The sequence below is a fragment of the Ixodes scapularis genome, unplaced genomic scaffold (genome assembly GCF_016920785.2).
Source record: "Ixodes scapularis isolate PalLabHiFi unplaced genomic scaffold, ASM1692078v2 PGA_scaffold2__306_contigs__length_199485367, whole genome shotgun sequence".
NCBI lineage: Eukaryota > Metazoa > Arthropoda > Arachnida > Ixodida > Ixodidae > Ixodes > Ixodes scapularis.
This window is the reverse complement of record NW_024609857.1, coordinates 136,582,175-136,726,353: the sequence shown is the minus strand read 5'-3', so window position 1 is coordinate 136,726,353 and position 144,179 is coordinate 136,582,175. Positions and strand designations below refer to the sequence as shown.

General features: G+C 45.8%; 1 protein-coding gene and 1 pseudogene across 1 annotated transcript; one reads left to right on the top strand and one right to left on the bottom strand.

Moving 5' to 3' along the window:
- Positions 1 to 31,218: 31,218 nt before the first annotated feature.
- On the top strand, positions 31,219 to 120,770 carry LOC120849994 (piggyBac transposable element-derived protein 3-like). Its single transcript, XM_040222329.1, has 2 exons — positions 31,219 to 32,171; positions 120,734 to 120,770. The coding sequence occupies exons 1-2, from the start codon at positions 31,219 to 31,221 to the stop codon at positions 120,768 to 120,770; spliced, it is 990 nt and encodes a 329-aa protein (XP_040078263.1).
- A 25-nt stretch (positions 120,771 to 120,795) lies between these two features.
- Positions 120,796 to 127,147, bottom strand: LOC115326343 (annotated as a pseudogene).
- Positions 127,148 to 144,179: the final 17,032 nt, after the last annotated feature.

The following is a 144,179-nucleotide window of genomic DNA, read 5'->3' as shown; positions in this document are numbered from 1 at the left end:
TAAAGGCGCAGTGCAAGCTGCCTCTTTTATTCATTCTGTTTTTCTTGCTTTTTTATTTATACTTTTCTTGACATTCTTTATTTTCTCCACCCGAACAAGGTGCCCAATCTCACAACACTTTCCACGAGAAAGTAGTAGCATCCGTAAATAAATAAATAAAAACATTTTCAGCCGAGCATTATACCCCCTGTTTCTGGGCGTTTCTGAAGCCTGTATTACCAATACGTTCTATGGGTTGAGAAAAAGCTTCTGCCAGGTCGAGACGATGAAGAGTATTCGCTGGGTGAACAAAACAAAATAAAAAAAGTCGACGGCCCGCCTTCGACCCCAGATGGAAATAGACTGCCGGAATCGGCGTGGCCCTTTGTGCGGAGATACCGGGCTCGCGGTATTCAAGGCGGTGTTGTGCCGGTGAATTATAGCCACCGAATCGCACACGAGCCACGGTCAACACAGCGTCTCAGAAAAGAAGTACAACGCGGTCCTTTCCCAGTGCGTCTCAGAAAAGAAGTACAACGCAGTCCTTTCCCAGTGCGTCTTAGAAGTTGGCAGCGCTTCCAGCCTCGGAGGAGATTTATTCGAACAAAACTCCTCTTCTGCTTTAATATTTTTCGCATTTTGTAACGTCTATATATGGTGGATTTTAGGAAAATTCAGATAAAAAAGAAGAAGTAGGCATTACGATTTCTTTTTATTCCTGTGGCAATGATCGTAAAGTGAAAAGTGTCGATATTGGTCAATTTATTAGGAAATTACTAGAACCCTCTTTTAATTTTCTACTTTCCGGCTTAATGTGCCTGGGTGATTCACGCTCGATCTCCCGCCCAGCTGTGAAGTTTTTATTAAAAAGTTTTAGCGGGCGCAACGGGACGCGAAATATCATCCTTTTACGCGCCTTCAAGTCGGAGCTAACGCAGCGCCTGTGACGTCGCCCTTTCCGCTCTGCGCGGACTCCGCAGCCCATTGACCCCACTGGCCGCGTCGACGGGTTGATCTTTGGTGACACGGTGAGCTAACGACACAGCCTATCCTGTGGCGTCACAGTTTCACTCGAGGTAGTGACTTCGGGTGACGTTAAATAAGACCTCTAATACTATGCCTTCAAAGTGCATTTTGGGATGGCGTCACAGCGTGACTCTCTGACGCCATCGAGGTTACAACCGCGGACAAGAAATCCCGAAGTCTGGCCATAAGAATGCTGCGCCTTTTAACAAATCGTTTATTTTTCTGTAAAAACAAACAAACAAACTGCTTTTTTTTTGTCGCGATCTTTTTGAGCTTTTTTGACCTTGACCTCTCTTAATCCGCCCGTCTCCCGCTCTCGATTGGCTCCACCTTGGCGCCTCTCTTTCCGATGGCTCAGATGTCACGCTGATCCTTTGACGGGCGTTTCCAGTGAACTGTCTCGATCCAAACGGTTTGGCCCAGACACCTCCGATACTCCTAGGAGAGGGCTTGGGGACCGATCCGCATTAACGTCCCGTCTTTCGGGGAGTTTCTCTAGTTCCCCAAGAGCTTACGAATAAAAGACGCCAGAGTTTGAGCTCCTCTTAAAAACCTTACGATATACACGACTCTCCGTCGTCTATGTCCGCTGCGTTCGAGTGCTCTGTCGGAACGTCGTTCGTAGCTTCTGGCGCCGACTCTACGTTCTCTTTTAGCGAATCTATTTTATTTCGCCGTTCCTAATCTTGGGCGTCGTTGTCTGGGCGAGACTGCTGTTCATTGTGTATGCATGCAGACGACGCCTTTTTGGATTTTCCGGCTGTTGAGGCGCCCTCAATCGAGTGTGACGGCGATTTCTTCGACGGAACTCAGTTTTCTTTTTTTTTTGTTATGCAGTTTGTGCGGGTTGTTCCATTCTGCATTCGCAATAAGACTTCGTCGGGCATATCTTTGCGAAACATCTGCTGCAATTCGGAGAATGCCCGCGATATTGACTTCCTTATGATATAGTTATGATTAACATTATTACTATTAACCTATAATACGAATATCTTCACGAACAAATGGGAGCGGGTGATTGCGGAACTAAAATAAATCTTTAATAAGGCAAACTTCTGCCTGTAAATAAAACGTTAACGACTGACTCTTCTTAGATTGCGCACGTAGTCTAGAACATTCCAGACAAGTGTACGGGATAAATCCTGAAATTCAAGTGGAGTCCTCTTGAGGAGCAACGAAACTTGAAATAAAATTAAATGTTCAGTCTGTCTTGGTTGTATCGACAAAATTCGCCTAAGTAAAATTCGTTATAGGAGGGTTTCACAAGACGCTTTTTCACTGGGCTAAGCCACTTTCCTCATTAGTCTGCATGCAGGAGATTAGTTACTGGCGTTCGTTTTTGGTGGTGAAAACTACAAGCATGGCGTGTGGCACCGGCGACAACGGAACTGTGTATGTGCGATCAGAGCATAAATGAGCCGCATCACTCCGGCGGCATTTACTGGGGTCTTTTTGGCCGCCGACGGGTCGACTTCTCGATAGCCGGCTTTTAAATCCGAATCAAAAGCTGTTTGTATCAAAGTCGAGTATCAGACGACGCTATTGTATGTTCCAAACTGATCTGGGTGGCTCACTTATAGTCACAACGCAGAAGAGCTCGACCGAACTGGGAAATCCATCCGCGCATAGAGATCACAAGGTTGATGAACATGGCGTCCGGCGGTCGTTAACGTCGGTGCGATCGAGTTTATACCGAAACACGTAGGCTCGTGCTGCATCACGTGACGTGGTTACATGACGCGTCTCGTGAAGCAACACGCTGTGTAAAGTGACCGCGTCACGCTGACGATATCACGACAATGGAATCACGTTAAGGGCACTTTTTCGTACTGCTTTTTTTTTTTTTTGCGTGGATTCATTATAGTTATTTTATAAGATGTTTTCCGTGTTTTCGATATTAACAAATAAACTCCCAAAAAGAAACTCTTAATCTATTTTTATCAACATAGAGGAAAAACCGCAGAACTCCCACTTGGAGATGCACGCGAATGAAAGACCCAGGCTACGTGGCAATAAATATTCAACTACGATACTCTTTTCTTTGTGGAGATCAGCAACACTTTCCACATTTAACTGTCCTCTGGCTGTTTCGGAATCACCTAGAAGTTAGAATTGTGCCACTTTTTCCTCGTTTGTATCTCTGATTGGTTTTGGAATGATTTGCAAGTATTTGGGCGAGGCACTTGTACCCTAGAGGTCAAATGACATAATAGCCATGTCCTGTTTACTTTCCTTTTCAATATGAGTCACGATTTGCACCGATTTCTTGCCCGACACTCAAAATTGAAAAAAAAAAAATCCATCAAATCTTAAAAAAAACAAAAAAACACACACACACACAAAAATAAAAGAGAAATAGACATTCTCGAGTTTGCAGGAGCATAAACCCCTCCGACACGGGAAATTATACCTCTAACTATAGGCAGAAGCCGTTCCCGAAAACATCATTAAATATCAGTCGTTGCCAAATATAAGAAAATCAGTTAAAACCGAAAAAAACAACAATAAACGTCTGCTAGTACGAAAAATACAAAATCAGATAATACCGAACTACATCAATTACTGGGCATCTTTAGTCCAACCACAACTGTTTCTGTTGAAACCCTTCCGTTCTTAGACATTAGACCTCCCCTTATTCATTATACCGTTTGACCGCTAATCACTCTTTTTAACGTTCGTCCGAATTAGATTACCGAAATGCACAAAATCAGAAGAGAAACGAAAGAACAACAACATTTATTTTTTTTTAGGCCGGCGGAAATTGAGGGAAAGGATAAGACGAGTGCGCGCGGGTACGTCAGAATGCTGAGCTCTGATTGGAGGGATTAGTGGGTAGGCCTAAAGCTAAGTGCCTCTGTCTCCATTGCACTGATCGAACGCGTTAGAAAGCGGTACGCAGGCCTCCTGTGTTTGGTTTTATCGTTCGAACTCGTTCGACGAGTGCAGAGAAGCAGCCTTTGTCTTCACTGAACTCTTTGAACGTGTTAGAACGCGGAATGCAGGCGTCCGGTGTTTGGCTTTCGCATTTGAGCTCGTTCGATGAGTGCAGTGGAGACAAAGGCTAACTTTACGCCTGTTCACTAATCATGCGGCCCAGAGCTCGTCGTTCTTACATCGCCGCGCTCTCTCGTCTCCTTCTCTCGTACTATTTCTGCCCGTATAGACAACCGCCGGAAAATATACGCCCTGCCTACAACATGGTCTTGGTTAAACAAAAACAGACTGGGGGTTTGGAACCCGGTGTCCGTGATCCACATGCGCAGCCAACTCGGCTATATACGAGGCGATATACGAGTAACGCAACATTTCAAGAGGTCTGATGACCTTCTCGGCTCTTATTGTTCCTTGCTGCGTTGTTTACTGTAAACACAAACATGTCTCGCAGAAAAGGGAAGAATGCGCTGTAAAAATAAAAAAAAAAAGTAAAAGTAGGACAGACCAAGGACAAGCCATGAAGGTTTCTATAAGACAATTTTAAATGTTAAGAGGCGACAGAGGAAGTCGAAGTAACTCTTTTTCATTGCTATAAAGAACCTGTAAGCGTATAATCGAGAAAATGACATTCCGTTTCACGAGGCGAACAATGTTCTCTAAGGTGAAAAAATTATATCAAATCGTGCACTGGTTGCTGACGCAACAAAATCAGCTCTCGTTTATTGTGAGCCGAGCATCTTCCGTAGTAGTGACTGTTTAGTTTTTTTTTTTACAATTTAGGGAGCACGTTTAAAGCTAAAAAAGATTCGTAACAGGCGCATGTAATCCTTTTTTGCGAATAGTGACCGTTCACTAAAAAAAAAGAAAGACGTTTACGACACTGTAACTCCGAATGAGAGCGTAGCTCTCGAAGAAGAGGAGAGAAGGGTACTGAAAGGAAGATATACCCTCCTCCCTCCTCCTCATCCTCCCTGCTACTCCTCCTCCCCTCCTGCCTCCTCTTCCTCCTCCTCCATCACCTCCTCCTCCTCTTTTCATCCTTGAAGCTTCTCCTCGTCCTCCCTTCTCCTCTTCCCGCTCCTCCTCCTCCCTCCTCCTCCTCCTCCTGCTTCCCTCCCCTCGTCCTCCTCCCTCTCGTCCTCCTCCCCGCGCGGTGCATTGAGGGATATTTTCCATAATGCACCGCGCGGTTACGCTGACGGCGACGGCGACGCCGACGCCGCTCAAGCCGAAAACGAGCGTCTAAGAGCTGCACTCTAAAAAATAAAATAGCTCGTCTACTCAATACCATCAAGCACGCAATGCTTGAACGTCCGCCCACCCCCCCCCCCCCTTTTCCACACACACACACACACAGAGATACGCACACAGATAGACGACCAAAAGTAATGAAGGCAGAAAGCCTCACGAGGCGACATGATGCCAACAAAGTGGAAGCCAGAAGTGTGGAGAGACATGCCACCTACGATGACCAAAACCACAGTTGTTTTGGTCATCTTTGGGGGCGTGTGTCTCCGCACTTCTGGCTTCGCCTCTGCTGGCGTCATGTCGCCTTCAGAAGGTACCTATCTCCATGCCAATAGTGGATTTACGCAGCTCCGCCCACCTTCTGTCACCGTCACCTCCGGCGCGCCCTGCTGCATCTCACAACGAGCGAAACTCCACCTTGCGGCGACGCTCTCATCGAGCGTCAGCGTGTTTGCCGCCTTGAGAAGTTCGGGGATCGACCAAAAACGACTTCATTAGCAGGCGTTGTCTTTTACGTGGTAATGTACCACTTTCCCACCAAGCACTTGGGAGACCCAGCTCGCTGCACAGACAATCTCTGTGAAAAACAATAATAAAAAAAGATTATTCTTAGAAGAAAAAAGAAAATCGTTCAGCCCTGCCACTCTCGGGAAGAAGGAAAACCAGCGGAGCTGTACTCGATACACTGTGTTCTTCTTCTTCGTCGTCGTCTGTTTTTCGCGCTGTTTCCTACGATGAATTCCCACCAACGCGCCGCCCAACCATCCATTCTTCTATGATAGCTGGAAAGCTTGGCGCCGTCTACGAGCGACGGCGGCAACCATACTGGTTGTGTGCTTGCCGCCGTCGCTAATAGATGGCGGTAGCTGTCCAGGTAGGTTTGTGTCGACATACCGGACGCGATCCTGGGGAACCTAGGCCTTAACAGCTCCGCTGTAAAAAAAGATGATCCGCATTGTGACTTCGGGCATAACGTTTCACTTGCTTACGTCATTCCGAGTGTCATGCAGCAGAGACAGTTTCTTTTTTTTATTTTAGGCTTAGACCACGGCGGAAGAAAAGAGGGGTATCGGAACAAGGCCAGACAGTGGGAGGGTGAAATGGAATGGGTGAAAAAGATGGGCGACTATAGATGTAATGAATGAAATCGGCCTCTCGCACGTAAGAGAGCAGAGAGTCCACAGTTTGCTTGCGCCGGACGGCAGGTTTAGTCCAGTTGGGTCTGCTTACTCGGTGTAACTCGCTGCCTTGCGGCGGCATCTCACGGCGTTTGTCAGAAATGCGAGCGAACCTTCGAAACATTTTCTCCGTGACAGGCGGTGCCGTTCAGACACCTCTCTCTTCTTCCATCGCGGTTTAAAGGGATACTGAACCGAAATTTGTATTTCGCAAAATAAAGCCGCAGAAGCGTTCAATGGCACGCTATGCATTCCAAAACATCACTCATACATTGATATCCCAAACGCAAGGCCGTACTTTTGGAAAAGAAGGGTTGCGATCAAGCGAGGGCTACGACGTCAATATTCTCCTGGAACAGTTGAGAATGAGAGGAAGCAGCTTCGCTTCTCTCCTCCTCGCTTCGGTTCACCAGCTCGACGGGACGAAGCGAGGAGGAAAGGGAGTGAAAATCGTGACGTGTCTTGTCTCGTCGACCTTGTCGGCCGTGTTTAATCCTGCACTTTTCCGAAAATACGGCGATCTTTTAGATATATCGCTGTATGAGTAGCCGCGTTTACATGAATCCGACTTCAGTGCATTGACTCCAATCGTCCTTCGAATGAAACCGACGCGGCAACGTTTGCATGAATGCGCACCAAGCCCTACTTGAAGGTAACGCCACACCGTGCCTAAGCTCAAATTTCAAGCCGCGTCTCCGGCACCGGCCGCACCACGTGACCACATTTTCTGGTGCATCGCACGTGAAGAAATTTCGAAGCTTTCGGCGAGCGTAAAGATCGTGCCCGCTGTCTTCGATGCTGTGCAAGAAGTTACGAGACGGGAGAAACATAAAAACCCAAGAGTTTTGGGCTCCGGGTCGGATCGCTGGGCCACTCTGGATCAGAGGCGACGTCCGTGCGCACGGCCTAACCAGCGAGATCGTTTCCAACCGCTCTGAGGAAGGCACCGCACTTCGCCTCGCCAAACCTTTCCAACCGCGACCGGACCCCGAGGCCGAAAGGTTTCGGCGCAGCCGGGAACGGCACCAAGGTAGGAGCTTCTCGTTCTGCTCTACTATGCAGTGCTCGGAGCTCTCGGCGTCGTTCGTGCTTCCCTTGAAGCCTCTAGGGACTCTCTTGGACGCGCAGGTCGTATTTCGCAAGGCTTGGACGGGGGCCGCCCTCTCCGAGCAGCTCAGTGATGTTCCGCTCATTTAGTTCAGCAATAAAATGTTTCGTTTCTTCCCGGTAGAAAACTGGGGGCGACATAAGGGAACGCTATCCGCCACCGCCGACAAGGTTGGCCGCCGCCAAGTGCTCAGCCGTTCGCTCCCGCAGCGAGCGTCTTCCCATAATCCTTCCCGTTCTCAAATGCTATCCGACCTCCGTTTACGTGGGCTGAATGAATGCGTATTCGCCGTCCCGTTCCACCTCTGTCTAGCGATGTGCTTCCCTAGCACATTATGCCGTTCACATGATCGCATTGAATGCGACAACCGGATTCGATGCGACTAAGTTGCATTCATGTAAACGCGACTAATGATGTTTTTTGGGGTTTTGCAGCGTCCCATCTATAAGTGCAGCCTTGTTTTGTGAGCCCGAAATTTCGGTTCAGTATCCCTTTAACATATGTTAAGCCTTCTAATTCGCCGAGCTCCTTCCGTAGGATCGCGGCGACTGGCTCAATGGAGTACCCTGCGGGGAAGTTTCCGTTTGGAGAGTACACGAACGAGTTGGCAACCCTATTAGCCCCGAGCGGGACCGATTGGAGAGCTGCAATCGCTCGATGACAACGTAGTGACCAGTATCAAGTGACGGGGCGAGGTATTTTCTCCGCTTGGCTTTACTTTGGCTGCGTGCCTTAGCGCGTAGCAGCAGAAACTGTTCGCTAAGTGTATTTTGCTTTTGCTATCACGCAAATCGTGTGTAGGACGACACCTAAAAACGAATCCGAATACGCCAAGCGAAACGATGAGAAGTTGTTTTCAAGTTATGATGGGATCCTACGATAGCTTCATGAGCGCCAACACCGCTTGGATACTTCGCCAAGGGAACCAGCGAGCATACTTTTACGTGCTCTTGGTGCGCTTGGCGACTTCAGACACAAAAAAAGAAAGGAAATACTTACCAGTGTTGCGGGATGGGCACCCCCATTCCATTCCAATTCCATTCCGGGGAATTAGAGTTTTCGATAATTCAATTCCTTTCAATTCCTCGGAATGGAGGCACTGGGCCCATTCCCACTCCTGGAATGGCTGAATCGTTCCATTCCATTCCTCTAATTCCTAAACGTAAAAATTGGTACTTTACAGCTACATTGGGTTGCCGGCATAAGCAGCATAAAGCTGACATAATCAAATGCAAAGACAACTGCAAAAAAAAAAAAAAAAAAAAAGGCTAAATTTTTTAAAAAAAGCACTGATTTTGCTATGCGGGCCGCTGGTGGCACAAAGTGTTTATTTACAATGTACTGCAAGCATCGAGAAAGCCCCTTGATATGTCGATGCTTCCTGAAGACATCGGTCTCGCGACCACGCGGCTCGCAACAGCAAAACTTAAAACCACTCATTTTTGTTTTCCTTTTTTAACTTTTTTGCATTTGACTTTTAGGACATACGCGGCCAGCGTGTTTGTTTGATAAGACCATAAAAATATACGGTTCGTGCGTGGCGCAGGAATAAGGTATATTACTGTATTCTTCAAATACTGCAACACGGCTAGTACACTGCTGAAAGCGACTCCATGCACAGCTGCAAGAACACATCCACTGACAAGATGCAACCTCTGCGGCTCAGCACGAGTGTCCGTATAGTAGTGGTGTAAAACTATCGATAGTACTATCGATAGTATCGATAGTCGCCAGAAATCTGACTATCGATAGTAAAACAACTATCGGTAGTTCTATCGATAGTCGACTATCGAAAAACTATCGATAGTCGGCTATCGAAAAACTATCGATAGTACTATCGATAGTCGACTATCAAAAAACTCTCGATAGCACTATCGATAGTCGCCTACCGATAAGCTATCGATAGTCCGCTATTAAAAAACTGTCAATAGTACTATCGATAATCGGCTATCGAAAAACTATTGATAGTTGACTATCGATAGTTCTGCGGCGCTATTGATAGTTTCGGAAAAACTGTCGATAGTTTTGCATCACTACCGTATAGGTCACGAAACCTGTTTTAAAACGAATAAGTTCACGCTTGCTTTACGAATCTCGATATTTTTAATCACATTCAATTCAATTTTTGGCTGGTTCGCCTGCCCTTTTCCACCCTTTGCATACTCATTCTCGTATTTCCTCTTCAGATGGCGAATAAAGTTCGATGATATACGCCGACTACACCGTCTATAGTTTCGTTGCACAACTTTCAGCGTGCAGCTTGTTTATATTCTTCGCGACTAATGTCGAAAAATGTCTTCCACGATGCCCAGACTCGATCTGTCCTCTTCGCGCTGATCGAGAGGCGAGTTCAAGCAGCAGGCGGTACCAACCAAATCATTCTTCTACCTCGGTGTCGGTTGTTCGCGTTGAGGCGACTGGTCGCGCAGTCAGCGTCGACAAAGCTAGCTTAACATCAAGATTAACGTGGTAATACCGCACCGTTCGAATTCACATTCCCCGTGTTTCTTCAACACCACCGTCCAACTGACTTCTCACCGCCTCAAACAGGGTCCAGGACAAGGAGGAGGAATGAAACCGGACCGCCGAGACGCGCGAAAGCCTCAGTGGCAGCTAGCACCCAGCTCTCCTTCTCAGTTGCCCTCACAGCAACGGTCCCGCCTTATCTGGCGCGGGACGGTCTTTCGGCATGCAGGTCTAGTCAGTTCGGTCACGCCGAGAGCGGTGACGATAGTCTACTTCACCTTACGATGGACCTCAACAGACATCACGAGAGCCATCGAAACCAATCCAGTACCTTCTGAGTGTCGCGTGACCCTGCAGTCCCGCTCACGGTGCTGGATTGCCTGGGGTGACTCCTAGCTTCCGCAGCGGTCCACCGCAAGGTGAAACGAAGTATGCAGAGACTAAAGTCAAAGGAGAAGAGCGAGAATCCGCTAGCTTGCTTGTAACCCCAACCCACTAAAACATATAACACAGAAAACAAGCATCGCAACAAAGACCAAGTAAAAGGCGGACTTACGCTACAAATGCAGTATAAAAAAACAAGCCCCGGAGCAAAGCGCAAGAGGAGAAGAGGGAAGTGAATCTCGCTTTGGGTTTTAATGCCAAAGCAAACCGACATTTCGCGCTTCAAAGGAGTGCGTACGAATTAACGTGGAAGGCAGCAGGGTTGGCTGCCTTCTAATCAACGCTCCTCGAACTACAAGAAAACAATACCTGATCATCTTTCGGCGGCGCCCGAGTCAACGAGTTATCAGAGCTCTGCGAGTTATGAGTCGCTTCCGCTCCCAGAGCTCAGTCTGTGCGCGCGCTTGCATTCCATACTCTGTTTCAGACTTAGCGTACAACGCTGTCAAAGCCACTGGCGCGAGCGCAGGGCTTGATCTCGTTGATCATTTGCACGCGTTCTCGCGCAAACAAATCCGTAGAAGAAGCCACGCGCTCGCGCCAGTAGCTTCGACAGAGTTGCACGCTAAGTATGAAACAGGCTATAGAAACCGTCGCAACAACAACAACAACAAAAAAAGAATGACAAGAAGGACGATGAGGAGCTGTGCATGGCGGTTTCTTTGTTTGCCGCTCCCTTTTCTTTTGCTTGGTGCTTGGTTTCTTGTTTCGCTCTTGTGCATCGCCATCGAAGCCCGACGCCTGCGCATCCGTGAAAGGCGCCACCGTTATCCCCTCTCCCCCTTTGGCCTTTGCTTCGACGCTTGTTTTTTGTATTGCATTCCTTTTTTGCCTATAAGTCTGTTATGGCTCCACGCGGGCTAGCAGTTTCCCGCTCATTTTATTTTTGAACAACCGACTCGCTGATTGGCTCAATTTAGCTAACCGTAAACCCTAAAAAAGAAAACAATTGTGCCCATTCCATTCCCATTCCATTCCGGGCAAAAGGCACCTAAATCCATTCCCATTCCATTCTTCTCAACGTTGCCGCCATTCCATTCCCATTCCATTCCGGGGTCGTGAAAATGCGGAATGATTCCGGGAATAATTCCAATTCCGGAGTGGCAACTCCGCAACAGTGATACCTACTCGAACCCGCTCAATTTACGGATTCCGGAATGAACGACGATAATCCCCAACCCCTTCAGCGGCTGCTCAAGAAAGTAGGAAGGGGTCGGAAGGCCTAGCGAGGCGCTCGCTACTCGCTGCCTACGTCTAGCGGCCTCGTTGCATGGATATCAAAAATGTCAGGAATGCCATTACTCTAACGGAATTACAGTAATTAAATTACTTTTTGGAGTAATGAGTAATGTAATGAATTACTTCTCTAGGCTAGTAATATAGTAATGTAATTTATTACTTTCAGGCAGCGATTTCGAGAAAAGTACCCATTACTTTTGTGCTAAATTAAAAAATTCGTTTTCAAGCTTTAAGAGAGAAGAGAAAAAATATTTTGCATGGTGAAATGTTGTGGAAGACCATCAAAGGAAATAATCGACGGCCACCTGAGCGCAGAGCCCTGTACGAAGAAATGGACAGACGCACAAAGGAGGGCTGGAAAGGCGAAGGAGAAAAGCTTGCGTGTAGACATCACTGGAAGGCACGACTTACGAATTCCAGGCACGACAAATTCACTGCGTCGCGTCATCACGGCGATACTATACTTCGTTCATCCCTAAGCTGACAGTGCTGTGGAAGCTGCAAGCTAGCCAGAACCAATCAAACACCTTGTTTTAATCACGAGTCCCGTCCCTTTTTCTGCACGCGGGTATGAACAAAAGCGTGATTATGTGCAGAACGACTATAGACGTGTGACTGCTCTAACATGTAGCTTCCACAGTTCATCCCTAAGCTGACAGTGCGTTAGCTTAGGGATGAACGGCTCATAGGCTACAAGGCGACGGGCACTTCACCAGTGAGGTAAACATAATTTAAAACCTCAGAGGACAGGACAAACAGATCCCCAGCCTTGTACTTTCGGCAAGCAAGGTCAAACCGTAAGTTTCGACCATGGTGAAGAACGAACAACCGGAAATACTTAATTCCAAATGCCTTCTCAAAGCCCCAGAACGTTTCGTGCGTCCTCGAGCAAAGCAGGTGCCGCTCGCGGTATGCCTCGCTGCCTTCCCTTGGGAAGTTTATTCGGGAATAAGTATACAAGCAGATATCGTCCCCCGTTTGTTGAAAAGTACACAATTTAAGAAGCTCGCGCCATTCCACAACTGGCGACGCTTCTGCTGAGCAATTAATTATCCGGGCCCCTTGTGTGACAATGCGCAAAAGTTTGGACTATTCGAGTGTTTCGAAAAAATGCTCTCTGAAAGGAATGACCGAGAATAGGTCAACTATACTCGGCGACTACATTTCTTGGCAATGCAGTGGAGGGTACAGTCACGCGTTCCCTCTCCCATGTTGAGCGCTGAATAAAGCTGTGCGCGGGCTCTCCTCCTCTTCACTGCATTGCAAAGAAACGTTATCGCCGAGTATAGTGCTTTCGGGGGAATAGAATTAGATCGCGTCCGAGGCGGAAGGGAAACGTTTCACATGACGACTCCTTGTAAGAACGAGCTGCCATTGGCCGACTTAACAAATTGATACGGACTACAACTTCTAGATCAGAAAGACGGAAACATAGCACCCTTTTAGTAAGAACTTTCACTGTTGTATGAAAAGCGAAACCGGTGAGTCTACTGTCTTTCTAAGTCACATCTAAAGAAGCTATACATCCTGTTTAACACTTATGTCGTGTGCGCCAGCAAAACCTCTGCTCAGTATGGTTCACTTTGAGACACATAAAGTTGTCGCGATGTAAACAGGAAGACTTGTGTTTTGGTACAGTGGTAATCACACTTGTCTATAACGCGCAAGCGTGCGGCTTTCTCCGGGGAGCGCTAGACTGGTGGAATTCGCGGAAACTAAGCTAGTCACGTGGCGCAACATGGAACGGCCCGCTCGAGGGGTGTCCTGCCCACTCTATCAGCTTGATAAGCGATAAAAGTAAAGTGTTTTATGATATATTTTTGTTTTTTGATGACGACATCGTTGATACGCCTTCATGCTTTAGTATGTTTATTGTTCGAGCAATGATGTTTGTAAAAAGCGCGCGAGCGGTCTTCCGCGTCAGCCGCCAGCTGATAGAGTGGGCAAGACACCCCTCGAGCAGGCCGTTTCATGTTGCGCCACGTGGCTAGCTTAGTTTCCACGAATGCCACCAGTCTAGCGCTCCCCGGAGAAAGCCGCATGCTCGCGCGTTATAGACAAGTGTGATTACCACTGTACATATAGACCAACTCAGCTCTTTGACGTGACATCACTGCGGTGGTACTGCTGTCGGCACTGCGCATGCGCAGCGCCTCGCTCCTCCCTGATCTGTTTTCTGCACACGCGCTGTGTGGGCAAACGAGGGCTTGTTTTGTAAACACTATGTTGATGCATGCGGTAAATAAAAAGGGCGCGAATTACTGCCTCATGATATTCAAAAGTAACATCAAAGTAATTTCATAACTTTTAGTCTGCGGTAATACGTACTGTAATTTAATTACATTTTTGAAGTTTTCAGAAAAGTAATTAGTAATTTAATTACTTTTTGAAAGTAATTTTGCCATCTCTGGTGGATATGTTCGTGGGACCCTTTTTTTAAGTGGACCTACACCGAATGAATTGTTTGAAACTTGACCTAGAAGCTCTGGTCAGAAGGCGAGTCTTATTTCTTCGTCGTCCCCTTGTAATTTTCGGGGGTGTTGTGCGGTGGTGGCGCATACTGTCGTCGCAGTTACATACTCGTTAATTCTACTTGCAGCTTTCTTTGACGTAAAGCTCCGATGAACATTTTATAGATTACCCTTGCATTATGTGGCAAACGTACACTTTAGTTTTCGTGTGTATCTCTAAAACCAAGCAAGTAAACAGAAAAAAAAATAAAAAAAGGCGATTGAAATGCCAAGTTTCATGCATACTTAGCCATCCTCGCGATTGCTTTGCATTCGCGCTGTCTGTTTCCGACAGGCTGGAAGAAAGAAATAAAATACTTGTTTCGGGAATTACGTTGCCCCAGAATCTACCTGCCTGGTCACTTGACAAGCCTCCGACGCCGCGACGACGATCGATTTGGTCGTGGTCAGTACGATAAGACGAGACTGGGTCAGCTCGGTCACTGGGTCCTGTTCCGCAGGCCGCGACGCCACTGTTGTTGAGCTGCGTGAGTTCAGTTTTGACAAGGAGTACAACGAAAAAATTAGATCAAAAGTAAACCTAAACTTTCGCTGAAATTAATGAACCGAACACGAATTGTGAACGATACATGTCAACCTATACATGCTCCCAACGATGCGCAGAAGCTGTCACGTGATCCTTGCTACTCATTCGTGTCTGCCACCTCAAGGGAGATAGAGTAGTCAGGGCAATTTCAAGCAAATCCCGCCCACAAAATGTGTATATATATATATATATATATATATATATATATATATATATAAAACACATTTATGTAAGGGTTGTATTATTTTTTCTTTTGTTTTCTTTTTGCCATGTTTGCATGCAAAAACAAATGTCTACTGGAGGGGGCGCTAAGTGTTAGTATTGTTAATGCCCCTGAATAAGAGAGATAACGACATCTTCTCCTTCCTCCTTTGACGCAAACACCTTTGATCTTTCTGTTTATATTTTTTACACCCGCGCGTCGACTGTAGCGCCACGTGGATCGGTCCAAAATAGCAGACGGGCTTCTTATACTTGAGTCAGAGCGCAGACAAAGGCTGAAAGATACATACCCACGGGCTAAAAGCACACTGTCACAGTCTATCAGTCTCGAAGGACGTGCTCAAAGAAAGACGATGAAAGCCGTGACGTTGCACAGTTGGCGTTACTTGATTGGCGACATGAGCTGATAGCATGCAATGCACTCCGACCAGCATAGGCATTCCTTCTCCATTCTCCTCTGACGAGCACACCTTTTATCCTAATTTTTTTTTTTTACTTTCGTACACCCGCGCGTCGACGGAAGCGCTGTCTGGATCGGCCCAAGATAGCAGGTGGCATTCTTCAAAGGATGTCGCTACTTTTTCGTCTTGAGGGGCTTTAAGCATTGTCGGTGGTGGCGTGTTTTGAAACTGCTAAAAGGGATTTTTGGACTTGGCAACGGGGAGGGCGAGTACACAGGCAACACCAGGCCTACATTTCATACATTTTCATCTTTAAAACTTTTCTTTACATTGTGGCCAGTTGCTGCTGCATCACTGGACATTTGTATTGTTTCCACGCTTTGTGTTAAGAATAAGCATGTATTACGCATTCAGTATATTTAATGTTCCTAACATGACTCTAAGTGAAATACATTTTTCCAAGTGTTCTCCCCTTTATAACTCTATTTTAATTTCTTCCTCCTGACACACAGAAGCAAATAGAAAAAAATAAAAAAAATATATCTCGACGACTCACTTGAAACTAACTGCCTAAAAAAATTATACGACCTCAACTGGTCACTTCTAAGTGCCTTTTTGGCAGCGTGTTTACACGCTGCCAAAAACTGTTTCTCGTTGTTGCACAACAAAACCCTTGAGGTAGTGCCACAAAATTGGGGCTTGTAATACAATCAATTGTTATTAAATACTATACTGATTGACGAAGACAGCTAGCTCGAGCGCTGTTCTCATAATAAAAAAAACTATGTATTGATTGTTGTGTTTATTGCTTTCTTGCTCATCGATAAGGTGTGGAGGGGTGTGGTATTTTAATGATATAATAGTAATAAAGGCAGCTTAGTCTAAAGTATTTCTACTCGGCTTGCCAACTCAAAAACATCGTAAATTGCACATTTCTTTAAAAATACATTCCTTATGTACCGGAGTATAAATCACAGTTGTGAAAAGTAAGAGAAGATTCGTTAATTAGCCTTTCTTAGAAGGAACGTATTTCGAAAAAAAAGTCCTAAATGAAAAAAAAGTAAGATTATATTAACTATTTACCTATTCCCATAATATCTGCTCAATTTGTGAACGTATATTTGTCGACAAGGTCGTTGTAACTTTTTGAAAATGTGAAAGTAAACATGTAGAAACGGGGTGTTCAAAACATTTCGTATACAATTCTAATATGGGGAAATATAATAAACTTGCTTCACCGCTTCTAACTTAAATTGAAACTGAAACATTTTTAAAAAATAAAATAGGGGTTGATTCTAGGGTAGTTTTATCCCGTGAATTTGCATATCACCTTCGTTTTCCCCGAAGATATAACCAAACGTGAGAAAACACGGAAAGACCTCCGACCAGTCGTTACGTCATAAAAGGACCTCTCGGCCGCCGAGCGCGTGTCGCTCGTGTAGATAGTGCATGCAATGACAAGCTTGCCAGGTGTATTCCCCCGCACTGGTACCAGCCGTGGGGTAATTTTTGTGCCCTTCTTAAAAATAGCAACATTGTGCGTGCATAGCTTTGATAGGCACTGAAGATGCGCGTAAGCGGATATTCCGAAGACTTCCTTTGTGACGTCACGTTCCGAGAAGGAGGGCCTTTAGCGGTATTTTGAAAATAATGTCTTGCAAACTCCATGCACCAAACTAAAGAAAAAGAAAAGATATTTGAGGTTTTGGTGGTCAAATAAAGATGAGTTTCCTAAAGTACAAAACCGCTTTAACTTCCCTTAGAAGATGCGTCTCTCAAAAATCGCCTCGCAAAAAAAAAAAAAAAAAAAAGAAAATGAGTGGCGGAGAATTTTGTTTTAATTTTGCTAAAGTTCACTATTCCATTAGCGTATTCTTTATTATTATTTATGATATGGAAAGAAAAAGAGAAGTGCCGGGAGGAAGGGGAGGGGGGGCGCAAGCGAGAACTCAAGGTCAGCCCAACTTTGAACGTAAACTTCGTTGATTATATATATATATATATATTGATCTGGCGTCAATCCCACTTTGACCCGCCAGCGGCACAGATCCCGTAACGTTTAATCCCTCCATTTCGGGGGATTAAGTTCAAATCTTCCGTCCAACCCCCCTCGCTGATTCCCGAACTGAAATATCCACAATTTATACGGTCTCGAAAAGTTTGCGCTCCGATAAACTGCATGTGGGCGAAAGTTGCTCTATCCTGACACGCTGCGCGCACAGGCGGATGGAAAATGAAAATCATTTTCCAATGCAACCTTGGTTATCATAGCGCCCAGCCGTAAGCGATTTTTTGAAGTGTAATTTCTTTGCCTGGCACGCCGGCTGGTTTTTCGACTGGGAGGCTGCGTTCGCAAGGTTACGGCACCATCTTGATGAAGAGAATCAAGCCGTGGAAAGGGAACAGTATTGCAATTCAGGCTTCACACGTTCGACACTTCAAGGTCAGGCACAAAATATCTGCATTGATAAAAATGAATTGGGTGTATTAGGCGGTAAATCGCACTATGCGACCAAAATCTCAAGCAGAGCCGTGAAGTAACTAATTAGAAGTATTAAAGCGTGACGTGCTTTTTAACGCTACCCCCATTAGCTTTTGTCCGCCCGTCCGTCCGTCCTTGTGTGCACTTCGCTCTACATTTAGCAGGGAAATTTATGTCTCGTGACCTATACAGGTATGTGGGGTGCAGCGGAGTCGTGGTATACAAGATTCATTTATCACGTGGCAGAATATACATAGGCCAGTCAAGTCGTTGTATAAACGATAGGCTCAGGGAACATGCACTGCCAGTAAGATTGTCACCCTGGAGAAATCTGGCTGTGCACTGTAACAGATGTGGGTGTGTCCCGAAGTTTGACAACACCATTATCTTAGCACGAAACCGAAACAAAATGATAAGGGAGATATCCGAAGCGTTCTTCATAACGGAGTGCGTTGAAAGCCTGTGTGTCAGCGCTCCATCGATAGCCCTGTTTGACTCTGAGGTGGCGTTTCTAAAATATTTCGTAAAGTAGATGGCAGATAGAGAAGCTTTGATTTGATGCTATCGCATTTCTGTCATCACATATCCTGATTTCATGGTGTATATATATGTATGTTTTTCCGTGAGTAAAACTTCAGTTAGAAGTAGCGCTCTTTGTTGTTCGTCTCTTTCTCTTGTCCGTTGTTCTTTCAGCGTTTTTATCCTAAGATATATGAATCTTTAACAAGCCCAAGGCCATATCCCTCTCGAGTCCTATAGCATGGCACCAGCCGGACAGTCACGAAAAGCTGGAACTCTCAAAGCATCCTGCAGCCACTTTTGTGCACGTTGCTCGAAAAAAAAAAAATGACTGATTACATTTACAATTACTGCCAGGTAAAACATATTCAATTAAATTACTTGATTACTTGAGAAGAATAGTAATTGACCGTTACTTGAAAAGTAACCGTTAGCTTTTCGATAACTTTAGTTTTAGAACGACATATTTTTTCTGCCGGTTTAAGAACGGGCCTTTCGTACTCTCCATTATTGGATTAGGTTAATCGAATTTAAACTATTTATTAAAATCAAAAAATTAAAAATAAATTAAAAAGTTTAAAATAAATTTTTAAAATTTATTTTAAACTATTATATAACAGTCCTTCTGTCGGAGACTTGGTTTGAGGATTCCTTTTTTTACAAACGAGGAACACAATCAAAATGGGGAGAAAAAAAATGAACGCCGTTTACAATTCCCTGTAATGCCGGATTAGAGCGCAGCTCTTGAGGAGGAGGATGGAAGCGTACTGAGGGACAGGTGACTCCTTGAGGTCACGTGACCTCGGGGGGGGGGGGGGGGGGGGGTGTCGTGCGGCGTCAGGGGTGTCACGTGACCTCGGGGGGGGGGGGGGGGGGGGTTACGTTGACCTCGCGTTTACGCCGACGGCGACGCCACTCAAGCCGGAAACGGGCCCCTAAGAGCTGCGTTCTAAAAATAGTAAAGGTTTCAAGTAATTTTAGTACTTCAAAAAGTAATCCGATTATTGTTGTCATTGTGCCCTAATAAATGTAATAAAATAATTACAAATTACTTAAAAAGTAATAATTACGAGTGATTTGTTTACTCGTGATGAGTGCCGTACTATACTGCGCTTGCAGTACAGTCTTATGGCCTGCCTTACGGACGTTCTTTCTGCTTCCGGTGTAACTGGATTTCAGCAATTTAGAAGTTAACGGCAGCTCCACTCAAAAAGTGGACCCTGCAGAAATAAATGGCTGATATCGGTTCAAAGGGTCAAAGTAGAGTCATACCCAAAATATCACGTCAAACCGACGCCGCACTCCCGATGAAAACAAATTTTAAGATTGTTCTACCGGCTGGGTTAGTGGCCAGACAGCGGGTGAGCAACGCTGGCACCGGGTGAGTTAGTGAACCAACACTGGGCAATGAAGTAGGTTTCGTCCTATGCTCTCGTACGGACGCCGCGGACGCTTCGTTTCCCGGGGAATTCTGCGATTCTACTGACGGCAAGAGATGCAAACCGCGTTATCCTGTGTTCTCCTATTTTTATTTGTGTCCTGGCAGGTCATTTAACTCCAGCATAGCTTCCGCGACCGCGCGGAAAAGAGCGAAGCAGTGCTTTTCGCTCACGCGCGTGTCGTGGAGCCAGAGAGACTCGCCGGACTCGCGTTGGGCAATGCCGAGCACGACTTGTAGTGCTGTGGGTTGCACCAACAATACGGTGCGTAACCCGGAGCTGCGGCTCCCCCAGTCCCCAAGAGACCAGAGGAGGCACAAAGTTTGGGTCGGTGCCGCTCGCCGGATAGACTTCGGAAGCCCGTGGACTTCGAGCTCCAACGCGAAGCTTGAAGAACGATGCGGTGCCGTCGCTGTTCGCGTTCCATCCACCGGCTGCTCCAGCACGAGGGGCCGATCGCAGCAGGATGCAGCTGATCTAACGAGCGTGCACATAAAGACACCTTAGCTTTACCAACTTACACCGCTTGTGGATACCATCTGTACATTTGTCTCCTATTATTTATTTTTCTCTTGGTGCGTGAGCAAGAAACAAATACAGTCACGCTGCGGCGGCACTGATCGCGTCATATTTACGGCAATCAGATTCGCTTTCGGCCGGCAAATCTTTATATACGTACTAAAAGTTAAAACAATTCGTGCATGTTTACAAAATGCAGCGGTAAAAAAAAAAAAAAGTGTAACTTATCTTCTGTTTTCAAACTCCACGTGCGACTGAGCCGGCAGTGTCGGTGCGTCAGCTCAGGAGCGCGGTGAGCGCGGGACGAGATCTATGTCATGCTGTCGACGCGCCGCCGATTACCAGTGTTGCCAAGCTGCTTGAGCCGGTAGTTTCGGTTTCGCCGTGCCGTCAGAACGAAACTTGAATACGCGATATCTACAAAACTATGCAGACTACAGAAAAAAAAAAAAAAAGTATATCTCGTGATTCAGGGTCGCCGACTTCGACTAATCAGATCATAACCCAAAAATTGTAAAAATGAAGTGGAGTTACGCTTTAAGATGTAAACTTTACGGAAGGCAAGAAGGTACTTTGAGCACTCTCTTATACCTATGAAAGCACTTGACGCTGAGATTGATAAGTTACTGAGTTCCTCTCGTGGTAATTGATTCCCGTAAATTTCGATGACATCAATCGAAACTGGGTTGAATAAAAAATGCGGGCAAATGATATTGCTCAGCTTTGCAGGCCGTGCACTTTCACCTTTGAAAGAAAGTTGGCGCGTCACTGATCGTAGCACTAATAACCTGACATTATGCCGCATTCTTGAATTAACAAGAGCGTGACTTAGCAAAAGCTTTTAGACTAAATAGAACTGCGGCGATCGACGATTTGGAAGGTGTAAATACACTTCTATTACGTCTCCACTCGTGTAACTGAAACAGCAACTTAATTACCTTCGGGAGTAAATTTACAGTATTGGCCACACGTCATCTGGACAATGCGAGACGGGAAAAGGTTTCACATGTGATGTCGATGAGACCAAAAGAGTGGTAACAATCTTGAGGACGACGCCACCTTCATCGGGGTAGCCCGGATAAGGTTCAAGATAAAAAAAAAATGCTGTGTAAATGTTTGTGGCTTCCCTCTCCTGACCGCACAAATCAACAAAGAACACTTGTCCCCGCAGACATGACAACTATCCTCATTGTGGTTGACAAAAGCACATGCCTGGAAAGAAGGGGGACTGCAAGAAGATTGATCGTCTCACCTGAGAGCTGCCTTTATTATGACGGCCGGCAGTATTGACTGTCTGCTTTCTTCACGTGTCTGGGCCATATGGCAGAGAAAAGTCAATCTATATCTGCCGTGTTCTGAATCCCCCGGAGACAGATAATTCAGTCAGAGCCTTGAATCGCTAATCTGGCATCTTCAAAGCGCTCCGTGATTTTGTTATGTGTATGCTTAGACAGCCGGATAGGTAGTCCTATAGGACGTCTGGTATCTCAGCTGCAGATAAAAAATGTAGCCAGAGTGGTACAACTGCTAGCCTGGAGTCTTTAATGTACACCATGCAGTCGTGCCAACGAAACTGTTACCACGCTCCGTCCTGGATCGCTCCCCACGAGAGTTTGGCGCCAGCCTCGTTGGCATCATGTTGCCAAGACAGTGTCTATTTTTGAGTGATATTTTTCCTACCGGCTCCGACACTGAATCGGGTTCACCGCTGCAGCATCACCAAAACCTCTGCGCTTATTCATGTGCAGGCAAGCATCGAATAGTTATTATGTTTCTCTACTTACGGGAATTAGTTACAATCTAATTTGCCTGTTAGGCTTTTCTGGTTACCGCCTTGTTACATCAGCTAGAGGTATGCCTGTTTTGTTCTATCGTGACACCATTATTTGTACGTGAAGTGCGCTTTCGGCTGACCCATGGTTGTTCTGGTTCTCACCAGGGTTCACTTGGAACACGGAAGATTATCGGGTCCGTTGGGCAGGTCGACAAAAATCGATCTTGTTTCTGATCGACGCTTTCGTGCGGTAGTAAATGAATCTAAGACGGCGAAAAAAACTCGAGTCAGTACATGCACCGCAATTTTAACTATCAGATGTGTATGAACTTTTTGCTTTCTAAACTTAAACGATCCATCAGCCTGATTGAGTGAAAATGTAGATAGAAGTGTTTTATTTAGCGTATACCACTCTTGTAAAATCGAAATTAGAATACGCCTCATCTATATGGTCCCCATGGCAGTCCTACCTTGCAAATAATCTAGAATCCGTCCAAAACAGAGCCCTTCATTTTATTTATAACAACTACTCACCATATACCAGCGTATCAGGATTACGCCAATCAGCTAACCTTCATTCACTTTCCCTTCGCCGCCGAGTATCACGCCTTTCTCTCCTCCATCGAATTTTTTATCACAATAGCCACCTCAAAGAATCACTGCTATCACCTCCCCATCGTATTTTCCCGCGTCTAGATCACCTATGTAAATTACGTCCAATTCGATCATCAACTGTTTCTCACCAGACTTCCACACCACCATTGGCCGTCGAGGATTGGAATTCACTACCTCATAACATCGTTTCTATTAATGATACTACTAAATTTGTTGAAGCCATTACCCTCTCTTTATCTAACCTACCTAGCTAGCTTACAGTGTTATAATTGTGTTTACTGTTCTATTTGTTTTTGTTCTATTGCCACCCCCTTGTATAATGCCCCACGGGCCCTCAAGGAAAATAAATGATGATGATGATGATTTAAGATATCGGCATTTTGGCTTCAATAATACAACAATATTTTGCGATTTTTTTATCTTTCACATTTTCAGTTATTGTTTTGTATTTGTATATATTTCTGTCCTAACAAACGTCCTAACTAAATCTCAAACTCCTAACGTGTGCTATGATTGTGAGCATTATAACGCCAGATATATTTGTCCCATTAAGCTTACTGAGCCATGAAAATGTCAGCAACCATACTGCTGTTCTCTCAACAAGGGTTTGTTTTCTAGCAATGTTTCAATGATGTCCTTATGACGTTTTACTTTGCATTAACAGACAAACAGAAAATGTTTATTGAGGGTTATGAACTAATCCTGCACTAAAAGCGGTACTGGGACGTCCTCTTAATGGATGCCATTAAAGTTTTTAAAGTTACAGCACTTGCGACTTCGAAGTTTCAAGCAGAGAGCCCGGAAGTGGCAGAGGAAAGTACTTTGCCTTTTCCTTGCCGTGTGTTTTTTCTGAATATTATGTGCCTTTAAAGGAAAAATGAAGACGATTTAATTTAATTTTTTTAAATTATGTTTTTAGGCTTTTTGGGAACCTAGCACGCTGCCTAATTTTTTGTAGGCATTTGTGACGCGTATTTCTGTGCCTTCGAAAGACCTGAAGGAACCGAAACTGAACTATCTCCGTTCTCGTTTCTGGGCCTCCAAAAACGGAGGTGACGTAGGGAGTGACGTAAAGTGTGAGTAGTCGGTATCGGCAGCATTTAGGAGATCGAGACTCTGGTTACCGTGGTGGGTTATAGCAGCGCGGTGACGCGGTCGTTTCATCGAATTTGTCAACATGGACGACAATGCCGCTCTCACGAGCGAGTTCGAGCTTCCGTTCAGTGCCCTAACACCAACGGAACGGGAGTACGTCCGTGGCGGCCTCCCCCATCACCCGACGGAGACCGCCCAGCTGGCAATGAGGGGCCCGCAGGCTCCGAAGCAGTGAGCAATATTCGCGCGGGCGAGACGAGAGCGGCGCGTTTCCGAAGGACAGGGACGCGGGGGAGATGCCGAGGGGAAAGCGGCAGCGACCAAGCCGTTCCGGAAACCGGTTCCTCCGCGGGGGACGCTCCCCAAGAAGGAGAAAGTAAACAGCACCATTTTTGGTTCTCATCAAAGTCGGATGTCTTCTCTTTTCGTCGTCAAAGAACACGAACAGCAACCCACACGTGAAAACTAGCGTCGCCCGAACAAGTACTGGTGTTCAGTCGACCGTTAGAACAGCCATCTACAGCGCACAAATTCGGCATGACTACCATTTTGCAGAATCCTTCGAGTACCGTGTTCCCAAAGTAAACACGACACCGTCATCTGAAACCGAAACCGAACGCCCCCCGTGTGTTCTTTTTTTATTTTATTTTGTTTGTCCATAGTTGCTCGTTGCCCGTTTCGCGTCCAGCGTAGCAAAGAGAAAAAACAGTTATACTTTTTTATTTACGGTTTAGTAATCATTTCCGATCCGATTTATACTTTTCATGGCGATTCAAGCGGAAATTAGAACAGTATTCCTACAAATCGCGAACCAAAACGCGACCGAGGGCACGTCTCTCGTTTCGACCAATCGCTGACGCGTCTCTTGTGACGTCGCGCTTCTTGGCCCCGCAACGGTCACGTGAGCTCCGCCTTCTCGTGGCTTCTCCCGCAACTCTCGGGGCGTCGCCCCAGTCGATCCCTGTACGATTATTACCGCGACTGTTTAATTGATTTTCGCGGCACATGAGCGCCGGTTTCGGCTGAAATTTGGGCAACATGGCCTGAGGCGTGCCTGGAACCCAGTTCAAACGCCAAAAACATATCCCAAATTGCCTTCATTGTCCCTTGAAGTGCCACTAAATAAGCTATATACGCTTCAGAGTAACGACACTTGGCCATATTGTGGCTTAAAATCATGGTTGCCAGTTACCTGAAGCTTTATCTGAAATCACAGGAAACGTTTTTCCGTCCTCTACAAATATTTAAGCAGTCCCCGACAGAGAAAAGCAATATTACATGAGCTTCCTAACACCGAATGGAATGCTGAAGAAGTCGCACTTTTGAATCATGACGATCTGCAGTTGCGTCTGCTCTGCACAAGCCCCAATATGGCGGCGCCCACAACAATGTCGAGGAACGGAGTGCCGGTACTCTAAGCGCAGCTCATTTAGTGGCTCTAGTCCCTTTAAGTAGCCGAGTCGGCAGCGCGCCGGGCTCACACTCAGGTGGCTCAGGTTCAATCCCCGGCATTGCATGCTCTTTTACCTTGCTTTATATAAGTCGAAGATTCGAGAAGTTTGAAGAGCCGTCTAGCTTGTTCATGTTCAGAATGTGTGTAGTTCGAGAAGAATTGAGGATTCCAGTCTGCCAGGGAAGGCTCAAAAGAAGCCACGCCGCGCCGTACAAGGTCACTCCTCCGCCTGCGTTCGGTCCTTCTGTTACGCCGCCATCAACGCCTGTTATCGACCGCTCAGTCTTATTTTGTTTGGGCGCAGGTTCGTTCTATTAAACGTTTTGTATACTTGAGTGTTTCGTCGCCTCATAGGTTGTTATTTGTGACAATATGGAGACCTTCCACAGCTGAACCAGCTGTACCGTGAGCGACCGGGAAATCAGCGGTGGCTTCTTCGATCAGACGTTATCCGTGCCAAGTGACCTTCGCACCCTGAGAAAGGTATTTTGTGCTGTCGGCCAATTTTGGTTGCTGCCATACGATGATGCTTGAACGAAACTCGAATGATTATTCCTGGCGATGACGAAGATGGAAGCGTAGACTGCACAAAAACGACAGGTTACCACGTTATTGTGTTACGACACTACCCTTTTGTGGCAGCAAGAAATACAGGTCTGCACCGGTTACCATTTATGTCATCGACTTGATAACTTTAAATTTGCTTTCTTGAAGTCATGTTTACTTGAGGCGTTCGGTAAATATTCGGGCTTTGTCCCGATAACCAGACAACAAACGTTACTTAGCTTAGTATCAAAAGAGAACACTATGTACCGGACACCTTGTGGTGAAAGTTACAGGTATGAACTACTTTCTCGCGCTGTGTTATTTAATATGTCGTTGGTATAGTTGACTCCAGTGCAGAAGCAGAGTGGTCATGCAGTTTTTGGTAAATGAATGTCTTAAACCCGCCGAATTTCCTCATCAATTTTCATATGTGTTTGGAGACAAGCTTTTAGCACGCTTCCTGTGTTCACTAGATTTTTAAAAAAAATAAAAAAAACGTTTGGGATAGTTGTGAATTCGTTGATAGTTACCCCATGAAAGTTGGCTGAAAAGAGTCATTTTAAACTAAGTCATACACAGTGTCGAACAGATGATTTTGAATGGTAGACAAGTTACTGTTCGCGAAGTCTCGGAGGCTACTGTGTAATAAGCAAAACATTTCTGGACATTCTCATTAGGGATCACCTCAGTTCTGGGGATGGGTTATTCGCCAATTTCTTTGGGAAGTACTGCCACACCAACCCCTTTGACCTGACTTGGTTCCGAGGAATTTTCACCTTCTTTGGCTTTTTCGAAAGATCATATTGAAAGACAAACTACCCCATGGTTGACTAAATGACTCCGGCTGTTCTACAGTTCAGGGACCAGCCAACCCAACATAACTCTACGATGGCAGGGTACAAAAGCTCTTAGTCAAAAAGAATCTAATATGTATTTTTAAGTGATCTCTCATAATTGTCTAGGAATTAAACTGGTCCGTATATTTACTAGACGCAGCTCGTATGTTACGCTACGAGACCACCAGGACTTCACCTAGGCTCAGCTGACGGAACACAGAAAAAAAACACACAAAAAACAGCAAAAATAAAACATACGAGTGAACGCATTTTGACTCAGACAGCAGCCCTCCATACCACCTTGACGAGGTCTTGCAACAGTGTCACTTCTCGTGCGTTTGCAGAGGGCGGACCTCCAAGACAGTGTTTAATGCACCCGTCTGCTTCCACGTCTTACCGTTAGGCAAAGAGCAGGATCACACCCATAAAAGTATTTATTTTTACTCACTATTTGCAATTTCCTAGTTTCTAATCTTTAAAATTTGGGGGAGGGTGTGATGTCAAGGAATTGTTTCTAGTCGTCTGTGGCAATAAAAACGGAGGAAACAAAACCCTGTATTTCGGGTTGTCAGACACACTGAAAAGGCTCGTGTCTATCATGCATCTTCTGAACATTCGTGCAACGTGTCTCATGCGTCTTTTACATAGTAAATAAGTATCCTGCAGCACAAAACTTCCCGAACGTGGCTGCACCACCGGTGCCTCAATCGGCTACATTTGATATTCGCCTATAACACATGACCCTGGAAGGGCTTTATGGCGGAATTCAGATTATGCAGCTGAAACACTTCGGCATAATAAATTGGCGCTTCTCTGCGAACGCGACGAAATCTAAGACCACGAAGAGGCCGCTGGAAAGCCGCTCATTAAGATGCGCCATCACCGGGATGACATAACGGATGGATATGAGACGAAAGCCCGCAATTGCCGCCGAGGGGGCCCCGGCGTGAGACATTTCACCGATCCCCGGAGAGTAATTGTTCGTCGACTGGCGGACTGGCGCTAAATGTTCGCCGACCTGTACATAATGTGCCGGACGACGGAGTGGCCTCCGGGGCTCTGTTATAATTAATGACCAGCGGTCAGGCTCCCCTCAACGTGGTGGCTCGCGGAAATGCATTTGCAGAGCGGACGCCTGTTGAACCACTCCTATAACTCGGCCATCAGAGGCGGTGGCATATAGCTGAGGGTAAATTAAGAAGTTAGGACGTGTGCGCGGTGGAACTAGCATTTAACAGTCTGCACTTAGCTGCAGCAGATCTGAGCTCTGGCTCGGCCTGCCGCTTTTGGGATAATGAGTTCGTTTGCCTCTCGCCAGTTCAGCTAATAAACGCGAGAATGAACGTGACAATGTTACATCGGTACACGACTGCCATGCCTAGAAACGATTACGCTAATTGGTTCGGTAATTTGTTTAGTGCGGCTTGATAAAATAAAGGTATTTGTGCGGCCCATTTGTTACCCCAGCCAAGCTACTTCATGCCCTAGTTTTTGCAACTTCTTTATTTATTAATTTTCAATTGCGACACCCGCATCAGGCGTTATCGCGGGTGGCGAAAAAACATAAACAAAATATTTTCTGTATTTGCTTCACAAACATCCCTAACAGGGCATTTAATTCTTGAGTGGTTTTAAGAAAAAAGAAATCTTCCCCTATTCATACCTGGTACAGAGCTCAAATCTGTTGTGGACGCGATCTTTACGCCGTGACCTATAATTAGGAGGTAAAAGGCATCACGAACTATTGATGATATTGATGTTATAATGGATAGTATATAAACCATTTAGTCGTTATTTTCTTTACCCGAGGCTCAATAAATTGTATCTTCTGGCGAATTTCACTGGTAGTTTTGGATCACGAACCTAAATCCGCTACGGAGCATGCGATCCGCGCAGAGTCACCGCGCCTCCGACATCACCGGCGGAAGATGACAAGCCTCCGAAAGTGTCCGACTGTCTTCCCGGCGTTCCCCATCGCCCTGGGCTTTCCTTATTTCCGGAAAGCCCCTGCATGCGCTGAGCCGCCGTTGGTCGCCTGCCGATCCCGTCATGCTCGGCAAGGCAGGAGACACGTGCCCCCAGACATGGGTTTCTGCTTGGCACTGAGAAAATCGGCAGATCGAGATCCGGGCGCGCACTTTGAACCAAAATCCGGAGTGGGCGCTGCTCCAAAACGACGAGCGAAAGACGTCCGGGTTGATACCAAACGACCAGCGGCGGACGCGCTCTCCATAGATGTCGACGCCGGAGGCGTGTGTTGTCTTCGTCACGTAGTAAAACCATGGAGCGAATCCGAGGCCCCTAATCGGCGTTTTTTGAGGCACGTCACAAATGCGCGCGCCAATGTTTTGCGCGTACACAGATGCCCCCACCGACATCGAAATGCCGCCTCGAATATAGAGATGCGGCCTTCAGAAATTTCCGATAGGGCGTATAGCCCTATCGGGAACGACGCGACGCCGTCAGCTTAGCGTTTTGCATCTACACGCGGATTAGGGCCGCCGAAACGCTTTTAGCACTCCACCACGCGGTTTTAGGTTTGCATTCGCCTCCTAAAACTATAGTCTTAGGAGGCGAATACGAACCCAAAACCGCGTGGTGGAGTACTAAACAAAACGCTATAGCCTTTTGTTTATCGCCAAATATCCATTTTCAGCCGCGCCCATTGTGTCGCCTTGTAATGTATCGCCGCAAACTGTCGCCACGAAGCGGCGTGAACAAGGGGGTTGGGTGGTTTAACACGCGGACCAGTGAACCTTTTTTTTACCGCCAAAAATCTATCGTCAGCCCGTACCGTTTGTGTCGCCTTGTATAGGGAGTATTCACTGGACGCCATATTTGTGGGTACTTTTAGAGCGCATGCTCAGAACGAGCTCACATCAATAGGCTGCTAAGACCGGCACTCTTGATGGTGCGGACTGCACGTTGTAAAAGAACTGTGGAAGCTCACCGTCAGCACGCGCTCAGCATTCGTGCACACAGCTATGGCCGCCAGTGAATACTGCCTATGCTCTGTTCACCCTTAAGCTCGGACTGCAGCCAATGTCACAAGCGCGAGAACATGAGGTTGCTGAAAGAAAGGAGCGCGTTAAAGCTCGCGCATATAGCTTTGGCTGCAGTTTCAGTCTCAGGGTGAACGGAGTATAATGTGTCACTGCAGACTGTCGCCGTGAAGCGGCGTAAACGAGGGTCGTCAGGTGGGTTAACACGCGCCCCAGTGATGCGCCTCGCCGTCAACCACTGCACCTTTGAAAAGGGCGACCCCGCCGCCGTCCTCGGTGAGAGTCGTTTTCTTATCTCTGGGAGCAGTCAACGAGCTGGAAATGGTCATTGTCGTTCTCCTGCTTCCGAAAGAGCGGCACTTTCAAATAGGCCAATCAGGGTCCTTGATTGGCTTCGTGGTGTTACTCCGTGAGCAAAAGGTAATACATATCCCGGTGCACGCCAAAATGACAAGTGGAAATCGGCATTAGTTCTTTTATTATCCCTCTTTCGTTTATTGTATCTCCGGGGATACAGACTTAAAACGCACAAATAAAAATCACTGTAAATATATACTCCCTCAAATGGGCAATGTATCTCATTAAACACATCCTCCGCGGCGGCCGAGACACCTAGCGCCACCTCCCGGAGCCTACAGCAAGTGTTTCTTCGTGAGTGACAGAACATGGCGTCGACCAGTGCTGGCGTCCACGTGTCCACGGCAAGTGCTACTTTGTACTCTAAACGTTGAAACGGTAATCAAAATCTAACATTGCGATTTTAAACAAAAGTGTGCAAACACTTTGGTGATGTATTTTTAATCGAATACCCCGATCCAATTATGCAAAGCAGGGTGATAATCCGTGTGTATCTCACAGGATACACTGCACGTTTGGGGTATTCGTTCCACTGTTTTGTATACGTTTTTCCAATGTTTTTTTTTATTTTTGTTTTGTGCAGGAGCTAACTGCAAGGACATTTTATGGCTCACAATTGAGAAAGAGAGCCACAGTGATCCCTCCTGAAGGTGGAATATCCGACGTCGACTCATCAAGCGATGATGAAACGGACACGGACAATGATGACACCAGCTTCAAGGCAAGGAGTAGAAGCTTGGAAGTAGAAGAATCCCTCTCGGAAGACGAAGCCGAATTGCCAAAGAACGCCGCCTCGTCGAAACAAGGTGACAAGTACAAATGGAGAAAGACAAGTTTCGACCACGACTTCCGAGCTCCAGAACCGCAGTTTGAGCTTGCACCGGAAGATCTCACTCCACTGCAGTATTTTCAGATGTATTTTGGCGATGAGTTCATTGAGAAGGTGGTTTACGAGACAAATCTGTATTCCACTCAACAGACCGGATGCTCAATCAACACGAACGTTGCAGAGTTAAGGTCCTTCATCGGAATTCTTCTTATGATGGGCGTCGTCGGGATGCCTTCGTTTGAAGACTACTGGGCCAATCAAACAAGATGTGACAAGATCGCCAATGTGATGCCTGTAAAACGGTTCAAGAAGCTCCGAAGGTTCATCCATTTTATTGATAACCTCCAGCCAGTTGAAACTGACTGAGCCTACAAGATAAAACCTGTGCTTGAGCACATTCTGAGCAAATGCAAGGCCACAGAGAGCGAAAATCTCTTCTCCATTGATGAGATGATGATCCCGTACAAGGGTAAAAAGGCGGGGAACCTGAGGCAGTACCTCCCCAAAAAACCTAAAAAGTGGGGCTTCAAACTGTTTGTACGTGCGGGTGTTTCTGGGATGGTTCATGACTTCGTTCTGTACACCGGCGCAACAACATTCGAAGGTATCAGACTTGCAGAAGAGGAAGAGGCGCTTGGTCTCGGCGCAAAGGTTGTGTTGCACTTGTGCGAGAGCATTTCTCGTCCAAATGAGAGCATCGTCTACTTTGATAATTTCTTCACCTCGCTGGAACTGATCTCACGACTGAAAGAAAGGTATTCTTTGCACAGTCTCGGCACCATTCGAAGCAACAGGCTTCGAGGCTGCTCCCTAAAGGATGACAAGTCACTGCTGAAGGAGGGAAGAGGCAGCTTTGACTACAAAGTGGACAATGTGGCAGGACTTGCAGTCGTGAAATGGGCTGGCTACAAGACTGTAATAGTTGCAAGCTCTTGTGTCTCACAAGACCCAGTGGAAACAGCGAACAGGTTTGACAAGAAGGAGCGTCAAAAGATTCCAGTTTCTTGCCCACAAATTGTGAAACAGTACAACATTCACATGGGCGGTGTTGACCTTGCAGACATGTACGCAGCGCTTTATCGCACCCCATTCCGCACAAAGCGATGGTACTTAGGCATCTTCAGCCAGCTTCTCGATATATCCGTGAACAACGCTTGGCTACTACACCGACGACAGTCAAACCTCACTGGCGTGAAGGCAATGCGACTGAAACAATTTCGACTAGCTGTTTCAGAAGCTTTGATGCATGCAAGCCCCCCGAAAAGAGGGAGACCTTCTTCCACCCTCGATGAAGAACCTGCGGCGCAGCGCCCAAGAATGCAGACCACGGCAGCACCTGTCACCGATGTCCGCTACGACGGTGTGGGTCACCTACCAACACTGGAAGGCAAAGGTCGCTGCAGGTACTGCGGTGATGTGATTGGCATAAGCCGTTTTGGAGCACCTTCTGGAGCAGCCAAAACAAAGTTTTGGAGCAGCAAAACTGGCTTTTGGAGCAGCTAAAACAGTGTTTCGGAGCAGCGAAAGTGGCTTTTAAAGCAAAAATTCTTAGAAAAAAAAAAAAGATTAATTTTAAGTGGTGGACAAACGAAGGACACATTGCTCGCCGCAATCAACCAATTACTGTCAAGATAGACCACCTGGGAGTCTTTCAACATTTAACTGAAATGCCAATGACATAACACATTTTGCAATGCTTTAGTTAAATGATACGAATAAATCGGACCAAACTGCGCAAATTAAAATCTATTTGAAAATGACCAGCTTAGTAGTAAATAGAGAGTTTTAGTAGATCGTTTTCAAAGGACCGCTACCGCTACAGGCTCGCGCTTCGGAGCATGCATCGAAGGGGTAGCGCGAGCTCCCGCTACAAGTAGCGTGGCCCAAAAACACGATCTACTAAAACTCTCTATTATCACATCATTAGGTTGACTAGTAATATAATAAATGGAAGCAGTCTCCAACAGATGAAACACCTAACTACTGCCGTGCAATGCGAAATTGTCGCGCGAGCGAAGATGGCTGTTCGATCGAAACCATGCCACTCCGCTCTGTCTCCAACTAATTCCCAAAATTGTATGCAAAAGGTAACTGTCCGACATACGACAAAAAAAAAAAAAAAACAGTCCAGCGGCACATGCTTGCCAGGCCGGCAGGCGAGGTACAAGCTAAACACAGAAAAAAAAAGAACCTGAGCGCATCGATGCAAGACGTCGCGAGCCAGGGTCAAAAAGTTCTTGGAGCGCTTTCTGCAACGACTGAACTCAAGACAAACAAGCACGCTGTGCGGGTTCAGCATGCGGACATTGCCTTGTTTGCTTTATCTCACTTTTCTTCACCAACATCTTTCGCGGCTGATTTTTCAGGTACCGGGGTACGTCTCGAAAGAAAGCCTACCGAAAGAAACCTAGGCAATCAATACTTCGACACAGCAGTCTTTGAGCTAAAGGGATATTTGTAGTAGTATATTAAACAAGAACAGGATTGTTGATGAACATGCGGCAGTCCTTACGTTTCAGTTTAGAAAGTGCCATAATTGCAGTGACGTAGGGTCGGCAACACCCGACGCCGCGCGACCAAGGTGGCTGGCAGGCAGAGACCAAATAAAGTTTGGCCACGGCCGTTGCTTTCAGGAGCGAGTGCTTCAGCCCATAAAGTAATCCCCGCCGCGCAAAAACATGGTTTCGTTTCACCGCATGACGGCATGGCTGGTACCCAGCACGCTAGCGTCGGAGCGTCCGCACACGCCCACGTCTATCATTGAATTTTTTTTTTTTTTTTTTTTTAAAGACGCGAGACGAGAGACGGCGGGAAAAATCATGCAAGACCGGATGAACGATTGATGCAGGGTACTTTGCGTCGGATGGCCGCTTGCACCACCTAGCTCATGTGTGCTCAATTACGGTACTCAGTTTAGTTTCGGTTTTCAAAGGCGACCAAAATTAGTCCTTTGGCGCAGGCTTGGCGCAGGTTACCCATATTTTGGCAAAATGTAGCAGGATGTAGCAGGGTTAGCCCCTTGGCGCAGTTTGGCGCAATTGGCGCAGCAATCACATCACTGGTACTGCCCAAGCGGCCAAACATCAATTGCCTGTGCAAAGTGCAAAGTTAGGCTTTGCATAGTGACGGGAAAGTCCCCAAGAAACTGCTTCAGGTTGTACCACAAGAAGTAATTATTGTTTCAAATATTCAACATTTTGTTATCCCCTGACGGGCAGTGTGCACTGGGAGATACATGTCCTATCTCTTAAATGTGAAATAAAATGCCACAAAAAATAATGTTTTGGTGCTTGAATTGGTTCCTTAAGGAAATACTGATTGTGATATAATTTTAGTTCCATTTTTGAATGACTGCCCGAATAAGGGTTATAGCAGTGATACTTTTTTAGGTCGTACCGTCCCAGAAAAGACGAGCAGCACAGGTTTGTGACTTCTAGTTTTTCAACGTGGTTTCTTTGGGAAGGCTGCTAGAGGCAGTGTAGGCATACTTCAACACCGGACGCATAGAGGCAACATATGCGAGCTCTTTTAGAGATTGAGTCTATTGTTTCAAAGTTCGACGCAGAAATCAACGTGCTCACCCTGCCCTCATAACTGCATTGTCCATATGTGCTTTCCATGTGTAATCAGCTAGAATCAACCGTGACACCTGGATATTTAAATATTTGTTCTCTTGGTACAACTTCATTGTTCAATGGACCTTTTTTTGGAATAACAAGCGCCGTCTGGGGAGTTGTCTGCGAACTACCAATAAAGGGCAGTTCAACATACCTCCGCTTGTCAGAACACATTGACAACAAACCACTGTATCGGTTTTCGGTGTTTTTCATTCCCTATGCTATCGATACTAAAAAACAAAGCGTCAAAATATACTCAATACGCGTGAAGGTAGAAGCTGACGTTGTTGGTCGTGCTGGACCGTGCCCTGCAAAATGGCGACAGCGGGAAGTTAGGCTTAGGGGGAGAGCGTACGCATGCGTAGAAGCTTACTGGGAAAAGGTCCATTGATACTGAGATTTTTTTCTTATTTTTCTGAGTAAAACTAAGATGGGCGCATTTCTTTACGTTGAGCATCCCTATTTTCGCACTATTGCATAACTACCGTAATATCCCGGGTTATCAACCACCCCCCTGTCGCGTGAAAAAAAAAAAAAAAAAAAATGAAATCGTGGGTTATGTCTTGGACGGCAAGAACAAAAAGTGTGGATAAAGCTAAAAAAAACATGCCTTTTTTTGTACATATCTAGCGCAACTGCACAAAAGATAAATTAAACTCAAAACTCTAATTAGTTTCGTTGGTTTCTGCAAGAAATACTCGTGAAATAAAGTTTTACTGTCGCAAAAGGCCATTGCTTGCAAACGCCCGATGAGCACCACGGATCGACATACCGCGTGAATGTTTGTTCTGTGAAAACACGTTTTGCTATGTTCTTTACGTTAATAAAAAAAAAAGAGCAAACAAGAAGATAAAAAACCAAACCAGGCGCAACGAGCGAGCGAGAGAGCGGGCGAAAGAAGCGACGAAGAGCGATGCTGCTAGAAGCGGGAAAGCAGGTGATGGAGTTGGAAAATACTTCGGCGTATGGCCAAGTTGGGCGCCTTGTCGATCACGGGGACTCTTGCTCACCTTTCTTATTTGGTACATACATGCGTGCGTGCGAGCGCGGTGTGCTACCAACGCGGGTGGGCTCGGTGTTGCTGCGTGGCGCGGACAGCATCACGAACAAAAAAGCTCGATATGGGACGCTTGACAAACGTCTGTGTGCGGCGATTGAGCAAATCTTTATTTACCCGTTGGCTTTGTCTAAAGCGTTGGACAACGTACCAACCGAGATCACGACGTTCCGGGAGAAGGAGTGGGTTCGCGGTGACCATATTTCGGCGGAGACGGGCTTTGACCTTACGCTCTACGGTTACATTTCGGGATATGGCACGTTCGCTGATCTTGCGATTCCTGAATAGGTTACTGATTGTGTTAACTTTCCGACTTCTTTTTTTTTTAGTCCGAACGAAGTTTTTTTTTTTTTTTTACAAAACAAAGTTTATTATTTTGTTACCTCCGTCGTTTTCCTTTCGCACGCATGTAGTCCCACGTGAGGTAGCGGAAATCGGGGAGGAAATACATTTTCAGCGTAGAGTGGCTTTCCCCCCTTCGTTTTACTCGTTCTTCAACTATAACGCCTGCAGCCGCGTCATTAGAATAGGATGGATGTTCGCGGGTAGCAGAGTCTGAGCTGAGGCATTTTTATGGGTGGGCGATCACTCGGTGCTTTTTTTGCAAATCAATATTCTCCCAAAGAGTGGGGTGGGCGATGACTCGGGGATGGGCGATGACTCAGGATATTACGGTATGCTTTAACCACCAAGGGATAAATTGTTAATTGGTGCTGTCATCAGTAAATTACTGTCGTTCATTATAATTAAGAGCTTCTTTAGACTGGCCAGTATTAGCTGGTTAGAATAAGAAAAAATTAAAATAAGAGAGCGCTTACTTTTGGCATTTAAATACATTGCCGATATAGGCACGACTATAGGACAACTTTTTGGACATTTGAAAAGTGAAGATTGTGTGTGCACAGCCTTGATTGGCGCTCAAGGTGCGCGATCGTAGAGAGTCCATAGCATGTACGTCATTACGACAGAACACGTTAGTGTTAAAACCGTTTCATTGTCGACGAGATGTTTCTGTGGTGCCCACTTATGGTTCATACCCGTGACGTCACTTCCAGGATTATCAGTTGCGAACGACAAGTCCGATGGTGTGTTAAAAATCACGGTGAAAGCTTGGAGTGATGCGTTCTAACCAATCGCGTCAGAGTTTACTGTCTGACTTTACTCTTATTTCTTTCCATGAAAGCAAGATTAATCCCGCCTAAGACATTTTAGTGAGCGTATGGTCAATCGTCGAAAGCCGACTGCAGCGACGCATTCATCAGCTATGTTTTGGTCGGCTGTTTGCTTTGACCGGTGTCTCCTATATAAGTTACACCACGTTTGTCGACCTCTTTCCACGAGATACACAGGTCCGATTAGACCTGGACGTCTTGTGGATGTAGAGGTCACAAACGGTAGGTACCGCGGCCAAGCGGCCGTTTGTTTTCGTTTCTTTTTTTCCAGCACGTGTTATTTACATTATTACTGAAGATACGTCTTGTATATGTTTCTTTAACAACACGTGAAACGCTCCATCGGAAGCAACCACCTTTATTCAAAAGAGTTTAGGGGAGACAAAATACCGAAACTATAGAAACGAAAGCAAGAACGGCCAGGCGGCGCTTGTGCAGAGCGAATGCAGAGAACACGGCAAACGCTATAGGTCGTCTGCTTCGATCGGAAGTGTGTTGCTTTCGCGGTTCAGTGCACCCCGCCACAGCTCGGATTCCCGTTTCGCTGCTTTCCCCTTTTTTTGCCTCACAGCTACACATGCGTCGCCATTGCCATAGGGAAAAAGACTCTATACGTTGGCGTGGGTCTTTCAGAACTTTACAAAGAAGCAGAATCGCTACACCGGCGTGCGCTCGCTCGAACTTCCGCGTACAGACTTGCTGCCAGGCCGAGTTCTTTTTCAAGCGCTCGTTCAGATCTGGACGCTGCGTTTATAAAGAAAGGGTTATTCATTATTAGCGCTGACCAGAGCCGACGCACAGAGCTCCGTGACTCTGAACCCACGGCCGCTACCGCGAAATCGTGGCATTGAGCAGTCATGTTGGTTGCTCCTCCCCCTAGAAGTTCGGCGTGCCGGGCGTAAAAAAACGCGAGGCGCACCTCACGTTACGTTCGAGGCGCCGCTGTACGCCTCGCAAGTGGGCTCATTTTCGTCTTCTGCGCATGAGAAAGGAAGTAGCGGTGACGTCAGAACGCCGAGCCCTGATTGGCTGATCGCGACCCCCTATCTCAGCATCGTCTGCTCCTTTGCAACGTCGTCTGCTCGCAACGTCGTCTGCGTCTGTCTTACCTTTCCTGCGACTTTCGGAAGTGCAGGTCTTAACGAGCGAGCTCGATTTTGCCTTTCAGAGAGGGCAGACGAAATAACTCGAGCGGTACGTTGTTTTTGTCTAACAACTAGCAGACGCGCATCAAGGAGGAAAGTCAAAGGACTCACTGGCGAGGTGTCCCAAGGCGCCGAGGTTTGTTTGCTAAGAACCGAGAGGTGAGCGTGTTAGATTCCGCAAGTTCCCTCCCAAATACGGGTCCATATCACAAGAGCGAATGACATTTTAGCGAACGGCGACATTTGAGCGAATGGTCGTTTTAGCGAATAACGGGGGCGCGCGTTAACCCATCCGTCGCGCTGCGCTTTACGCCGCTTCGCGGCGACAGTCTGCGGCAACTAATTACAAAAATATGAACTCACTTGGCCCACCCGAAAACGCCGCTTCGCGGCGTCCGACTATTCGCTAAAGTGTCGTTCGATGAAACGTGGGCGTTCGCTAAAACGTCATTCGATCAAGTGAGTGCCTCCCCCCAAATACTTTTTCCCTCCTTTCGTGCGCGGCGAGACCCGCTGTGAACGTCGTCTGCTTTACGTGTGCTAGTCAAAGCGATGGCTGCTTTACCTTTCCTGCGTCTGTCGAAGATTCACCGCTTTTTCACCGACGAGACTCACCGTTGCCTCGGGAAACAAGGAGATAACAAGAGGAAGAAATTGACCTCTTAATCTAAAATTGAGGTCAGCGATCAAAGCATAATACGGGAAGGGTTCACAAGGGTTGCACGGGCATATTCCATTCAGCACGCCAGCCGGTCGTGGGCAGACGGTCGCCGAGTCGGGGAGTGCCTGCTAGGCCTAACGGCCGTGCTCGCTTGGTCGCGTTCGGCGGAATCGTGGCCGTTGGAGCTTTTCCCGGGTGTTTGTGGATCCAGCGTTCTTGTTCGTCGTGGCCTGTTTCAAGTACGTTTTACTTTTTTCTTGTTGCTTGAAGTCGGGACCCGTGAGAAGCGCACGTAGAAAAATAAACGTCCGTGGGTCGTCGCGCCCGCGACGCTGTGGGCCATGCTGATTTGATCGTGAGAAGTGCGTAAGACAGCTTCGGAGCTGTCGTAGGATTTCGTCGTAACCTGCGCAAAACTTACGAAAATTTCGTTTCGTGAATATGAATTTGTTCTTAAGTTTTGTCTTACGCACATTTTTGGCGTAAGACCGTTTCGTGAATCTGGCCTCTGCACTTCCGAAAGTCGCAAGAAAGGTAAGACAGACGCAGACGGCGTTGCGAGCAGACGACGTTGCAAAGGAGCAGACGACGCTCAGATAGGGGGTCGCGATCAGCCAATCAGGACTCGGCGTTCTGACGTCACCGCTACCCCCTGCGCAAGAAGCAGGCGAACTTGCCCTCCGTATAGGTTCAGACGCCGGGCAACTAAGCAGTGTCGTCATGTGTCACGTGACACATGCCACGAAGCAAAAACAACTAAACCAAGCAGTGATGTCATGTGTCAAGTGCCACATGTCACGTGACTTTGTGACGTCATGGCTCCGCCCTCCGTGCCCCGATCCAGCTACGAAAAGGGCGATCCAGCGCTACGCGACCGGTACATCCGGGCGTCTCCGGCCAGATAACAACGCGCAGCTACGGCTTGCTCGTGAACCGAAAGTGGAGGTACGACGTTTTCGTCGGATGCTACGTTCTACAGAGGGCATAGAGGAAAACAGGAAACCAATAACTGGACAACGGCGCAAGCGCGGCGTGTCACCGCAATATATATATATTCTTTTTTTTTGTTGTTGTTGTTGCTCCCTAAGTTGCAGATGCCGCTTCACGGCCGCGCCAGCCGCCCCTCTATGTGGCTCCTGCAAAAACGAAGGTCGCTTCCCGCAGTGCACCTTGATCGAACATAGCCGCCCTGGGAGCACCATTGCGATACCCCGCGCCGCCAGCGGATTATCTATGCAGTTAGACTTTTGTCAGAGACCTTTATCTTCTAAGTATAAATGCATGAGATAAAGTATTTTAAGGGGCGTTACAACGATATTCATTTGGACTTTTTTTCACTTTACACGAGCTTACTGGCACTCGTGGGACTCAAAGATACTCGCACGCAACGCCACTGGCTAAGAAAGTCCTTTGTCGCGGTGTAATTTTAAGGACAAAATCGAGCATTTTCATTAAACCTCTGCTTCGCGAACTGCGGGATCGTAGTATCCTCCAGTGACGATATTTGATATGCGGATCATAGATTGGACCCGAGCATTGCGTGGGCACTCGATTTGGGCTCGTGGTAATCAGTAGCTCGAAAAGCCTTCGGCTAGCGGCCCGTGTCCAATCGCTGCAATGACGACAATAACCCAACCCTAACAAAGTCTGAAACTGAGCGCGTGTCCTGTGCCTTGCCAACCCCCAGCGCGTTGCTATGATCGACATTAACGGGATATAATCGGTTCCAGATCACGTGGTCGCTAATTCTGGCTGCGAGTAGAGGGGGTGAACGCTGCTCGTTTTTCTTTAATTTTCTCTGCGACTTCGATTGCTTCTGGTGAAAAACGAACGGCTGTTTCACAGGTCATTAACGTCGGCGATCTGTTCTATCCGGTATTTGCGCAAAGTACAAAAATCGTTTCATCGCTTCCTTAAAGGGACACTGACAGGGCATTTACGCTCGCCAAAGTTTTTAATTGTACATAATACATTAGAGCCCAACTACCCAGAACCCCATTTGCGACTCGAAATTCGTTTTCTTCCCGCCCGAAAACCGCCAATCAGAACTGGCTGGTTTGAATGGCGCTCACTCCCTTCTCCGCGGGCACCTGCCGTTTTCCATGGCTTAGACACCACCAGCGAATATGATAAAAGTCATCACACTCAATAATCAAATAGGAAAATAAATATGACTCCCGTTTTTTGTGGCTTTAAAAAAAAAAGCTGGATATACGTTGATTGAAAAAAAAAAAAAAAAACTTGTTCAGCAACTTGATTTTTTGGCAACGCTTTTTTTTTTAATATTTCTTCTTCTTGCCCAGTCCAGTTTCAGTTTCGGTTTGCAGCGGTTGTGTTTTTTTACTTCATTAAAATATACGTGACGCTGTAGCAAAATATTAATTGGGTGGTTTTCTGACGGCATTATTAATAGCTTGAAACAAAAAAAAAATTATTTTTCAAGGTTGCAGTGTCCTTTTAAGAAGCAATCATTTAAATTGAATCAGAAGACATTTAACGGACTTTTCGGGGAGAGAAAAACCTCTGTTTTTTTTTATCAATTTCTTAAGCTGAATTTAGCGTGAAATCTAAATTTGTATATAGTCGAGGTGACGCAAGCGTTCACGCGAAGTTTAGAGGGAGCAATTGAATTGGGGGGTGCATAGGTCACTTAACCTGATGTCACGTGACCTAGACGCCAATGTTCAGTTTGATGCTAGATGACATCAAACCATGTGACGTTAAATTTCCCGCCAAATTTAGCGATGAGACGGAATTGGTGTATAGGTCCCGTGAGGTCAGGTCAGGTGACGTAAGCTTTCCCACTAAACTAAGAAAATGCATTGGATTGGTTATAGGTCACGTGACCCATACACCGATTCAATGTAACTCCACGTGACGTCAGTTCAAGTGATATTAATTTGCTCGCCAAATGTAGCGAGCAGACAGAGCTGTTGTATAGGTCACGCGACAAATACATAAATTGCAGTTGATGTCAGGTCGCGTGACATTACTTTTCCTGTCAAATTTAGCGGGGAAACTGAACCTGTGTATCGGCGACGTTTTAGAGGGGGATATTTAATCGCTGTATAGATCCCATGACCTGACGTCACGTGACTTATACACAAATTCAATTTAGTGTCACCTTACGCCCGGTCAGTTGGGAACTGCATTGGTTCATAGATGTCGTGACGTCAAGTCGCGTGACGTAAGCTTCACCGCTCTATTTAAAGGGGGACGTTGAATTGGTGTATAGATCACGTGACTTGACGTCACGTAACCTATACACCAATCACGTAATATTAATTTCCTTGATAAATTTAGCTGGGGAAAATTGAATTTGTGTATGGATGCCGTGACGTCGGGTCACATGACGTCAATCTTCCTGTTAAATTTAGCTGGAAAACTGTCGATTCTACTGCTAAATTAAGAGTGGAGACTGAATTCATATATAGGTCACGTGACATCGGGTCACGTGAGGCCAATTTCCCCGCTAAATTTAGCGGGAAATGCACGAATGAATTCGGACGGACAAAGTTTTGCGATTGAGGAATTGGAGGGGGGGGGGGGGGGGGGGGAGCGTTAAGGAAATATTGAGGACATTCGGCGCGTTAACTCGGATGCCAACAGGTATGTCTGAAACGGTAGGATGTTTATCTTGTCTAAAGGGATCTTGAAAGGATTTTTGCACTTCTTCCTTCTTAGCTTTAATCCTCAACTCAATAGCGAAATGAGCAATCGCGTGGTCGTGACGTACTTGGGTACCGGATGCGATGACTCCAAGCCACGGTGCTCCAAGCTTGCTATCGTGCTTCTGAAACACGACATAGAACTTGTCATTCGAAAGCGATGTTTATAGACCTTTGTCCGGAAGTGCTCTTTTTAGCCTCGACCGCAAGGAGCAAAAGCGAACAATAATCTCGAACCCAGACGCTCACGGGGAGGGGGGGCTGCGTCGGCCTTCACCGCCGCTTCCCGTTGAAGGCTTCTTCGCTGGTGTGCCGACTGCCGTTTCGCCGGCATCGGTCCTGTTTACCGCGGTATGTGAGTATAGTGCCCGTAATGTGAGAGCCGTGTGTCCATACGCCACTTTGCCGCTGTTGGTTTCCATCTAGCCGAGCCAGAAAACATCTCGCGACGAGTTGATCGCGCCGCCAGTGACGAAGAAGAAGCAAACATGGCGACGGTTTGTGCGATTGCTTTGGTGGCTCCGGTGTTGAGTGTCTTCAACGTCCTCGTGAGAAGATTCCCCTGCCCTTCGAAGTTATCGCAGGCACCACGAGTGGCACGAAAGATGTGGAATCATCGTCTCAACTACAAATAAGCAGGCCTGCATGAGCAACAACGACGCCGAGCAGGCGCTGGGTCGTGCCTGTGTCGTGTTGTGTCGTCAGATGTTCTACAACGCCGAGATATTTTCATTTATCATTTGGAATGGCTTCAAGAGTGGGAAATTAATCTATTTCGCAGATTGTTAACGCCGAGGTGAGTGCCCTCCGTTGCAGTGCCGTTGTCGCGCGAAGTGCAGAGAAAACCGGGTGGCGATGGCGGCGGTGCTCTTTGATCGCTTTGATCTTGCGCCGTCGGGTTCATGGAGTCCGGAGTAAACGCACGTACGTGCGTCTGCTGGATCGGTGTTTTGGACTGCCACAAAACTCTTTCTCGCGGGCATTTACCTTGTGAAGCTTAGTAGCTCATTACATTTCGTCGTCGACTGCGCTCATTTGACTACGACGGACGAGCCTGCGTGATGTGAATTTCACTGCCTAAGATCCTTGGTGTGCTATAACGAGGGCTAATAAAATATCACCGCGAACTTCTGAACAAACGAGTCGAAGTTTCGTCTGTTACCATAACTAATCGTCTGTCACAATATTAATCAGTAGCGTTCCTAGACTCCGTCCCCACAGGCACCCTGCTTCGTTGCCCGATAGTAAGTGTCTCCTGGTACCTCGTAGAATTCCAGCTCCCACTTCAAGTAAGTACCATCCTTTAGAACTGGCAATTAATAGTTTCGAACCCAGACGCTCGCAGTGTGTGTGTGTGTGTGTGTGGGGGGGGGGGGGGGGGGGGGGCGTGCTAACACACTCGGAGCCCTCGTTTTCGCCGCTTCACGGCGGCAGACAAGGCGGCACATTACAAAAGAAACCTAATCCGAGCTGTCTTGGAACTAGACCCATTCGCTAGTCATTTGATGAAACGTCGTGGTCTCGTTTTCATTCGCTAAAACGGCGTTCGATCAAGTAAACGCCTCCCACTTATTTCGGCTCGGCGGAGCCGCAGAAAGGCAAGCAGATCGCGAAAATTGGTCTCAACCGTGCCACGAATGTAATGTCGTATACAAGAAGCCGACAATCAAGCATTTGAAAGCTACAAGAAAGCGGCAGCGAAATATTTACTACGCAATGAACCCGGACTGAAACGCGGATGTCAAGGGTCAGCAGACACCGAGAACATTTAAGACAAGAAAGGTTTTCTCTTGTTTTCTCGATCGAGATGGGTTCTCGAATGTTCACGACATCTTATCTGTTGAAGAACGGGCCGCGGAGGCTTCTGGTGAAGACATCTTTCACGATGTGCCGGTGCATTCGGACAGCCTGCCGCATCCAGCTCCCCAAAGCAACGCCGCCAACGCAGCCCCCCCCTCCTGCCTGCCAGTTCTCTCCGCGTGGTGGCGCGAGCGTAGATAAACATGGCGGCGCCCTGGAATTGGCGCGGACACTGGTCTATACTCCCTTCACACCGAAACATGCAACCAAAGCTACAAGCGCGAGCTTGCCCACACTTCTGGTTTTGAGACATGCATTCCTAGCGAGCGCGCCCGTTCTGTGGAAGAACGCTTCAAAGCAGCGGCCTCGAGCTCTCGTGCTTGTGCCATTGGCGACAGTCTCAGCTTAAGGGTGAACGGAGTATAGTGTGGTCACGGCACTTATTCTGCTTATTCGTAAGAAACGGGAATTCAAATATTCGTCGACGTGTGACGAAATACTTTCGTCTAATGCGTGAACTGGGTTCGGCTAAAGTCCTTGGGCACCTGGGATGCATCACAGAAAAGGCTGAAAGCTTTCAAAGAAAATACTGTAAGAAATAGTCTGCTCTGCTTTCAGATTTTCGTACCGAAAAGCGGACTTTTCCCATTCTAGCGAGTACTTTGCTAGGGGAATACAGGACACTCTCCTTATTTCCATTCGACAGAACGACAGCGACGCCTCTCTCTCTCACCCCCGTCCCCTCGCCGCCAGAGCACGTGACCAGGCGACGCCTCGGAATGCGGTGCGGTTGACGGGGTGGTCGCGCATGCGAAGGCCGTACCGCTACCCCTGTCAAGCGTGTTTCCACAGATCTTGGTTTTCTTCTTTTTTAGTGCGTTTTCGGCGCAAAGCAAATTGTTGTGTGTATCCGGAAGTTAGCCTGCCTCAGTGGGCGTCTGGTGTCTCAGCTGTAGACGAGCGATTTAGCCAGTGCGGTACAACCGCTAACCTGGAGCTTTAACGTGCACCACGCAGTAGTGATACACGACCGCACGCCGGTACGATGCTCATCCAGATGGAAACGGGCAGGGGCGAGGATTGAACCCAGGGGGGCTATGTTGCACGTTTTGGACTCCAAGGAGACTAGGGAGAAGGAAGTGACGTAGGTGTGAATGAAGGTATCTTAGCAGCACCACGCAACGCGTGATCAGCGACTCCACCAATCAAAATCCAAAGAGCGTTGTTGACGTCACTTCCTTCTCCCTAGCCTCCTGGGAGTCCAAATCGTGCAACATAGCCCCCCAGAATCCTGGGTTCTGCAGCGCGAGCTTTCGCTCCACGTGCTCCGAGCTGGTGTGCGCTAGACTACTCGGCCACCGGCCCCCTGTTTTCGGCGAGTGTCCTTAAAGGTACGTTTATACTCCAACGTAACGTCGACGGGCGCGGCGTAGCGCAGCGCGCACAGATTCTGATTGGACGCAGATATCGAGTTCCTGGTTGCCGGCCAATGAAAGGCGCGCGTTCTGCGCTACGCTGCGTTCACTGCGCTCAACGTCGGAGTATAAACGGCCCTTTATTCTTCTGGTAAAGTGTATGATCCTACCTTCGTGTGCTAGATTTCTTTTGGCTCACTAAGCGATATCTGATTAGTGAAATCCCGATTTATCCGAGCGCAAAATATATCTCATGTCCCCATGAAGGAGCAGGGGAATGACGGTGTATTGTTTGTAAGAGAGTGCGGCTTCTTGTTTACGTCATTTCTGTCGTTCAACTATAATATTTCGTTCTTTTGGTCTGTTGCGTTATTATATAATGCTGTGTTATAGTGGCCCAAAAGGGGAAGTGAAAGGATCTCGCGGGTTAAAGTGTTTTTTTTTGTTTTTTTATTGAAGTCTATACTAAAGCACACCATATTTCGCGTGCAGCAAGTAGCGCCACCTTAAACTAGAGGAGAAGAAGAAGCTATGCTTCGTTTCAGCTTACGTACAGACTGTAGTACAGACGCAGTCGGTTCTACAAGCACGAACTCCGGGCTTTCAGCATTCCTGCCAAGCCCGGGCGCTCGTGCAGCGCAAGCACTGTTCAGGGCCACATTCTCGCGGTCGTAGTATCAACTGCGTCTGAACTTAAGCTGAAACGACGTAACAAGCACGAACAACGTCTCCTGTACTCAGATGCCTGTTAGGTGGCTCGCTCTTTCATTGCCGCTAAAGCTCCTCGATGTGTTTGCGTTTGTCTTGCACGAGGCACGTGTCTCGAGCGGCATTTAGAAGCAAATGGCGGTGCACTACTGAAGTGAGGGGCCCTTGGAAGCGAATGGCGGCGGAGCAACCGCTCGTGGCACGTGCCTCGAGCGTTTCCACAACAGTGGTTGGCGGGTACTTGTAAATAACGGCTTTATCAAGGGGCTTTAATTGCGGCCGGTCCGCCATCGTGCCACCTGCCACGCGGTGGCGCTCGCCTCGGACACTAGCTTTCGTTCAATATTTTTTTACAGCGGAGCTGTTAAGGGCTACACTCCGTTTCACCTTATGTTGTACCGCAGCGAAGTCTAGAAGCGCAAGCTCATAGCATTGCAGCTGCCCTTAATGCGCGAGAGCTTGTGCCGCCGAGATGTGCCCTGAGCAAGGAGCTCGCCCTTGTAGCCTTTGCTGCGGTACATCATAAGGTGAAACAGAGTATAGTTTCCACAGGATCGTGTCCCCCGCGAAGAAATGAAGACACCGAACTCTGGACACCAACCGCCATCTATGAGTGACGGCGGCAAGCCACTTATCTGGTTGCCGCCGTCGCTCATAGATGGCGGCAGCCTTTCTACTCTGGCTTGCCGACTTGCGACCGGCCCTTACTTTCCATTGCACAGCTCCGCTAATCTTCCTTCTTCGCAAGAATGGAAAGGCTGAAAGTTTTTTTTGGCTAGGTACGAGCATGGTTCATACCCAACCAAAAAGTTCCATTCGTAGTTATACGAATGGAATATTTTAGCATAAAGCATTGTATTTCTCCGTATTCATCAAATCGTCATATACAAAATTGCAGTGCATAATAAATTGTGGGTGTTCGTGGCGCTATGATATTGACACTATGATTGGTCACGTGTCACGTGGTCACGTGACGTTGTGGTGTCAAGACATGTTGTCAAATAATCCCACGTCACGTGATCCGGTGACGTCACGTGACTCAGTGCGTTAAGTCGATTTAAATTGAGAACGTCACTATATACTTATATTAACCTTGTCGACACCATGATGTAACATGCCATTACGACTTCACACTGAGAGTCACGTGACACCATGACGTACGCGATTTTTATGACCCCCAGTCGAATGCTCGGATTCATGACAACTGCTATCGCCAAACATTCGGGTAACGGCTCGTGTTCAGTTAAAGATGATAACTCCCGAGTCCCACTAGAGCAACAAACAGAAACAAACGACAGCGAAAAACCTCAAAAACATGTTTCATGCTCGCGATAATACCTTTCGCAGGCGTTGAGTCATTCGGTGCACGTGAAGTAAACACGAGTGATCGCAAGCCTGCAAAATATTCTCATGTGCATGATGCTCGCGTTTGAGCATAGCCTCTTCTTTGAAATCGCGAAGGACTCTGGTTTGAGACTTGTCGCAGTCATTTGTTTATTTTTGTCGTTCTAGTGAGACTCGAGCATGATAGTCCAACTAAAACAATATCTGAAGATCAGCCCATGATCTATGTTTTGCGCACCCTGCGTGTGACTATGATGAACGCTGACGGTGTATATATTAGCGTCAAATCACTTGGCTAATTGTTCTAATTGCGAGTTGAGGAAGGAAAAACGAATGTATATTTTCGCCATTTTTCTGAGGGGAAATCTAACGGATGTTTTTGCAAGTTATCAACGACAGGGATTACATCTTAGCGATATTTACTGAACTTAGGGTAAAACAAAATGCTGCACGACCCAGTTTGCATGTATACACATCATTGAGGCACCCAAATTTGTTATCCTTGCTGCTGAACTGCCTCAGAAAGTTGTCCCCGAGAATAGAAGTATTGAAAGAACTAAATAGGACTTATAAATCTGACGTTACATAGAGCTAGAAGTGTGTACGGGAGTCATCTTTGAAACGAAAAATCCAAGTGGCCTCAGGGGGGACAGCCGAAATTCGGCAGCCACTGTAACTCTAACAGTGGTGTCACCCTTAAGTTTTCGAAGTTTCGACCACACCCCTGTATTTTGTTTTAACTTCACAGTTTGGTGCAAAGGAAAAGCAATAAACGATTATTGTTAACAAGTGACAAAAATATAATTGTCGAATGAATACCCCCAAGAACGGAAGAGGCAGTCCCTCAGGAATAAAAATTATTATCTTGAGGACCAACAAAAGAAGAAAAAAGAAAATGGAGTGGGGAGTGTGTGTGTGTGTGTGTGGGGGGGGGGGGGGGGGGGGGGGGGGCGGGGGGTAGTTTGAAAAGCATCCTGTGTTTTGAAGGTTCTTCGGCCCAGCATTTTCGGCGCAGACCAGAAAGCGTGGCTCTGGAAGCTGTAGTGACAAATCGGGTAGCTGGTACTACTTTTTTTTTTTTTTAAACACTCTTGCCAGCAAGCACGTTTTCATCGTGCCAGGCACTTGCACAGTGCCTTATGACAATGCACGAAGAAAAAATTGTACCTCTCAAATACATGGCTTGCATTGAGCGCGAAGTTTTTTCAGCGCGCATTTCGCCCCACTGAATTTGATTTTCTCAGCAAGAGCAACTCGCAATGTCCACCAGCAGATAGTGGGATTACATCAAGTGAAAACCATGTTGAACAGTTCAGCTTTCTGGTGAAATGCGATGTTCGCAACACTTGCAATAGACGTCGAAAGTGTAATGTTGCGTATTATTTATAGCAGTGTCACAATGATATACACCAGCCTTATGAAATGTTATAGCACATGATTGATAAATAACAGAGTTGTAAAGTGAGGTCCTTAAACAAGTGCACGTAAAACCTGATATAACATCAGCCTCCCGAGGCAGCATCTCGCGAACTTTCGAGCTCAGGCAAGCTGATGCCCAAATGTTATATTGTCACGAATGACAGTTGATGAGGCGATGATAACTGAAGAAAGTAAACGCTTCTTCAGTTATCATCAATTAAGTGGGCAGCGCCGCCGTGGCCTAACGGTTATCGTGCTTGCGTCCCACGCGAAGAGCTGGGGTTCGATTCCTGGGCACGACGCGTGGGAGGCTAGCACGATAACCGTTAAGCGCGATCCAAAGCAACGCTTCTTTTTGCGCCTGTAGGTCGTGCGGCTGCGGATGTGACGTATTTTCGTGACGTCGCGCCACTTCTTCGCTCCTTCCGGGCGCGCACAAGAAAGTTGGATAATTTCAACTTCTTCTCAACGCGCACAAAAACGCGCGGTGACGTACTAGGGCGCTCCTGTGTCCCGGCCAATCGGTGGAGGGCAAGCTAGTTCCGGCTCCGCGTTTCTCGCCGTCTGGCTGCCCTCTCCTCCCCCCCTTTTATTCTCTTCCAACATGACAACGCGATCTCTCTCTCTCTCTCTTTCTCTCGCCGTCTGGCCGGCCAGTCTGTCGCAGTTGCACTTTGCTTGTGCGCTCGTGCCGAAGTTTCGCCCGTCCAAACCAAAGCGCACGGTTCTGACTCAGAAAGCGCACCCGGAAACAGCAGAAACGCCACGAAATGCGTCACATCCGCAGCCGCACGACCTACAGGCGCAAAAAGAAGCGTTGGTTTGAATCGCGCTTTAGGCCATGGCGTCGCTGCCCACTTGACCATGAACGCGCGCGGCAATATCAGGATTCTAAGAATCTTCGTTTGTTCTTCGCGCAATTTATGTCTAATTATAAATGTCACTGTATGCATTTCTATGCATCTCTTTTTGCAGTAAGGCGTTGTGTGAGGAATTATTTAGAAAAACCGCCTCTTATCTCCTTCTTTCTGCACATTTCGTGTATTTTGCTTACGATCTATTATGTGAACACAAAGCACTTTTTGGCATACCCTGCAACCCAGTTTTTTACACTGCAAAACAGCGAACAAAAGCACGTTTACGAAAACTCCACAGCTGGCGTACTTTCGAGTGTCGTCTTCCTGTGTCCGTCTCAAGCGGTTATGTGAGCTTCATAAAGTCAAATTTATCGATGATATTAGAATATATTTAATTCTTGACTGAAGATTTGGCAACATATATAGAAGCTCCATCCCCTCGAACATTTATATTACAAGTAAATGCACCCCCAAATTATCTGACAGATGCTCCGATATCTTTATCGGCACTTTTACCCTCGATTGACACGTTATAAGTTATTGGGGAAAGGCGTAAGTAAATTTCTTATTTTAAAGCTAATTTGAATAACTATGTGTTCCTGATGCATATATAACTTCTCAAACATATAGAAATTTGTTATTGCTTCTCTTATGTGGTGAACGGAACTTTTATGAGTTTGTGAGTTGGACAAAAACAGAATACGGATGAACGCGTGGTGGAACTATGACGATCACGCACGGAAATCGTCAGAAAGTGTCCCAATAAGTAGCTGCCATATCGAGTGGAGCAGGATATACCACTTTGTTCTATTTAACAAAAGATCACTAATTGGCGAGGGTGATGCTTATTTGCAAATTAGATTGACCGGGATCTTGTCAAGAGCAAACCTCAACATCCAGGCTATGACTGAGTATCCTGTATAAGAAAATGTTCACTTGGGTAAGCACTGTTTTAGACCAGATTTGATATGAGTACGAAGGTTCTCATAGAGCTGAATGAACAATTTCAGTCACTCCTTTCTGCATGATTTGTCGCCTGCATCATGGTGTTGAGTGTAAACAATGTTGATTAGAAAATAAAAAAGAAGCATTGTGATTGCCTCTGAGTGTTTCTTTAAAAGATGGACTGGAAGGAATTGCCCTATAAATTCGTGACATTTTGAAAATTGTATTGCTTTTAGCTCAGTTGTGTCGTGATCGTATATATATATTGTGAAACGCATTTCATAAACCATTGTCCATAATATATACGGCGATGAGGTGCCCATTTCATGATTTTATGTGCTGTAATTATTTCCTTAATTAAAGGGCACAGCTACGATTCAACATGTAATACTGCGATACAAAGTTGTACCAATCACGGATATTTCAGGCGACCTACCTCACTTTGAACATCTTAATTCAGGTACAATGTATGTGACTCTGGTAAACAAAACGATGTTGACTAGTATAAGCACGACGTGTTGTATGTGAATGTAAAGTTTATTTTTCTGTTGTATAGAGCTTAAATAGCGGAATTTTAAGTTTTTGGTACCTAAAAATAAAAGTGGATTGCACAAGCGATAAAAAAATATATAGTTCATCGTTTTACGGCATAAGTAGTGCCTATTGACAAAACAACGCGGAAAATATATTCTCAATTTAGCGGTTCAAACCGGTTCGAACCGGTTTCAACTGTTATTTTTGCGCCCCGAAACTGAACCGGAACTCAACCGAAAGCCGTGAAACCAAACCTGAACCGAACCGATAAAAATATCGGTTCTATACTCTGGTTCGGAACCTCCCGATACAAAGAGAACAGTTTTTCCTTCCTATGCATACTCATTTCTTCTGTAGGTAGAGGTGAACATCCCAAGCAGTGCAGGTCGACTTGAGGTAGATCTTGAAAAAGTTCCAAAATTTACTTTAGGATAAGCCCGACGCACTCCGAAAGGCGATAGCACCATAGGTGTCTATCAGACTTGTACCGTACGCATTACAAGTAATGAGATCGGTTGTAATCGATTACTTTTTGAAGTAATTTTGTAATCAGTTGAATACCTTTATTAGGCAGTAATCACGAGAGTAATTTGATTACTTTTTGAAGTAATAAAAAAATTATTCTAACCGTTACTATTTTTCTACGGGACACCCACCTCCCCCCCCCCCCCCCCCCCCGCACACACCTTTTTTTTTTTTTCTGAAATGATAAAAATAAAATTTGCTTCTTTTTTTTTTAACGGAAAAAAAAGAAGATTTTTGCGGAATCGTAGGAAACGAGGTCAATTCCTTTGTATGTATAGTTTCTGTGGAATGTCCGCTTTTTTTTCCTTTTTTTTTTTCGAGCTGGGACTGGGATTGGGAAGTCCCAGTGCGTGACAAAGGCCATTCAGGGCGAAGTTTGAGAGAGCAGAATGTAACATTGTAAGTCCTTTGTTCAAACTAGCCCCCTCACGCACACGCACACAGAAATAATAAAATAAAAAACAAAAAAAAACAATCCTTCTTACGGTACCTACTCGCAGCCCATAGGAGAACCAGAACCGAAGAATTTCTAAAGCGGATGCAAAATATAACAAAGCCAGTTTAAATACATGTCAAGATCCCGTATTTCCCCTTCGTGGTCTTTGTGACAAGCAAGTTTTCTAGGTTGGAAGTAGTTCATTGTTATGAGCGCAAAACATGTAAGTCTTCACACAGTCAAGTAATCGGAAAACGAACGGTTACTTCTTAAAGTAATGTCCAATTACTTTTGCTACCCAATAATCAAGTAATATAATGGAATACTTTTTAGCCAAGAGTAATAGTAATTGTAATCGATTACTTTTTTTTAGTAACGTGTACAAGACTGGTGTCTATGCACTTTAAACGTAAGGCTAGACAACCTAGCCTTACATCAATTTTAATTTTAGTTTAAGCTTTACGGTTTAGCATCGTATTGAAGAAAAAGAACAAATTATTCTCCATGGCCCTAGTCCATAATACCAAAAGAAGACGAAGATCGAAGTGTAAATGTATCAAAGAGTTGTTAGTCTGCGCTGCGTATGTGTGTCTTTCTTTTCTGTGCGCGGAGTTGAGTAACTGTTATGCAGGTGCGCTATTCACCCCATGCAGCATAACGCCATTCATGGCCTTTGTGGTACAAAGGAAAGCCGATGCAACCGGTTCTCTTTGCGCTGTTGATGCTAGGGATGGCGCTATTCGATTCGAACCACTATTCACACACCTATACTGGTATCACAATAGCAGACGTCAAATCTCCCGCGCTGTCGCGGGCACGATAGAGTTAAAGCCCCTCTATTCTGGGAAAAGTGGCGCCATACATTGTTGTAGAAATGCTCGAGGCACGTGCCGCGCGCGAATTCTGGGAAATTCATGGTGTCTGAAATCCAGCTCAGTGCTGCGCTGTGCCGTCATGATCTTCCCAAGGGCTGCACGACGCACGTGCCTCGTGCATCGACGCACCTTGCGCAACTTTTGAAACATGAAGGGGCTTTAGATGGAGTTAGAGTTCCTGTATAGGCTCCCTAGGGGAGCCAGAGTTGCGCGTCTGTTTTCCACGTGCCGCCGCGCCGCTGTTCGCCGAGATCCGATCACGTGAGGAGCCAGATCAGGTGCTGCGCAGGTAAGTAGACGTTGCACGCGTCCCGGCATACGTTCCCCTGCTTTTGAGCGCGCCGCGCGCCTCGAACATGCGACGCCGCTATTCGCTGAATTCAGTTACGTGACGAGCGGGATAAACATGCCGTGCAGGAAAGACGACTCTACGGAGATGAACGCCCAATTCTGGCTCCTGTAGGGAGCCAGAGGACTCTAGATAGAGTCAGTTTGCAGCGCCCTTCGCTTTCGTTTCGGTGAAGGGGAGGAGGAAAGAGAAAGAGGGCACGGGAGGACGCCCGTCCCTCTTATGACAGGCATCTTAGTTCAGGAGGCGCTGGCATGACAGAATTGCGCACATTATTATAATCCGTAAAAAAATAAATAGTAATAAGTCAAAAATGAGATCCCGTTGTTTAAATTTTTGTATTTCTTCCCACCTTCGTTTTACTTAGAAACAAAGTTTCAGATAATTCTTTATTCTCATTGTTTCGGCGTTGCATTGTTCTTATTGTTATATAGAATGATGCATGTAGCGTAAGACAGCTCTTGTCCGCTGGGAGAAGCGAGCGATTGCCATACCTCTTCTTCTAGCTCACCATAGCTGTGTGATTTGCGGTTAAAGGGGTACTCCAGCAATTTCTTCATGGCCCCCGATTTGCTCGAAATTTTGCTAAATTCACCAATAAACATCGCTAAAATAGTATCACAAATATTAGGTCAAAATATTTTGTTTTACTAAGTTATTCAATTTACAATTTTGGTCCTCACCGTGTTTTTCAAACTGAAAGTTTCTACTGGCAACAACGAAAAAATGACGTCAGTGGAGGGCAGGGGTTCATTGTTTGTACTGTAGAATTTGTTCCCAACTGATTCGAAGCAGTTTCATGGTTTCAAATTAATGATTTGGAAGCTCGCTTCAGTACCCGTGCTCCAGCACGGAACAAACTATTGGAATATTCTATTTTATAGACTGCTTGCTCGACTGGCAGGTCTGCCCGCCACTGACGCCACGGCACTGGAAAGTGCTGGGATGTTTGAATGTTGGTTCTTGCATAATTTTTATTTTGCCGATTTAAAAATAATTATTATGAATTTCGCGATACTAATTAGCATACCTCAAAGGAAAAGGCCGGGGAGTCAGAAAAATGTAGTTAGTTCAGGTAGCTCGAAAAATCGCCGGAGTACCTGGCAGCGACCACTCGCCTGATTCCTATCGCACCATCTAAAATTGTGTTCATCGTAAACTAAAAGTAGCATTGCCCACAGCTCTTCGTCATCAGCAAGTTGTTGTAGTGTTGGAGAATAAATACAGAACGTTCAAACAACAACAGTGTGCTGGGGACGCCATCTGATTTGCAGTGCCATGGCCGGACTGGAACAATACGCGCTGATTGTCTTACGTTCTCACCAGTGAGGGGTGACAGCACCTACGGTGGCAATGTGGGACTCCCACATTGATGGATGGAAGCGCCACTAGCTGGTCGGCTAGCTGCGCCACAGTGCGTTTGTGATACATTTATGGCTATGCGGTCCAATATACGGGAGCACCTGCTTGAGAGCTGATAAAAACTACGCACTCGTGCTCTACTCCAATCTTTGGAAATGCCACAGAGAGTTGTCCACGAGAATAGACCCTAGTCACAGCCCACTGGAGAAGCCGTCAAAGAAAAGTGAATACGTAAATCCGTTGGGAAATTGTCACGGAGTCTGCCATGACCTATATTCTGCACGCTGTGTTGGAAATACGACATTGTGTAACGTGCTGCTAAGCTGTCCGCGAATTTGGCGGCACGCTCATTCTGAGCCTGATATCTTACAATTGCCATGTTAAGCGTAATTGCAGAGCTGATTGACATACTTGTACAGATAGATTTACCGTTCAGAATAGGGTTCTCCCTCTGCATCTTTTTCTTCGACGTGGCGCCTAGCTATACATCCCTGGGCTGCTGGTGCAGAAATGCGCAAGAGGTCTTCCCTTTGTCGACTTGCAGTTCGGGACATAACAGTACACCATTGGGTAACGCGAAACATAACCCATGCACTGAGCAGCAGGGTGGAACAGCGAGAAGGGTCGGGTCGCCGCGCCTATGTGCCGAATGATGCGCACGCTCCCCGCGGCGACGGAAAAAGCCGTCTGGAAAACAAGCGCACGAGTCCAGTCCGCCCGTGGCAGTGCATCTCTGACGCGGACTTGCGGCTCTAAGTCCCAGAATAAACCTCTTGCAAAACCGAAGCGATCCTAGCGGCGTAGTTTCGCGCAAAGCATTTTGGGATTTGCCCATCTCAATTCACGACATCACGTCGCGACCAAATAGAGTGAATGCATTTTCCTCTATGTGACCTCCCTTAAATTCGTAATACTGTAGGAGTTGCCTACCGATACAAATAGAATGCTGAAGCACTTTTTTTAGGGGCTCCCGACATATCAGAATTTGTGCGAGGTAAACACAGGAAGGAGTGCACCGTTCGAATCCCCCTTTTCTATCATCTCACTGCACTATGCTTCTTGAATTATCCACGTGCCAGAGTTTGCGTGCATGTAAACAGGGTTACGAAGACAGACGAGGGATATATACTGTGTCTAAAGTGCCTTCATACGTACACGCGCTTTCGCTTGAGTGGTGACATCTCAGCCGGTTTGTTACCCAATCGTTTATTTTTTAGAGCGCAGCTCTTAGGCTCCCTTTCCGGGTTGAGCGGCGTCGGCGTCGGCGTAATCCCGCGCGTTGCATTATGGGACGTTAGCGGAGAAATGTTTCCGCTGAATTTGGCGAAAAATTTTCCCGCAAAATTTAGCCGAAACATTTTCCGCTAAGTTTACCGGGTTAAGTTTCCCCGCTAAATTTAGCGGAGAAATCAACCTCACGTGGCCTCACCACCCTTCAGTTTCCCCACTAAATTTAGCGCGGAAAATGACGTCACGACTTTGTGTCACGCCACCTATGAACAAATTCAGCGGCAAGAGGAGAGGAGAATTAAAGGAGGTGCAGGAGGGAACAAGGAGGAGGACGAGGGGAGGAGGAGGAGGAGAGAAGGAGGGGACGGAGGAGGAGGGGCATACCCTCCCCTCCGTACTCTTCCCTCCTCCTCCTCAAGAGCTGCGCTCAATTTTCACATTACAAAGATTTGTAAACATCTTTCATCTTTTTTTCTTTTTTTTTTTAATGTCTTGTGAAGTGCCTGCCATCCGGTGGGACTCAGCTTGAGCTCGAAGATTCGGCAAATGCTTAGATTCTATTTTACCTCATAACTCACGCACTCAGTGCACCAGCGCGTCACGCGCTGGCTCCCTTAGCGCACCAAAGTATGTCTTTTTTGTGAGACAAACAGGATGTCTTTCTCAGGCACCCTAATTGGGCCGGTCATCTTGTTCCATCTTGTCCTTAATGGGCATCTTAAATTATTCGTATGCCGGGAGGGTCATGCCGCACTCTCGAGTGGTAGCCAGACCGCCAGAAATGTGTGGGGAGCGGCCGGCCGTTAACCTACTATGCGATAAGCCTAAGCAGGTCTGTACGGCCACTGGGGGTCCGTGTTTCAACGGGGGCTTTTACGAAGATGAATGGGTGCAATCCAAACGAGCGGCGACTTTTATTTTCATGCAGTCCTGAGGTGCACTACATCGTCAACTTCGTCAATTGAAACCAAAACCATGCCACTCCTCTTCATGGCCAAAGACGTCTTATAATGCAACGCGCGCAGTGTTGCATGAGAGTAATTTTTAAAATAATGTCAAGTGCTAAAAAAAACATTTCGTCCAACAGACAGTTGCATTTAGTAGTTTTCTCATGGAGTAGAACCATGGGGAGAATCCGGGGCTTCTGAGTGGACATGTTTTAGACATGCCACAAGCGCGTTCCCTTCGCTATGTTACGTCGTTTCAGTCAGTGTTGGACGAAATACTCGATAAAAGTATTGAAGTTAGGTTACTAAATACCTACTTCATAAAGTATTTAAAATACTAATCAAGCTACATTTACTGTAGAGTATCTTGAGTAGATTAGAAACACTTAGAAATTGGACTTAATTACTTTGAAGATACTTCCATATTGCGTAATTTGTATCGACGTCAGTGGCAAACACAATTATACAGTTGCGCAAATCTTGTTTATGAGAACGATTTATTAGCACGCAACAACACAAGACAGAAAAAAAACAAAAACATCGTAGGGCTAGTTTATGCAGTCCAACCATAAGGAACAGAACATAACTGAGACATGTTACAAAACATTTTTGGGACAAAAAATAGAAGAGGTCGCTTTAGCTATTTGCAATTTTAACGACCTATAGACCGTTCCATTAGGGTCATAGTAGAGAGGGTAAAGAAAAAAAAATGCACTCCCCCTCTCAACCCGCATCTCGTCCGCTCCGCCGAGTGGGCTGTAGCTAGCGTCCGGCTGGCGCGCAAACTGTTTAAAATCGCGTCATTTTGGAACTTTCAAGCTCAGATGCGCAGATTTTGGTATGCCAGTTGTCGTGTAATATTATGCTAGATAAAACGACCCACAGGGTCCAATTGCGTTGTTACCTGCGTGCAAATAAAAAAAAAAAAACAGTGAAAATTGTGTCCGATTGGCCGGTCTCTTTGGCGAAGAGTAAATCCGGTTGCTGTACCTTTTTTACTATACAAAAGTTTGTACTGGTGTCACAGTGGTGTGGGCCTTTAGCGACCATGAGTGGAAGTCTGAAATAATAAATTAAACGTGCTCTCCTGCCGCAATACAAGCAGTAGTTGAGGGTAGTACTGCCGGCTGACTCAACTGCTATTTAAGTAACGGAAAAAATATATGCCAGTTGATCATTTAGCAAAATAGAACAACAGAGAGCTATAGGATAATTTTGGAGTAACCACAACTATTCTAAGAACGCGAACCACTTCACAACGGCAGCTACGAGCGAGAGTTCGATGTTCGGTAGAGCCCGCCGATACAGCCCAAAGATGGAGAACGGCAACCTCCCGGTTTGTCGTCTGCTAGCGGAATCGGGCGCGTGCCCTCTCTCTCGTTTTACCCCGCCGAACCCGCTGAACTTCCCGGATGTGTGGAGGGGGCGCTGCGGTCGAGCGAAATGGTGCCGCCCAGAGAGCGCTAAATGGAATGGTCTATAAGGGGCGCGCTGGTGCCTATCAAAATGGCTGACATCTGAATGATCAATGTAGAACAGCAGTAAGAGGCGCGCGGGGTCTTCGACGCGTAATTAATTCTAGTTCTACTTTATACGAGCAGCCTTAGTTTATTTTTCCCGCCAGGAAGGTGTAGGCAAACACCTTTCTTATAAAGCCGATCATTCAGGAGCTAGGGACCGCGATTCTCGCACCGCGGTTCCACCATCGCTGAAAGTTGCGAATAGTGACACCGCTGAATATCACGTCCTGCGGCGGACCTTGGGCGCATGGTTTAACTATACAATCCATATTCCCTATATGGGGAGATCACTATAAACGAACTTGAAATACGGAAATGAATAAACGGATAACAGAGAGAGCCCCCATAATAGCCATGGCATTCGTCGCACCTTATTCTAGTAGGTTGCTTTGAGAAAGGCACTCAACTTTGGGAGACGCTTTGTTTGCATTTTGAGAGGTCATCCTACTTGTAGTTAGTTTCCTGTCGTGTTCTCTGCTTATCAATGTTCGCTTACACGCAGTGTTCGCGAGAGGTATAAGTGCCGGACTGACAACAAAAAGAAAAAAAAAACAAAACAACCTGGATGTTTTGCCGTAATAGAGTCAAATATACAACAAGCAAAAAAAAAAAAACAACCCAAAACTCTTCTTTTTTGTGTGATTACTTCTCGTTTTCTGCTATTCGTTATTTTCTTGAGGCTGCTGAATTGTTGTCGTGGGTCGTTTAGCATTCTACGTTGCGCCTAAATGTGGCAACCTTTATATCCGTTAAACCGCCCCTTTTGTTTGAAATTTTTTTAGGAGGAAACTTTACGAGAAAAAAAGGCGCCTTTGGAAAGGCAAGGGGGAAAACCTTCATTGTACGAAGGTTGGTGAAATATCAGTCACAATCGGCACCAAAGCGGTGTTTTCACTAGCTCAGTCTCTGTCATAGTAGCTTATAGGAGCTAGCAACAGGATTTGATCTCTGAAAAGAACGTTCAAGTTTGCTCGTGCCACGCCCACGCCACTTCATAGCAAAAAATTAAAAAAAAAAATCCGGAATGTCAAAAATGTATTTGTATATATATACTGTATGTATATATATACAATGTATACTCAGAAATGTAATTAAAATTGAGTATCAAATACTCTCGATCAGAAGTATTTGCAAGAGACCAAGATACACCAAAAAGTATTTGAAATACAGTATCTTGTGTAGAGTATTTGAGATAGGCACAAGTCTGGTTTCAGTTTATATCCTGACGGAGATGACGTTACAAACTAATGGGACCAACCGAACAAAGTCAAAAGCTGAAGTCAGTGGGCCTTTTTCTGTTTCTGATTAGTTCAGAGATGATACAACATGTACAGTCCAATCAACTGTTGATTATAATTTATAACCCGGGAGCGGTAGCCGGAAAGACAGCATGTGCCATCTACCGGCTCACTCCGGCAGCTTACGCCGCTGTTGCTTTCTGGAGTTACACTCCCAGCTCCAAAACAATCACCGGTGCGTGACTCGACGATAAAAAAAAAAAAATCGCGTTTTGATTTTGTTTGTTGTTGTTTAAAGAAGGTGACCTTTATCAGAGAAAATGCAAGATCACTGGTAGCCCCGCATGGTAAATGCGTAGGTGTGACTAAACTGAGTGGCAAAAATAACAAACAAACGAGTAAAAATTTAAAGCGCGGGTGATAGATAAAGGAACGAGGATGTCACGCGATAATTGTATCGGGGAGGGGCGACAATCGCAAAAAAAGAGCCGCTCTGTTCTCTGCGGCATTATTCATTTAATCACTTGACAGCTTTGATGTCAGTTTCGGCCACCGCTGCCGCGTTATATTTAACAGTTGAGCACACTGTACAGGAATATGACGAACAGCACGGAGGTGTGATCCTCCTGACGCCGTCTGATTGGTACTATCAGCTCGTAGCGTTGCCTACGTCTGAACCCAAGGTGAAACGAAGTGGAGACACCCGGTGGCAGTTTCCTTTCTGACTCGACACGTTCCCCTGCTTTACGCGTTAGAGCGAAAAGGGGGGGGGGGGGGGGGGGGCGCCCCCCCCCCCCAGCTCCTTTCTTCACATGTGCTACGTCTTCCCAAGTACTCCTACACGCGATTATTGTCACAGGCTGACGCCTTTAGCGCTCTACCACGAAGTGTTGGGGGTCGTTTTCGCCGCCAAAACACTGGTTTGCCTCCAATATCGCCAGCCTCATCGTGTCAGCCGCCGTCCTCGGTTGCCGTCCCACGTACAGTGCGCCTCAAACGTAACGCCGCCACGGCATTCGCCGTTTCTGACAGACCCTGCGGCCGCCGATTGAACTATCTGAAGAATGTTTTGGTTCCCGATTTCTATCCCATCCTGAGAATGCATCCCGAACGTTTTGGTGACAAATTGAACAGCAAGTAGCCGACACGAGATCAAAGTTTGGGAACCCACTGGTGGCGTTAGGTTTGGGGTGCACTGTACGTACGTAGTACATAGCGTCCACGCTGCTTAGTTTACTCTCACGAGCCATCTTACCTCAAACAGGGAGCGCGAAAGGGTCACGGTCGTGTCTTTTGCTTGCGAAAGGACGTAACGTTCAAATAGGCCAATGAGGGCCCTGAACTTATTCCAGGCCATTACTCAGCGAGGAAACCCGAATACGCTTCCTGGCGCGTCCGCGGATCTGCCGCGGGCCACCGCGGACTAGGAAAGAGCGTCGATATAACGCGATCAAAATATCGATAGCTGTGATCCGTGAGGTGCGCGGACCTAATTTACGAAATTAGGTCCGCGCTCCCGCTCGCGAGTGTTGCGTACAGCTTTCGCCCAGGAGATGAAGGATTTCGTACCCCAGAAAGGGCGATGTCCCGGATTTTGTGGAACTTGTCCGCGAACAAGTCTCACGTGTGGTATCACATTTATATACCAAGGCTCAAGAGACACAAAGCCAATAGGGACACGGGTGCAACTTCAATTTCAGGAAAATATGAAATAATTCGGCGCTCGTCTAAACTCCCCGCGTGCAAATTGATGATGACAGACTTCATTTCCGGAATGTTGGAATGGCGTTCTACCTGCGAGAGATTCCCATATGTCCTGGTTGATGGCCTCACCGTCGTCCGACGATACAGCCAAAGAAATCGCTTTCGTTTACATAGAAAGGGAGCACGGATGGAACAGAGATAATAAAGATCTATGCGACTTTTTTTGTTTTTCTCCAGGTTAAGAAAAAAAGTTTCTTGATGTGCAGCAAATGCAATTCGTTTTTTTTTTTTTTTGTTTCTACATCTTTTGTGCATATAGTTAACGCTGCCGCTACACAAGTAACAACTTGCAGGCCGCGTGCGAGATGATTCGATATATATCAACGACTCTTTTTTTTATTTTGAATGCTTGGTTTCCTGATTTTCCTGTACATTATTTCTTAGTTGCATTGAGAATCCTCGCGTGAAATCTGGAACGGTCTCCGTCCCCGGAGATTGCCATAGCACGGAACACATTTTCTTGGGATGAGTTTTCTAAAGCAGACAAATTGGAATTTATTTTCTTGGTTGCAGCCGCGTATGGCAGGCGCATGGTAAGTAAAAATTTGATGTTCCACGTTTGTGTTAGGTTATACATGCATGAGAGCGACTCGTAGACAAAATTACGCGCGTCATCGAGGCGTAGCGGCGATTTTCGAAATATGTGGTGCGCAAGATTAGTTCCTATACGTTTCCGTCCTAGGAAAGAGAAAGGCAATGAAGATCTTAGTTTGTTGCTGATTGTACGGTGATTTCTTTTGTAATTCGTAGAGCTGAAACAGTTCAAAGTTGAGCAATGTATACAAGCTTTCTGTTTTATTTTTACGCGGTTGCAATTTGCTAAAGTGCAGTTTATGGTGCGTTTTAGTGCGTAGCATCTGAAGGCGCGTCATTTATGTCGAGAAGCCTTTTCTTTGGGTTTCGCGTTTACGGCTTTGTAAGTTGCAGTTTATCGTTGATTTTTCATACGCGGCTGGCAACCATAAAAACACAAATGCGATGTAAACGCTGTTATGAAGCCTGTATAAGTGAGCACAAGTTGTCAACGCCTCTTTTTAGTGAGGTGATGCAAGCACGCACTAACCACACGGATCCTGTTCACCGTAAAAAGTGCGAGAACACTGTAACTCGCGTGCTGGCAAAGTCCGTTGCGGTGCTAAAGTTATGCTTTTTAGGGGCCCACATTTCGGTCATTAGGCAGGCACGCCAAGCTGGTTGCTCTGCTTGTGCGCAGGCCTGAGCACGTACTAAATGAACATTATCGCGTTCGTAAAACGTGCACGAAATAAAGATTTTTCTTTTTCTGCCAGTCGTGTTATACAATTTTATCTAGAAATGAAAGCCTGCCGCCGCATCCCGGAACTACCATGGGCTTTAAATCAGCAACGGCTGTCCTCTACCCAGTTAAGCGAATGCGAAACTAACAGGACAACCAGAGAGCTGGTCAAAGAATGAGTTCGCCAAAACCAGTAACCAAAATAGCCTCACCCCCCCCCCCCCCCCAAAAAAAAAAAAAAAAAAAAAAAAAAAAAAAAACGATACGGTGTAATCAGTTTAGGCGTCACCCCCCGAGAGGTGAAGGTTGCGGGTTCGATCCCCGCTCCTGGCCCAATTTTTCGCCAGCTGTCTTTCCCTTTCCCTAACTTTAATGCAATAAGTTCAATAATCACTTTCTTTCCTTTTTGTTCCCAGACACACGCACACACACTGGAATGCATCTTAGTTCCATCAAAATACATTTAAATTCAACAGGGAAGCGACATCACTCGTTTATTATTCATCGATGAAGAGCTATCCGGTCTGAATTGTTTTTTACATCTGGACATACGGCAGACGAGACCGCCGCGCACTATAGATTCCCATACTCTCGAAACAGAGGATGAAGACTTGCACTAGTCGGCAGTTACCAACGCAGTAGAATAAAATTAAGGCGCCAGTATCATTGCGCAAAGTAAAGTGGATACGGATGCATAAAATGTCAGGATAACGTCCACTTTAACTGAACAAATATGTTTTCAGGAAAAAGTTGAAGACCCAGCGGCGGCATCTTACACCGTTGAGGCCTCGTTGGCGAACGCAGGCGCCTGTCGCCTACGGGGAGGGTGTGTGTGTGTGTGGGGAGGGGGGGGGGGGGGCTTAGAAGGCGTGGTCGGAGAGGCTCAACCTTAAAAAAAATAATTTATCAGCAAAAAAAAAAAAAAGAAACAAAAAAAAACGTGCTTTTTTAATTTTTTGTATGTTGAAGAAATGAGGTTGATTGGACTTTTGGCTATCTTGAAAAATGCGGGCCCCAATGCCCATATTGCTTCTCAATAAGGCCGTTTCTGCATAAACTGAAGAAGTTGTCATTTAATTAAAACGCAATAATGATGCTTTAAAAATTAACCACGTCAATTTAAATTCTTAGTTTTATGAATAGAAACAAAAACAGTATTGCACCTAACACCCAACTCTAAATTCACTAAAAAAAGTAAAGAAATATCATAAAGTATCTTCTTTTTAGAGCTCCTGTTGGACTCAAAATGGCGTCTTTCTATTTTTGTATTTTGCCGTAATATAGGCAGGTTGTTAGGTAATTAGACGCCCACATAAGTTGGTGTGGTTCCCAATCGCGTTTTCACAGTGTTTTTCTTAACTACGCGGGTTTTATACAAATTCCAGTAATTCAAAGCATGATATCAGCAAAAATAAAATTCATTTTTTCACAAAATAATTTTTTTTTTTTTTTGGTTTTCAGAGGTTTTTTTATTCCAATTAATTTTTTCGTAGATATCCCAGACATAAAAAAAATAGTCACGTCTCCTTTGGTATGAATGACCGTTCTAGGAACCTCAGCGGAGTTGGTTGTTTTGTTGGCAGTCACAAATAATTACAGCGTGAATGTTTACTTTTTACTAAGAGATTCATTCCTTGTTCCATTCAAAAGAGCTTCGGAGCAATAATATTACTGAGAGAAAATCGACGTACTGGTTGCATTATTTATTGATTATGGGACCATCGAGAATATCCGTTCCCTCAAAGCGACAAGTATAAAAATCGGGAGCGCAGACTACGGCGTCAATCAGGGGGCAGTGCGCGTCCTCGTTGACGTTACGCACTGTATATCTGTGCGTTCTAGCTGTACATGAAGTGTAGTCAATGCCGTCGCATGTAGTGGCACGCGGACTGTATGTGTGTCGGTGTGTTTAAGATAAAGATGTATCAAATGCAATAGATAATCAACACAAGTTTTGCGGCCGATGAATTGAACGGTACCTATAGTGCACCTAACCTAGAAATTTGAAATTACTCTTCCTGTAGCTGCCATCTGGTGGCCAGCGATTTAACCTTCCTTTACGCTTCGCGATATTATCTGGACCGCGCAATAGACTACTTCCATAGATCCGTCACAACGCGCGTTGCATTCTGGGAACCTGTGGGACAGGAGCGGAGCGCGCACGGGTTTTGCTTTCCGCTGATTCCTGCAATGCGTAACGCGGCATTAGGCCGGGATAAGCGCTTCCAGCTTTGGAATAAGTCTACGAGCAGGTTGCTTTGAATTAGCTCCTTGAGAACGACTTTTGGTTTCGAGAGTAGTGTACCACTCCTCTGTGACATGCGGTGCTGGCAGGGAAGTATGACACAAGGAATTGAAAGATAAGACGTCATATGCGCGCAGTGGCCGGGTTTTGATTGTCTACGTTTTACGTCGCAGTGTTGAAGACGAGACTGAGAGACTGCGTTCGAAACGCATTCCCCATACCTGCGTGTGAAGGCGGTTTCGGCAAGAAATACAGTTCGCGAAAAGCACGTGTTCTGTTTTCATTTGCTACAGTTCTCGCTTCGAATGCGGATACTTGTTTAAAAGTGGGGGAGCGGTTGACGGCGTTTCTCGCGATGGCTGCTCAGCAGGCACTGGGTGGGAGGGGCGGGGGGGGGGGGGGGGGGGGGTCGCCATTTTTGCGAGGTATTTGCCAGTCCGAAAACTATACTAGCCCTTTCCGGTCTGATCGCGGGAGCGTTCCGTGTAAAGAACGACACTATGCGTAGCCTTCTGGCGTCCTCATTAAGCCTTACTCAACTCAATTCACTCCATTCGGACCCGCTATGTTGATACGCAGACGAGGGAGGAACTTTGCAGCCCCGTTTGCAGGGATGAACGTTCTTCCAATTCTAAAGCAACATAGGGGACAATAGCAGTCTTCCCTTTATGAATGAATACATAGACCCCTCTTTCTAAGAGTGTACGTTCTAAAATCACAAAATGTTAAAACAACGGCAACTTTGGTCTTTGATTCCTTGATGATCTCACGTACCCAAAACCAGGATATCGCGATGCGTCAAAAAAAAAAAAAAAAAAAAAAAAAACAAAAAAAAAAAAAAAAAAAAAAAACAAGGGGGGAGCTTCAAATTTCGGGAAAGGTATATCGGGGGAAGTTCGCTTCCAGCGTAAGGGAACGGCAGCTACGGCACCCAGAGAATGTGTATTATCCTCGACTCCAGCGACCTATACCAGTCGCCGGTCGCGACAAATATGGCGGCCTGAAGCAGGTTGTGCCGTCCCATGTGCCAGCTCAACGGGTACTGTTCGGTTTTAAGCAGGCAAGCATTGACTTCAAAATTGTGCGCCTCGATTTTTAGACACGCTGACACTACAGTAACGAAATAGTGACCAGGACAACTGCTCGCTCTACACAACATGAAAACAATGCAAGGTACACCTCATTTGTTTGGTTGTTATGGGTGACGCTTTTGCCTGCGGCTTTGTCTTTGCCGTCGGTTTAATTGCTACGAAGGCCACCAACGCAACTTCCTTCGCTTTACCTCAGTTACCATCGCGCCTACCTCTCACATCATGCAATCAGGAAAGCTACAAAAGGCGAGCAGAAATCACGAAAAACACTGATCCAGTCAGAGTTTTTTGTTTTTTTTTCTCACTAGGTTTTGAGAAATTGATGAGCGCGCAAAACTATGGGTACAAGAACAATCATATTTCCCGGAACGATGCTTGCATTGCACCAGCGCGCGCTCTTTGTAGGGGCGCTAAGAGCCCGGAACTCGATCCTGTTTGTAGCTTCTGAATATGCGGGGAGCAAGTCGTCTGCTTTTTGCGCAGGAGTTGCAATGACGTCAAAACAACGCCGAGCTCTGATTGGCTTCGATTGAAAGGATAGTGGGTAGAGCTTAACGTTAGGTGCCTTGATGTCTACCCACTATTTTTTTTTTCAATCAGCCAATAAGAGCTCGGCGTTCTGACATCATCGCCACCCCTGTGCAAGAAGCAGACAAGCTTGCGCTCCGCATAGATTTCTAACAATGAGTGTGAAGATTCGTTGGCACAGGAGAGTAAGTTTACACTTTCTTGCATTGAGGCTGGTTCACACGTTTGTGTCGGGTGCGTCCACAGCGACCTGGACACTGGTATAACCGTGAGGTACGACTGCTTCGCAAAGCTACTCTTGGCATCTATTACCCTATTTTGTACGGCGAACAACTCTCCCGGCGAATTTGTCACTGTCGTTCCGGTCGCTGTGAATGCAACAGACGCAACTGTCGGAACCAGACAGCGAGTCAGTGAGGAGACGCGTGCCTTGTATGTAGCATGCAAAAGCATCCCCCTGAACTGTTTGCCACGCTTCGTACAAAGCGGGGCTGTCCCTCTGACTCCCGACGTCAGCAGACGAAAGCTCCCGCCACATAACGCAACGTAAGCAGACTGTACATGGTGCGAACGGAACTTAACACTCCGCGAGAACAATGCGCCAATCGAAGTCGCCCCCGCGGCGGCCCCGCGAATGCTCGCATTCGGCCGCCGTGGTCTCTCGCATATGGAGTGGCCGGTTCGGATGTTCGTGCGCCGGTCCCTTGTGTGCGCAGTCCCCGGCCGCCGCCGCCGCCGTGGGTCCGGCCTCGGGCTCCTGCCCGTTTCTCGCGGCGGCATTGATTGGCGGCTGCATTGATCTACGCTGCGCTCTTAATGGATCAGGCCAAACAACGCGTACGTATTTTTAGACTCTCTGACACGCACGCCGACCGCCGCGAGGACGCAGAAGCTAAAACCACGGGCTTCAAAAGGTGGGCTTAAAAATAAAAAAAGAGGACCACTGTTAACGAGAAAAGAGTCAAAGTACAGGCTAGCTGGTGGTTGACCACTGTTAGATTGTTATGGCTTGTCCACAGACTTGCGTTTCTTTACGACCGAGGTATTGTAATCCCTTAAAGAGAGAGAACGCACTGGTAAGCTGGCGGCATCTATGAGGTGACGCTGGAACTGCAGTTTACTGGAGCGAATAGACTTACTGCTATATTACCCAAGCATCAAGGAGAATGCAGGGATTCGAGTTCCACGCGCCGCACGTGCTGGCCTCCCCAGTAGTAACTTTTCTGAAGTAAATACCTAGAACAAATTGTGTCTTGCGCGCGCGTTCGTCAACGCTTTAGTTTGGTTATTTACTTCGAATCTTATACAGGGAGAAGGCGTGCGCGTGTGGGGCGCGTGGAACACCAACCCCGGCATTCTCCTTGATGCTTGGGTAATACAGAAAATAGTCTATTGCGTTCGCAGTATTGGCGAGATCAAATATGCCTACTATCCAGTCGCGTAGACGTTACTCGGTACAAATAATCGATTACAATTACAATTAATATTGAATAAAAGTATTCGATTAGCCAATCTGATTACTTGAGAAGGGAATTTATTGGTCGTTACTTAAGAAAGGAGCCTTTATCTTTTTGGTTCCTTCATATCTACAAAACGACAAATTTTTCTAGCGGTTTAAAAACGGCTTCGTCCGTATTCTCGAGTGTTGGATAAAATTCACCGAACTATGAACTACTCATTTTCGTAATCCACCGATTTCGGTGAACCAAACAAACCCCTGCCGGAGATCTGGTACGATCATTCTCCCCTAGGAAGGTTCTATACAAACTAAAGGCGCCATTCCTCGTTAATTTCCCTGAGGCCAACTCAAGTTGTCGGACATTGCTAGGAAAACGTGCAATCAACAATTCCAACTCGAAAAAGACCTCGCGGACTCACACCGACGCCGACAACATCGCAGTCAAATGGTTTTGTTTACGAGGGACGGCGCGCTTCTTGCCCGAACCCCATCGCGCATGCGCGGTGCTTGTGACGTGCTGCTAGGGACGCTCTGTTTTCTTTGTAAAAAAAAAAAAACATCAGTCGATGTATAACATTGTCAAATGTTTTTCGAAGCAAAAAAAAAAAAAGAAAAAGTCTAAAAGGATAGTATGGAGTGGACGAACGCTTATTGAAATTACCCTATTGTTATGATTTGCTAGGATCAGAAAAAACGGGGATGTATATGGAAATGCCAAACGTTCCACGGCTGCCAGATAGATGGCGATAGCGTGTTCTTCCTTCGGAAGAAGTCCCTAGAGGTTGTAGGGCACTCGGTCGTAAGCAGTCGCAAGTGTGTGCACCAGTCTTGAACCGCCTTCCGCTTTAAAAAGAGTACAAGAAAACAAATTAAAACAAACAAAACAAACCGGGGGATGGCATAGACTACACGATTAATCCAAGTTTTGCGCGCCACCGTCATCTTACTTCTGGAGTGTGCTCTGAGCATGCGCAGTCGCTCTCTTCTGCGAAATATTGGACGCCGGGCATGCGTTTCACAGCCTAGTGACTCTGCCTTTTTCACCCTGGTGATAAACGCTGGAAAAGTGTATATACTGTTACGGGCGTCCACCGATAACTAGGCGACGCCACCCCTTCTCGCACAGCATCTTTTCCCGTCACGCTTTGGCAGTCTAGGGGTGGTTAGAAATTCATCACCTTAAGGTCACACTCGTTGTTCGGTGCCTACCAGCTATATGGCCATCTTTCTATATTTGCTTGCCCTATTGGGCAACAGCTCCTAGACAGCTTTCAAGCCTGCGCGTCATGGGACATGACGTAACGTCTCAGAGGCCTACAGTGGCTCTGATTGAATTCGAGTGCCGCGTCAGCCTTCGCGTGGGACTATGATTGGAAACGAGTACCACACGAACGCTGACGCGGCACTCGCATCCAATCAGCGCTCGTCCGGGCCTCCGGGACGTGACGTCATGTCACGTACGCGCAGGCTTTGAAATCTGTCTAGGAGGCGGTTGCTGATTTGCCGCGACGCGGCGCAGCTCGTACAGCGAAAATGTTAGTGTTTGAGGCCCACTACCAACGCATAGCTTGCGGTCGCACAGACCTGCTTGTTGCTTTCTTCTTCTTTTTTCTTTTTTTTACATGTGGCGATTTTCTTTTTAATAAAGTACCGAGCTTGCATTGTAATTTTCATGTATTTCTTGAGTACCAAGTACCATGAAAGGTTCGAACTGTGGCGCTAGTGTTTGATACTTTGATTTTTTCTCTCGGCATTTTAGTTATTTAAACTCGAAGGAGTCAGTTCTGATCCATCGGTAGAACGGTTCCATTTTCGAAATACTAAAGGCGGCATTGACTACCGGAGTGCAGCATTACTGCACTAAACTTTAGTGATTATTAGGGCTTGGCAAAAACAAATGCGCTTAAATTTAGAACTTTGCTTTTTTGTTAAACCGAGCGCCAAGGCACATGCGTGAAGGTGGAGTGCACGCCGCCAGTGTTAGTCACCGAACATATATTGCCCTAGTGCAATTTGAATGGCGAATCCACGGCCGAGGATAAAAATTTTCGGCTGTAAAAGCACGGTGTGGCAAAGGCGAAGTGGCTGCTAACATTTAGCGCTGATCACAACATTATTTAAAAAACAAAATCACGCCGGTTTGAAAAAAAAAAAACTAAAACATTCTGGTTAAAGCAGGGAACAGGCAAGTTTGAAATTACGGGAAAATAAAAAGGACAAAGGAAGGAAGCTACACAGCATGGAATACGCTTGCATCTGAATGCAGTCAGTTGCTTGAAAAGTTCCCATCTTACAACAGTGACTCTTCCTTTTTCCACAAAGCCAGTTTTTCCCAATGCTAGCAGTAGAAGTATGTTCAATATCAGTTTGTAAGCGGGAAAAGTATTATTTGTGACGCGTTAACTTCAGTGCTATATTGATATAATAAAAAAAGGACTTGTATTGCACAGATATATCACGTCCTCAGTGGAGTGGAGACATATAATGTCAAATCACCTATCGAAGATCATGTTAGTTTCGCATAACAAAGTTGTTTTGGAACGTAGGATAAAACATATCTAAGGATGGGATTTTACTAATCGCATATCGTGTAGTGAGGCAAAAGAAAGGGGGCAGGAGGTCAAACTCCTGCTTTTTGGCACGAAAGTTTGAAAATATAACGGACTATTTTTTACCTCCTTTCCTCCGAAAGCTGTCCGCTTCTTCACTGTGACGCATCTGTGGTACCCCAGCACGTCAGCCGAACCCAGCTTGCGCATTGCGCACGAGCACTGCGTAAATGGGACATATGCGCTTGTTAGAAATCAATCCTTCGACCAATATTTGTACTCGGGTTCGTGGTCAATGAAGCCTCGACAGCACTTGTAATCACTTGCGAATGACAAATCCATGGTGTGCTTAAAAAGCACGGAGGTAGGTTGGAGTCATCGTCTACGGTGCCTAAGCACGTGACGTCCACGTGGTTTCTCGTTTCTCTTTTGAGTTGAGGATTAAATTAAGGAGGAAGTTTAAAAAATCATTGTATGGTTCCTTTAAAGGGATGGTGAACCAAAATTTAGATTTCAAAGGAACTATGCTGGAGATGTAGGCGGGACGCTACAATCCTTTCAACACTACTAGTAAGGCGATATCTCAAATGGACGTCCGTATTTTTGGAAAAAGAAGTCGAGATTGAGCCAGGTCGACGAGTCGCGTGACCGTCAAGATACCTATGGCATCCTCGATCATCCGCACCGGTGCGCACCGGGGCACTGAGGTGCGCCCCTTCATCTTCGATCAAGTGCACCGGTGCGCACCGTACGTCCTCGATCAACGAAGCGCACCCTCCCGGTGCGGCTTTTCGTTGCCCCAACGTGCACCAAGAAAATCGACGGTGCGCCGGGGTGCAGTCCCATCAGGCATTGCGGCCGGGAGCGGGAATCGAGAAGATGGCGGGAGTAGCAGACGCGCAGACTATCGAGATGGCGATCTTGCAAAAACGAACACGCCTCGCAGCTGCACTAGATGATTTCCTCGGGTCTTCTGACGGCGAGACGACGAGCTTCTCACCATCGCCGCGATTACTGGCGATTGCTGCGGTGGCAAGGAGCGCCCGAAAAACACGAACTTCGTGGAAAGCGGCGCGAGGCGTTTCGATGACAGCGAGGCACGGTATTATCTAGCGTTTCGTTTTCTTGAACTAATAATGATGGCCAACATATACATGTGGAATTGTCGCCCGCCTCGTGAACCCATCGACAATCACGTCCACGATGTTTATTTCTGTGGGACCGTCAAATCCGCGAGTAAAAAAATAAAAGAAATTGACAGCAGACGGGAATTGTGCGCTGACCTACGCAAAATAAACGAACAAAACGCGAAGTGACGCAAGGTGGAGCTCGCCGCGGTGCACCGGCGCGGCGCAGTTTGTCCTCGATGTTGCACCGACATCGCGCTGCACGCCCGAGGAGCGCTGTGCACTGTGCTGGTTTCAGGGCGATTCCGGTGCGAGTTGATCGAAGATGCTACTAGTTTCCTCCTCTTTCGCTTCGCTCCCTCAAGGACGCGAGGCGGAGAAGACGCGAGGCCGTTCCCTCTCCTTCTCGGAGAAACATGACGTCAACATTCCTGCCAAATACGCCTCTTTTTCTGAAAAATACGGTCATCCGTTCGAGATATCGCTGTATGAGAGATGTTTTGGTGTTTGTAGCATCCCGTTGCACGCTTTTGCCGCGTGTTTTGGGGAATCCAGATTTCGGTTCAGCATCCCTTTAACGTCAACTGCAACAACAAACGGATAGTGTGAAGACGTCATTGTGATGTTAATATAAGGAGGCCGGCTTTAAAAATAAGAATAACCTCCTCTTTAAAATAAAAGTGTTTTTAAATAATATGTTTACAGATCGATTCATGTTTGAATTTTATAAAGCCCCTATATCCTGAAAGTAGCGTCATTAATTGACCTTCCGTCACACTCTCACTTTTTAGAAGAATTCTCCTCCTCCTTTTCGAAGGTCTCCTTTCCAATACCACTGATTGGCCGAGCGTCCGTGCGGTTTCGGTTCGCCACTTCCGTCCGCCATTTGTGCCCTCCCGTGTCGCGGCCTCGCATTCTCTGGCGGCGTGCATACGTATAAATACTACGTTGCCGGCCGCCCGTCGAAAGTTTTTTTAATAAAGCTTATGTCGTGTGTTTTGCTTTTAGAAACGCCATCGAACTGCCGCTATGGCGTGGTGTGACTAATTCACTTGCGCGTGTTTACAAAACGTTCATTGGCGTTTTTTCATCTCGACGTCACTTCCGCGTGTAAAGGCAGAAACAAAAAGGCACAAGAAGTGAAGATTTTGCCTGTAGACTGTTTTTGAAACGTGCGTGAGATCACAGCTTCGCATTCCACAACAGAAACGTATGCGCGCTTATCGCCTTGTCTGCCCTGTCCGCTGAAGGTGAAATAATATTAGGACGATCCCGTCTCACAGCTCAACTTTACTGTATGAATGTTTATAAAACAGGAGATTTCATCCGATCTCAAACCGAATAATCGGAGCAGACACACAGCCGAAGCCTAGGTAAAACTCGCGTGGCTGCTCCAGTTAGGAATCAATGAAGAGACTTACCCAGTAGCCAAGACGTCAGGGACATCGGCAACTCATATCCTATCGAAAACACGAAAGCAGCACGTAGAAATCTCGCAAAAAACACCGATTTAACGAGGGGTTTCCAGCTGTTATCTGTCTATGCGCTTGGCGGAAGGGCAGCCTAGGAAGCGCTAGCCTTCAAATGAAAGAGGGACGAACTCGCGGAGAGGACGCAAGAGCGAGAGATTCTCGAGGGAAAGAGGGCCTGGCGCTATTTTCACTATAGAGGGACTTTAGGATCTTATATTTTGCGCAACACTGCTTAAAAGGGGGGGGGGGGGGGGGGCGGGGGGTTATAGCACTGTTGGCCAAAATGTAAGGTTCAAACAAGAAGAGCGATCTGGTGTCTTTTGTATGTGCAATTTCAATTAAAAAAAAGTTTTGCAAAGAAAAGTGATTTTCTCGTGAACAAAAGCTAAGGACGCAAACGAGCTGGTGGTGGTTAAACATGAGACTTTGTGTTTGTCCGTCCCTTTTTGTCCCAGTCTCGGGGTTTTTGTCGAAATGATTTTCTGGAACGTTATTGGAAGCGACAGACATCTGAGCACGACTACTGTGGCGTAGCAGTTGCCAAAATTGTTGCATAAAGACAACAAATGACTTATGAATAACTTATCGTAGATGACTTAATTGAATTGGAGACTTTTAGACCGTCACCAAGGTAAGCCTCCGTAGTTGTTAAGTTAAGGCCCGCTCACATACGCGATCGAGTACGACCGAGAGAGACAAGGCCGGTTTTTAAGCCTCTTTCGACGTCTTAGGACCAGCTCCGCTCCAGCGCATCCGGTCCTAAGATGTCGAAAGAGGCTTAAAAACCGGTCTGGTCTCTCTCGGTCGTACTCGATCGCGTATGTGTGAACGGCGCTTTACACAGAACCATGTTTCTTACTTTTACGTAGTGACGAAATTAGGCTGTCAAGAGTCACGATACCGAAACTGAAAGAAACTTAAGTGAGGGGAGTTACACTCAACCTTCCGCCCCTTACTAGAAAAATGTAATGATTACAATGACAGGTTACTCAGTAATAAATGTAGCGAGTTACCTTTACTGCTCCCTTCCTTAAAAAAGGTAATTTTGAAAAAAGGTACTCGCAACGCTACACAATAATTTCAGAATACTTTGCTCGGACGCTTTTAGACGATGAAATAAACGCAAATTCTATGTTTCCAAAGATTGCAGAGAAATACTTTCTCCACTTTCCACCTTCCGATTTCTCCACTTTGTTGTGGTTGTTCTCAAAACGTATACAATGCGGAGCACCAATTCGTCTGCTTTTTTACAGGCGTTGCAATAATGTCAGACCGCTGAGTTCTTATTGGCTGATTAAAAACAAAATAGTGGGTAGACCTTAAGACATCTAGCGTTGAAGTCTACCCACTGTCCTCTCAATCATAGCCAATCAGAGCTCGGCGTGGTTCTGACGTCACCGCAACCCCTGCGCAAGAAGCAGGCGACTTGCTCGCCGCATTGTCAACGCACGCGGCCGCAACGCGGAGGTGCGGGGGTGAACCCGGCGCCTCCGCGTCGGGAAGAATATTCACCTGTGCCCGCGAGTATTCTTGATTTCTCCGCGGTGCGTAGAATTCAAGAATATTTCGCGGGCACGAAATTTGGCGAAATGAAATGTTATGCTATGCATTCATTCTATACATACTCGAAATAAAATATTTTCGCAATATTTTTCGAGTCTTATATTCTTAAAAATTAGGAACTCGCGAAATTGAAGTCGTTCACAGTATATTAGCGGTGTCCGTATGAAACTCAATGATATCTCATAAACTAAACGTGAAAAACCGTACATCGTGAAAAGCATGCAGATTAAAAAAATAAAATAAATGCTTTAACCATACTCGAAATTGCATTGGTGCGAAAAGTGTTGCTTTGAAATGCATCAACGATTCTTGAAGAAGTTTTAAATTATTTAGACCATCTAATATTCATGAATCTTTGTGATGCTGAGGTTATAACAAGATACTTTATAAAAGAGAAGGGAACTCAAAGTTAAAGAAGGTGAATTCACTTCGTAGAAAGTTTGAGTCCAATCCAAGGTTAAAAATATTATGAATTACACGAATTACGGTTTGCATATATGTCGGCTACTGAGGCTAAATGAAATCCGTGTTGCTGCACCAACGAGTGCCACAGCGCAGGGTTTGGTATTTTATGCGCTCTTGAACAAAACTCAGCGATTGCTGCATAAATGCATGCAGAGAAACCTTGAGTTCATTCAAATGTAGAAGCCTGACTAGATGTTTTACAAACCAGCCTGTATTATCCACAAATTCGGAAATTGTACTTTTCGACTGCAATTATCTCTATAAAAATAACAAAGATGATATAATAAATGTTGTGCTTTGAACCGACATCGTCAAGCGCTCAGCATAATCTCCTACGAGCACGCCAAAGAAGGCTTCAATAAACTACTTTAAAGATATTACGTTTAAAACGCACTCCCACAGCTCAACAGTCGTCGGTGGGCCTTCTCCCTAAGGGGGCTTGGATATCTAAAAGAGCATCCGAAGCAGCATTGAAGCACTCCAACTGACACAAACAAAACTCCTATCTGATATTGCTTTATAGACGTGACTGTTGGCACGCTTTTCTTCGAACAAGCCGTTTTGACACTAAGAAGTTTGATTATCATTCATTAGATTAATGTTGAGTAAAAATGTAGATATATATTTTTTTGTTAGGTGCCATGATAATTTTTAGGGGAGCCCATGAAAAAACATTTTGTCTCGGCGGTGACGCTCCCCCCCCCCCCCCCCCCCCCCCCCCCCCTTCTCCCAACCCTTGTCAAAATCTTTGTAGACACTTCTGACTCGAGATGTATGAATAATTACCCGAAAACGAAATGAAATATTCCTTCGGACGCGTCTTGAATTATGTACACTTGCGTACCCTAGTAAAGAACGGTGAAGCACAAATAAAGGTAGCACCACCCGTTCTTGTTATTTCCTTTCACACTTGTGGAAAGTATTTCTAGTACATTTAGTTTGTACACAATTTTCATATTTTTTCTTGCTTGCAAACCCCCCCCCCCCCCCCCCCCCCAAAAAAAAAAAAAGGCAAATTGGGTGTTTTGTGCTTTACAGCGGAAGGTCGGTCTGCCAGAATGGGGCGACACTGCTTTACACTGTAGATAACAATTTAGCCAGTGCAATACGACTGCTAACCTGGGGTCGTTAGAGTGCTCACGCAGTAGTGATACACGACCGCACGCCGTTACGATGGTCCTCCAGATCGATACGGGCAGGGGTGGGGGCTCGAACTCAGGATCCCTAAAGGATTCCTGGGTTCTGCAGCGCGAGCTTCCGCTCCACGCGCGTCGAGCTGGGTGTGCGCTTAGCCCACCCGGCCACCGATGTTTTTTTTTTCTTTATTGCATGGAAGCAATAAAGAAAAAAAAAACTGTAACTGTAACCTATGTTCCGGTGGAAACATAGGTTACAGTTACAGTTTTGAAACGAGAATGCACTGATATTATACAAGGATATTTAGATACATTTTCACCAGTACTTTTACGATTCAGACAAATTTGCATTCCGCCTCGGGTACGCAGTGCTAACTCGGCTGTATCAGAAATCAGGAAACAAAAGGCACTTTTCAAGTCGCCAGCTCGGCCACCGATTCTTTTTTTTTTTTTCTTTATTGTCGGCCACCGATTCCCCCTGCTTGCAAACCAATGTCTGTAATGTGATATGCATAGTACAAGGTCCACGTGAGCGGGTCATAGCCACACCTGTGGCTCGCGCAGAGACTGTCGCGTACGCGGTTGTTTATATAGGACGTGGACGACGGCTCCTTGTCGCAATCCCAAATTGTCCTGAATCCGATTCTATATACGAATGATACCTCAGCGGTGGAGTGGACTGGTTGACCCTTTTTGAATCAAGGCCGATGTGCGCCTCCGATACGCTACAGCGCCAATAGGCAGTTTTCGTAGATCGTTTCTGCTGTACCGTAACGTTCTCCGCAACTCGCTACGAGATTCGGGACTCTGCTGGCAAGGCTAGCGCCGCTCATGCGCACTAGTAACGTGCTTGTTCCGGAGAGCGTGGCGGAGGTGGGAAAACAGTCTGCCTGTATTTTGAGAGGGAAAGAGATCTAGCTCAATTAGGTCGCAAGATATGCGATATCTGAAATATATATCAGGACATCTAGTTTAGAAGCAAAAAAAGTACTTTTACGCGGCAATCAGGTCAATATATGTCGAGGGCTGTTCTCGATATACCGCTGCGTAAAATGTACAGACATAATTTGTATGCTTTTTGGTGTACACTCTAAAAAATTGCCATGCGTTTACTTTCCCGCGCAATGCTCGGAGATCCAATCAGCGCAACTTACGGAGGCAGCTCAGCGAATGACGATGCCGAAACATATGTTTAAACCCAAAAACGCTGTCTGAGTTGTGATATTAAGAAATGCAAAACGTCACGCTTGCATTGCTTAATGTCACAACTCAGACTGCGTTTTTTGGTCTAAACGTATGTTTCGGCATCGTCATTCGCTGAGCTGCCTCCGTAAGTTGCGCTGATTGGCTCTCCGAGCGTTGTGCGGTGAACTAGACGCACAGACATTTTTTAGAGTGTAGTACAATGTAACCGAGAGTTACAAATTATGTTCTCTTATAGAATCAAACAGAAACGCCGTTGCATCGGGCTTTGTGTAACCACCTTCAACATATACACAAACTTAAATCGATATCAAAAATCGACGAGGCAGACAACTTATACACAAAAAAATGAAGCGACAACATCCTGACCCGCGAGTTTCTGGAGGAAGACCACCCGCATGTGTGCCCCGAAAGCTTTCACGAGCCAGCGTCTCCATTCTGCATAGACTTCCCACTGGGTGTCCCTTTACTTTTACTGCAAAGGCAATTCATCGTCTGGACCCGAGAATCAGCCCAAACTGCTCAAGCTGTGACGTACCTGAGGGCTAAGAGCACTTCATCTGGGTCTGTCCAAATCTAGCGGACGCGAGGAAATCTCTCCTCGATGGACTACAGCTCGCAGGGTTTCCCACGTGACAACTGAAAACATTCTTTTCCTCCCAGGATCAGTAAGAGATGCCACTTGAACATTTGCCTTGCTCATAACATTCCTAGAAGACAGTGATCTAATAGATCGCGTCGAAGGCATGGTACCATGCGCCCCGAGCCTTAAATTATCAATTTTCTTAGGTAGTCCAAACTACTCCACCCCCAATAGAAGCAGTCCAAAACCGCGCAGCTCGTTTCATTCTCTCCGATTACTTCCGTTTTTCCAGTGTCACTGAAATGAAATCTCGATTAACCCTCCCTGACCTTTTTCTTCGCCGTAAAATTTCCTGGCTTTCCCTCCTGCATTAAGTGTATTACTCTCCCTCTTCAAATCAGTCTCTCCTTAGCCCACCCAACTATGTTTCTTCAAGACTGGACCACACATGCAAGATTGCCCGACCCAAGACCAAATCTACAGCCCACCAGCATTCATTTCTACCCGACACTATTGTGGACTGGAATGGCCTTCCCGATAACATCGTCACCATCGCAGATAACACCAAGTTTCGCCTCGCACTTAACCACCACTCCCCTCTGCAATGCCCCTCGGGGCCCTGAGGGTATTTGTAAATAATAAATAAATAAATAAATACCACTCCTTCCTCTCCTTTCTCTTTTCTACTTCCATCGTTTGGTCCCTTATCATTAACCCTCTCCTACCCCGGAACTGCCTTGCCCCCCACAGAAGGTTTGGCCAACAAGTACCGGGATTTCTCTCTTTCCTCTCACCGCTAATAATAATAATTAAAAAAAAAATTGAATTGATGAAGTGCTGGTGGTTACATGTCAAATCGCGTCCGGACCTTTTTTTCATTTCTTTAAATGTGACACGGATACTCGAGGACTCCTCTTGCGTAAACGAATTCGCAACTTGTTGTTCCTGACATCCTTTCAAAGTTGCCGATTGGCTTTTGCATTGTCCCGAAGTAAACTATCAGTCTCTAAATTATGTGTGCTCAGAAAAGTAAGATTAAACTACTAAATGTACGTCGATCAAGCTCGTGAAACGTGTCGGCCACCTATAGTAATGCAAATTGTTTAATTAGTGCCGAAGTGGCGGTGTTCGGTGAAAGGTTTAATTGTCAGCTAACCGGGTTGCTTCACATAGACACGCCGAGGAATTTACGCTACAATCGCGTTCATGGCGTCGCTCGCGGCGTGTTGTTCTGAATGATGTCGAAAGCGTCGACTAGGACCTTTACATCCTCCGGGCAGAGCGACTGTTAGGAGCGGTGCACGTAATGAAATTCAACCAGGGACTTCCGCGTGTACCTTGTAAACCTGTTAGGGTTTTCTCTTATTATGGAAAATTTAATTGTGCGTCCTGCCGACGACACCTGTTTCTCGTTCTATTTTATTTTATCATGTACAAAGCTAAATGGAAGTAATGAAACACGGTATTATTTTAGTGTGATGCGTCCGGAATGGCTGTTGTGATGGATAAGCGAAGCGATACGGGGCCCTGGAGCAACAATACTAATGTTCTTTAAGAAGAAAATCCATAAAAATATAACACATGAAAAGAGTTGAATGAAACTGGATGAATTCAAACCCTCCAAACGCGTCTGCGTGTATCGCGATTACACAAATGAAAGCTTTCGTTTTTATCGTTCGATTTTATTGTATCAAATATTGTGACGATTGAAAATGGTGGACGAATGTACAGTATAAACGATCAGGTTAATGAGACCAACTTGCGACTACATACTTGAGAAGAAAAGTACCCCGTATCCTGTGTCGGCGACGAAAGGGCGACTCTCACGAAGCAGCCCGGTAGCGCTGCTTTTATACACGAAATGTTCCGAATCGAAACACACGACGATAGTCAAGAATATGCTGAAACTTTCCAGAAGAGAGAGAGAGAGAGGGAAAACGAAAGTAAGAAAGATTTAGTTTGAGCGGGGTTCGAGCTCCTTTCCTCCGCCTGGATACCGCGTGCGTTGCGAACTGCACGACGAACGAGGCAATATTACAGAGATGTTAATAAATTAGTAAGTTCCCGGAGAGCTTTGTCGGTGGAAGTGGTTATCTAGTCACTGAGCGCACAAGAAGCGCAGGGCGAGGCAGCCCAAGCGCCTTTCAGAGCCAATCCGAAAGTGGCATTGGTCGATAAGAAAGCCAAAGAACCAATCACACAGCAAGAAGCGTGAAACATTGTCGGCCACGTCCTGCCTATCTTGGGCACTCAGTCACAATCGAAAGGACGACTTTCTCCTCCTGACTGACAGACAGCCGGAAGAATAAAGGAATCTTCTTATTCTCACTGATTGTAAAATGTACCCATGCTGCAAAAATCAAACAAACAAACAGACAATTGTTGTTTCTTTAACAGGTTTCCGAGTTTAGCCTACTGGAAAACACGATAAACATAGAAGCTAGGAATAAACTTTAATGGGGCTCGGAGCGGAGGACTACGTTTCACAGCTCGTTTAATGCCTACACATCTGATTTGATTATACTTTTGAGAATGTCCATCTGGATCCAATTATCTCCCCTTGAATTGAAGCCCTCCGGAACCGGCACGCGCGGCGCAACGTCTTGGGCGAGCGATGAGTGAGAAACGTACAACGGAGCGATGGAACGATGAAATTTAGGAGCTCACGACCGCCGCGTCGATAAACGTATGGTTTGTCTAAACTCGCGAACGTAAGAAGAGCAAGAGTGGTTTATAGTGATAGGCGCTTGAGATAGTTTTGTGCTAGAAGCATTTGGTGTAAGTAAACAATTCATGCGCGGTCACAGATTCAGCACTCTCACTCCAATTACATGTTGCGGTTGCGCAAATGGCTCACTAATGAACGAAGGTTCTCCAGCTGGCAGCCTTGAAGGGCTGGCGAGCTGATTTTTGGAGTGGTCTGAAATTTGCGCCTAAACGGACCTCATCGGACATAGGAACACGGAGGGAAAATGTTTTCCTGGAAATTTTTATCATTTTGTGAATCATAAGCAAATTGAAATTATAAAAAGAAGCGAAACATGTTTACTCCGTGACACAGTATAGGCAAAGTTCAACGATTGAAGGTTGGAGCGAAGCGGCTGTCCCATTGGCTGCGGGTTGGGACCATGGCTGCCACGCGGAGGTTGTAGACGCGTCGTCGCCACGTGAATCTCGTTGCTAAGTAAAGCCCCTTGCGTCGTCGTAAGTTTAGGTTCCGAACGAGGTCGGCGTTAGCAATGAACCTGGGCTGTTTACACCTCGGCATCGGCGAACTGAACGCGCGCCGGCGTATGAACAATGTTCGTCGTCCGCTTCGCCGCGCCCCGTCATAGAATCAGGCGCGGCGAAGTCAAAGTAGCGATTCGGGGCAGGAAACCGCACCGTGAAAGCTTCGACAAAAAGAAAAAAGAAAAAAAAAAGGCAAATGTTGAGGATAGCAAGGGCCCATAAGCATTTATTTTCTAACGCATGCCACCCATATTTCTTCGAAATAAACAAAAACAAAAGAGATTACAATGACACGATTGCAAAGCATGCGCCGGCCGGCTTCGACGGATTTGATGCACTCGCGTTTCGCAGCAGCATTCCACGTTTATTTCCACATAACATGGAAGAGGTCGGATGATCCCTAAATTACGCCGTTTACGCGTTCTAAATTGTAGCGCGCTCCGAACGAACATTTCAAGCTTCCACTTTGATATCAATGTACACCGCTTCTACATTTGGCATTTGTTGTTTCGAGCGCGAACGGATGCCGGCAAGGTACGACTAGCACATGATCATACATAGCTCATACTTGACGTCGTCCTGAATTCTAATAAACTCTACCTTTGGTTCGCCATCGAGCTTCCAGGTTTGGCCGGCACCCTGTAAAAGCGTGTCCGTCTTGTTAGGCTTACGAAGCTTCTCGGGGTACCGCGTAGAGCCGCTCACGTGCAGATTCGCCCCATCGAGTGCACGGACGTTGTGCACACCTCAATACACAAGCACTGGGGTACCGTATTGAACGGCGAGAACAGCGCACGACACACTCCAGATTCAATTCGCTGAAATAAGCGTCGCGTACACACTCCGGGGCATGGCTGGTTCCACTGCTGAAGGCGGACGTGTCTTGTTATTTTTTTTCCCTTGTGTTTGCATGTTTGAAATATAGTTCTCTTTCTTTCTCGCTCAATAAGAACGCTTCATTAAAAAGAGTAACAATGGTTTATGGAGCAAAACACGTTATTTAGCCTGGATAAAAAACATTCTGAGGGCTTTACTGTAGCGTACAATATTATAATGTGCGCTAGAGGTTCAACTGCCGCTAGTGCGCTGATGGAAGTTGAAGCGGAGAGCAACCAGTCAAAGATTGACTTCCGGTAACGCATTTTTATGGGACCAAGTGAATGCACTTTTTCCGTGTGCCTGGTTTTAAGAACTAATATCACGAATAATTCATTCGCACTACGTATCTTGGAACATTTGTCAGTCACGCAGGCAAGAAATTGGTCACCTACGGCGTTTTCATTTCAAATTCATGGCAATAAATGAAGTGCTATAACAGCTCCGTAGATGCATTTAGTGCACTGTCGGACACTGTTAGCACGAACATGGCGTTGGCGCTTTTCTGCATGGTGGATATACGTGCCGAACGAATTATGGACATCTGGAAAATCAAGAGGGACAGAAAAAATTACTCTTTAACAATATATCAGTAACACTCTGTGCATGTAGACGTTAAAAAAAAATTGAAGGCCACGGAATATACGCTCCGTGCTGGAACTACAGGAGGAGCTTTGAAAAACGCGCGTAGCGCCGCTAGCGGAGGAGCTGGCGTTCGACAGTGAGGTGCGTTCAGCAGCCTGCGGCGCCTTTTCGCATGCGAAGCTGTGTCGGCGGAAGCGCGCACGGGCGGAACTTTTGCTTTTTGAGCCGATACGCTGAGGGTGACGTTGCATGAGGGCTGGGGAGACCTAAAAGGGACATTTAGCTGTTCTCAGCTTCATATATTGAGTTTGACTCGTTAATAGGGGTCCTTTCTCTAGTTCCGGCCGAAAAAGGGATTGAAGCAATTTTCCGAAAAGCAAGACGGCCGCCATCATAATTGCTCTGAGCGGGAAATTTGTTGCGCTCGTCGCTGTAAACGGGACTGCTGGAACGATGATATTTAGAGGCGAGTGAGATGTTCACTAAGTTTGTGCACGAAGTGTGCCAAGTTTCATTAAGACAGCAGGTGCGAAAGTTAGGTTTCTAACGAATAAAGAAATAAAGCTGTACAGGATATCCAGTATTGGGACCCAAAATGTTGTGTTATAACCGGGATGTGCGAAGTGCAGATTTGGCCACACAGGTCCTTGGACTTGACAGTAACAGTTATTATACCAAAAAGAGGTGGCATAGGGAAACCAGGTGGAAATTCGGTTTGGGCGGCGTAACTCAATGGCAACCGGTTTTAACCATAACCATGCTACACGGACAACAAAGTTGGGAATTTGACGAGGGCCTTCGGCTGTGCAATTTAACGTCTTGGAGGAGGCAAGTTGGCTTACAAGGATATTCGAAAATTCTTTAATTTCGGCGTTCACCTGGAGAAGTGGTGTTTAAAGGTTTCGTCAATATTTCAAGCAGCGGTGTTAAGGTGGACCTGTTAACCCTTTTTATGAACCGGAAGTTCTCTGGGACGCCAAAGACTGGAGCACCGCCTGGTGGCGTTTGCCATTAAAAAGGTCTATAGCTTTTTTTATAGGCAGTGGCTACAGAGAGGAGACGGAACATTTTCTACACTTAGCAAACCGAACGTCTGCAGTCTTTCTGATGACGCTGTCAACAGGAAGTCACCTGAAAGAAATCAACGTAAAGTTAATATAAAGTACTTGTTAGTGAGGGCTTTGGTAAAGATGTAACTTTAGAAAGAGTTTTATACATAAAAACAGGGGAATTGTCCCGTCCCGTTTCTTTAAGCATAAAACTTTTTCGAAAGTTACATTAATACAAAGTCAACAGCTATTCTTTTCACTCAGGCTGATGAAAATCACCAGAAAAGTTTCAACACAAAATCAGCAAACTTTCTGTTCATTATGTTAACGGGAAGTCAATGTCAAAAGAAAGTAACCAGAGTCAACAAGAAATCAAGGCGTTTTCAAGAAAAAGTCAATTATCATCTCTATAGGGATAGTCGCTCGGGCGACTGTCTCCTGTCGCATGTGTTAATGCGCTTTAAGACGTATTGCGTTGAAATGTGTCGCGCTTCTTTTGACCATAATTCGAGTGATGGCTTGTATTTCGAACTGGCGGTGGGGAAGCAAGATATATTGGCATTGTGTGCTGGGGTGTTTCCTACTTAATTCAGTCTTAATCATATTTCGTAGTTTTAACTGCGTTCTGCCTGAGCGGTTTCAAGTTCACACTTATATACCGCATGGGCTTCGCGCGATCTAAGAATATAAGTGTCAATAAGTTAAGTTCTGTGTGCGTTTTCATATTTTTTTCTGCAACGTTTCACTCTACGACGTGCGAACCAAACGTTTTCTTGGCGATGTCGGTGGTAATAAAAGACCTATCGCGCATGTGTTTGGCCCTAAATGCAGTGTCGACTTGTCATTCGATTGCATCGCGCCTACTCGGGTGTTTCTCCATCGAATTGTCTCTTTCGGCAGCTCTGGCTTGGAATAAGGCGGAGCCTCCTTGACTACCGGGGTTTGGGAAACTTTCTCAACAGTCCGGCTGTCGGTTGAGGGAGCGGTGGTAGACGCTGAGTGGGATACGGTCGCTTCGGCAGCCGGCAGGCTGCGGGCGCTTGGAGGCTCCGACGAGGCTTGGTACGGTCTCGAGCCTGAGATCATGTTAAAGTTTCCCGAGAAGAGCAAGGGGAAATTGCGCTGTGCGCGATTTTTTTTACCATTTCCTGTTTGGAAGCCCAGCTAATCGAAACGGTCTTCAAGCTAGGTTGCCAAACAGATCGCACTTAACGCGAACGAACCTCGCTCCGCTCCGGGAAAGACGAATGGAATCTCAGGCTCGAACTTGCAACAAGCCTCGCCGGAACCGCCAAGGGCTCATATCATGCCGGCGGATGAAGCGACCGTTTCCCGCTCATTGTCGATCGTCGCTCTTTTAGCGAACCGCCGCTACGTTGAGAGAGTTCCCAAGCCCCGCCCACGGAGTACCGGATTGAAAGTAAATCCAAAACTGATAAAACGAAAAAAAAAATCCAGCCTGCAAAGAAAAAAAAGAAAGAACCTACAGAAAAACGTTTTGCCCGTTTTATTCCTGACATTTATTCACGCCCAACTTTAGATCCGGACTGGATCTAGTATTTTTCATCCTGGTTTCGATCTGACATTTTCGTACGGGTGGAGGAAGCTCTCCTCAACGGATCTAGTTTGCAACAAACAACCGTCGCAGGTACGCGCCTACGGGAGCGATATGCGGAATAGGATGCCTGGGCACGTCTACAACTGGTGTCTTTACTGCGTGCAAAAAAAAAAAAAAATATAGACCCTCGATTTCTGCCTCAGGATGTCATAGAAGGGTCACGCTGTTTCCGGTCGCTCATCCTGGCGGTGCTTCAGGAGTAGTGAAGGACGTGAAAGACGCCTGTTTTGCTGCGGGTTGCTGTCCGGTTTGATAGTCCACGGAAGCTTCGGCCGCCAGGGGTTGGGACGGAGCAACGAAAGCGACACTAGCGTTTGGTCGTTCCTTTCGACAGCAGTTTGACGACCAACCACCAGGATCACGGCAACCGACAGCTTGACACCACTCCATTTTTTCGTGACGTCATCTATTGCCACTTCGGAACAACTCTCGGTGTACGGGCGGGATAATACGCTAGACAAAAAGTCGGTGACGACTTCCAGGCGCCATAGGGCGGGTGCTGTTTTCTTAAAAGGACTGACCTGAGCCTAGCATCTCACGTCACCTATTTTGCTTGTTCTGGCTTAATTTGTTCGTTTTTGCCGATTGATGCTGAATAAAGATTTGGTTTTCGTAAAGTGGCCACTCTGCTACATTATTTGTGAAACCGTCGTGTTGACGACCATGGTTTAAGCACCGATAAGATACCTACACAGACTAAAATTTGCGAGCCATTTGGCTAGAGGCAATCGGGCGTTCGTCTTGGATCAAGTTTGCCCAGGTATGTTCCCGTCATTTCGCTTCGAAAGGCAAGTAGCTCTCAAGTTTGGCAACGCATCTGACCTGCAAAGCGAATATTTTTATGTCTTGTCCGTCGTGACGCTCACCCCCTTTGCTCACGAACGCCATGCGAATAAAAATAGAACGGAAAAGCTGAAAGAACTGCTTATTTATTTTTGATATTGTTTTAATCCTTGCTTTTTATCGCGCATCGACAGACGCTGAAAAGGCGCTTCTACCTGCCCGTGGCTCGTACATGATCGAACGCTAGAACGCCGCTTTCATGGTGACGTCTTGGGACCGTTGCAGACGATTTTAGACGTCGGCAGAAAAGACGGACGCAGGCGATGATGGACGCCGACGCGCCGCATTCATGGCTTCACCTTACGGGCGTTGCAGATGACAATAGACGGTGGTGAAATAGCAGGCAATGCCGGAGGCTGCCGTGTATTGGCTCGCACGACTTGCAGACGGTTTCAAACTCTAGATTATACTCTATTCACCGGTAAGCTGAGAGCACGAGCTAAGAGCAAAAAGCACGGGCTAGGCCGCGCTCGTGCTGTGAGACGTGCATTTCTAGAACGAGTGCTTGTTCTGCGGCAAAACGTTTCAAAGCAGCGACCTCGTGCTCTCGTGCTTGTGGCATTGACTGCTGACTGAGCGTAAGGGTGAACGAAGTATCGCCGCACCGGTCGTCGCGACAGGGATACACCAGGCCTGCGAGTGTGATCAGCCCAGCAGCCAAGCTAATCTAATAGCGATAGACGGAACCACTGATCTGTGGGCAGGGCTCAGCGGGCCGTTACCTGTATTGAAATCTCATCTAACAGCGTAAATGTTCCGAGATTTTCTTTTTTACGTGGAAAAATCGAATAAAAAAATACGTGTTCGATTAGGCCATTTGAAATGTTTTATTTTCTTTCAGTGTCTCTTTAAGCAAGGTTACAATGTAAGGTAACATCACGTAACGTCACTGTATGAGATGACGTCCCGTCACGTAACGTCATATTTTCGCTTTCGTTGTCCAGAAGGCAGCACATTTGGCTATAACGTGGACGCTGTCTTCAAACCCTGTCAGGAGTAATGCTTGTATCTTTCGTTGGTTTTCTATAGTAGTGGTTGTCAAATGGGGTTTGGCGAAACCCTCACCTCAGCCCTTACCCCCCCCCCCCCCCCCCCTGCCCTCTCTTTTCTTGAAAAAAATACATGTTTTTGTCGACCTTCGCTATGTGGCGCAAGCTACCACCCGTTATAAATTAGATGCAACAAGGTGCGTAGTTGGGCTAGTTGGTTGGTCATGCTCAAATAATATTAGAACGGCGCAAAGGAAAAAAAAAAAGACGAAGGACCAGTGGTAGGAGAAAACAGATACAGAGATGTGTTCTCCTTGGACTGGTCCTCCGTCTCTTTTTTTTTTGCGCTGTTTTAATACCATTTCAACATAAATTAGTTAGTTGCCTTCTTTCAACCCCCTTCCCCCCCCCCCCCCCCCCCCCCCCCCCCCCCCGTTCCCTCGCTGGCAAGCGGTCCCCCTCATTTTGGCGGGTACCCTAAAAGGTCCCCGACAGACACCTGCTTGAAAACCACTGCTCTAGAGTATATTCAAGTTTTATTGCGAAAGCTGCCGGTTGTTCTCGTACACTCAGATCTATGGAGCGTGCCTTCGCTGTAAAAGCAGCCCTGCGTGGCTGCAGTGGGTCAGGCTTTCGCCAGCGTTCGTTTGTGTCGTTACGCCGGCATCCACGCCGGCGACGCTAGTTACTGTATCTTGGTCTAGGCACAAAGTCGCCACGTTATAAACTTTAGTATCCTGAGTTTATTCCTGCTTTGCCACCCGCAATTCGTTACAATATGACGTCGCAAAACTTCCTACTAGATTTAGCCGTGAATCGCTTAACGCAACTCAGGGTGCCATGTGACAATGATTCCTCGGTATATTTTCCGGAAAGTGTTTCCTGGTAATTTTAGCGAGCCGCACCGTGCACCTTACAAACAAACACCTGATTCGCTGTGAAACCGAGCCAATAACGATAACGACTCTTGCCGTAAAAAACAAACAAAAAACAACAACACCGATCTTGTTTCTAGCGATGCTACGGATCCCCATGACGGTCCACGCCTCTGCCACACCCGTTTCGGCGGTGTCATTATGCGAGCCCAAATCATACTAATCAGCGAAGTAAAGCCAGACTAGTACGCGCGAAACGTACCCGCATGGTGGACGATGCAGCGGGAGCGAGCGACTAAAAAGCTTCGTTTATTTTCCCGCCTGGCGAACCGGTACGTACTCAACAAAACAAGGAAAGAAGGTACACGGCGCTTGCCGTGAACCTTTTGAAGGAGTCCAGCATCGCCGCCGTCGCTCTCGGGCCACCCGCCGAGTCCGAGAGTGTTCCGAGCAAGCAGAGCGAACGGGGGGCCCGGGACAGAAAGGGTAGAGGAGAAGTTCCGAAATAGGAACATTCAATCGAACTCAAACGCGCCTCTGTGTTCATGAAAGCTCCGGGGCGGGCGTTATGGTGGCCCGCTTTTCGCGCGATGCGTAGTTGCTTTTACAGATGGTGCTTCGGGGCGACTAAAACAGAGGCGAGAGTCCATGTGGCGGAGCGAGGGGAGGAAAACACGGACGTGGGCTGATTCTTGCCGGGCCGAGTTTCCCCTCGATGGGGTAAATCGGCGCTCCTGGCCGCGGTCACTGGACTCTCGGCCTCGTCGAAACCGCCTCCGCCGTAGAGTCCGTTTGTTTTGGAACCCATTCTGAGCCTTCGGGCGAGTTCTCTTCCTTCTCCCTGGCAATTTCTAGTTCGTATGTTTGGGAGCTGCGCTCGGTTTGGATCATTTTTTGGGGATGGGTGTTCTGGAAAACGACTATCTGTCGTGTGATCAGCTTCTATCTTCCCACAACCTTCATTATTGTGCGTTCCTTTTTTTTTTGCGTGTCATCGATTTTTGGGGATTCTGGGCCGGCGTTTCCACAGGATCGTATTCCAAGATTCGGGCATTCGTATGCACCGCCCGGCATGGGCTTTCCATCGGCGCAGCTCCGTGGCCGTCGCTATCTCCTGGGGCTGCCCCATTATCATTTCTTGTGTCCTGAACCGCACGAGTTTCGTCATCAGCGCTGCCCCCCCCCAGAATTGTTTCTCTTTATAAACGTGGAGGAACCATAGCGCAGCGGCTGTGGCATTACTCAGAAATGCGCAAAACAAGAATGTACCAGCTTTTTTTTTGTTTTTTTGTTTCTTTCATTTCGGCTTTCCATATGTAATGAAGTATACCGTCAGTTCTACATTTACTCCATGTTTAGTTCCGCCAACAACTTTCTGTCCGACAGAGTGACATGAAATTTTTGCGTAAAACCGAATGGTCTGAATCTCCCCTTTGAATTTCAAACCGCAGTTGAAATCCCGTTTGAACTAGTAGGAAATCTCTCAAAATTGGAGCAGAGATTTTGTTACAGGGAACTGTGATCTTACAGAGCTTGAGAAAATGTAGTTGCTTTATTTATTTATATATATTATTTCTTTCGAAGATACCGCCGGCCAACTTTTTAAGGCCAAGGCATCGTGAAGGCAGCATAACTAAATAAAGTGAGGAAATCAAATAAATAAAGGCAGGTAAAGATTTAGTAAAACGAGTAAGCAGTTTAGTTCTTAGAGTTCATTATAACGAAGAAAAGTTCAGCAATTGCACTAAAAATGTATCAAAAGAGATGTAAATAGCCAGTTTATGAGCAATACAGCCGGTTAGCAAGGAAAAATGATAGTGTGTATGTTTATACAGCCTGAACTTGGTCTGCCTCAACGGGTAACTTGTTTCTCAGCTGTAGATTATAAATTTAACAAGTGCAGTACAACGGCTAACCTGGGTCTTTAACGTTCGTCACGAAGTAGTTATTCTCGACCGCACGCCGGTGCGATGCTCACTCAGATAAAAAAAAAGGGGGGAGGGGGGGTGATTGAACCCAGAATCTTTGGGTTCTGCAGCGCAAGCTTTTGCTGCACGTGCTCCGAGCTGGAGTGCGCTAGCCCACTCGGCCATCGGTCTCCCCGGCCAGAGCCATCTATAGAGAGAGTTTGGCCATTCATTCGAAAGTATAGGCGGCAACTGAGGAGGAGCCATTGGCCGAAAGCGGGATGGGCGTGTTCTAGGACGGCTTCACAAATTCGAATGTGCCCAACCAGAAGCAGGAAATACTATCGTAAAGGTGGTCGCGAGAAACGATATTAATAAGTGCGTCGAAGTAACTCTCAGTGACTGAAAATACAATGCACGCGATATTTCAATCACTTCATCCAAAATTATGGTGGAAGGGCGCGACTATCGGAACGATCGAAATAATCCGTACGCCAAGCGCAGAGGACCGGGAATCTGCCGTCCGAGCGGTCACACTTTGTTCGAGGAAAGCAGAGTTCAAGCGGAACATTCGTTTCTTACATATTTTAGCATGCTCATAATCGAAACATCACCTGCACCATATTTTCAACAACGTAGAGTTACTATATTTAACCCTTACGCTCCTATTGAAACTGTTTCTCACTGCCACCGCTAGGGGATTTGTTTCGGTTTCTGGTTGACCAAGAGAGCACCCCAAGCCCTCTATCTGCGTCTGGTGCACGCCCTGGCTGTGCCCCAACGTTATTAAACACTCTGTTGGGAAACTCACCCTTGAAACCCAGACCGCGCGCGTCCACCGAGACCAAACTAAATGCAATAACAGCGCCATCCTTTGCGACTTGTCAAAAAATGGAAGTTCATTTATATTGCTACTGCGAAATGACAATGCGAGATGGCGCCACGGGCCTTAGCGCGACTCGACCTGAACCGATGCATGCAGACGTGCAGTTCCCGGAGTGGCCGTTGCGGGGAAAATGGCGGCGTTGCGATCGCCATTCAGAGGCAGATTTAGAGGGGGTGTCCGGATGTCCTGACCCCCCTCTTGATTTCTGCATGTGCAAAATTTAGGGCGTAAAACGAAGGAGAGGGGGAGGGGGTTCCTAAACAGATGGAACGCTAACCAACACCTGACCACGCCCCCCCCCCTCCCCCCCCCCCTTCCGCCCCCCTCCCCTCAGGAAATTCCTGGATCCGCCCCTGCCATTAGTTCGGTTCTCGAGTACGGATCGAAGCCACTTTTTCAAAGCAGGCAGTATGGCAGTTTCCCAAATGAGTTGTTCTAGTAATTTTGGTCTGCCCGCTCCTCCCGTTGACCCAACTCTCTCTATCCACGGCTCTGCTCCTGGCTAGCAAGGAGGGTCTTAAGGTACAGCTTCTTTGTCATGTGAAGAGTCTGGTGTGTCTTTCGCAACGTTCGCTTTGCTTTCACAGCTATCCTAATTAGCAGATCATCAGAAAAGCAAGGCAATCGTCGTAGAAATAAAAACAAAACATGAAAAACGAAAGAACACGCGAGCGAAACGCAATGATTTGCCTTTAGAGTGTAATTGTTTTCCCCAGAGTCGAGGAGATCATTTCCACTTCTAATTGGTTGAATTCCAATTACACTACGGGAAGAATACTCGTGAAAAAGGTTGACCTCGATTTAAATATTCAACTCTCAGAGTAGCCAGGTAGACGTTTGGATTACCTGAACAGCATTGGCTGAACAAGCACTCTGCGTTGCTCCCTAAGCCTGTGGGGTTTCCAAGACATGTTTCACCCGACAGGCACCGCGTCCTAATAGCGTTGGCAGCACCGCGTTACAAGTAATGGTGTTACCCGTAAGGCGTTACGTTTTAGAGCGCAGCTCTTACACGCCCGTTTCCGGCTTGAGCGGCGTCGGCGTCGCCGTGGGCATAACCGCGCGGTACATTATGGGTAAATTTCCCCGCTAAATTTAGCGGAAAAAGTACCCCGCTAAATTTAGTGAAAAAGTTTCCCCGCTAAATTTAGCAGAAAATTTTCCCCGCCAAATTTAGCAGACAAATTTCACCGTTAAATTTAGGAGAAAAACTTCCCCGCTAAATTTAGGGGAAAACCTCCCTGCCCAATTTAATGGAACATTTTGCCCGCCAAATTTAGCGGGGAATCTTTTCCCGCTAAAGTTATCAAAAAAAATTCCCCGCTGAATTTGGCGGAAAAATATCCCTTCAAAATTTAGCGGAAAATGTTTGCCCACCATATTTAGCGGGGAAACTTCCCCGCTAAATTTAGCGGACAAAATTCCCTGCTAAATTTAGTGGAAAAATTTCCCTGCCAAATTTAGCGGAAAATGTTTGCCCGCCAAATTTAGCGTGAAACTATCCCCGCTAAATTTAGCGGGAAAAACTCTCTCCAGACTTAGCGGCAAATTTTCCCCTAAATGGGGGGCGAGCAGGAGAGGAAGAGGGTCATAGCCTCCTCTCCGTACATTCCCCTCCTCCTCCTCAAGAGCTGCGCTCTAATTCGGCGTTACAGGGGATTGTAAACGTCTTTCATTTTTCTAGTAACGTATTAACGTACACGTTACGTTTTCAATACAGTAACGGGTAACGTACGTGCGTGACTTATTTCGAGTAACGTGTACCGCAGTTGCGTTGCTCTTTACGTATTTTTCGCAAAATCTGAATATCGGAACATTTAAATTTTGTTTCATGTTTCTATACATCGTTTTACCTTAAGTCCGGACGTAGCCGGCGCTACGAGCTGATGGGACTAATAAGACAACGGCAAAAGGGCGTCATCTTGGTAATCGTCATGTTTCTGTACGTGTTGTTAAGGACCGCGGACGGACAGGCTGTAGACCGGAATTGGACTGTAAGACGATGATGTTTTAATCAGACATGATTTGACCGGAGCGTTCAATGGTAAGTCACATATTTTATCTCTCCCGCGCGTGTCCGCGGCTCTCCCTTTTATAGCAGCGGTGACGTGAGGATATTGCGTCATCGGCGGTATCCTGGTGATTTGAGGTGGCTGTAGGCATCGATGAAAATGAGTTCCAGCAGTCAAGTTCATTGGCCCAGAGGTTTATTTTTTCGCAGCAGCGGCTTCTCTCGATGTTAGAGAAAGAGCAAGACGAAGACCCAATGACGTCTGTTGTTTCGGCAAATGTTCCAAAGCCTCCCTTCCGAACCTTCGAGAGAGTCTCTGTCGAGCGATGGTGTTGCGGACTGTCTCTGTAAGGGCACCGTGATTCGGGCACGGCCTGACCGGGGTTAGAAACATAACGCTGTTCTATCATCGCGGAACTCCTCATAAACAAAAAAGGCCTAGTGGCTTGTTCTTTTGACGCTGTTCGATATGTCCCCTGTGCTTGTACCGTAGGCTGCGCCTAAACTGAAGCGAAAACAAGGTATAGGCGCCGTCTTTAATATTTGCACTCATTCGCAGAGGTTTAAATATTTGCCTGTCTTTTTCCTACGCAAAAATTCCCACTTGAGGAAAGCCCCAACGCTCACGCCCTTTGTCCCAGTTTCAAAAAACGCCGTCTCCGAAAAACGCCATTACCGTCAATTTATAAACAAAAAGAGACGCAAAAGCTGCGTGCGTTACTTTTTATCGGTATTGGTAACGGTAACACGGTTACTTTATATTGAAGTAACGTACGTCGGTAACGCGTTCTTTTATTTTGCAAATAACGAGTAACGTATTTCGTTAATTTTTTTTGGTAACAACACTGCTTTTAAGGCAAGATCTGTCGGGCTTTCGATGGCACGGCAGACGCTAATCTCAAAGGCTCGCTGAGGTTGCATATTTTGTAAATTCAACCGGGTGCTTCGAAATTGCTTCTCCGTAGCAGAAGTGCGTCGTGGAACTGTGTTTTTGGATGACGTTCATAATCAAACATTTGTGTTGGTACGGATCACAGTGTGCCAGTTTGCCTATCGTGTGTTTCTTTACAATTGTAAATCAGTCTCTCATGTTTGAGTCGTACCTCAAACAAATGAAAATGTAAATCTGCCAATACAAATACGTCTATCAGCGCAGACTGAAAAGCCTCATATTGTATGTCGACCAGCAGCGTATGTTAATTTATTATTAAAACGGAGGATCACCTGCAGCGCGTAAAATGCATTATTTTAAGGAGAAGGTCTGCGAATACTTGTAATGTGAATATATTTAAATTTTTTTATGTAGCTTATTTTATTCTATTCCAGCCCGAACCAAAAACATTTTGCCACAAGAGATAGCAGTGGCTACTTTGAATTGATGGTCTACTCTTTCTGAGAACTAAAGTGGACATTGAGTGTAATGTTCCCTAGTGATAAAAGTGTTACCATTTTGAAAGGAATAAAATAACTCTCAGGACTTGGGTTCTTCATTGTGCGAGATATTCTTTACTAATGTAACTTTCCTATTTGCGACACTTCGCTTAAACATATAATAATTCAGCAAACATCTGGCGCAACGACCTTGCACTGATTCCCAGACGGTCGTTGACAAGAGACGCGAGTGCTAAGTAAAAAAAAACAAAGATTGCTTAAGCTCTACTGGGAAACGAGGGACGTCCAAGTGCAGAAATGGCCTGATCTAGAATGCTTAGAATAAACGCCAAATAAGATTGCTTTATTCTTTGAGGTTTACACGCTACTAGAAAGAAGCAGCGGTACTGCACGGAATTTTATAATGAGACCTGCGGAATTCGTCGACGACCACCAAAACGCCCATTCGCCATGGCTGTGCCGGTCAAGTCGGTGTGCTTAATTAGCTTGGAATCAGAATCATCAGTCCGTGATCTGTTTCCGGGATAATTGAGGGGTCCGAAGTTTATTTTCCTCACACTATGACAATTAATAATCAAGAATTTATGTGCTTGTTTAAGCTTTTATTTTTGTAAGTGCCGGCATAATTACCCTATTTTGTTTTACAATCCCCTCAGCAGAACACCGTGCTTGGTCCCTGTTGTTCTGTTGTACCTCTTGCGAGTCTTAATCTTAAACACACCTCCGCTCAGCAATAAACAGCTTAACGTAGCGTTGCTTGAGAAGGACAGCCTTGAGATCTATTTAAGTCTAAACTTCTGGCGTGAAGTCGTCGTTTGCTGCTAATCCGCAACCTTTCATTTCACAAGTGGAACATAATATTTTCTATTAGAAAAAAAAAATACACAATTTACTATAACAGGACGGTTTTCTAAACATGGGGCCTTGACTCAGTCAATACAACTCATTGTGCTAGCGCTGAGGCAATTTGATCGTCCGATTTCCTTTGAGTCAACGCTTACACTGTGCAACTTGGAACAAAGCTTGTTAATCGGACGCTCGGATTACGGCACGTCTTTTTTCTTAATAATAAAAAAAAAGAATGAATCACAGATGATTAGACCTTTCCGATCGTGTTTCTTTATCAGCACCCCTATTTTCAGGAACAATTCCATATTCACTTATCTTTGACAATCTTACACGAGTTTTTGACTATCCACTCGTCTTCAACACAAACAATTGGTGATCGTTCAGAGTGATCACCAATTTGTTCTAAAAAGTTATCAACCACCAACATTTTGTAGCACGAATACAAACCCCACGCAATATAATGAAGAGTATTTTTGTTTCTCATGATGGCGTACTGCTGAAGTAAGGTATGATACGCTGATCTATTTAGAGAATATGACGTCGTTAGCCAAGAGACTCATCTGCATGTTCGATCACATTCGGAGTGCCCAGGCTGGCGATCGAAAGGTCAGGTGATCGATTCTTGTGCAGGTAGGATTCTATGGCCCACTTTTTAAATGCGCGGAAATCAGAGGATTTCGACACAGGTAGCCGAAGCCCAGCCGTATCCACGAAAAAAAAAAGTCTTGGGTTGGCTTTGTTTGATTTGCTAAGGCCTGCTGTGTATTGGTTTAGGATGCCATTCAGATACCTTTCTTGAAAACTTTGTAAACTTAGTTCTACTTGTGTAAATTAGAGTTCATTATTTTTGTGCTTTATTCCTTACATTTATAAAAATGGCTACGCGTCTGACTTTTAGGTAAACACGGGCTATATAGATGGCAGGATCTACAGTGTTACCGGAAACGCGGTCTGCGTTATGATACTGTGTACGTGAAATTGCGTACTCACTCTCAGCCCGGCCGCAGCCAACGCTACGCACAGATGGAGCCAACCAAGCAGCGTTAAAAAGTGCATCGTCATGATGCGCGTCTGTTTTGTGCGCTTGCTATGACCGGCTAACCAATCACGCACACGGAAAAGCGCAGATCCATTGCACATTGACTTTGGCTGATTGGTTTTGCCGGGATATTAAACGGATAAAGATGACGAGCGTCAAGACGACGCACTTTTGGCGGTTACGAGACTTTCATGCAAATGTCCCTAAAGTGCTCAGTGACGTTTGTTGTTCTTCGTTTCACCGACACTCTCTAATCCAAGGGCAACGTTTAATTAGATTTGTGGGAAAAAAAGTGAGCTGATAACTTTTATTTGCTCAAGAAAATTCCGAAGATAAGTAAGTGCTTTTAATGAATTACGTAAACAAAAATGAAGTCGTTACTTTGTCACCCAGGAAATGGTAACGATGTGGCACGGTCGAACGTATGACGTTAGAGAGGTTTAGCAAATCGTTCCGTTACCGCCTATAACGGTACCCGATAAGGGCACGATGCGTGCGCAAGTATGTCGGCGGAGTCTTGGGTCTAGTTATCGGAGTCAACGGAACCATCCACTAAAACTCCCCATTGGCTCGAATTCTATTAAAAATGTGCGGGGTTGCCTTTGATAAAAGATTTATTTTTCTCAGTAGCAATAAAGCGCGATGGGCTCAAACGTAACTTATTTGTGCCGTAGAACCGAAAATTGAGTTCTGTTAAGTTGAGATCTGTTAAGTTCGGTTAAATTGAGATCTGTTAAGAAGTACACAGCCCTCAGGATGGATGAATGGATGTTAATGGCTTTTCACTTCGTAACGGGCGGAAGCTTGCGCCATCTAGCCTAAGTCTAAAAAGACAAACATATGATTGCTCCCACCCTTCTAAGCCAATTTTATCTCCTTTACTATCACCAGAATGACCTTTGGGAGACCGGGAAAAAAACAAAAGAACAAAAAAAAACAACTAAAAAGTTGAGTTGAGTTGAGAAAACGTCTTTATTTAATGCCATACATAGCTACTCTTGCTTTAAAGCATCCGCAGCGGCACAAAAAAAAAAATATTCACACAGTCGCGCTTGAGAGCGGCCGACGGCCGTTTCACCATGGGGCGCTGCAAACCGTCGCCAAACGCTCCAAACCGCGACCGTGTAATGGGATCATTGAAGGGAGTTCGCAGTCCCCGATGGCCATCGGGCAGCCCGCGTAGAAGCTGAAAAGCTGATTCCACACGAGCCGCACTGTAGGCGGCGGCTTGTCTTGTGGGATCACCCAGTCCTCAATTGGGTTGGTCTGCTATCGGGATGTCAGCCAAGGCCTCGAAGCGAGCCGCAGCGTGCTCGTGGCACTCCCAGGTAACGTGCTGCGTCGTCGCAAGGGTGTGGCATGTTGTACAGTAGCCCTGCTGCGGGTCATCTTGAAATATGCGGTTGCGCAGGGCCGGCAGCATAAGGACGTTCGTGGCGGTACGGCGGACGAGAGTCTGGGCCTTGCGGCTCACTCCTGCTGGCATAGGGGGTATCATTCTGTTGTGCCTGTTGAAAAGGGAGGCCGGAGTCCTCAGGTTGCGGAGTATTTTCTTTTGCTCCAGCTAGGCGAGCGGGGCTCTCTCAGTGAGGTTCGGCTGACTGTCGTCGGGCCGCGAAGAATCGAAATGGGGCCCGTTGTAGATGGTGGGTACGATTGGCGCGGAAGGTTTGCTCAGTGCTGCACGCGCCTCGTTATGGGACCATTCGTTTCCCGGACCACCCGAGTGGGTGGGTACCCAGGCGACACGGAGTTGAGTGTGGTGATAGGTATACAGGTGGGACGCTATGCCGTAGATTTTGTGCACGCGGTCGCTGGTCGACTTGGATGCGTGGCGGCACTCCGAGTAGGCCATTTGCGAGTCTGTGTAGATGGTGATGTTTGTAGTTGATGTTTCTGAGTGGTTGTGTTCAGCATGCTGGGGCGGCATGTACCAAGGCTTCTAACTCGGCGCCCTTAATGCCCGCTTTTGTGGGGAGCTGCTGGGACCACACATCGGGGTGGGTAATGTTAACCCACGCAGCCGACGTTGGGGATGCTCCCATGGGCAGGAACGAGGCCGCTAGCAGCGTCCATGTATAATAAACGACGTGTCGCCGTGGGTCCAGGGCGGCAACGCGCCACTCGTGCACCCTGGCAAGATATGCTCGTCGCTCTGGATGGTCGGCGTCCATGCGTCGTGGCAAGAGAGCTTCAGCTGTTAAGGTGACGTGCCTTTCCCAGGGTGGTGCTGGCAGCGGCGGAGGCTTTGGTGTGGACGATGGCAGGCGCCCGATCTCTTGGAGAATGGCCTGGCCTGCCTTGATACCCAACAACCGAGTGAGCTGTGCAGACATGAGTTGTTCAGCTACATCCTCAAGGTTGTTGAGATTTCCATGAGCGTATAGGTCCGGTAGCCAGGTGTGCTTGGGAAGGCCCGTGATAAGCCGTATCGCTTCCTTGTTAAGGTTCTCGACGATGTCGCATTGGCGCTGTGTCAGGTAGTCATCACCCCCCGCATTTTCCCCCCGACGAGGGAGTCGCCAATTTTCGCACTGGTCAAACTTTGTCGGCGTTACTCTAGTACCGTACCCACTGGGGGACAGGGTTGGGACTTTGGGCCGGAGCCATGCGGGAGGGAGTCCGAATTTTCTTCCGTCACGCCTGTCCGCAGCTCTGCTAGTTAGTTCTCCACCAAAGCTGCCAATGTTTTCCACATTTAAAGAGGCTGTGTAAAGATCTGCTTTCAGCCGATACATCTTTGAAATAATTCCCGAAGTTTATGACCTATAAAACACATGCTAGGATTTCTCTTCACGCGTGCTGCGTTCCAGGCATCGTTAGGGTTAGACTATTCTCGTCAGTGCAGCAACTATGGACACGATTCACTGCACGAATGCTCGTTGAGGCATTGATAGTCGCGAGCCCAAGTCGAGTGCCTCCGCGGTGGTCGATGCTAATGTATAAGCCGATTATGGCTATCCTTACCATGGGGTAATCCCCCTGACAACGTTATTAATCACTGAGAAAAATAAACCGAAAAAAATTAATATTTTATCTATAAAATTAAACTGCGAAAGAAGAGCTTCTAGGTCTATGGAGTTTTGTGTGAGTATGTTTGGGTCACACTAATGCCAGTAAGCTTGTGTAAAATGACAAATATTGAAATGCGGTACCGCTTCGAGGCTCCTCTGAGTTATCATCGAGTTCCTAAGGAAATTAGTCTTGTACTTAAGGGCGCTTTGTACGTGAAGCAACTTGAATTCAGACTTCACTGACGTATTCTATTGTTCAAAGCATTAAGCTTATCCAATATTAAAAAAAAACAAAAAACTTTTATTTCTTTTAAACTTTCATTAGCCGTTCGTAGTGACTTGAACAAAGATGTGATTGCAAAACATTGAGTAACATATGGCGTCCCGAAGAAAAACACTACCGAACCTTCACAAACATTTATCTAGCTTGTCTTTGTTATAAGGGCTTTGTCGCACGACGCGAGCCAAATCGTTCTTGTGAAAACTATTCATCGCACAAAAAAGGTTAGTGTAATGTTAGTCAGTGCCAAAGGGTAAATTTCGGAATGAAGGGCAGTGTTTGATTTATTTAGGTTGATAAAAAGTCTTAGTAAATAATTTTGGAATTAATAAATTTAAAGTTATAAATTCACTTAGAAAATGCGGCCATTATAAAAAAAGTATTAAGTACACACACATTCTAAAAATACAAGGTTCGCGCAGCATTTTACGGCGCTCAGAAAACACGCTCAATTTGAAAGAGGGCTTTGAAAAACAGTTGGCGAGGAGGCGGCTTAGGAGGAAATACGAATATGAAACTAAGCTAGGGGCACCACGAGTTTCTACATCATACGATTAAGCAACACCGCTGTACAGCCTCTGTCGGTTCTAGAAAATGTCTCTTTGGAGCCGATGTTGTACGCTAAGCCCCATAACCAAGAGCAGCTAGCTCAATTTGAGCGAAGGTTTGTTGCATCTTTTCTTCCAAGGAGGTCACATGTTTCTCGACATTTTGCTATCGATGTTAGTTCAAGTCGCTGGAAAGGGTGAATGGGAGTTTAAAAGAAATAAAAGGGTGGTTTTGCTTTTATATTGTCACGGGTGGTGACCAAAAGAACAATAAATAAACAGAAAGAAATAAACGTTTAATGTTGCGAACTTGTGCCAAAACTAAAAGGGGTACAAAGATAATAACAGAGCGTCGCGGGCGTCGAAGAAGAGTCGAACGCTGGGGCGAAACTGACTCCGCTCGCCTTGCGGAATCCCCCTTATGTACCCTCGTGGGTTTCTGGATCGTTGAGCGTAGAAGGTTCGGCGCGGAGAAACATTCTAACCTCGAATCAGCAAGACGGTTCTCGAATTCACCAGAACATCAAATTACACTGTCAACAAAAATGTGCAGCCGCGGCCAGGAATCGAACCCTGGCCTTCTGCGTGGGAGGCAAACGCGATAACCGTTAGACCACGCGCGCGCTACCTGCTTGGCCAGCTGCGCGCGCGGAAATATATTGACGTGCCAATCTGGCACATTTACAAAAATCAGCTGCCATTCTGCAAAATTAGGAAAATAACAATAATGGCTAAGCATATTTTTTTATGAATTTGTAAAATGCTATTAAACATGCTCATTTTTGTACTGTTTGCGCCATTGCATATAAAGCAGTTTATTAATAAATAATTTGTGAATGAGTCTCTAAAACGTGTTTACTTGACGTGTTCCGTAACTGTTCTAAGCTGCTTAATTTCTTTTATTTAAATCTTTTTCTGGGTGATTCGAAAGAAAATTAGCTACAACTTTTGTGATACTGCTGAATGCTCGACCCAAGAACATAAAATTTCACACAAATATGAAAAAATTACCCGGATCGCCGTTGTTTGATCTAACGTGTAAACACCCCTCAGTTAATATTTCTTTGTTTTTTTTTTTGTTTATTTATTAATACTGTTCACCCCTTTTTCAGGGCGGTTACAGGAGTGGAAGAAAATGACATACCAATACATTTCACAATGTATAAGAAAGTATACAGTAAAACCACGCGGATACAAGCACACAAGTTTTGACACACTTTCTGAAAATGTTTGAAATGTAAATACAAAACACACTCAGAGCACCAAACAGCTTCGCTTCTCCAGCGTTTCCTCAAAGGCAGCAATATTTTCTATATTTACAGTATCTTCTGGTAGATCGTTCCATTGCTTAACAGTTCTAATAAAAAACGAGTACTTAATAATGTCATTGTTTACCCGTTGTATTCCAAAGGCCTTGCTATGCACACCCCGCAATGGCCGGGTCGAGCGTGGCAGCAAGTAACGGGAGGTTTCAATGTTCAGCTTGTTTCGAGAGAGCTTAAAAAGAAGTGTAAGTCTGGCAATTTCTCTGCGACTTGACAATAAAGGGAGGTTTAGTTCTTTGAGCATTGAAGCCACCGAGTCAGTTCGACCATACCTCGAAGAGATAAAGCGGGCTGCCAATCTTTGTATTTTTTCTAACTTATCAATTTGGTTCTTCCTATACGGTACCCATTCAGCACAGGCGTATTCCAGGGTTGGCCTTACCAGGGTTGTGTATGCGGATAATTTTACATTAAACGGAGCATGCGTTAGATTGCGCTTCAAGAACCACAACTTTTTTATAGCCTTACGATACAAACTATCTACGTGCAGTTTCCATCTTAAATCTGAGGCTATCGTTACGCCTAAGTACTTTAAATGATCAGCAACTGTTAAAGACACATCTCCTGTTTTATAATTGTAAGTAAGAATGTCGTTTTTTGTTTGTTATTCTGAGAAATACAGTATTTTCCGGGTTCAGCTTCATTCCCTATTTTTGAGACCAGTTATTTACTGAGGCGAGCGACAACTTTAAGTTTTCTTGGTCTACAGGGCTACGAACTTTAGTGTAGAGCAGGCAGTCGTCTGCGAATAACCTAAGTGTAATATTGGAGCTTAATGTTTCCGCCAAATCGTTGACGTAGCATAAAAATAACACTGGTCCCAAAACTGACCCTTGGGGGACTCCCGATGGCACCCTACAGACAGACGACGCAACACCATCAATAACTGTTTCCTATTTCTAAGGTATGCGCTAATCCACTGAGTGACGTGATCATTAACTCTGTAGCTAGTTAGGCTTCTTATAAGTCCTTCATGAGATACCCGATCGAATGCTTTTTATAAGTCTAAACAAATCTCGTCCATTTGTCCTCTTTCGTTTGACGAGAACGAAAAATCATAAAACGTTTCAAGCAACCGCGTTACTGTGGACAACCCTCGTCGAAATCCATGTTGGTTTTTATAAAAAAACAACTTTTGAACTTTCAAGATAGTCGTAAAGGCTTCTGGAAATTATGTGCTCAAAAAGTTTACAGAAAGTGCATGTTAATGAAATAGGTCTGTAGTTTGTTACATTATGCTTATCTCCCGATTTGTGAACTGGAACAACTCTGGCACACAACCAATCCCTCGGAACGCTATGCTGTTCTAAAGAGACCCGAAATATAATTATTTAGAAATCCACTCTGCATATCGTTTTAAAAATTTATTGGGGATATTGTCTGGTCCAGGTGACTTTTTGGAATCAATATTTAGTAATAGTGAAGATACTCCTTGTATATCTATATATTATATAGATTGCTATTTCTATTTCCATGCCATTTACACAATACATTATATTAAGTCAGTCTGTTGAAAACTATCGTAACAAAAAATGTAAACAAAGAAACGTTAATTCAATTATCCATGCTACAGAAAACACTTCATAAAGGTACAGATCTTGTAAGCGTGTATACACGACTGTATTAGAGTTATAAACACGAGCAGCGGAAACTCCGCTGCACTTCGTTTCCGCAGATATCCATCCGTGGACACATCTCGCGATCGAATTTAACGCTGCAAGCGAAAAATTCTGGTCTTATCAGGTTACATACAGGGCGTAAGCCTAGAGCGAGCAGCTGCAGCTCCAGGTGCTGATGCGGCGATCGTTCTTCAATGAAATCGGATTTGGTTCCACGCGTGGCCCGAACGGCGTTCGCAAAACTCTCCGCAGCGTGGCGCGACTTGTTGCGATTCGAGGGGACGCCAGTCGCGCATGTAAACGACTTCCGTTATTTGCATAAGAGAACACGACGCGAAGAAATCTCACTCGAACCTCGCGCTGAGCTTGGTTCGACTCGTCGGTGGGGCGCGGTTCTATAAGAGAGCAATGTTTGAAGACTGGAGACGTTCACTGTTGTTGTAATTTGGGTGTTTCCTGCGGTTGCACTCTCGAGCACGCAGGAAGGGGGGAAAGACCCGTGAGGAAATGGTGCCCACACATGAAGGAGGATACTATTTTTGTAGGTCGTGGTTGTGGTTCGGTTTCTACGCGAAATGTATTGACTTTATAAAAAAAGCAACATCAAAGAAGGATGAGGACAACGGAAGAGACGCACACAGCAAGGAAAACAAGGGCGCTGATTTACAGATCATCTGTGTTTATCTTCTACTTCTTCGCTAGAAGTAGTGCCATGGAACTAAACAAGACCCGTGAAATCTACGCACGCCACTAGGGAAAGCTGAGGAAAGAAAGATAGGGTGTGCTTAATATATTGGAGCCAAATTGTTGCTTATTCATGAAGTGTTGTCACGTTTTATAACTACAAATTCGACGTAGTTATGTGTTTATTATGTCATCACTTGTACTATGGTATTTGATAATAAAATTTTTTGTAGTAACTTAATGACTAACGAATTTCACAAAATGCATGTATAGGGGAGTCTAAGCGGAACTGGAACTCAAATCGAAATACAATAAAGAGCAGTATTTTTTCCAGAACCCTAAGTTGCACGAAACCGTATTGGATATCGAAATAAACTGATATCGCGAGAAAAAAAAATAGGACGGCCGGTGGTCGATTTATTTTACCAGAAACAGCACCGAACATAATTTAAAGTTAAAATCAGCGAAGAGGAACCCCGAAGCGTGGTCTTCAAACGCCAAGCTACTTTTTGTAGAGGTGCTTGCAACCGCGACTGTTGAAATTTATGATTCTTGTAGAAATATATCAGGACGAGGGAGGTGTCTTAACTGCTTCAGTCTTGTCCAATTCAGTTTTGGCTGGAGCGTGGTTAATCACAAAACACCTGAAGTTGGAATGGTACCGCGTCGTTCGATATGCTACGCTTATTAGCCGTGCCCTTCCTGCTGTATTTGTTTTATATATTTTTCTGTATGTAGTGAATTACCATTTTGGCCAGTTATTTAAATTGATATCACCTCTAATAGTAATTGGTGTCAATACTACAATTTCTGCATGACCCCTAAAACTAATAATTAAAAAGTGAATTAAAAGATTTTAGCTAATTCTTCAACTTACCGCGACGATTATACCCTCAACCAATGTCCGCCGAGCCTGATAAATACTGTAAAAGCAAAACATGTCGACCTCTCCCCTCTTATTTTTGAAAAAAAAAAATCTTTACGAATTAAATTTACACACCCTGTATAAAGAATAAGAAAAATAAATTAAGACAGATTTTTATTCACATTTTTTTATTAGTCGTCAGGGGTGCTGTTGGTTGTGGGGACGAACGCCTTGCATTTCTGGAAGGGGTAGGACCCGTATAAAGCACCAGTTAAGGGGACTATGTACCTGATGTGGACTGTCTAAAAATAACTATTTTCAACCGGAAGTTGCTTCTGCTGATTTTAATACAGGTGCGGAATATAGTAGACAAAATACAGTGTCTTCGTGTGCGTCAGGAAAAGAAACTTGATATAGAGGTAATGATATCATGCCATTTCTACCTTGCTGGTCATAGCAACGGAGCGAAGAGTGACCCTGTCTAAGGGTATTTTTGTAACCCTGTTTTTTTGTAAGTTTATTTTCTCCATCAATTGTATAAACATGACTTTCATACACCCTTAATAGCTTAAATTAAATAATTCCATCTTGGTGAAGAAAACACCTATACACTTATTTTATTTGACAAAATAAATGTTAGTCACTAGAATTTCAATCTAATGCCCAAATATATTAAAGGGCACGCGATTTTGACAAAAAGGTAAAAACACGAGCGCGACAATCCCGTGTCACCATAATCATCACATTTCATTTCATTTCATTTATTTACGTTGAGGACCCGTGTCCGGGTATTACACAAAGGAGGGTACGTTAAAAGTCACTTGTTTGAACACAAAAGTAAAAATCACAAAAATAAATAAAACATGGTACAAATGTTAAATTACAAATCAAATCAAACAAATCACTATACAAATTTATAACTCGTTCATTTCATAAAAAAAAAACAAAAAAAACACTGACAGGTTTACAAAACTTAGATGTGTTAATTTCTAGTACAATGTCGTTGGGTAAAGAATTCCAATCATCAATAGCAAGCGGTTGCATGGAATTTGCGAAAAACAAGGATGAATTGCGGATGAATTTGATTTTACACACATTGTCAACCCTAGCGGAAATTCGGTTTGGGACGCTAAGAAGGGCCATTTTCATCTGCGGATTGTGATAACATATTTTATGAAGAATTGCAAGTCGGGAGAACCTTCGACGAAAAGAAAGTGTTTGGAGATCAGACCGATTACGAAGTGAAGTTATACTAGTGTAGGAGGAGTAGTCGGAGTGAATGTACCTTAGTGCTCTGTTTTGAATTTTTTCTAGTTCGTTAGAGAGATAACTTTGAAATGGTGACCAAGTCGATGATCCGTATTCCATTTGGGACCGAACCATGGTTGTGCAGGCTAGCCTTTTGATTTCGGGCGAACAGAGTCTGAGGTTACGTTTTAAGTATCCAAGTGTGCGGTTAGCTTTTAGGACAACTTCGTTAACGTGGTTGTTCCATGCGAGATCGCTGGTGAGGTGAAGTCCTAGGTACTTATACGATGATCAGTGACCAATGGTAAGAAAAATTAGACGAAGTGGTTCGACGAGCGAATGTTAGTAACTTGCACTTTTCCATGTTTAGGCTCATCTGCCAATCGTTACACCACTGTTCAATCATAGTGAGGTCATTTTGAAGTATTCAATGGTCATCTGGTGTTTTGATGGTTCTGTAAATGACGCAGTCGTCGGCGAAGAGACGCACGGGGGATGATAGAAGCTTTGTTAAGTCATTGATGTATGCTAAGAATAATAATGGGCCTAGTACGGTTCCCTGTGGAACGCCTGAGGTGACAGAGGACCAGCGTGCCATTTTGTTATTGATGACTGTATAATGCGTGCGATTTTTGAGGAACTCTCTGATCCGGTCTATTATGTTTGGAGAAAGTTTAAAGTAAGATAGCTTTTTAAAGAGGCGTTGATGAGGTACTCTATCAAATGCTTTTGAGAAATCGATGAATATGGCGTCAGTTTGAAATCTGTTATCAAGACTAGAAAATAGGCCATGCGTAAAGTAAAACAGCTGGGTTTCATAGGAAAACGTTTTGCGGAACCCATGCTGGTTCGAACATAGCAAGTTATTAGATTCCAAGTAGTTAATTACGTTTGAATATATGATGTGCTCGAGGAGCTTGCAGGGTACACTGGTGATTGATATGGGGCGATAATTGGCTATTTGGTTCCGGTCCCCCGTTTTGTGAATAAGCAGTATTGTTCCCACTTTCCAGTCATCTGGTAGCCTCCCCGAACTTAATGATTGGCTAAATAGTTTGCACAAGTAATGAGCCACTGTTCGCTTTGTATTTTTCAAAATCTTTGAGTTTATCAAATCATCGCCCGCGCAAGAAGAGATTTTTAGATTTTCAATTACTTTCACAATGCCGGGATATGAAATATTGATCGGGTTCATTGGCGCATGGTCCAACGTGTTCAGGTTAGGTATGGTGTCAAGATGCTCTTGTGTGAATACTGAATTAAAAATTGTGTTAAGCTTTTGTGCACTCTCTTCGTTCTCAAATTTCACACCGTCGTCATCAACGAACGCCAATGCGTTCGCACGTGTCGGGTTCAGGGTGTCGAACCGGAACCGAACCGAACCGAAAACCGGAACAAAACCGATATTTTTAGCCGAACCGGAACTGAACCGAACCGAAATCTTCGCCGCCATCTTGGAACTGAACCGGAACCAAACCGAAAAATATAACGGTAACCGGTTCAAAACGGTTCAAGGTAATATTTCTTTTTTTCTCTTTTTTTTTAGAATCACAAAATGAACATATGGGAATAAAAAATTGGCGGCTGTATTTATATGTATTGATCGAATCGTCATATACAGAATTGCAATGAATGATAAATTGTAGGTTTTCGTGGCATCTTTGTATTGTCACTATGATTAACCATGTGTCACGTGGTCACGTGGCGTCATGGTGTCACTACTCGTTGTCAAGTAATGTCACGTGGCCTTGTGACGTCACGTGACTCACTGCGTCAACTTGATTTAATTTAAGGAAGTCATTAGATGTATTAACCTTGTTGACAGCATGACGTAACATGACATAACGATTTTGCACCGAGAGTCACGTGACACCATGACGTAAGCGATTTTCATAACTCCTACTCGAGTGCTCGGGCTCATGACAATCAGCATCGCCAAACATTTGGGTAACGGCTCATGTCAATTAAATATGATAATTAATAGCCGAACTCTAACAATATCTGAAGCTCAGCACAAGCTTTTGCTTTCCAAACCCTATCCGCCTAGGGCATGACTGTGATGAACACTGGCGGCATATAATTGGCGTCAGATCACGTGGCCGCTTGTTAAATTGCGACTTGGGGAGATATCGACAGCTGTCTCTGTCCTTTATTTTTTGTGCATCTGTTATTAAGGAAAACTAATGAATGTTTCCGCAAGCTATCAGCGTCAGGGGTTATTTCTTAACACTATTTATTGAAAGTACAAAAAAAAAAAAGCTGCAAGACCAGTTTTACATTATTGAGGCACCGAAACATTTTTTTGTTGTCGCTGAACTGCATCTGAAAGATGTCTCTGAGAATAGAAGTTCTTAAATGACTAAATGCGACTTAATATTATGACGTCACGTAGAACACGTGTTTACGGAAGGAATACATAAAAAAAGAGATATTTTAGTGACCTCAGAGGAACAGCCTAACGTTGGCAGTCGCTGTAAGTCTCACACGAGCCTCGTTTTCAAGTTATTGCCTAAGTTTCGACCCCCCTCTGAATTTTGCTGAACTTAGCTATAAAAATATTTGTATAAATTACTAAATACTACTCAGGATCACTCTCTAACGTTAATAACTGATTGAACTTGGCTTTGATCTTTTTTTTTTTCTAGGCAATGGCAGTCGCCAAAAAATTAGAGAAATATGAGCATCGTTCATCCCCTCAACTCGGAGCCAGAAGCGGCCACGTGGCCTGGTGCCTGTCTTATGCCGCCAACGATAATCATACCCCCGCGCTGGGGTTTTAAAGGAAGAAAACGCGTGCTGGAGCTCCAGGTATTGTTAGAGTTCGACTATTCTCATCACCGCAGTGATGAGAATAGTCGAACTTCGGTAGTGGCACACGCAGTGATGAGAATAGTCGAACTTGGGTAGTTGCACACGCAGTGATGAGAATAATCGAACTTGGGTAGTGGCACAAGAGCCACTACCCAAGTGTCCGCCGAGGCATTGATTGTTACGATCCGATGTACGGTGCTCACGCAGTTCTCCTGTCCAATCTATGAGCCGCGCTCGACTGTCGACAGGCGGGTGGTTTTGATCCCACAATTACGATATCAATCTTTGGGAAGGCAAGATTAAAAGAAATAGTCTCGTTTAATACTCGCCATTTCACCGTGACAAAGAAGCTTCTGAGTCAGTGGCGGCCTATGCGAGTACACTTGAGCCAGAGGACCAGTACGCCTCGGAAAAGTCATGAACATTCGAACCCGACATCGTTTCATGACCCCTTTAAACTTCACGGGGTGTAAAATAAAAGCAATGAAGGGTTGCGGTTAACAAGTGTCAAATAAAATTGTCGAATTAACAGACACAAAGCGAAGGAGGCAATCCCTCAGGAATACTTTCAGCCTTTCCACTCTGGTGAAGGAGGAAGACCAGAAAAGCTGTACTATGGTGGGAATCAAGTAATGGCCGGCCGCAAGTCGGCAAGTCAGAGTGGAAAGGCTGGAAAGGTTGCCGCCATCTATGAGCGACGGCGGCAACCAGGCAACCGGCAAGCCGGTTGTCTGGTTGCCGTCGTAATTTATAGATGGCGGTAGCTCTCCAGAGTTTAGTGTCATCATTTGTTTTCTGACTGACACGACACTGGGGAAACTATATCCCTTAACAGCACCGCTGTATAAAGGAGTGTGTCTGTGTGTGTGTGTGGGGGGGGGGGGGGGGGAGGGGAGGGGGAGTTTTAATAAGATTTTGTGTTGTAAAGGTTCCTCTTCCTTGTATCTTTGGCGCAGACCAAAAAGCGTGACCCCGGAAACTACTTTGTTTGCAAAAACGCTCTTGCCAAAAAGCACGTTTTTATCGTGCCAGACGCTCGCGCCGTTCCTCACGACGATGCACTAAGAATAATAATACGTGCCTGTCAAACACTTGGCTTTCACTGAGCTTGAACCTCCTGCAGCGTGCCTTTTGCACCGCCGAATTCGATTTTCTCAGCAAGAAGAAATCAGAATGACCACCAGCCTATAGTGTGATGACGTCACGTGCATACCATGCTAAACAGTTCAGCTTTCAGGTGAAATGTGATGTTCGCAACACTAGCAATAGATGTACTAATTGTAAAGTTGTGCAGTATTTATAGCAGTCTCGTGATGAGATATCGCAGCCTTGAGAAATGTTAAAGCGCGTGACTACTCTAGCATAGTGTCGTAAAGCGAGGGCCCAAAACGAGTGCAGGTAAAACCGAATAAAACATTAGCCTCCCGAGGCGGTATTTCGCGAAGTTTCGAGCTCACACTAGCTGATGAAATGTAATTTATACTACGATTTTAAGAATCTTTGTCTGTCTTTCACGCTATTTATGTAAAATCATGAATTTCCTTTCGTGCATCTTTACGCATCTCTTTTTGCAGTAAGGCGTTCTGCAAGGGATTATTTGGAAAAATTACATTAATTATCTCTCTCTTTTTGAACATTTCGTGTATTTGACTTCCAATCCATCATGTGAGCACAAAGTCTTTTTGAGCGTACCCTGCGACCCGATGTTTCACACTGCCAATCAGCAAACAAAAAAACACTTTTACGCAGACTCTACAGCTCGTGTAGTTTCGAGTATCGTCCCTCCGCGTCGGTCTCAAGCGGTTATGTGAACTTTGTAAAGTAAAATTTATTGATAAATATAAAATATATTTAATTACTAACTGAATAATTCACAACATAAATAGAAGGCCGACCACCCTAAAGTAATGCCCCCCAAATTATTTGAAAGGTGTTCTGTCAATCTTTTCCGGTGTTTTTATCCCGGACAGGCACGTTGTAAGTGATATGGGGCGGCCTTACATACATTTCTGATTTTGAAGCTAATTTAAATAACTATGTGTTCCTCACACATATAACTTCTCAAACAAACAGAAGTCTGTTGTTGCGTCTTTTATGTGGTGAACTTTACTTTCATGTGTCTGTGGGCTGGACAAATACAAAGCAAACAGGGGCGCGCGGCGGAACTATGACGATTACGCATGCAAACCGTCAGAAAGTGTACAATTAAGTAGCTGCCATGTCGAGTAGAACCTGAAATACTACTTCGGTTTACTTAACAAAAAAGAACCTTGAAGGACGCTTAAGCTTCGCCTTCGCGATAGCGTCAACGGGCCTCGTTTGCATCGCATTCTCATTTACCGCTCAAGCGTGCCTCGCGTGGCCTAGTGAAAAGCGTCTGACTCGCAACTAAAGGGTTGTGGGTTTGAATCCCGCCTAAAATTCTTATTTTTTTTTTCTTTAAGGCAAAGGAATCACTTTCGAAATTGAAATCATTTGAAACATACGGCGACCTTTAATTCGCATTACATGTCATGTTTTAATCACTCTCATTCGACGCCTGATGTCACGTATCACGTAAGCATTGTGGGTTGTTTGAAATTCTTACGCAAGGGTATGTAGCTCTGACGTCATGAACCTATCGACCAATAAGGATTATTCTGTCACGCCACCGACATCGGCTTTTGTGCGACATGAGCTCCTTAACGCTACCGTGTTAAAATCATCAATTAGCAAGGCTGGTGCTCATTTGCAAATTAAACTGTCCGGCATCTTGTCAAGAACAAACCTCAACAGCCAGGCTATGCCAGTTTATTTTCTATAAGAAAATGCTCACTTGGGCAAGCGCTATTTTGGGCCAGATTCGATCTGAGTGCGAAGGCGCGTATATATTAGAGCAGACAATTGCGATTACTTCTTGCTGCATGATTAGTCGCATGCATGCGGTGCTCAGTGTAAACAATGTTTGGTTATAACAACAGACATTTGGATTGCTACTCGGTGTTTCTATAAAAAATAGTCTGAAAGGAATTATCCTAAAACTTTTGTTACATTTCGAAATTTTCATTGCTTTTAGCTCACTTGGGTCGTTATCATATACATATATATTGTGAAGTGTATTTAAACCTTATTTAATGATATATATGGCCACGAGGCGCTCACTCGATAATTTTATGAGATGTAATAATTCCTCAGTTCAAGGACACGATTTCACTTCTAATACTGCGACACAAAGTTGTACCGATCACGGGTATTTCAGACAACCTACCACACTTCGTGACAAAATTTTTTACCGTGTAAATAGATCAGCTTGAACTTTAGAATTTTAATCAAACACGAAGAAAGGACAAGGAAATACAGTACAGTTCTAAATTAAAGGCTGATCTATTTAGAGGTATGTACCAACAAGCTCAACTCTTTAATCTTGTACTTAGGTAAAATATATTTTACTGGTAAACAAAGGGATGTTGAGTCGTATGAACACGACGTTATGTATGCTAATGTAGATCTTCTTCTACTCTTGCGTCGAAATTAAATAACTGAATATATTTTTTTTGGTGCCTAAAAACAAATGTAAATTGCACGGACGGTCGAAGAAACTATAAAGTTAATCGTTTCATGGCGTAAGTAGTGTATATTGCCAGAACAACGCGGAAAATATATTCCTAATTTAGCGGTTCAAACCGGTTCGAACCGGCTTGAACCGCTAAATTTTGTTCCCGGAACTGAACCGGAACCGAACCGAAAGCCGTGAACCCGAAACGGAACCGAACCGATAAAAATTTCGGTTCGACACCCTGGTCGGGTTTATAATTTTCCAAAAGTTGTTTGGTTGTTCGTAAGAATATTTTTCAAGTCGTGTTCGAACAACTTTAATTTTGCTTGCGCGACGGCATTTTTATATACCTTTGCATGATTTGCATATTTATCCCTAAGGCTGTTATTCGAAGGCGATGATTTTGCTTTCTTAAATAGTCGTTTTTTTGTTGTTCATACGACTAATTGCCTTAGTGAACCATGGATTGACGTTATCTGATCGAATTCCTACTCGTGGTACGTATGAATTGCGGAGTGAAGACATCATAGTTTTAAAGCGGCCCCAGTTCTTATTAATTGAATTCTGGTTAAAGGTGGACATAAAGGAACAGTAAAACGATTCTAAGCCCCCGTTTACTGCCTGATAGTTTGCTTTGTTATAATCTATGATATATGTATGGTATGCAGATTTTCGGGATGTAGGAAGTTCCAGCAAAAATGTATTACTAAGTGATCACTCAGCCCCGGAAGGTAGGAGATGCTGTTGATGTTGCTGGGATGAGACGATAGACATAGACAAAAGGGTGCTGCAAGAAGAGCCTAGAATCCTGTTTGGTCGATTTATCATTTGAACTAAGTTGAAGGTCAAACATGTGTCAATGAATGCACGTGAGGTAGCACATTGTGACGACAAAGAAGGTCAGCCAATATGCGGATAATCGAAATCACCAAGAAGTGTCATACTAGCTCTCGGAAACTTTTTGGGAAAAAAAAAAAAGTGCCTCATGAAGTTCTGTAACAAAATCATGCGAATAATCTGGCGGTCTATAGCAAACTCTAAGTAAGACCTGATGAGATTTTGATGATGCAATCACCCAAACCATTTCCAACGATGACGGTACTGCTACCCGATTACAAGATGCTGTGTTTTTGGCGGCGATAAGAGCGCCACCACCCCTTCTTTCGTCTCTATCACACCTAAACAATGCGAAAATCATGTTTTTCTGGGAACACTTCTATATCTTTTATTTCTGGACGTAACCAACTCTCCGTTAGAAACACTATGTCAGCATTTTCCGATTTAATCAATAAATGCAGTTCTTCTCGTTCGGAAAATACACTTCTAATATTAGTAAAAATAACCGAGTGCGAAGTGTTTGGAAAGAGCGGGGCAGTAGAGGAATTAAATGGGAGCCCGCACTGATATCCACCTGTTGTACACGTCGTGGCCGTTAAACAAGGTTTCTGGGTTGCTATTTTTCAGTTTCAACCACTCCGTCTAAATTCTCGTTAAAGAAAAAGCACTTTTCGCCGATGTACAACTTGTCTACGCGAAGTTTGTAGCGAGCGTCTCGCGTTTCGGCGAATTCCAATAATCTCCGTCGGGCCACCTGCACAGGTCGAGGATAGTCCTCACTAATTGCAAAGCCACTGTTCTTAAGTTTCGAGCTCGAACCTGAAATCGCTTCTTTGTGTTTATAAAAGAAAAGTTGAGGCTTGGGCGAGTTGGTACATACTTCGGAAATTAAAAACAGCGCGGAAAGACGAGGACCAGACAAAGAAGTGACACGGACGTAGCGCTGTCCGTGTCACTTCTTTGTCTGGTCCTCGTCTTTCCGCGCTGTTTTTAATTTCCGAATTATAAAAGAAAATTTGACAATAATTGGCCTGTTTCTACCTGCCCGAAACGAACGAATACGGTGTGCTCTGTCTATGTTATCAGGGCTTATGTGTAGTTGAAGTTTAGTGGCACACAGCTCGTCCACGTATGATTCGGATTCAGACTAGGTTATGGATGAAGAAAGAATAAAACAATTAAAACAGGTACAACACAACCACATCTTTCAGATGTGGTTGTGGTTGTGTTGTCCCTGTTTTAATTGTTTTATTCTTTCTTCATCCATGACTTAAACCAACACGTTCTTCTCCCAGGCTGACCAGGTTTCGTTTGCCTTATCTTGGATTCCAAAGAAAACTAAATTTGACCTGCGTGACTGGCGTTCTTATGCGATGCAGCGTTTTTTCAGCTGTTCTAGCTCGGTTTGCGCTGCCTGCCACTCGGATTCGGCATTTCGCACGGTCTCTTGGTTTAATCCGGTACTTGGCAAATATTTCTCGAGTTTGCTCACCCGCGCATTCAGTTCGTGTACCGATTGCTCTGTGTTGTTTTGTTTTTCAGTGAGTACCCCGATTTGCCTTACTAACTCAGTTTGACCATGCTGTAGCTGTAACACCGTGGCGTGAATTTGAAAGAGCAAATCTGCCTGGGCCTGTGTGAGAGGGCCGGGATTCTGCTCTACGTTTCCGGACAGTACCAATAGCAAGTTCGATAAAACAGTGTTAGCACAGGCCAGAAAGTACACTGACAACCATTTACTCGAGTCACAAAAGTCGTTTGGGCACGACACCAATATCAAACACCGATTACTACTTTTGATGCACTTAGATTGCTTTCGGTAAGTAACCCGTACAAATAAGAAGCTTGAGATCATCGTGCCACGGTCGCTGTCGTGCCCTGGCTCGCCGGAGGGTGCCTGGCGCTTATATTCCATCGAGCTTGACGTCCCCGGTGCTTGTTGCCAGCTGCAGTACGGGCCACGAACGAGAAGGGGTGCTGGCGCCATCGGCTGAATCATCGGAGCAGGCAGGCTCGCCGGCGCAGATAAGATGTTGCGATCAGTTGTTGGTTCCGTCCTGCTCGTGGTAATCGCGCCGAAAGCCTCGATGTTGCGACCGGCAGCGAGTAGGACCATCTGTACAAATAAGAAACTTGAGATCATCGTGCCATGGTCGTTGTCGTGCCCTATCATATGACTATCATATTGCCATCAGCGATATAAGTGCGCCCGGGCCGACTCACTTCACGGAAGAATATGGCGTACAGTAAGGATTGTATTTGGTACAAACATTTTTTACACACTGTATATATATATATATATATATATATATATATTGTAATAATAACAAAGTAAGAGTTGGGAGAGCAGGAAAATAAATCGGGAACTTTAAAATTGACAGGTCTCCAATAAACTTCGGTATTAAAAACAGCGCAAAGAGACGAAGGAGCAGACGAAGAGAAACACGGACGCAGCGCGGCGTCCGTGTTACTTCGTCTGGTCTTTCCTCTTTTGCACTGTTTTTAATACCGAGGTCTGTGCCAACTCGCCCAAGCCTCAACTTACACTCTACAATAAACATTCACCGACCGGATGGTATCACATCGGCGCAGACAATTTTGCGGGACTGCTGACGAACGGGACCGCGATTAAACGTCGAGTACAAAATAATCAATCGTGTTTCTGTCGGGCTGACACAAAGCCCTCCCTGAGTTTGAAGATGAGACTTAATGTTAGAACCTCACTTTCGTTTTGGTTCGCTGAAACTCGTGCTAAGTAGGGACGAAGATAACCGAAGAAAGGAACAGGCAGGCTTGTTCGCCTTTCTATACACGAATGCTGACAAGAAACCCCCGTGAGACCTTCGAGCTGTGCCCATAGAATGGTGCAAATATAATTCTGTTAATTTGAAACTGTATTTGGAAGTAGATACGGATCTAAGATCACTTAAGCTTTTACTATTCTTTCTTGAGATTACGCCTGAGATTGAGTACTCCGAGGAATTTGTCGCAAAGCAAAATGGGCATCTGCCGCGATCGCCGTGGGAATTCGCAGACGTGACAGTTGAGCATACGTGCGGGAGGGAAGGGTAAATGAATTCGCTTGCAGTTCAATATTAGGACACCCTTGAACTAAGCTCATGTGGCGTCTTAGAGCGCGTGAACACACGCTGGCGCCATTTATGAGGTCTCCCTCAAAATGGATTTTAATAGAGCGAAGGTTTTGCTGTGATTCCGAGATCAAATGTACACGCTAAATTTGAGAAATGGTACTTTGTAAAAATGCAAAAAGTGTTTTGAGCTAAAAAAATAAAAGCTATGATGTTCGAAAACAACAGGACGACATACACTAACTGAGTGTTTCATGGCTAACCGATAGGTGGCGGCAGTGCGTTTTTTCGTTTTAAGATTTTTTTTTGGACGTTTTAAGGCACGCGCTCCTAAGCCGCCGCAGGTGTGTTATCGCTTTCATGGTGTATACGGTTGCTCAAAGTAGAAAAGCATGCAAGAGCTCTGGAAAGTATTGAGTATGCGTTTGATACGTCGGCTGGGACAAACTAGAGTCACTAAATAAGCTACGCTTTCAGAGTACCCCATTCCTTTTCTTTGACATTTTGTCGAGAATACAGTCACTCTATCCCACAATATTCTCGTTCGCTGCGGCATCATTGGACAGCGGCAGTCAGGTGAGTCGCTATCATTATCATCGCATTCTTTTGAACGCACCATCTTGGGTCCAGCGAACCGCTGTCTGCTGCTGTTTTACAGTTTACTGCACGCGCACGCTGAAGTCCGTCGCTCAGCATGCACTTTTCCCTTCTTACGTCGAGATAAGAACAACACGACCTTGATTCGCTGCCACAGTTGCGGCTACGGCAGCTGGCGCATCCGACGGCTACAGCTCGGCTTGGCTCAGCTACAGTCACACCTCTATCTGCATGTGGACCAAAGATGGCGGCGCCTGACGCGCTTCAGACGCGTAGTTTGGGAGTTTCGGTACTCTGAAAGCGTACCTTTATTTAGTGAGCCTAGGACAAACAAGCCTGAGGTTGATATACTTTTGGGAAAATATTTACCATTCGATTTTTAGAGCGCAGCTCTAAGGCGTCCGCTTCCGGCTTGATTGGCGTGGCCGTCGCCGTCGGCGTTACCGCGCGTTGCATTATCGGACGTTTCCCATAATGACGTCACGTGGGCCACGAGTGACGCCGCGAAGGTCACTCGTGAAGGTCATAACCTTCACGTGATCTTCTCACGCGAAGGCCACGACCTTCACGAGGCCTTCACGTATGACGTCACGAGGGTCACTAGGGTCACAAGTGATGTCACGAAGAAGGAGAGAGGGAGGGAAGGAGGAGGGGGAAGAGGATGGGAGGAGAATGAAAGGAGGAGGGTGGAAGAGGAGGAAAAGGAGGAGGAGAGAAGGAGGAAGAGAGGAGGAGGACGAGGAGTAAAAGGTCCATACCCTTCTCTTCTCCTTAGCCTCCCTTCGTGTACACTCTAAGAAAAAGTGGAGGAAAAGGTTGCAACGGTGCGTTTTCCTCCCTTCTACTGACGCGCCCCCAAGCGGACATGAGAAGAATGGAGGAACGAGACGTTTTTCTTTTCTAAGCAGACAACAGAAAGGTTCCGCCCTCCCGCATCATAATCTTTCGGTTTCGTTTTTCGAGCACATCGCGCTGGTTGTTTAATAGATGTTGTTGAGTTGACTGAACTTCAGGGGCAGCGAAGTCCGCCTGTAATTCCGTCTCCCAGTCCAGGCATGCAGAACATTTCGGTTTCATTGACGTTTTTACCACAAATTGTGTCAAACGAGAAAATGAAGCCGTTAAATCGAGCGAAGTTCCGCAGCAGTGCCAGCAGCGCTACGTACACTGGGCTAAGATGGCCGCCTCCGGAATGCGGAACGCACGCGGAACCACGCGGACTGATGTGTCGACGTTGACGACGTTATGGAAATCGCGGAAACTGCGTCCAAGACAGGCGGGTTTCGCTGCCAGGTTCGTGGGTGCCTTTTGTGCTGAGTTCGCTTCTGTTTTCCAATGTCGAGTGCCAACTGGCAATCAACGTGGTTTTGTTTTTCTGCGTGTCAGCAACATAGCAGCAACATCGTGATGGTAGTATTGTGCGTTGTGAACAGAAGACTTGAATTATCGCCGATGTGACCGTGTGTTCGCGTATCAGTGGTGTAACAACAAGATGAGATGACGTAAACTGTCGGGCATTGATGCCTCTTGTCGGGCCGTGATCGGAGGGGGCGGGGTGTCGCAGGTTGAAATTCCGCTATTCATCAAAGAGTTTAAGACCACTTGAGGGATTACGGTGCAATCGATCTACCTGCGGATAGTCATGTTGGAACGCTGGTCTGAACCATATCTCCTATCGTACAGTGGCTGATGTGACTTTCGTCTGCGATGTCCTGTTATCTCCACCCCGAGAGCGACTGCGCCACTGCTCTCTAGGGAAGGATTGAACAGTATGAAACCATCACGAAAAATACGTATATTTAGAGTTTGGACTTTTAGGTAGGTTAAATCGACAAAAAAAGAAAAAAGCTGAGTAACGGGCTGTAGTTGAGTTTGTTGGTGCATAATACTCTAATAGGGCCAGCTAAACTTAGGAAAATAGAATATAGATAGAAAAAGAGACACCAGCGGCATGATTGTCACTTTTTTTTTTCTATACTCTATTTTCCTAAGTTCAGCTGGCGCTATTACAGTAAAAAAAAGCTATCATTTATTTTGCTGTTTAAAAATACTACGGTTCCTGGAGAAACTGCCCTCCAAGTGGCTCCGCTGGGATGAGCGCTAGGAATTTTTGGAGCTTATCGCCATGGCGTAGCTCCGTACACTTAACACGTGCCGCAAGTCGCGGCTTCAACTGCATTCAAGTTGATTGAAATGCGATGTCTCTCCCCTGAAGCATTGCTTCCAGCTTAGATTAATTACAGACGACAATTTCTGCCGCACGCGAACAGCACAAATAGAAAAACGAATATTACAATAGAAAAACTGGCTACGACGTGACATGCCGGGAAGCAAACTCATTTCTTGGAACCGCAATGGAGCGTTTGTTTTACGGGTTTGCAAATAATTACGGCATAAGCGTTTACTTTTTACTAAGAGATTCATCCCCCCGAGCCGTTCAAAATACTTTCAAAAGTGTGACATTGTTGAAAACAAAATCAACATGCTGGGAATATATATTTATAGCTTAGGTGGTCACCGAGAAAATCCGTACCTTCAATACGACGAGCATAAAAGATGGAAACGCAGCGCTTGGAAGTAGAAATCGGGTTAGTCTGCTGTTGTATTAATGCCTCTATGTGCCGCGTATGTGTATGCACTCAACGTATATGTTCAGCTGATGATTGTAGTATGCGTAATGCGTCTACATGTGTGTATAATAAAGGTTCCCAAAGATGCCAAAGCGTAATGCTGGCGTCAGCAAATTAAAATATTTTTTGTAAAACATGAATTGGGCGGTACTAGCGCCACCTAGCCTAGCTACTTGCGATTAGTCTGCTTGACCCTACCATCTGGTGGCAAGCCATTTAACGTTCTTTCACGCTGCTGCGCGATGAACAACGGCTTCGAGTTTGTTCTTCTGAGAGCGGCTTTTGGTTTCGCGGATTGAGTTTGCCCTTCTCCGTGATGTGCGGTTGACGAAGGAATTGGGACTCAAGGAGCAGGAAAGGCAAGACGTAAAGTGCGCGAAGTAAATGGGTATCGGTTGTCTCCATTTAACATCGCAGTGCTGACGACGAGAAGACTGAGTAACTGCTTTTGAAACGCAAGTGTCTGTATAAAAATTACAGAGAAGATGCAAGCGAGCTGGTGAACTTTCACCAGCTGTGTCTGTGTTGACCCTTTTTTCTTCTCCTTTTGTCCTACATCTCGGGTTCGACAATGTTGCAAGTTTCTGTACCTGCGGGTGGAATGGATGAATGAATTTGGAGTTTTCTGGCGCAACAGCAACAGCGGGTGCAATCTGGCTACGGAAATAAACACAGTTCGCGGAAAGCTCGTGTTACGCTTTTATTTGCTTCTCCTCTCGTGCCGTACAAGAGACTTAACGCCCTCGTTAAGCCTTATTGAGCTTGATTTTTTTTAGATTCGGTGCCGTCATAAGGAGATGCAGGCGACGGAGGAAATTTGCTACCCTGCCTTCAGGGCGAACGTTTCTCTTATTTCACAAGAAAGCATAGGTTACAGGAGCGTTCCTCCCTCTAGGGAGGACCATAGAGACCATTTTTTCTAAGAGTGTAGAACAATTAACTTAGTGTAGCGATTGCGATCGCGCTTTGCTGGCCGGGCCATTGGTTCGAGGCTTGGTTACTCTGTGCGAGACTGTACTGCGAACGTCGAGTCACTCGATATCCTCGCTGTAGCCAATCCACACCGTGTTTCCCCGTTATTTTTTTTTAGTTTACCAGTCTGTTTATCTTTTTGGTCGAAGAGGAGGTCGCTATGTAAATAGGGGAAGGCTTGTGGGCGCGGCCTCCTCCTATTTCAGTCGATTGCATCGACCACATTGCCCCACGCGACTGTTTCAAATACCCATGTCTGCTGTAAATAGCAACAAAAAAATGTTAAATGCGGTTTTACGGAAGATTTTTAGGCCGTCCGTCGGGTATGTTGCTTTCGGATGTAGGGCGTTTTTCTTTACAGGTAGTAGGTGCTGCGTTCGGAATACGCTTGTGACAATAATAAGACTACTGATGCACATAAAAAAAAAATAAACAAACATTGTTTTTAGTGTTTGGAATGTGTGTTTTTAAAATGATTTGTATTATAATGTTTTCAGCCGTGCATACAAATCCGGAACTCTAAAAGCCGTGTAGGCTGGTTGTAACTATGCCCGGAAATTTAGTATATGCTCTGTTGACACAAAGTGCGTCAAAAGTCTGATTTCTAAAAGCGCGACGTTTATAAAGAAATAATTAAAGTAAATCGGCCTTTTGTCGAACTCGCTTGGCAAAAGCCACGGTAGCGCAGAATGTGACGTGGTATAGTTCTCAGGGCTTGTTGAATTGTGAGACGCTGTAAATTTAAACGTACAGAAAGCAAAAAAAAAAAAAAAAAAACGGGAACGCGGCAGCGTTGCATTGTGCCTGTTTTTTTTTTTTTTTTTGCAACACGAGCTGCGAGATGATGAGAGCGTTGATCGTCTGCAAACGCCTCTCTGTCCGATTTCCTCCATAACCCATGAAAACTCAATGCATGCGAAACTGCCGATCAACCTGTGCTGAGGAGCTTCAGGAGTCATTCGCCATTAAGTTGCAAATTCTCTTATATATCTTCTGCTACTTTCTATCTTACATCTGGGCACCCTACAGTGCCGAGTGAAGCAGCGCACAAACTGAGCACGCCTAATGTAGCGTATATCTTTGTTTTGTTTTTTCTCCGTTTTTTTGTCGCTCTTTCTCGCGCTCGTTTCCCGGAACAAAGCGCCGCTGTATGGTAGAACACGCGATGTTGTTCTCCTCACAGGGAGTAACACGGAGGCACTCGAGAAAGAGGTTATAATGGCATGGGTGTGCAATAAGTGTAAAACCCCTTGATGTATTTGCGTTTGTCTTGCAAGTAGCGTCAAATGCGCCACTGCATGAGGCCCGTGTGTCGAGTGGCCTTTGGAAGCAAATGGCGGCCCAGCATTGAAATGAGCAGCCCTTTGAAGCGAATGGCGGCGGAGCACTCACTCGTGACACGGGGTTTGCGCGTTTCTACAACAATGGTTGGCGGTACTTGAAAGCGCGAATTTTATCAAGGGACTTTAAATAAGTGAGGAGACGAGCACTGCGTCAGTTTCCGACTGGCAGTCGGCCTGTCGACTTACGTTGTTGGTACCTAACCGGATATGGTTAGGTGCCAGCAATTTAACACACTCTACTTTAAAGGCCACTCCAAATGTTGCCCCACGACTGCCAAAAATGGGCAGTCTTAAAATGGCCTGCCAAATTTAGCTATCTCCCGAGCTCAGAAAAGCAACGAAAATCAACAACGAGTGAGCTCCACACACGCCGGATATTCAGTGTCTCCCGACGTTTATCGCTGGTCTTAAGATACATTTCATTATCTTTCATGTTTCGCTGTTTAATACCCCGTCCCCGGGAGAGAGAAAGAGCTATAAAGCGAATTAAAATACTAATTAGAACATTTAGTTTGGTAGAGATAAATGTTCGCGTCTGGGATTATAACTTAAAATTAAATGGGATCGTCTATAAACACTCGCGATCATTTGGTCATTTGGCCCAAATTTTACGCAATACAGAACGCAGTAACACGGAAAGTTTTTAGTGATCTTTGTTTAGACTCACCGTGTCTGGAATTTATCTGCCTTTAGGTCGGTATGTCCTATGGCACCGAGCACGGTGAAACATCAAGCTGAGTGCTACAACGCAGGCCGTTTCAAACCGAGAGCTGTTAGTTGAAATTTCCCAGGAAGATTGCACGGTCCTCCTTCGCGAAACTTCCCGGTGACGTCATCAAGCACACAATTGCTCCCGTCCTGCCCCTGCCGCTGAGTTTACAAGAAAAAAACATGATGTGCTCCCGGCTAGCCGGACTCGAACCAGCGGCCTAAGAATGACAGCTGTCTACTGCTCTCCTACGGTTTAAGATCGCCCTACCAGCAGAGAGACAAACTCCAGTGAAGTAATTAAAGGTGTTGTTCATTTCATTTTTTTCTGCCTTCGATAATGCAGCGGTGTCTCGGGAGACTCGAGCCGGCACGCGACGCCAGAGGACGGCAAAGGGTGACGAGCTCGTGCTTCATTCAGGCCGGGCGTTCGAAAGAGACTCCCTGGCGTTCTCACTACACTCCGTTTACCCTTAAATGAATCCGGAGACGAAATGTTTTCAATTATATCTTTGTTTAGAGGTTATCTATGTTGTGCCGGCAGCGGAGAGATACAAGCCTAGGCTGGTGCTTCTGGGATTTTGGCGGAGAAGTCAAGGAAACAAATTTTAAGACGGATTATCAGATTTCAAAATTGCGTCTGGTGGTGCTCTGTGAAGTTCGGTTAGAATGCCGCCACGTCGCGAATTCCTAAGAAGTAGCACATTTTCGTGGCAGTATATGGCTCGCTCCTGGAGTTACGTAGTCCTGAATGTGACTTGGCGGAGAAGGCTAACGCGTTTTCTACACTCCGTTCACTCATAAGCTGAGACTGCAGCCGAAGGTACAAGCACGAGCTAGCCCCCACTCATGACTTTGAGACGCATTTCAAGCGCCAGCGCTCGTTCTGCGGAAGAACGCTTGAAAGCAGCTACCTTGAACTCTTGTGGTTGTGGCATTGGCTGCAGTCTCAGCATAGAGGGACGGTGCAACGATATTAAATTGGAATTTTTTTTTTCACTTCACAAGAGATTACTGGTACTAGCGGGACTCAAGGATACTCGTACGCAACGCCACTGGCCAAGCAACTCCTTTGTTGCGGTGTAATTTCAAGGACAGAAGCGAGCGCCTTCATTCAATCTGCTTATGGAGAAGAGCGTGTTGGTTTAAGTCATGGATGAAGAAAGAATAAAACAATTAAAACAGGGACAACACCAACCACATCTTTCAACTAGCAACAGACGAGTAAACTTTCAAAAGCGAGCAGCCGACTATACCCAGTAGGAGTAGGGGAGAGAAGGGGGAGAGAAGGAAAGATAAGAACCGCGAAGTGCAAGTCAGGGTGGTAGGGTTATCTCGGATTTTAAAAATTCAACCTCAGTTTTCGTCAGCAGGAGGGAAGGGTTTGACACGTTGTTTTTTTGCTGTGGTCATGGCGAATGATTCTATGATTTCCCTGCCGAATCTGCTGTCATGCCCCCCCCCCCCCCCCCCCCGGATTTTTGTGTCATCAAATCTCGGATTTTAAAATCCGAGATAACCCTACCACTCTGACTTGCACTTCGCGTTTCTTATCTTTCCTTCTCTCTCCCTTCTCTCCCCTACTCCTACTGGGTATAGTCGGCTGCTCGCTTTTGAAAGTTTACTCGTCTGTTGCTAGTTGAAAGATGTGGTTGTGTTGTCCCTGTTTTAATTGTTTTATTCTTTCTTCATCCATGATTTCATTCAATCTCTCCTTCGCGAAACTTGGTGACGTAACTGGGGGACTGCAGTACCCTCCAGTGACGATATCTCAATGCGGCTCATAGATTGGACCCGGGCATTACGTGGGAACTCGGTTTGGGCTCGTGATAGTCGATAGCTGGAAAAGCATTCGGGTAGTGGCCCGGGTCCAATCGCTGCAATCACGACAATAGCCGAACCACAACGGATTGTGCGCACTTCCGAAGACACACACCAAAAAGGAAGCTATTGGGTGGAAAAGTGACTAACATGTCACCGCTCAAGCAAAGTGGCGTGTATTTATGAAGGTGCTTTAATTCTCATTAAGGCCACTTTAATTCTGACCTCAGTAACTGTACATGGCTTGCGCCTTCGTCAAATGATTACGTCGCACACAGCCTGCCACTATATTTGTGGTTGGGTCTTCGGCAGTCTTGGGTAAGTTACTTCTCAATACTAAATAGTTACGGTTAGTTTCCGAACCATATAATTACATTACAGTTACAGTTAATAAATTAAAGTAACGCTTTACAGTTACAGCCACATTGTAAGATTAACTTGGTCGTTTTCAAGATAAACTCGTTTTTTATGCGAGTGTATGAAAGGCCTAAAGAAAAGCAACGCAAAAGAAGAGCAATATTTCTGGACAGTGCCGCTAGGCATTGTCCAGAAAAACGTCTCAAAACGCACCCCGAGGTGCTTGCAAAGATTGGATGAAGAAGACTTCCACGTGGCATGATCCTTTTTGAAGTGTTTGCGGAGGGCAATGAAGCTATTTTCTCTACAGGTAAGCAGGTAAAAGTACCTTTCATAATGCGACCACGGTAACGCCTACCGATCGTCACTCATGACGAGATCTCATTTAAACGTAATTACGGTCAATTTTCTTCAAACTATTTTTGTTTTTACTTTTAACGTTGTCTCTGTCTCTTTCTGTCTTTCTCTCTCTCCCTCATGCAGAAGAACAGACCGGTGCATTATAATAATGTCGAAGGGATCAGAGAGCCGTACAATTCGGGAATGGAGGATGCAAAAGTCCTTTAAAAGTCGAAGAAACATTAACAAAACAGCACGAAGTCGTGTCGAAATGTGTTCTGACTTTTTTTTCCTTTTAACCCATTTTATGTTGTTGTGTTTGTTGAAAACATATTTGATTTGAGGAAAGGTAGGGGACAGGGGAACAGGAACTAGAAATAGATGGCACGTCTTGATCGAGCAATCAGTTCTGGCTGGGTGGGCTCCAATCGCGGCTTGCACCACCGTTGCTCTCTGTACTAACCAGTGTTGGCCTCCCGGATCGCTCCAGCTGTCCCTCATTGGGTTCGAAATCGGGTCCAAACCTTTATATGTGCTTGAGCTCCCACATCAAGTGATAAAGGTCCCCCCATTTCCACCCGCAAATGGAGCAAGTTGGTGAAGAATGGAGTTGGGGGAACCACTGATGGAGGGGATCTTCATTGGCGTCTTCATGGTTCCTGTCTGCAATCTTCTAAAGGTACTCCTCCTCTTTGGTGAACTTCGAAGGTGGAGCTGAAAAAGTCTTCCTGGCTTCCCTGATGGTCTTCAAGTACTTTTTGTACTTCCTATTGGGGTCAGGGGGGAGGGGTTGAGGTGCGGACGAGATCCGGGTCGAATGCGAGGCTCAGGCTGCGGCGCTTGCCGCCTCGTTTCCCTCGACACCCGCGTGACCTGGTGCCCAGACGATCTTCACGCCCGTCAACTACGCCTTGGAGAGAATTCTCGCCGCCTTTTCGCCTATTTTTGCCCTCGGCAAAGTTGCGGCACGCCGGTTACGAGTCTGGGTTCTTTGAGGGTCGTCCAGACCGACGCCGTCCTGACCACGACGCCACGAGGATCGGCCACAGCCAGGGCGGCGGTGTTGCCTCTTGGTAGGATGGTTGCGTCGGTGTACAGGGTTCCGGGATTCTTTTTCCGTATCCTGATATGGTCTGTGCACAAACTCGCCTTCTGTCGGAGTTTTTTTCCGAGTTCATGTTCCTCGGGATCTTCTCGACCGTGGTCTTGCTTCGTACAGTTGGTGTTAGTTCTTGTTTGGGTTCTTGGTGTAATATTGTCACGATTGACAAGTGAAACAAAGAAAAGAACTAGAAAAACTGAAAGGTTTAATGGGGCGAACTCGTGCCCAAATATAAAAGCGGAAACACAAGATAACACCAGAACGTCGCGGGCGTCAAAGTCGGCGTAACAGCAGAGTCGAACGCTGGGGCGAAACTGACTCGGCTTGCCAGGCGGAGCTCCTTTTGTACACGCGTGGGCTCTGGAACATTCGGCGTAGAAAATTCGGTGCGTAGAACATTCTAACCTCGAATTAGCAATACTGTTCTCGAATTTACCAGAACATCACATTACAACGTCAACGAAAATGTGTAGACGCAGCCAGGAATCGAACCCTGGCCTCCTGCGTGGAAGGCAAGCGCGATAACCGTTAGGCCGCAGGAGCGCTCCCTACTTGGTCAGCTGCGCTCGCGGCAATATGGCACCAGGTGTGACCAGTTGCAGCCGCTCCAGGAGCCATCTTCCGTTCGATGTTTTGCTGAAGCGCTTGATTTGTGATATCCGATGGGCTTTCAACAGTTCCTCAATGGTGTTGCAGGGGACCGTGCTTGAGCAGGTTCTTCGTGGCCACGTTCGCTGGTAGTCCAAAGACGCACTCGAAAGCACATCCAATGATGACGTTGAACTTGTTGACTTCGGTCTGAGTGCGTCTCAGATACGGGGTGGCGTGCATGACCCGAGATACCACGAAGGCATACACCAGTTGCATAGCCTCCTTCCCTTTGAGTCCGTATCTCTGGTTCTTGATTCTCCTCAGCATCCCGACTATGTGCGTCGTGGAAGTGGTGAGCTCGTTGATTGTTCTAAGATATCTTCCCGACTGGGTTAGGATCTGGCCGAGGATAATCACCTCCTTGCGTTTGGGCGCATGTTGTCCGACGATGTAGACGTTTAGGTCCGCAGGTAGTTGTTTGCTGTATAGGGTTTTGAACACCAGAAGTTCTGACTTTTGGGGAGAGCATTGAAGGCCGCAGTCTCTAGCGTACGAGGCCACGGCATTCGCGACTCTCTGGAGGCTTTCTTCGGCTTAGGCGTCGCTGCGAGACTTGCACCAGATGAGGATGTCGTCGGCGTATATGACATGTTCGATGCCGGGAATGTCGGTCAGGATCTCTGATAGTCCCTTGAGTGCGGCTCCATAATATGAAATGCAGAATAAAAAAGTCGATCACAGGCCAGGGGCGCATAGCCCCTGGGATAGGGAAAGCCGGTCAATAGAAACATTGTCTCTGGCTCGCTTTTGCGAAAGAAGTGTGGAAACTATTCTCAAAGCAAGTGCTTCGCAGCTTCGAGTGTAAAAAAGAAGAAAAAAAGTGTAGTCACGTGACTTAAGATAGAGGCTCTCGTCCCCTCGTCAGACGCTGAACTCTTGACCGTTATGTGTCTATTTGTCCCCGCGATTCAGCTTGTTTTCCGGAGGAGGCTAGGGTGTTCGAGGAAGTAGAAAAGGTTGAGAACAGAGCGAAAAAATTGCGTGCAAGAATACAAAAACAAAACAAACAAGCAATGTTTATTAGTGCGAAAAATATTTTTTTTCGATCTGCGCTAACGCTTTACAGCAAAAAAAATAAGAAAAGTATTTCTTTTATTTTCTTGTCGGCCTCTAAATCTTCATAGGCTCAAGCCCACTGTAGTATAAGAAACAGAGGGCCCATTCCCACAAGTAGCTGTTTATTTGCCATTATTTTTAGTTACTTCTGCAAGAAAGTAATTAAGTTATCGTTACAGTTATTTTCAAAAAGCTAACGCGGTACAGTCACCTGTTACCGAAAAAAGAACAAGTTGCAGTATAGGGATAGCAGTAACGCAGTGCTACTCAAGACTCGATGTCGGCCACTTCCAGTGAGAGCCAGCCTGAACTGCGTGGCATTCGGCAGCAGCAATTGCTGTGCCGGCGATTGTTTCATGGGTGTGCCCCACGACAAATAGCCGTTAAGCAAAGAAAACGTTCGAGGGCACAGAGGGGACGTAACAGTACCTTACTGGGATAGAGGGACGCGCTTCGTAGCGGCGAGTGACGGCATTTTTCTAATGTTGTTTAAGTTCGTGCAAGCCTTTGCATCGATCGGATTTGTCCGTTCGTATCGCGGATTCCTTTGGCTTTCGCTTCATTCCGCGGTTTCCATTCTTCGAGCGCAACTTCGGGACTTCCTTGCCGTGTGTACGAGGTGTCGCGCCGCTAGCCCGGGAGGCATGTCTGTCGGCAGCGGTTTCCCGACGGCACTCTTGATCAGACGCTACCGCCGAAACTTCGGCTTCTGCCGTTCGCAACACGGTAACCCTTGCGCTGTTTACAAGCGCTTCGGGAAATGGGAACAACTTTTACATTTGGAAGGACTGTCAATCGCGCCTCCTTGAGCCGCTGTCATATCAATGTTACATTTCAGTGATTTCTACGCTTCGAAAAGCGTAATGAAGCTAGTTTTGCAAGCACGTGGCCTTTGGGGTCAAATTCTTGCATTGGCAGCAAATCGATACTTTCTTTCTCTTAGGGCGATCGCACCAACGCCGAAAATTTCCGCATCCGCTGGCTCAAGTTAAATCTCAACATCGTAAGCACGGCATGTTGCTTTAAGAGCATATAAACAAACAAAAAAAACAAAAAAACTAGGTGTTTTTGTGCCCAGTTTGTAGCGACATTTTATACCCATGGTAAGGGCGTACGCGCGCTGCAAAGTCAACCAGCACGTTGCTTCGTCCTTTCCTAGCGTGACGTCACGTGCGAGCTCTATATATATATAGGAGGTATCTGCTGTAGTCAACACCACGTTCTGCCTGCGCACGCGCACGACCATCCGATCGGACGAACTTGCATGCAGTATTGCTAGACCTCGGAAAGTCCGTAGCCGGTACGAAGGAGGCGAACTTCATTTACGCCGCGCTGCAGAGGCTTGTCGAAGACGAAGTGGGGTTGTGACACGGGTGCGGAATCGAAAAGGGCGCCAGTGAAGTTGTGTTCAGAACGTGACAAGCAAGCGACAACGACGCCAAGAAGTTAGCGAATAACGCAAACGCCGAGCTGCTGTAGCTCTGACATTTACGCTACGCGGCAACGTAAAAAATGAAAGCCGCGTACAACTCCCTGTAACGCCAAATTAGAGCGCAGCTCTTGAGGAGGAGGAGGGAAGGGCACTGGGGGGGGGGTTAAACTAACCAGGGGGGGGGGTCACGTGACCTTGGGGGTCACGTGACCTCCAATGCCGATGATGTCATCACTGACGTCACTGATGACGTCATGAGTGACGATGACGATGCGGGTACCGATGACGTCATTAGTGACATCACTGATGACTTCACCAGTGATGATGACGATGACGATGCGAATGTCGGTGACGTCATCAGTGACGTCGCTGGTGACGTCATCAGTGATGATGCCGATGACGATGCGGATGCCGGTGACGACATCAGTGACGTCGCTGATGACGTCATCAGTGATGATGACGATGACAATGCGGGTGTCGGTAACGTCATCAGTGATGATGACGATGACGATGCGGATGCCGGTGACGTCATCAGTGATGATGACGATGACGATGTGGATGCCGGTGACGTCATCAGTGATGATGACAATGACGATGTGGATGCCGGTGACGTCATCAGTGATGATGACGATGACGATGTGGATGCCGGTGACGTCATCAGTGATGATGACGATGACGATGTGGATGCCGGTGACGTCATCAGTGATGATGACGATGACGATGCGGATGCCGGTGACGTCATCAGTGATGATGACGATGACGATGTGGATGCCGGTGACGTCATCAATGATGATGACGATGACGATGTGGATGCCGGTGACGTCATCAGTGATGATGACGATGACGATGCGGATGCCGGTGACGTCATCAGTGATGATGACGATGACGATGTGGATGCCGGTGACGTCATCAGTGATGATGACGATGACGATGTGGATGCCGGTGACATCAGTGACGATGACGTCATCGGGGGTCACGCGACATCGGCGGGGGTCACGTGACCTCGAGGAGGGGGTCACGTGACCTCAGGGGAGTCACGTGACTTCGGGGGGTCACGTGACCTCGGGGGGTCACGTGACCCCCACGAGGTCACGTGACCCCGGTGGGGGGCTCGCGCGGTGCATTATGGGACATTTCCCATGATGCACCGCGCGGTTACGCCGACGGCGACGGCGACGGCGACGGCGACGCCGCTCAAGCCGGAAACGGGCCCCTAAGAGCTGCGCTCTAAAACACTAATTTTAGAGCGCAGCTCTTAGGCGCCCATTTCCGGCTTGAGCGGCGTCGCCGTCGGCGTCGGCGTAACCGCGCGGTGCATTATGGGAAATGTCCCATAACGCACCGCGCGAAACCCCCCCCCCCCCCCCCCGAGGTCACCCCGAGGTCACGTAACCCCCCCCCCCCCCCCCCCCCCCGGAGGAGATTGAAGAATGAGAGGGGGAGGAGGAGGGAGGTATACCCTCCCCTCAGTACCCTTCCATCCTCCTCAAGAGCTGCGCTCTAGTTCGGCGTTACAGGGAGTTGTAAACGGCTTTCACTTTTTTCTTATGTTTAGACTAATGTTTACTTTTGCCATTTGTAGACTACGGCAGTAGAGGTTTCGCTGAAATTACCCAAGCGCCAAATAGAATGCTATGAAGCGCGAAACACATGCGCGTCAAAACTGTCCGATCCGACGTGCCAACTGCCGGAACGACGTTCGGAGGCAAGGGTTTTCGACGCTCTCCGGTGTTACGAAAACCCTCTCCCCCGAACGTCGTTCTGGCAGTTCGCACGTCGGATCGGACAGTTTAGACGCGCATATGTTTCGCGCTTGAAATTTGGTACGCTCGCTAGTGGTGCAAAACTATCCATAGTGCTATCTATAGTTTCGATAGTCGCCAGAAATCTATCGATAGCAAAAAGACTATCGATAGTACTATCAGTAGTCGACTATCGATAGCACTATCGATAGTCAACCATCGTAAAACTATCGATGTCGACTATCGTAAAACTATAAATAGTCGACAATCGATAGTTCTGCGAAACTAGTTCTGCGACACTAGTTCTGCGATAGTATAGATAGTGAATTTATCGATAGTTTTGCATCACTAACGCTCGCTCCACGCGCCTGCCTTATCTGTATACCTACCCCAGATTCGACGTAAATAATCAAAATAAGGCACTAATGAGCTCGCACGAATTCACGCGAGTTCATTACTGCCTTATTTTGTATTACGAAAACTCCGCACAAATCGCACTACTCGACGAGTGTGATATGTTTGGAGTTTTTGTTTTATAATAATAATAATAATAATAATAATAATAATAATAATAATAATAATATTTGTTTTTCCGTCAAAACACAAATGACGGAGGGAGACCGAGAAAAAAAGCTGCATCTTGCAGCTTGACGGGCCCTCGGCCCCCCCTCCTTACACATGGCAGCAGTGGCACAAGTAACCCAAAAAGAAAATCAAGAGAAAAGATAACAATTTCAGAGATAAGAACAGGACAATATTACAAAAAAGGTGCGACTATGTAAGAGGCAAACAAAATCAAAGCACATGCAAGCACAGCATTATACAATTCAGCAAAAATTTAGGTTATGAAACACGACAACTAAGCAATCACATTTGGAAAAGAAAAAAATGCTCGGAGATTTTTTACAGATGTTGTCGTAAGGTCAATGTTGTGGGTAACAAGAAAATTAAGCAATCGAGGAAATGCATACTTTAACATTTGTTCACCGTAGTTAGTTTTGCAAATAGGGAGAGTCCAAATTTCCGTGTTTCGAGTAGGATAGGTTGCTACTCTTAGCGAGAGAGACGCCAATTCACTAAGGGCATGAAGATTTGTTTGTACTTCGGATTTATAGGTCATGCATAAACGATATTTATATAATCTATTTACAGGCATCAAATTTAAACGTTTAAAGAGAGGTTCGCTAGGGTGATGGTATGACACGTTACAAATACTTCGCAATATTTTCTTTTGTATCACAAGTATTTTGTTTAAATTTGTATTCGTAGTAGTACCCCAGACTAAGAAGGAGTAATGGATCTGAGAGAAATAATGCATTATAAATAATTAAGTTTACATTTGTAGGCAGAATATGGCGATGACAATACATTAAGCGTGCCACTCGTGACAATTTTACCGAAATATAATTTACGTGTTCATCCCAACTCATTCGATCCGTTAATATAACGCCAAGTGTCTTAAAACCAGATAGAATCTCTATTTTGGTTCCATTTAAAACAATATCACTAGTTATATAATCATTCTTACTTTTTGGGCGAAATAAAATTGCTTTTGTTTTGGAACTGTTACCGCTCTAGATTCCAGCATGGTGATTGGGTAATTCGGCAAAAAGGTGTATACGCCGAGGAACGGAGGGAGGCGAGAGGACGGAAGCGCTCGGAGACGTCAAACGCGTCAGGACGCCAAGCCTGTGACTGGAATGATAACCGCACTCTAAGAAAAAAGGGAGCGTGACTTGCTCCCTCAAGGGAGCAAATACGCTGATACAACCATTTCTCCCCTAGGGGAGCAACTGTAACGAGAGAAAGCTTTGCTCCCCTACCGTTAGTCCCTCAAAGTTGAACCCCCAAGACTAGCTTTTGCACTCTTGCATTTAGGCCACTGGGACTAAATTTTGCGCCCTTACCTCATTTATTACTAAATCGCGCCCTTACACACCTAGGTGCCGCTAGTCAATGTCAAATTCAAAATTGATAAAAAATAAGTTATCGCTAGTTTAGATATTTTCCACACTCATCACATTCCCATATGCACAATGCTTATATCACACTTGCATATGTGCAAGTGTGATATAGGGAGCGCGACTTAGTCCCCGAAGGGAGCAAGTGCGTTGCCACAACCATTAGTCCCCTCGGGGACTAACGGTAAGGGGAGTAACAGTTGCGCCCCCCTTATTAGTCTTTCGCACTAGCCCCGTTAGGACTAACTGTTACACCGTTTCAATTGTACCTCGAAGACCAACTGTTAGGCCCTTGCACTAGGTCTCCTGGGACCAATTGTTACACCGTTTTAATTGAACCCCGAGGACGAACTGCTAGGCCCTTGCACTTCGACCCCAAGGACTAACTGTTACACCGTTTCAAATGAACCCCGAGGACCAACCGTTAGGCCCTTGCACTTGAACCCCTGGGTCTAAACGTTGCGCCGTTGGATTTAGACCCCTGGGACTAAAGGTTCAACCTTTGCATTTGGTCCCCAGCCACAAATCACCAAAACGAAATCGTCCAGTTCAGGTTAAACGTAGCTTTATTGCCTCGTAAATACACATCGCATTCAAGGATGACTAAAGTCAAAATTCCTGAGCGGTAGACTCCACGACAAGGCCAGATTCCGAAGAGTGCACTTGCGTCGACGATGGCTTGAACACTGGGACGGCTGTTCAAACCGGTCGTGGTCCAAGCACCGTTTATTGGGGCACCTGCAGCTTCTTGCCTGTTTGCGAGGAATTTGGATTATTAGCAACAGGGGCAGCATGAAATACCCGATCGCTCAGCAAAAGTATGAGATATAACACACAAATATTAAAATAACAAATAGGCTACAAAAGTGCTACAATGGTTCACATCTAACATGCGATCTGTTGACAGCAGACCAGCGCAATATTATATTTTTAGTAGACCGTTCGCTGCGAATTACAGACCCAGCGTGTGCGTGCCGAAACTATGCTTCAAAGTGACGGAACGAGCTCCCGCCATCAACGCGAACGTCTGTACAACCGAATGAATGTCTCCATTAAGGCCGGTTCTCACACGCAGCGAAGCGCTGAAGTAGAGCTGCTCACGTGTCGTGAGCTGCTTTTCGTCTGCCATGAGCAACAGTTTTGACGGTGTGATACACAGCTGGTGAAAGCTCCCGTCAGCACGCGTTTAGCGGTAGGTCAGCGCTATGCTTGTAGCTCTCAGCTGCATATGTAAAGAGGCCTTTATGGTAAAACGATCCTGCCAGGGTCTGCAAAACACAAAAAATAAGCGATCGGTAGAACTGGAGTTTTGCACGATACGATTGAATATCAGGTCTCTGTGCTGCATAACAAAATAAGCAACCATAGTGCCAAAAAGAATAGAGCATGGCGCGTGCTTTGGAAGCTAGAGACCGCGCTCAAACTAAAACACTTTCTGACGCCGCAGTTAGTGAATATACCATAAACAGAAGTACTTTGACATACCTTAATCGAGTTCCCTTGTCTTGGGACTTCAGAACAGATCAAGTGCAGCGTTGCAGCACCGCGATTCCAAACCGGATTTCACAATGATCGGAGACGACCAGCTTCTAAGTCCTGACGAAGGCTATACTAAAACAGGTGCTTTTCAAACAAAGACCCCTTCCCATTTGCCCGACGGACCCTCTCTGGCCCATCTGCCCTGCCCCCTGCGGGAGCGAGGAATGCGGGGGAGGGGGTTGCTGGGAAGGGGAAGGGAAATCTCTTTTCCCCGAAAATCTCTCTTCCCCCTTTCACTACACACGACACACGTGACACGACACCAATGCCCGAAGGACGGGAGAAGGTCGAAGGTTCGCCTTCTCCAGGGATTATGTTCGCCATTTTCAACACGCCGGTCAAGTGACGTACAAGCAAGCACGCTTTTCTTTTTTTTTTGTTTTCTCTCCCTCTCTCTCTCTCTTCAATTTTCTCGGGGGCCTTTTTTTTTCGCATTTGTTTTGTATTAGCAGGGTGTTGTCATGAATGACGTCCGGGCGCGGTTCGTTCTCCGTTGTTCATCTGGAATGTTATGTGAAACATCGACGACGATGGCATGAAGGCGTCTGGATACTGCCCCTGAATGTGCTGTTTAAGTGGAACGTGCCGTGCATCAAGTGTGTCAGTGCGGATTTTGAGTTCAACATTGGACTACCAAGAAAGGTTAGTTACGGGGAGACGCAGAGACGATGCCCGACCTGTTCTTAGTAACTCAGTTTTAGCGAGTGAAGTGACCATTTATTCTGACTGCGAGACTCCGGTGTTGAAAGCGCGTCTTCTACGAACTCTTAAGTTTCATTTAAGAAAAAAAAAAGTGCTAGTATTCGGAGGTGTTGCGTTTGGATTAATGCTCATTTTTTTTTGCGCGAAGGCAAGTTAAGTGAATGGGACTTGTGAAATGTCAAGAGATTATTTTTGACGAGATGGTTGGGTGAAGTAGAGTCAACACTTTCGTTAACTCGCATTCGAACTACGCGCGAAGCTCTACCATGTAATGTCTGAACGTTCGTGGCACATTAAACAAATTCGCTAGTTTCGTCCGAGTTTTGTCATCACTTTCAGCCGTGCTGGGCAGAGTCTCGCCGATCCCGAAGACGAGCGAAATATGATCCGTCCTCCTGGCGAACATTCCGTTTGCCTTCGGGGACTAAATCCTACAGATGCACCCTGTCTGAGGGGGACTAATGGATGCTTTTGCTCGCGCAGGCCTATCGGTTAGTTCCAGTCGAGCGCTGTTAGTCCCCAGCTTTTGCGCGCGGTACCTAGCTTGAACCAGATGGTCCTTACGGGGAGCAACTGGAAGTTCAGAGGACCAAATGCTGCCGTTAGTCCCTTGAGGCCAACTTTTTTCTTCGAGTGTACATTTTAGCACAGACAAGGAATTAGAACACATATGAGACACGCATAACACACAAACAATGACACACTAATTCAATTTTTTTCTTTATTGTTGCACGCTAATTCAATCGCCAAAAACTACCCATGCGCCTTTTATACTGATCAAATGAAGGGAGTCGTTTTGTCAGTGACCATCTCAACCGTGAGCGATGTTACAAATATCAATATGGTGCTGCTTTCGCACCACTATTGTTCCCCGGTATTGTTGCTGAACTTTCCAAGGAGTGTATCTCTTACTAAGAAGTGACGGTACACACAGTAATTATTTGTGACCGTCTATAAAGCAGCGTCCCAATAGGCTCCCAGCAGCCATGTTCTTGCTTCCCCGCATAGACTGCCCCACTTTGCGCATGCGCGTCTCCGTAACAACCGCATCGTCTCTTGCGAAAAAAAAAAAAAAAAAGAAAACAGCAACTCAGGTTCTACAGAACACACAAAAAAAGAAGACAGAATTAACTTTTTTTTTGTCTTTGGAAACGTTTTTAAAACTTTCTACGCGGCTATTTTCATCCCAGTTAAACCAAAAACAAAATATAAGCGCTTTCAAAGCTCGTTTCGAAGCATGCAAAGGGGAAGGACGCCAGGACAACGATCAAAAGCCGCATGGCCAGTGAATCAACAAAGCGGCGCTGGGGTCAGCGCTGGCTTCCAGGACGTGCTGGAACAGAGGCTACGATCGTTATAAAGTGTGCTCCAACCCTTAAACATGGCCCCTTCTGCAATTGTGGAGGCTAGGATTGTTTGTGGATACCTCCCCCTGCGTCCCGAAACAGTAAGTGCGTCGCTAACGCTGGCCATCGGCGATGCAGCAGACGCCGCCATCTTGTCCGCGCGTTTTCTTTTTTTTTTTTGTTTTGTTTGTTTTTTTGCTCCCGCATTGTTTCTCCCGCGCGCCTCTCGCTGCTTTTGCTCCCGCGCTTTTGCCCCTGCGGCTGCTTTTGTTCCCCGCGCCCTTCTGTTATTCCCAGTCGAGTGCAGTTAGTCCTCAGCGTTTGCGCACGGTACGAAGCTTGAACCACATGGTCTCTTCGGGGAGCAAATGGGAGTTCAGAGGAACAAATGCTGCCGTTAGTCCTTTGAGGCTATCTTTTTTCTTAGACGTAAAGCTGGCTGCTTTTGTACCTACTCACTCTTCGATCGCGTTGGAACGCAAACGCGGAACGCTGGATGCCTGTGTCTGGCAATCGAACTCGTTCGGGGTCTGACATAGCCTCCTATATACTGACAAAGCCTGGCAGATCGTCACGAGAAGCGGTCGCTGAAATGGAAAAGGTGGAGCGGCAGACAACGGATGAGAGGAGAGCCACGTGACTTGCGCCCCGCTGCGGCGAAACGCCGAAACACACTTCTCCCCAGCGTACAAGTGTCTTTCGGGTCCTCGCCACTGCAAAAGCTGTGCGCTCACGTCCAGCTTCTCCGAGAAATGGCTCTTTGATGCTCTGTGCTACCAAATCCTCGCGCTCCAAATCTGCGACCGGGCACTCTATGGCTCCGTCGTCGAACTGCCTGACTTTGTGAGTATAGAGGGGGCTATGTTTCGGGCTTATTGCTTTGTGATTCGTTCACTGGCGTTGATATCGGCTAACGACGCGATCTCAGTGAAAGCGAAGCGATAAAAAGTTGCTCGGGATGAGCCACGTCCTGCGTTTCTTAAACTCTCATTTTCTATGACCAGTCTTGCACGCGTTACTGAAAAAAAGAGTAACGGAGCACAATGACTTTATCAAAGGATGTAACTGATTACAGTTATCTGATATACTGCATCACAAAAGTAATAGAAAAATTACCGGAAAGTAATTGATCACTTTCACCTCACTTTTCAACTTTTTATTACGAAGTTAAAAATGCATGCATACGTTCAAAGTGGTTACATTTGAATTGATGATTAGGAAGTACCGAAGCCTATAGTAAAGATTTTTTTTTATATCTCGAGAGAGAGAGAGAAAGAGCGTTTGAACTTCTTCGTGTGCGCATTGAGATCAGGACAAGCTGTTGCAAAGAAAATCATTTTTCTCCGCAAAATGTTTTGAAGTGGAGCAAATTAAAATTGTGGTTCGAATGCTGGCTAAGTTTACTTTTTGCTAAAATGAAAACAACAAAAAAAAAACATAAATTAAGATATGAAAATTGACTAAAATAAAGTTATACAAGTAAATAGAACATATATAAATCTGCAGAAATGCTGTTTTAGTAAGCAAAAGGTACAAGAAATCCTAAGATACTGGTCTCCATATATGTCACTAAAACGTCACAAATACTATATATATAACTTATTTTATGTCTGATATGAAATATCTTAAAAAAGTATAGTTTTAAGAAACAAAATTGCCACGCGTCATGCACTAAATAGTACTGTGAGTGTTTTAGGTTTTAGCAATTTATGACGATCGACAGAACTGGGTACAAAAATCAAGCAGACAAAACGTAACATTTCACCTTGTTCCACTTAAAACATTTTGTAGAGAAAAAAATGTTTCTAAATTTTAAGTAATTTTGTTCATTGCGGAATTAAGGCTATAATATGGAGATGTTTTTTAAGATCAAAATAGAAACTCGGAAACACCTGTTCGATTTCAAATGAAACCACCCAGCTCTTATTTGTTTGTTTTCGTTCCGAAAAGATGGTATACTGCAGTTTTAAAAACCTCGATAAATTATATTCGCCATGAAACGCAAAAGGAGAATATAACGCTGCAATTTGACCGCCAACCCTGTCTGGAATTGCGCCTACGCAGACTGCCACAGTTCACCGACGAAAACACCCACAGCCCAGCGCAGTCGAGCAACGCTGACATGCACTCTCAAAACCAGGGATGCACGTGGAAAATTGCCTCCTTCGAGGCTGCCGCTAGAGGGGTTCATAGGAAGGTGCATTTTTTTTAGCTTAATGGTAGCCTGTATGTTTTCCTGGAAGATAAGAACGTTACCTACGTTATAAGGTGGATTCATATGAGATTCATCATATGCGTGCAATTAAGCTCTGACCCACAAATAATAAACGCGAGTTCTTTATGCGCCATGTGTTTTTTTTTCTTCCTTTTTTATATTGTGGTCTGCTTTTTTTTTCTGTCGAGTCTCGCTCGTTAGTCACAATACAGGTGACCGCTTTAGTGTGACTACTCTAGCACCATTAGCCATGTTGGAAGTTGAGAGGAGGGAAAGGAAGAAATAACGGTGTCCTGAATCTTTGAGGGCCTCAGGAAGCGCTGCAGGGGAAGGATTAACAAACAAGAGCTGCAGTGGAGACTGTGCACTCTCTCCGATTAGGTCGTACCTATACCTCGCCGCCATTTACCCAGTCGGCGCCATTATTTCACATTAATTGTTTCGGCAGTATGTAAGGTCCAGCTTTAAAAAAGGATGTGCCTGGAACGCATTTATCTAGGTGGACCAACAGCTAACTGCCTTTGTTTCCTCCACTGCACTCGTCGAAGGTGTTCGAATGAGAGAGCCCACCACCGGACGTCGGCGTTACGCGTACTAACGCGTTGACGAGTGGAGTGAAGACAAGGGCATATCCGGTGAAGACAAAGGCCCATCCGGTAGAGACAAAAGCACATTGTTCTTCAAACCTGAAGCGTACATACTGCCAAAAAAAATGAAAGCCGTTTACAACTCCCCGTAACGCCGAATTAGAGAGCAGCTCTTGAGGACGATTAGAGAAGGGTACTGAGGGTCACGTGTTCTCGGCGGGGTGGGGGGGGGTCACGTCACCTGGGGGGTGTGGTCACGTGACCTTGGGGGTCACGTGCCCCCCGAGGTCACGTGACCCCTCCCCAAGGTCGCGTGGGGGGGGGGGTCACGTGACCTCGGGGGGGGGGGGGGCACGTGACCTGGGGGCGTCGCGTGACCTCCCAGAGGAAGTTTTCCACTAGGTTTAGCGGGGAAATTTTCCGCTAGATCTAGCGGTGAAATTTTTCCGCTCGATCTAGTGGGGAAATTTATACATAATGCACCGCGCGATTACGCCGACGGCGACGGCGACGCCGCTCAAGCCGGAAACGGGCGCTTAAGAGCTGCGCTCTAAAATAAGTTTAGAGTTTAACGTTAGGTTTTATGTCACGAGAGCTTAGGTGAATCATTTTTTAGACCACCTGAGACTGGGTGGAAGACCACCTGAGACTGGGTGAGACTGGGTCGTCGTGTTTCTCCCACCCAGTCTCAGGTGGTCTAGAAAATGGTAAAATTACACCAGCTCGCCTGCGCCCTAACTGTTTTTTCATTAGCTTAGGTGTACGTGCGTCGAGAGTCACCGGGACATACGTGCTTCGTGTGAAGTAGGGCAATTAAGTGAAGAAGTAGCTTTGCGCGTGGCGTACGAAGCACGGATGTCTTGGTGATTCATAACGTAACGAAAGAAAGCGTAAAGCCTGGTTCAGACAGTTGCGTTTGACTGCGTTTGACCAGTCTTGTACACGTTACTAAAAAAAAGTAATCGATTACAATTACTATTACTCTTGGCTAAAAAGTATTCGATTAGATCACTTGATTACTCGACGGCAAAAGTAATTGGACATTACTTAAAGAAGTAATCGTTACTTTTTCGATTACTTTATTGTGTGAAGACACATCTTTAGCGCTCATAACAATGAACTACTTCCAACCTATTCGTGGTCGTTGCACCTTCACAATGCGGATACAAGCATAGAATTCGTTTGAAGACGTTTGATGATTTGGGCGTTCGCCAGTATGTGTGTGTGTGTGTGGGGGGGGGGGGGGGGTAGCGGAGGGGATTCTAGATCTTGTTAAGCTTGAGCAAGTGTTGTCGCTCAAAGTTTGCATCGCTCATTTTCTTATTCACATGTGGATGAGCTCGCATGTTATACAAAGAGCAGCAGCTCCAGGATTTGAAGCGAATCATGTGTAGTATCATTAGCGGAAGAGATCGCCCCGACCACTTCTCAACTCGAAACATTGCTTCTCACAAAGACCACGTAGGAGAAATGGGGAAATATTTCAACTGCCTTTGTTATATTTTGTATCCGCTTTAGGCATTCTTCGGTTCTGGTTCTCCTACGGGCCGCGAGTAGGTACCCTAAGCAGGATTTTTTATTTATTTTTTTTATTTCTGTGTGTGTGCGTGAGGGGGCTAGTTTGAACGAAGGACTCACAAAGCTACATTCTGCTTCCTCAAACTTTGCCCTGAATGGCCTTTGTCACTCACTGGTGCTTCCCACTCCCAGTCCCAGCTAAAAAAAACAAAAAAAAACAAAAAAAAAACGGTATTCCACAGAAACTGTACATAGACAGAGATTGACCTCGTTTCCTACAGCTCCGCAAAAATCTTTCGTCTTTCCGTTCGAAAAAAAGAGAGAGAGAAAAAAAAAGCAAAATTTATTTTTGTCGTTGCATAAAAAAAAAAAGGCGTGTGCCGGGTTGGGGGGGGGGGGGGGGGGGGGGGCGTGAACAAATTGTAACGGTTACAAGTAATTTTATTACTTCAAAAAGTAATCAGATTACTCTTGTGATTACTGCCTAATAAAAGTATTCAACTGATTACAAAATTACTCCAAAAAGTAATCGATTACAAGTAATTTGATTACTTGTAATGCGTACGGTACAAGTCTGCGTTTGACTGCGTCGCGGCTGCGAGAAACCAGGGCACCCCTGCTGCTTATATCGCGTGCCAAGATGATTCCTTGAATCGGATTCCACGCTTCATACGAAGCACAGATATGCCGGTGACTCGATTTCGGTTCTCGACGCAACGCAGTCAAACGCACTCAAACGCAAGTGTCTGAACCGGCCCTAAGCCAGCGCCCCTACGTGAATGGGCTTTTACCCTTCTTATAAGCGCACACCTAACTGAAGATCCACCAAGTCACGCTAACCACACTATAGTAGTCTCGAACAGTAATTTCACGAGTGAAGAGTGCGCGTGAAAAACCTTTGATGGGCGCTCAATGTGCGCAAGCCCACGTGAGCTCAAATGTTCGAGCGCATATTCAGACGATAGAAGAAGTGAAGGGAGTGTGCGTTAGATTATCCCACACACTAAAATGCATGTGTTCACATCCCTGCCGAACACGGAAACAGCCAGTCTCGGCAATCGATGGAAGATCTCAGCAGACGGCAAAGCTCGGAATACAATAGGATTAGAACAAATTTAATGTGCTCCGTAGCAATGAACCCGCCATTTCACTTGTTGGTTGTTCCGGTGCACGTATTAAAATTAATAAAGAAACGAAGGCAAACACATACAGGGGCTTGAAGCCACAACGCTGAAATCCTTCTCGGGTGGCCACCACACCTCACTGTGTTGGCCTTTTCAGTACAGGGTCAAATTGAAGAAGTTTGTATACTATTTATATTCATACACCGCAAAGCCGTCTGACTGCAGGGACCTACCTGCACGGAACACCTCTTCCCCTTTGCCTACCCAGAAAGACGACTTTCCATAAACCAGCCTTTATTTACCCTCACCGTACTTGTGAATTAGTCACGGTGATCGAAACATACGTTCTGAGTGACTCCCGCAGTACTCAGATGGGTGGCGTAGTTGCGCTCCCCCGCGGTTAAAACAATTACTGTGTGATTTCACACAAGATCGACTGAAGGGTGGCTGGTCGACATTTCTAAATCAACTGATTACTTTATATGCCATTGCCTAGTGTCTGGTATAAACGAATCCACACTTAGCTTTGACCAGAAAAACTGTTTGGGGACAGGAAAATTCGTAAGGCATGTAGAGGTGGACAGTTGCATTAACGCGCACTGACGGAGGGGGCACGTTTGAGTGTGAATAAATAAAACGATTAAATTAGAATAATTCTAATACTTCTTAGAAACAAACTATGGGTACAGTTTGCTTGTAATATATACAAATAATATTTATTTATGTTATTTTTATTTTTCTAGAAATTGCCAAACATGCCTGCTCGAACGACAAATGGCAAAACTTGGAGGCCTGTATCTCGTGCAAATAATTTAATCACAATCATATACTTTTCAGATAGTATTCTACTTATATATGGCTATTATTTAAAATACATATTAGGTATCTAGGTGATAGAATCGTCGTGATATATTTAGGCAAACATGGGGAAAAAATCAAACAACGACACATTCTGATGTGAATAAAAAAAAAAACACCACCACCTTCGATTCTTTTAAAATTTGGCTACCCCGTCATACTGTATTTGGGCACTTATTTCTATTAGAATCATGTGGCATTATTTGATTGAGAAAGGAGACATAACTCCCCAAAGTAGGATCCTTTTTCAAAGCCTACACTTAACAGTGCACTATACAAGAAGTGACTCTGAGTTCCAGTTTCATGAAACTAACACACATATATATTATATATTTTTATTCAGATGAGGCTATTGATAACTATAGCAATCGTTCACACAGTAAAAGCGAGGAGAAAGCTCTGTATAAAGTGAGCTATCATATTACGGACTAGTCATCCGAGAAAAGATCCTGCAGCCATCGGCCACTGAGAACTTTGATTACTTTATTGTTCTACGACACCATACATGGGTAAATTACTTTCAAAATGTAATTTAATTACAATTACAATTACTTAGTCCCCAAAGTAGTTTAACTACAATTACAATTACTACTACGCGAAAGTAGTTCATTGCAATTATAAATTACTTTTTAAAAGTAATGCAATTACTTTACAATTACTTATTTCTGAGAGTTACCCACCTTGGGCCATATAACTTAAACGAGTTATATGGCCGCTGTATAAATGTCACGCATTGTACTTTTCTTTTATGAAATTTGTTAAATGGATTATAGAACTTAATAGTTTGGAGTAATGAACTTCTGATTTCTTATATTCTCAAAAAATAAAAATAAATGGCGACAAAATTCACAGGTGCGAGGTGAATCTCTTTAGAGCTTGTGCAAATGGTATCCAAGTCAAACCAACAAAAAATAAACTTAAAAATAATACAAGGAAACAAATATGCGACAGTACTGGTATCATAAAACTCGGTGATTCGCTGCCTCTCCCTGTCTGTGGACTTGTAACATGTCGGATGTGGGTAACCGTAGCACGCGAACTGCGGTCGCTTCCACAAAACTAGTGTCACAATAGCAGCAACTCTCTTGCCAGGGATTCTGGGTTAATTCAGTGCACGGTAACACCAAAAAAAAAAAAAAAAGCTCCTGAGATATATAATAAATTTAGGATCGTCATGTCAGGCGAAGAAGCAAAGAAGCAGCAGGTCTAATTAACACGACTCACCCTGCATTACTTCCAACTGTTGTTGCTAAACTGCGCTTCTTCGCCTCGATATTAGAGTAGCACGACCCTCTGTTAGTGGTACCAACATACGAGATAGAGGAGAAAGACGTGAAAACTCATAGAGAAAAGAGAATAATTACATGAACAAAAAAGTCCCCAAACTTGACTGAAATATGTAAGCGAATATGCTAGCGGCGAAGACGCGTAAGGAAAACTTCGAACCTCCCCGCCTCGACCGGATGATGTGATCGGAGCCAACCAGCTCGACTTCGACCCCCATACCCCCGTGTGGGAATGAGAAATAAGAAAGACCCCTAG

Coding starts and splice junctions, on each gene's coding strand:
- LOC120849994 (XM_040222329.1), top strand. CDS start 31,219: ATGATGATCCCGTACAAGGGTAAAAAGGCGGGGAACCTGAGGCAGTAC. Junction 32,172..120,733: donor GAAGGCAAAGGTCGCTGCAG/GTACTGCGGTGA, acceptor TAATGTTTTCAG/CCGTGCATACAAATCCGGAA.